This window comes from Phasianus colchicus, chromosome 2, assembly GCF_987193195.1.
Source record: "Phasianus colchicus chromosome 2, bPhaCol1.hap1.1, whole genome shotgun sequence".
NCBI classification, from domain to species: Eukaryota; Metazoa; Chordata; class Aves; order Galliformes; family Phasianidae; genus Phasianus; species Phasianus colchicus.
Genome location: NC_143437.1, coordinates 19,170,437 through 19,292,640, shown reverse-complemented (window position 1 = coordinate 19,292,640; position 122,204 = coordinate 19,170,437). Strand labels below are relative to the sequence as shown.

The 122,204-nt window shown below is 40.3% G+C and overlaps 1 protein-coding gene and 1 long non-coding RNA gene across 2 annotated transcripts; both read left to right on the top strand.

Moving 5' to 3' along the window:
• Window positions 1–9,236: 9,236 nt before the first annotated feature.
• Window positions 9,237–72,188, top strand: TGFB2 (transforming growth factor beta 2). The gene is made up of 7 exons (XM_031595896.2): window positions 9,237–9,819; window positions 48,041–48,204; window positions 63,188–63,320; window positions 63,437–63,547; window positions 65,907–66,081; window positions 66,636–66,789; window positions 68,798–72,188. Exons 1-7 carry the CDS (start codon window positions 9,477–9,479, stop codon window positions 68,954–68,956), a joined length of 1,239 nt encoding a protein of 412 aa, XP_031451756.1. The 5' UTR covers window positions 9,237–9,476; the 3' UTR covers window positions 68,957–72,188.
• Window positions 72,189–89,889: 17,701 nt separating this feature from the next.
• LOC149918877 (uncharacterized) lies at window positions 89,890–97,388 on the top strand. Its single transcript, XR_016464626.1, has 3 exons — window positions 89,890–90,063; window positions 92,884–93,086; window positions 95,442–97,388. It is a non-coding gene; the product is annotated as an uncharacterized LOC149918877 (long non-coding RNA).
• The last annotated feature ends 24,816 nt before the right edge of the window (window positions 97,389–122,204 follow it).

Genomic DNA, 122,204 nt, shown 5'->3' with positions numbered 1-122,204 from the left:
ATACATATAAAAAAGTAGGTATAAAAGTGTACATATGTATGTATGTTTTTCCACTGTAAGTCTGAAGTTACATGTGTTCAGAGACCAGTAAGAGGAAAAGACAGTCATTGCTATTGTGTTTGTTAGAGCAGAAAGGTCTTTTCTAGCAACACTGTATAAAATTGTACTTAGTGTTGCTTCGTTTGCAGTTCTGGTGTTCTGGTCTTTTTCAGTAGGGAACCGGACCTCTGAGACACACTCTGGGTTTAGTCAACTGTAATGCTAATTCCTCAGGTCTGCAGAGGGTCAAACAAAAGCCCTTTCTCTTAGGTGCATACTGTAAGGATACCAAATGCTGGCTTTGATTATGCCACACCAGTTTCTTCTGATAGATTGTTGGGTTGCAAAGGTGCAGAAGCTAACTGCATAATACAAGTAATTCATATGTAAGCAAATGTATACAGAAGGAATAAGATGGTGCTTAAGGAGTTTTAGATGAGAGGCTGAGTCTGAATTCTGTCTCCTTTGTTTTGGATTCTCTTTTTAATGCATTTCTCTGTTTGCTATGTGAAGAGAATGCTTTGGGGCCTATTAATTGATACTTTATATAAATAGTACTATTCTGTCTGTATCTACATTTTCTTTCATGCAAACCTTTCTTTGTAACTGCTTATGTCCAATATATGATTAGGAGAGTCTTAAATTTTCACTCTTCCACACTGAAATGTGTGGTAGGATGGTGGATTTAGGTTTTTTAATGAAAGCATTGAGGAGGGCCTTTGGGGGTGAACTCTGTGTATATTATAGCTTAAAAACATACATACAAAATGATACAGGGAAACCCATCCTAACAACTGGCAGTGGTTGTGTTATCCCTAGCCTATTCATCTGGTATATATTGTAGCATAATTCTTTGAGGAGAACTCAAAGCTAACAGCAGAAATGTTTAGATTTTCAAGCTGCTTTGAGTGTTAAACATATTAGATATCTGCGTAGACATTAGTTTGTGGCCTGATATTTATTATCACAAATGAAGGCATACACCCAAAATATCAAGTGGCAAAACCACAGAAGTTTGACATATGGTTATCCTAGCTTCTGAAGGTTAGACATCTATACAGCTGTTCAGCTAAAGCTGGCATCTCATAGAGCAATACAAAAATGTACTACAATGAATTCTGAGTCGATAAAACAGCATAATATTCTAATCTAACATTGTTTTCTTTCTGTAGAGTTTACTTTGTGCAGAAAAACTCCATCAGCACCTTTAAATCTGCAGTTGCTAAGTTAATATCAGCGGTCCCTGCTTAAGATCAAGCTGTTAAAAATTATGCGTTTTTCTTAGAAACTGTAATATCCTGAGGTGACTTTCAGAATATGGAGTATTCAGATGTTTGTAGATTTTATCATTAATTTGCTTATCTTAAGCTTCCATTCTTTTTTAAGTGCACAGCAGTGCTTAAGCATTTTGCCTGTAGGTTGAGTGTTTCTTGCCTTTTAAGAGGCATAATAGACTTTTATATTGGATAACTTTATAATTCTGATACTGTGCCTTGCCCTTTGGTTGTGCCATATTGCAGAGAAGCTTCTATAGCGACTTAAACAGGTAAGTAATTCCAAAAGATGAACTTAGGAGTTTTGTAGCAGTTGAGAGCAGTATAATTTAATTTTATGCTGATTTATTTCACAAGTTTGACTAACAAGTCAAAAGTGCTAAACCCTGTTTGGCCTGGAGATCTTCCAGTCTCCCTTCTTGATTGTAGGATCAGTTGTCTCACCTGCCTTCCTATCAGCTTTTTCAATAATATTCTTTTAAAGCTATCAAAAAGGAAGAACAGCCTTTTGCAGCTTTTCCCGGCCATTGCAGCTCTCAGTCTATTTTGCCTGCTCCCATGAATATCTCTGCTTAGGCAGAACTGTGCTGCTGCCCTTCATTCCAGAGAGCATGAATCATCTTGACTCTGTATATTTCTGTACCTATCTATATAAAGTCAATAAAGATGGGGTGGTTCCAGTTTTATTAGGCTTCAAGCCAACTCTAGAGTATGTAGAGTTTAATATTCTGTGGGTTGCATGCGAGTAACAAGGTTTTGTTTAATAAGAGAAGGCATAGGGTCAGCTCTTCCCATGTCTGTTCTCCTCCTTTCTAGTTTCTCAGCAAGGAAAGCATGATTTGGCCTATGGATATAAGGACCATTTCACTGCTTTTCTTCCAGTCTGCTGCTAAGGAAAAACTAGTGGTGTAATATTATTGTGCCTGATGCTGCTGCACCACCTACTCTTCCATGCTGAAACAGGGGGTGAAGTTCCTCAACTTGCATCGTTGAGGCAGCTCATCCTGGAGTTCACAAACTGAGAAGAGCAAAAGAACTGGAAACTACTTCCTAGTGGGGGTAGGGAGGTAAGATGGTTCTTTTTATTTTAGTTGTTTGGAGGCCATAAAAGTGTTTTGTCTATCTGAAGCTTCCAGAAGAAGATGATCTGTAAAGCTGCATCTACTCAGAGCTGGCTCAGTAGATTTCTTAAAGGAGGAAGGAAGAAGTCATTTGGCACACAATATTGCACAACTTAAAATGACAAATTCCTCATTCTGTTAAGCTTGGATTAAATAGGTGGAATTCTAGTGCTAAATAAGACATTAAACTTAGACTCTGGGTCTAAGATAGACGTGGGAGACAGGACAAGTTCTTGGATAACAGATGGTGGAAGGCTGTCTGTCTCCTTTGCTATTATCCTAAAGTAATAACTATTAACCTCTGGCAGTATGTAAACATCAAAGGTTTCACCTCTGTATTTGACCAAGCAGATAAGGGCTTTTTCTTGGTCATTCTTAATCAGATACAGAGTAGCTGATACTTCTTAAACAAAGCGTTTTGGTTTTGAATGTATCTTTGTAATTGCTTTTCTCACTTAAGGAACATGTTGAAATAAAAATCTGGTCAAATTAAATAGCTTCAGCACCAGAGATGCTTGTCTTGGTGCAATGCTTCAACCTTGGAAATGGTTTCTGTTTAAACCCATGTGTTTGTCAGATAATGAATTATGCTTTCTTCAAGCTTTCCCGTGTGACCACGTAAGTACAGATTACTTCTGAGAAACACTTTGGAAGATGATTTTAGGAGAAAGTATTATTTCCTCATAATGTCTCAATCATTCAAATAGCCCATCTTCCTGTGTCAGTGAGAGAACTCTAAGTCTTATTTTCAACGTTTTCAATGATTCTTAATTCTGTTTTTGGTATGTGTGATGTTAATTGTGAGCCACTAGCCCAGATCAGATTTATGTTGAGATTTGATGCATTTGTCTGCAAGAAATTGTTACTATCATTTGAGGTAAATATAATCAAGATGATCTGCCAACCTTGTGATAAATCTGTAGCAAATACTGTGCCATTCCTTCCCTCCTTTTGCATTCTGCTGTCAGCATGCAGATGCCACTGGCCTGCTGGGTTTGACCTCTGAAGGCCAAAGGCATTTGATGAAATTTTGCAGAAGGCAATGACTTCTAGGTGGCCTAGTCTAGATCTGGCTCAGAAATCATCTGGAATTGAGTCCGAATTGCCACTATCACAGAATCAATCAACGCTTACTTATAAACTAATGTAAAACTGAGGCTCATGGTATCCCTAGCTGTGTGTGGAGCAGTGTTGTGGCTCTGTGGGGACAAGCTCAGAATGCCAATTCTTCTGGTGCTTGGTACCCTACAGAGCAGCCCTCAGGATAACAGAATTGTGTCAGCCTCATATAGACCTCTTCTGTAGAGAGAGGAATCCCAGCTAAGCTGAAATGAAACTTTCTGAACAGCCACTCAAGAACATTGATTTCAGTAGCCAACAATAGATAGGTTTAAAAATGTATAACGGTGGAAGAAGAGGGAAGAGAGGCAATACGAACTGGAACTTGTGTGAGTGCAGCAGAAAACCTTAATAAAAAAACCTTTCTTTCTGGGATAATTGAAAACAAAGCACTGCTTTCTGAAAACTCATTAGGATTATCTCAAACATGTGTGCTTAAAATACATTAGGCAAGGAAATTCTGAAGCGGCATTGACTTATTAAAGCTTTTCTTCTGTGTGGACTTCACCAGCAGCTTGTGAAGAAGCCAGAACTTCAGTCCCAAGGCTGTCTGGCTCTCACTAGGCTAAATATTGCATTACTGCCTGGCCCATTTTTTGAATTTGCTGCCAATTAATCTTGTTCTATATGTAATCTCCTTAAACTCTCTGAAGTGCAGTGTAGATGCGTATTCTAACTCAAGTTGCATCATTTTAATTTCCTGAATAGACTCCTGTAGATTCTCTGCTAGGAATATAGTATTTATAGGTATCATTTGTATGTTATTTAGTGGGGCATAACCCAAATCATCATCAAGTGGTTCAAAAATAGCATATAACAGCTGTAATGCTGAGGATGAGATGCAGGTCAGGGGTTCATACACAGGGATTAAAGAGATGGCTTCTGCTCTATTGTCTTTATTTTGTCATACTTGCTGTAAGTGGATGTCAAGACCCTGTGGTACATAAACCGCTGTGCTTCTCCAGTTCTGTTTTGTTTTATTTTTTTAATTTGTATTTTTAGTTAGTGAACCTGATCATTTTCTCTGCTGATATTTACAGGAGAAATCTTACTGACTTGAGTGGAAACAGGATTTCCTGTGGTGATTAAAACCACAGGTGCTAGGATTAAGGAAGGCCTTTTTTTTCAGTGGTACACACACTGAAACTGGAATGATACAGAGAAGATTAGTGTGGTAACCCTGGGGCTGACAAGCAGATTTGGAAGAGTACATGAGAGGATCAAACTGGGAGGTGTAAGCATGGGGAAAGAACTTCTCTGACATTCACAAAATCTTTGTCAAGATTCGAGTCTTAACTAATTTAAAGATGGGGACACTGTTAGAAGAAGGAACTCCTTTGAATGCAGCACTGATATGTGCAGCCTTCATAGAAAAAAATGTCCATTTTCAGGACAAAAAAATGTAGCCCATTGATAACTGTGTTGATTCCCTGGGAGCCATAATATCTCAACACCTCCTGAACGTTCCCCTTTCCTTCAGATTTTGGTCATTCTGGCTCGAAGTGTTGGGATCAGAATCCTGTCTGAAGTCACTGTTATTTTTGTGATTGTGTTCTGGATGCCTTTTATCAAGGTATGGTTTTAAATGCAGATTGCATGCTGTGTTGTGGGCATCAGGGCTTGCTGTAATCCCGTGTTCTCAGTTGGTGGGAGCCTGTTGACGACTCTCTTGTGATTATTTCCACTGAACTTACTCTATCCTCAGGAATGAGAACTTTCATCTATGTATGTATTCTATTTATTTATAGTTATACATCTATATCAGAAACATACCTTTGATTTGCAAGTTGGCAAGTAGTTACATATGTGCATGTATATATGGATAGCAGTCGTGCGTGTTAAGCAGTATGTTATATAAAGTAGCCATTATCTTCTGGAACGTGAGCGTTGCAGGAGCGGGCTGTGGTTGTGTGAAATGCAATCCCACTGGCAGTGGGGCTGCTTGTATTAGTAAGGTCAGCAGGATCTGCTCTCAGAATTCATACAGACATTACTGCACACACTAATGAAGTGTACAGCACAGAGGTATGGGCTTCTACTTCAGTAAAGATAATAAACCCTGAGGTTTTACTATTTATTGTGCTGTATATATTAAAATTTTCCATTATTTGTCGTCTCCTTTTCGCAGTACCTTTATTAGGTGCCACCTTAGCTCTTCAAGCTGAACGCTCTTACGTGCACTTTTATAAAGAGGAGAATTTGAACGTTTCTGCCTCGCACCCTGCATCAGAATAACTGAGATTCTGCATGACCACAGCAACTGCTGCAGATTTCTGTGCGTGCCACAAAGAATTAATTGTGCAAGCATCCTGCAGTCGTCATCGGCGTGTGAGTTCACAAAAGTCACCTCTTAACTTATAAAAGTTATTCCTCTTCCAACAGTGTTCTTTAGTTTATGAAATGTGGCCAGCCACCTTACTTAATGACCTGGTCGTCAGCAGTTTTAGAAAGATTATTGCCTTTGTGTTTCACACAGCACATTTGCGTATAACCAAAACAATCTCAAAAGAAACCGCAAATTGTAAAATCCTGACCACATAATTTTTAAGTTAATAGGAAACATGAAACTTTTAAGTTTAGTGAAGTAACTTTCCAGGTGTCCCTGTTTTTCTAATAAACAGTTACTGTTTATTAATATATATATATATATATATCAACATATTAAAAGACAGTATTGTATTAAATTAAATGCTTCAGAACAGATAAGTTCTGTTCTTTCCCTGTGTGAATGGTGAGGGCCAGTTCCTGCTTTCTGGTTTACAAAGCTCCCACTGACAGCAGGCGCTCAGGGTAAGTCCATCCGCTTTGAAGAGTCTGAGGGAGAGGTAAGTGCTCGTTCAGTTCAGCTTTAGTGCCTGATAATCCCTGCAGCTTTTGAAGCTGATGGGTACTCCTTAAACACAAACTGTTTAGAAATGGATAAGAATAGAGGGCTTTCCAGGATGAAACACAAAGCCATAATTAGGATAGTTTTGACAGATATATTGGTCCTGAATCTTAAAGGTAGAATGTGAAAGCTGAATTACCTGTGCAGATAAATGCCTCGAGTATATTCTGGCACTACTGCTCTTTGTCCGGCTTTGAGGAGTGTATGGAGTTTGGCTAGGTAATTTTGGACATTTTATCATGGTCTCTTCTGGACATTGCTTTAGCAAGGAAAAAAATATCACCCAGTTGGAGTCCAGTTTGCAATACTCTTTGAGATAAAAATATCAAATGCAGGTGGTGGATGGCACTAGGCAGCCTGTGAGGTCCCTTCCAACCCAAGCCATTCTGTGATTCAGAAAATAAGATCAGATAAATTGTGATGTGTGTATCACAGTGTGTTCATTCTAGTTAGTGGCTATCGGTGCATTGCAGTAGCCCATCAAGTAAGTAGGTGTCCTTTCCTGTGGTAAGTAGAGCAGTTCAGGCTTGTGCCATACCCTGCTGCAGCTGCTGGCAGTTTAGCTCAAGCAGCCAGGGCTTTGGGAGCAGAAAGGCCAAAGCCTGGCTTGCTGCTGCTTCTGGGAAGTTCTGCCTAGCAAACACATCACCATGGGGATACTGGGAGGTTGTAGGGAACTGAGCATCACTGCACTGGAGAGGCAAAGCTGAGATGATGGGTAGACCTGACACCCTGTGTTGCACGAAGGGTTAGAAACAGAAGCAAAAGTGCCTTCTCAAATGAGAACAAAATGAAATGTCTTCCTAGCCAGGCTGCCAAATCAGGAGTAATCTCAGCAGAATCTGGTCAGATGGGTTTGCTGTCAGCCTGGTTGCATCTCTGGTGGCTTCTGTAGAACGTTGGAGCTTGGACCCTGGCACCTATGCCTGCAGGGACAGCCCAGCTTATAGTCATACCTGAACAGGGCATTGACAAGGCTCCAGGACTGTTCTTGTGAAAGAGATGGCAAAGTTTGGGGTCTTTTTTCTTCAAATTGTTATGAATTGCAGGGATCTGGCAGGATGGTTCTTGCAGAGCTCTCTAGAGGTAACAGAGTTTCCTACTGGAGGAGAGAGTGGAGTGCTTTTATAGAACCATTAAGGTTGGAAAAGATCACTATGGTCATTTAGTAGTCCAACTCTTGAGGGCTGTGAAGCCCCCGAGGGGAGTAATGGGCAGTGCACTGACAGCAACCAAGCAGCACGGGGCCATAGGTTCAGTGTGAGGCATTTCTCCTGGTTTCAGCTGCAGCTTTAGAAGGAAATCACTTAATAGCCTTTTTCTTCGGAAGAGTTTGCTTTATGGCATAAGGCTGAGGGAGTGTGCGAGGTCATTTCTATAGGTCAGAGTGGGGCCCGAGGTCAGAGCCCGGCCCTTGCCTGCACACTGCTCCGGGCTCAGGCTGCGATGTGCGCTGCGGCCGAAAGAGGCAGTGGAAAAACTGAATTGCAGACGCAGCCTGAGAATGCGGGGCTTGAGAGCTTCTGTCAAGTGCAGGGAGAAGGAGAGCCGGAGCTGAGCCTGCTTCCCGCTGGAATTGCCCCAAACGTGCGTGGAAGTGAAAAGTAAGAGTGGGGCAGTGCAAAGCCCTATCTGCTGCTACCGGAGGTCCTCGTCCTTCCCCCTGCGTACTTGCATATCCAGGCGCTTAATTGTAGCGAGGTTGCCGTTTGACCCAATTACCCTAATAAGAGGGGCGAGGGGCGCCGCAGCCGTCCTTTTGAAAGGAGGAAAAAGAGATGCGCCGGGCTGCCCCTCTCGTCCCCGGGCTGCGGCTGGTCCCTGCCGGATTCGGAGGGGAATAAATAGGCGGGCGGCGGCGGCGGAGCCCTCCGCTCTCTGCCCGCAGCCCCACCACGTCACTTCGCGGCGAGGCGAGCACGTGGGGCGGGGAGCCCTTATAAATCTCCCTCTCCCTGCGCGGCCGTGATGTTATCTGCTGGCACCCGTCCCCTCCTCGCAGGGAGCGCCGCGGGGCCGGGGGAGGCGGGGGGCGCCGGGCGGAGCGCTAGGGCCAGCCCCGCGGGGGAGGCCGGCCGGCAGAGCGGAGCTGCGGCCAGCCCCGGGCGGCCGCTCCGCGCCTGCGATCCGCGGGAGGCCGTCGGGGCGGCGGCGGCGGCGGCCTCGCTGAGTCGCGGCGGAAGGAGGAGGAAGAGGAGGGAGCTGGAAAAAGCCCCGCAGCAGCGCGCAGCGGCCCGGCCGGGGGTGGGTCGGTGCATGCGGCGCGGGGCGCACGCAGCAGCCTGCGGGACGCGGCGGGCGGACGAGCAGCAGCAGCAGCCGCCGCCGCAGCTCCGCCGCTCAGCGCCGGGGCCGGGCGCCGCCGCGGGGCCGGGGCTGCGCGCCGCCGGGCGCACACGTGCGCGCCTCTCCCGCCGCCGCCGCGGGGGCTGAGCGCCGGCACCGCGGGGCTCGGCTCGGCGCCGGCTGCGGCAGCGCCCTTCTGCCCATCACTTCTTCCCCCTCCTTTTTTTTCCTTTTTTTTTTTTTTTTTTCTCTTTTGGGTTTTCCACCCTGCGCCGCCAGCTCGCTGCGAGCAGGCTCTTTTCTATTTACTTGATTTGCGAGTTTATCTGTTTGGTTGTTTTTTCTTCTTCCCCCCCCATCTTTTTTTATTATTATTATTTTTCTTTCTTTTTTAGTTTTCTTTTTTTTCTTCGGTTTTTTTTTTTTCTTTTTCTTTTTTTTTTTTTTTTTTTGCTGCCGCTCTCTCCACCCCCGACTCTTACTAGGCTGCTTTTTTTTTTTTTTTTTTTTTTTTTTTTTTTTGTATCACTATTGGTATTTTTTCCACTGGCGACTCCCGTGCGTTTGTGGATTGCAAGCCGTCCTTGCAGTCCGGTTGTTCACTGCATTTTGTCTGCAGATCCTCCCTTTGTTTGCACACATCCCCCTGTTATTTTTTAATATTAAACCCCCCATCCCCCCATCCCCATCGTTGTCGTTCGTGGTTAAAGTCACTCTTTTTTCGGGGGGCGCTGTATTTAAGCACTTAAGATGCACTGCTATCTCCTGAGCGTGTTCCTCACCCTGGATCTGGCCGCCGTGGCTCTCAGCCTGTCTACCTGCAGCACCCTCGACATGGATCAGTTCATGCGCAAGAGGATCGAGGCGATCCGGGGGCAGATCCTGAGCAAGCTGAAGCTCACCAGCCCCCCGGACGAGTACCCCGAGCCCGAGGAGGTGCCCCCGGAGGTCATCTCCATCTACAACAGCACCAGGGACCTGCTGCAGGAGAAAGCCAACCACAGAGCCGCCACTTGCGAGAGGGAGCGGAGCGACGAGGAGTACTACGCCAAAGAAGTTTACAAAATAGACATGCAGCCTTTTTACCCCGAAAGTAAGTGCTCTGCGGACGTGATTTCGCTTGACGGTGCCCACCAGCCCCGTACATCACAACCCCTCCCTCTTTGCTCCTTTTGCTCTCAGCATCCCATCCGGTTGCTTATAGGGCTTCCTTTAGATGGGGGGAATGAATATGTTGAATGGGGGGGACTCGGTTGCCCCCCAGCTTCGTATCCCTGCTGGGATGTGGTCCCCAGGGGTGCCCGCGCAGCCGCCCCGCTGCCCCGGGTGCAGCCTCTGAGAGGAGCCAACATCTTTCCGCTGCCGTTGTTTCCCTTGGAGTGTCTGAGTCGGGCAAGTTTCCATCTCTCCAGAACTGAAAAGAAAAGGAGGTCTTAAAAAGAAAAGAAAAGAAATAATAATACAGCAAACCCACAACAAAACCCGCAGCATTCCCTCCTGGGTTCCCTTCGCCCCTCCAGCTCTCTGTCCCATGGGCTGGTGCTCAGAGAGCTCAGACTTCCCCCTCTGTCCCTCCCCGCCTGCCCGCTCGGTGCATGGGCGCTTTCATTTCAGGTAGAGGAAAAGTTTCCCCTTCTGGGTAGCCTGGCTGCTTGGAACCTGTCTCAGCCCGTCTGCCTTCTCGCTGCTGTTAACCACTCTCTGGCGATCCGTGCCACGTTTTGTGCAGTGAAAGGCTATAAACGCACTGTGCTGACCGGATCCACCGAGCGCGACTAAGAATCGCAACGGCGCGCCTTTTTGTTTGGGTTGTGAAGTTTAAGCGAAAAGGGAGAAAAAAAAAAAGAAAAAAAAAAAAGAAAAAGGGAAAAACACCGCACTCCCTTAAAAGAATCTCGATCATCATCGTGCCGAGGAAAGTGAAATACCAGAAGCAGAAAGTAACTCCTCCGCTCGCGTACCCAGAGCCGCATCCCCACTATTTCGCCTCGCTCCCTTCCCTCTGTCTCCCCTCCCACCACTGGACGCCCCATCTCCTCACCGGCTGGGTCGGCAAAGCACATCCCTCCGGCTCACACAGATAATGCAGCCATCTTGGTAACTTTATCCTAGAGTTTCTAATTGCGTTTTCTCTTATTTATTTTTAGTTGAGCGGGTTGTAGCTTTGAGGCTTGCTCTGTCTTGCATGTGATCGTCCCAGGATGGCAGCCAAGGCATCCGAGCCCCGCGCTGGGCGCAGCTGCCTCCCTTTGTTGTTAAATGACAGCATCAGGTACGGGACACCCTGGCAGTCAGGGACGTTTTAGTATTGTAATTATGGCACCATCCCTAATAGCCATGATAAATACACTCCACCCTTGTTACACAGAGGAAAGAAATACTTTTTTTTTTTTTTTTTTTTTTTTTTAAGAAAGAAATACACATTTAAAGCCAAGAGGCTTTGAGCAAAGAGGTTCAGTGTAATTTGCAGCAGTAGCAACTAGGTCAGTGCTCAGATCAGTGGGGTTTTGCTGGGTTTTGTGGAAAGCCAGCACTTCTGTTTTGGGACCTCCTGTGTCGTGTCCTGAGTGGAATGATGGGCACCTATGGGCAAGGCTAGAATGGCTGAGAGCCAAACAAGGGTCGGTGTCTGGAGGTGAAATGCCTCAGTCCTTACCATGTTGCATATGTCCCCTGCTGTGAGGAGACTCCCAAAGACCAATGGTCCAGAAAATGCAGTTACCTGCGCTGTGCCTCTTGGGTGGTGTGGTAAAAGAGGATCTAATTATAAAGCCTTGTCAGAGGCCAGGTTTGCACTGAAGGATCAATCCAGGCTTTGGACAAATAGAGGAGATTGCAGGTACCTACCAACAGAGTGCATCACAAGTTTGGGATCAGAGGGCCCCACGGCAGCAGATCCCGTCCTGCTGTGCGCGCTGCCGCGAACATCCCAGTAAGTAGGTTAACTGCTTTTCCACTGCTCTCGAGTTATACCAAATGGAGCAAACCTTTCCAAAAAAGACAGCAGGGACGAAATCGCCCCACCATATTTTAAAGGAAGAACTCGAAAGCGCAGATCCAAGGTGTCTCAGAGCAGATTTCTTTAACTCTGTGTTTTCTCCACGCCTGGGAGAGGCTGGAGGGAAAAGGAGGGTCGCACGCTGCCGGGAGGGAGGCATGGGAAAGAGCAGCAGTTCAGTCCCTGCCGTGAGCCGTGAGCACTCGGCAACCGCCCGCGACCCAAGTATTACAAATATGCTCTAATTATACTCGTAGTTGGCTATATATCACTGCAGATCGCTGATAGGTCTTTGTGGGGCATTTTATAAAGTTCAGACTAAATATTTTTAGCAATGAGGAGATTTAAAAGGAAAACTATAAGAGATATTGTATATACCCTAAGGCATATTTTGTCTTAAATATTATCCTTGGCCAAGTGTACTGTATAAATACAGTAAATATGAATAGAACTGGCGAGGTGCCAATCTCCTGGGATGAATTTTAGTCAAGAAGGTATTTATGGGATATAAATAATACTGTGTCAACATTTAAAGAAGGGATCTGATTAGTTTTGAATTTATTCATATTAATCTTTTCACATGCTGTTAGTTTAAGGCTCAAAGTAAAGTTATGCTAAGGTTTACTGATAGTTTGCACTGAGGAAGTAAGGGGGCATCTGGCATCTGGCTTGACAGTCCACTTGAGGTTAAAGACACATCCAGTGTGGAAATAGATGTGGAAATTCAGTGAGCTGGGGACTGCCGGACCCAAAACCAACAGATGTGAAAAGCAGCGGCGGAAAAAATACTACAAAGAGGTTTTGAAAAACCCGAAGGCTTTTGTTTGTGAAGCATGCCTGCGTGTGTTGTGCTTGCGGCAGCGTGGGTTAGCTGCTGGGAGCTTAATTCCCTCCCAAGTGCAGTTGGCAGCTAGAGATCGAGTCATGTTAGAGGTTTGTTGTTTATCAGTTCCTTGTGAATGATCCAGGCCATTGACTCAACCTAGTTATTATTGATCTGAGGCTGAGCGATAATCATCACTGCACTGGTAATAAACAGAAATTGAACGTCAGCACAGCAAGTAATAATGCTAATGCACAGCTGGGGTACTCAAATAAAATAGGCATCATGTGCATGCGAGGGATGGGCCTGATATCTTTATTCACAGCAGTTCTTATTGCAGACAGTGAGTTGATCAGTACTGATAGCTGAAGGCTTTACAAGGCAGATTATGGGTCTTGTGCATGCTGGGAGATGGCTCAGTAGCCCAAGAAATCACAGTCCTTCTGGGCCTGGTTTGATGTCATGTGGATTTTGGGGTGCCTCTCCATGTTCTTGCCTGAGCTTGGTGGTGGGCTTGGGAGTTGGACTCAGCAGGGACCCACAAGGATCAACTTGAGATAGTCTATGATTCTATGATTTTTGGGAGCTCTGTGCCGCAAATATCGCTTTACACAGTCTGTCATTCTGCTGAGCCATTCGCTTAATGAAAGCCAACATTATGAACTGCCTGTGCACAATGCCATGCTTCTACTTTGTCAACAAGGACTCAATTTACCAGCAATTACACCTATGTGGGCTCCTTTTCTTCAGGGCACCGGGGCTGCTGTGCTCCAACCTCCTGGCACTCACAGCATCAGCACCACGATGTGACCTGCCCCAGCCATGCAGCTCACAAGCGTGCGCATTTAGCACAACAGAGATGTTGTTTTGGGATTTCCAGTGTTGTTAACAATATGAAAGCAGCCCTGAAAGGAACACCTTAGATTAAAACCTTTTAGCTGTGCTGATGTTATGATAGGGCTCTGCAGCAGCACTTTGGGGTACTGCCTCCTGTTCACCACAGAGAGGACCTGAAGCAATGGGAAGGCTTTCCCCGGGAGGGATGTGGGAGGAACAGCTCCTTGCTTATGAACGGCACTTATTACAGGCCTCCTATGTGGGGATGTTAAAAACAGGAAATTGCAGATGGCTTTAAAAAAAGGCTGGGTTATTTTCTGGACAGTAGTCATCTACATGTTACAAGGGATAATAAAATAATGTGCTCTGGGGCTCTGACCGGGTGAAATCAGAGAAGCTCTCTTCTTTAACTCCTGTTCATGTTGAGCAGCTGTGGGGTGCAGTGCATATGGTCTCCTCCCTCCTGAGCCATCCATTACTGCTGGGAGGTCGTAGTCTGGTGCGGTGATTCCTCCTTCACCATGGTTCTCCCAGAGAAGCCTACAGAAAAGCAAAAACCCATGTCCCAACTTGGGTTCCTACCACTGCGAGACAGAAGCATAGGGCTATATTCTGAAGCTGGTGTCACAGCCTTCCTAGGGTCTGTTTTAAAGATCCGCTTCCACTCTGCCATTTGTTGAGTGAAAGGTTAGCTGAGCATCACAGCCCCTGCTACACCCAGCCCATCGGGGGTGTGAGAGTTTTGCCATCTCAGAGACCATATCCCAGTCTTCTGCTAGTCCTAGTCCTCTAGTACTGAAGGAGGACCATGTCTGGAGATCTGCTGGACCTTCCTGAGCCTAGAACTGATCTGCTGCCTGGTTTGCAGGGCTGGGAGGGAGCAGGTGGTTGTGTAGAGATAAGAGACCACCCTAATCTTCATCAGCTGTTGCTTTGGCTTAATTTGACCTCAGTGCAGTGCTTCAGTTCAGTGGTGGTCTTTAATATGATTGCATTATTTCGAAATTGCTACTTTCAGAGTATTTCTGAGATTTTGAGGTTCCTGCTTGTGTAATTACTGAGCAAGAAGATGAATGAGAGCTCCAGGCTGTTGACTTCAGTGAGCTTCTTCAGCAAGGTACTGAACCACACGTGTAAATGGACTCATTAGCGCTAAGATTATGTGTGCCCAAATAGCTTCCTGCACTGGGGCCTGGCTCATGGGATGTTTGCTGGGATGAAGAAAGCCAGACAGCTCAAATCCCTCTTGCTTCTTTTAAATCTGTCATTTGGGCATCAGAACCTGGCCAGAAGGAAACATGGCGCAAGGCTATGCCTGTTGTGAAACCACTTGCTGCATGTTTTTGATCGGGATCAGGCAGTTTTTTAGCCTGAGAATGATATGTCCCCCAGGTATTGCTTATTGTAGTGCTATGCTGGGGATGTTTCATTTTGTTTGTTTAGATTAACATTATTGTTTGGGTTCTTTGTTCAGTGGACTTTCCCATCCTGCCTTCCACACCAGGCTGTTGTTTGTTTTCAGTCCATTCTCTCTGTACTGCAGCATTGCTATTGGTGGACTGCCTGCAGGGTCCATCCAGAGCAATTTGGTTCTTCAAGCACCTCTCCTATGCACGTCCTCGCTGTCCTTGCTGAAACTTGCAGATTTGTCTGGGACAACAGGATGAGGAGTTGAAGAAACTTCACATGAAATATTGCGTTTTACCTCCTTCCAGTGTGACCAGTTGTTTTTTATTCTCTACCAACAAAACAGACCCCCCTGAAATAGCTCTGACCCTGCAGTATATGTTCCCCAGCACCCACTGTTGGTTTAGAGGGGATGTGAGAGTTTGCAGCCATTCCTGCAGCAGATTTGTAGCAGAGAGCATGGGGAAGACGTCATTCAGGTTTTCATTTGGAAGATGAGAGAGATTTGCTGTGTTTTTTTTCCATGTGTGATGCTCATTGATGTATTTAGGATCTTCCCAATACAGTGGAGCTATTTCCACTGAAATCTCTTTTAGTTTTTAGACAAGACCTTGCATGATAAGATGCTGGTAAGTGGCTGAAATTCTGACATACTACTGCAATGGAAATAGATTATGAATAATAGCCTGACTTCAGGTTATTATAAATAACCATACAGGTTACTTGAACTGATAAGTTGACCTTATAGCTGACCCTGTTTTGAGCTGGAGATTGGACTCCTTTACAACCTGAATTAACCTGTGATCCTCATAATAATTTTAAATGCAAGAAAAACAGTGTATGATGTTTCAAATTCCATAGGGTGGTCTAGAATCAACTATCACTAAGTTTCTAAAGATGTGCTTTGTTTTGTGGATCTTGCGTTTGTTCCTCCGCATCACAGCTTCATTGCACGAAAAAGTTTCTGTTCTTCTACTTTCTTCCCCATTTTTCTTTTGTTTCTCCTGTGTGAGTGTTTCTTTTCAAATAAGCCTCATAGGTTGCATGTAAATAGAGTATTGTATTACATTTCAGCCAGAGCTGTAGCATCCTTTAGGCAAACTGAGGGGCAGAAAGGGAAATGTTGTGATGCTGACCTTTTGCTTTCTTTGTTTGGCTCCTTCCCATCATATCTAACCCACGCTGCACTGACAAATACCGCATCTGTCTTGACGGGCGCGTTCACAAATAGCCATTCATTCATAACTTGGAGCTGCTGCAAGGCTCCGTAGTGGTTGCTTAATCTGACAGTTCTGTGTTTGAACGGAGACTTTAAAGAAAAGGCTTTGCAAAATGACTGTCCGTTCAGTCTGACTTTGGGAAAACCAGGAGGGAGGTCTTGCGTGAAAGAGGATACTGTGCTTAAGTATGTGTGCGTGTGTGCATGCGTGCACACACGCGCGTGCATATATTTCAGAGTTTTGAAACATCTGGTGTTGCCAAAGCCCAAATTGGAATGTTCTGGGAAGGATAATTTAATTTTTAGCTTCTGGATTCATTTCAGTGATGGTAATTTCAACACTTCCTGGGGAGAGTCTATCAGTGGTTATGTGCATCAAATGCAGCAGTAAATCTGTCATTCTTTCCATTTCAGTCTTTCGGTCTTACAACTTCGTTATTTTTCCCTGTTTGGCTGGTGTTAGTATCCAATGTTTTCCCTGGCTTCATCTCTTTTAAACCCCTGCCTTGAATTTTAAAAGGCGAGCTAAGCCTGCTGAAGTTCCTTCTCTTGTTTTTGTTTATGTATAGCATTTGCAATTCAGCAGTGAGCTCAGCGGATGGTAACTTATCTTTATCATAGTGATGATTGAAAGATAACAATCAGAACATGTTAGTTTTCATTCCCTGGGGGTGGAAATAAATAAATGAAAATTCAGCAACCCTGTGAGTGGACACTGTACTAAGGAGAGTGAAGAACTAGCAGCCCTGACTCTTTGGAAGTGTCACAGAGTACCTAACAATCCTTGAAGAAGGCTTCTGGGCAGTAATAATTAATAAAGCTGAGCCTGCCTTTGTGCATAGAGATGATCTCTAGTACCTCAGGCTGATCAAAGAGTAGCCCTTGCTCATACGGGTGAGCCATGTCTGATAGAATGTATAAATTGACTTTCCAGGGTGAGCAGTAATGAAGCACTTTGAACTGCCCAGATGAGTTTTAGGAAAGGACAACCCAAGCAGAACTTTTCATGTCCCAAGTCACATATAAACATGGTGCAGCAAATCGTTGGATGCAGTGGTGGGTTAAAATAATGTCAGAAGAGGCTGTCAGGGAAGATGTGATCAGAGTCCAATGCTCACCATAGCCTCTGGTAGGCTGCTTCTTCTTCTTCCACTGTTACTTGCTTCTAGGACTGGGACAGGTTGGGAAAGCTGAGAGGTGTCACTGCTGCCCTGGGAACACAACAGCAGAGAAGCAGCTTTTCCCTCTGTGTTGAATTTGTAGCAGTCACACTTCTAGGGTTTGATGCAGGAATCAGTCCAGTTGGATAGTATCACTCCATGAATACCTTGTAAGTAAAATTTATGGAGACTGGGGTCAGATCCACTGACATGTATGACACCTGCGGTTTATTTATTTATCTGTGCACCTATAGGCAGTGCTTCCATAGGGGATATTTGCCCTTCAGGAAGGATAGACAGTATATTGTGTTCTGCAACATGATAGGACATTTTAGTCTGCATGGAGATGTGCTGGATCTATGCAAATCCTTGATGTTCTCATTCTCGCCCAATCTATGAGAGATCCAGCCCAGTTTTCTTGGCTGTTATAGCTGGCTCTGGGCTTCCCTGGCAGAGTAAGGGCTATATATATATATCTTGTGCCAATCATTGCTCTGTATCAATTTTTTTCTCTGATGCACACTTTGGAAGTGAAGTAGCCACATTTCAACACTGAGGTATGCTGAAAGATACCTGTACGTTTCATTTGTGGTGCTTGTTGCATGTTTACCTAGTGTATAATGGCAGGCTATTGCAGCAGACAGTACATACATCTTTAGGTTTGCAAGTGAGGAACAAGTTCCAGCTTTCTTGAAAATAAATTTGCTGCTCTGATCTGGTGGAGTGATAGGAACTGAGAGGCTCCCTGCCAGGGTATACAGTTTGGAAAGGAAGGGAGCTAAGTAAGCGTCTTTGTCCCACTTAGTATGGACTTGAGCAGATTGCTGGGGGTCTCTCCCTCTCTTAATCTGGATTCTTTATCCTGGTTTGTCTTTGTCCTCGATGCTAGGAGCCATGTATTTGGAAACTTCACATCCCTCTTGCTAATCAGGGAAGAAAAGAACCCCAAAAGCATCTAGAAAAAGAGATCTTTATAAAGGTGGCCAGAGTCTGAGTTACAACACTATCATGTGTCTGAAGGAACTTGCCTCCTTCCAAGTTGGAGTCCTATTATTTACCCACTTTACTGGGAGACTTAATTTTCTCTGGCTGGAAGTGTATTTGTTGAGGTAGAGTTTGGAAAGAAATCTGCCTAATGCACGCCTGCCACAAGGCCAGCTATACATGTGATACAGCCAAACCTTTCCATTCTTCTGCCTTTTGAGAGTATGTTCCCCAGATTAAGGGCTGTGGTCCAAAGCCTGCTGAAAACACTGGAAGTCTTTCCATTGACTGCAAAAGCCTTTGGATCAAACATTAAGTACTGTTCCTTTGTTTCAGAGAACAGCCACATCTTCAAAATATATTGGGACGTGTTACTCTAATGTGGTACTTTCCCTTTTATTGAGTTGCCGCCAGAGATGTTCTTCTGTGTAAAGCTTTGCAAAAAAAAAAAATCACTTTAAAAGCAAACACCATAGTAGCTTATTGATAGAAGCATTTGATGGCAGATGTCTGGGAACAGCATATGGGAGCAACATGGCAAGAATTGCAGAAAAGGAGGCATGAGTTCACTTGTGTACTTTTTAGGTATTCCACACTTCCCCCTACCTAAAATAAATGGCCACGTGACTGGCAAATAAACATGCCATAATATATCTCTATCATCTTTCCCACAGTGAGTTTTTGTCTTAAAGTTCATCACTCTGCATCCACAGGCTTCTTACAAACAAGGATAAAATCAGACCTTGGCACCTAGAATCTCAAGGCTGTGAATAAAAATGTGGCAAATCCCTGAGCAGTGGACTGTGAAGAAAGGTCAGGCCTAAGCCAATGAGGTGTTTTAATGTTATCAATAAAATCCCGAAAGTCGGTTCTGAATGGAGCCAGAGCCATGAAAACAACTTCTAAAAGTCAATTTACTGCATGATAAATGCTAAAAGTTTACAGGCTGGAAAGCCAGGTAGTGCAGGAATGAGAACTGTGCTGATAGCATGAAAGTGCATGTGGTTTTCTGTAAAGCTCCTCTGAGTAGGTATGTCACAAAGTGCCTTCCGAAATAATGAGTTAACTTCTGAGGTACATTTTTTTTTTCTTTCTTTTTTTTTTTTTTTTTTCCGTGGATAAAAGGTTGGAACAATTTAATTTTGAGTTGGTAAAGCCACTCCAGATTTTTTCCTTGTGTTGTTGAAGTTGGAATCTGTGCAGTGATTGTTTAGGCAAGCAGAACCGTCATTGTGGCTGGGGTTTTAAGAAGCACCTAAAGGAGCTAGGAATTTCACTCCTGCTTGTTACTTTCAGGATCCCAGCTTTTACTTAGATAAAGCCTGAGTCAGGTAAATCTGCTTTGCTGATTAGAAATGTCCTGGATTCTATTTTATATCATGTTTTTGTTAACAACAACGTATTTTTCAAAGCTGGGAAGACTTATCAGCCTCTACAGGTCTCAAAAAGTAAAAAAGAGGCAAGAGAGAAAAATTTTATCTGAGAAAATCATCTCTGTGGTGGCACTTCCTTTGTCATGTTGAACAGAATTGAATCCCGAGCAATTTGAAGCATGATATGAAACCAAAGGTCTTGATTCTTATTTAATCTAAGGCAATATTACAGTGTCACAGGGTGTGAAGTGCCTTAATGTAATGACAACCAGAGCTGCAAGCAGGTTTCTGAGCGAACCTTGATGTTACCTCTCAGTTGAAGTAGATATTCACTTCAGCAGGTAGGCTGTCAGTTGTTGCCAATGACCAATACTGCACTGTGCTTTTGGAAGGCTCAAGCTCGTGATGCTCCAGGTCTTGAGTCATTGTAGAATGGGAATTAACTGGAAGCCATCACTGTGCATTTTCCAGGCCATAGAATTTCCCTGAATTCATTTGATACATTGTTCCAGTGATTAATTACATACATCTGAAACAAGCATCTTGGTGATTTAAGTTTGTTGAGCATCAAGTTCTAACCTTTGACCAGTGTAAACCTTCACTCGCTGTTTGGAAGACCGTTGTCAAATTTGTGTCCATCACGTGGGCATCTGCAGGAGAAAGAAGTTTGGCAGATGGGTGATGATCCCATTTCAGAGACCGTGAAATGGGGCTGCCAGGAGCTCAGTGCAGGCTGCTTTACCCAGCTTTGTGTGAGTTTCAGATCCATAGACTTTGACTGGGCCAGTTTTTAAGATTAATGTACTGTGCTCCCTGAGGCACGTCCTAGTCCTTTTGTAGCTGTTTTTGCAACTCCCGTCTGAAACCCCTCTGCTTTATTTACACACTGGTGGGACTGTGGAAAACAGCAGTTCAAAGCAGTTCTACAGACTGTGCTGTTATCAAACACGTGCGTATTACAGTCTCTCTGCTCTTATTCATGATTCTACAATTTATACAGCTAATTTCAGCAGAAACTTTGCTAGGAGCTCTACTAGGAGAGGTAAAATTCATATTGACTAATTACCAACCAGGGCATTCCCCTCCCCAGGTCTTTTTCAGAGGTGTTGAATCTCACGATGGAATCCCCTACTCTGTAAGTATGATCTCAAGCCTCTCTTCCCAGGGTTACGTTTTTATATCAATCCTGCTGACATCTGTATTTTGGTGTCTGTGCATACCAAGCAGTCTAAGTCACTTGTATTTATGATGCGACATCCTCAGTATTTGTCACATCTCTATAATTATTTCATCTGCAATTGGTTAATAGTGGCTTAGTTTCCTTCCAGGTCACTGATAAAAATATTACATAACAGAGTACTGTAAAATGAGCCTTATGGGACCTTGTTAGAAGCCTGTCTTTCAATAGTGGTTTCCTGTCTACCATTATATTTTGAGTCTCATAAAAAAGCAAGTCTTTGGTTCCTTTACTGTGTGGCCATGTTGATGTCCTGCTGTTCCTGATTCTTAATGAAATCATTATGTAACACCAGCTTAAATGTCTTACAGCTACACAAGTATATTATATTTAAACAGTTGTTTTATCAACAGGACTACTGGCCCTGCTCACTAAGATCCTGGATCAGTGGGGTCTGTTTGCATGTTATTTATATTCCTTTTAACTCCTATGAGTTGATTCTCATTCCTGCATTTTGCATCTTTAATCTGGGATCAATATAAGTCTGACTGTATATGTAAGATAGCATGGGTTACTCTGTCTAGACAATATATATTAGCTAGCAAATGTGTTCCTTAATTATAATCCTGAAAATACTGTCCAGTGTTTGGGATCTGCCCAGTGGCACTGAATTAGATAGCTCCTGGGACAGCTCTTTACATAGTCTTGGTATAAGTTACCTGGTCTAGCTTGTTTCACAATGTCTGATTGCATTAACTCTTGTTTTGGGACTTTTTGAATTGCTGCTGGAACAGAGAAATCAGGGCTGCCTGGCTTTTTTATTCACAGAAATGTATTTCTTATTTCTGTTCTGTTAATTGTAAGAGGTTTTTATCTTGTACTGGATGAGTACCACGTTATTAAATGTTATCTTTAAGTTTCTTGGCCATTAAGCTCTTATGCCTGCTTGATTTTCTCATTTGCTATCTGCAGTTCTTATTTTCTGATGCTGTTATTTTCTGTCCTCATCAGCTATGACTTTTACTTGTAATATATCGTTGTTTTTTAATTTTATCTTCTTACAGGTGCAGTCAGGGTCTGTCATAGACAGGTTTCTGTCTTGAGAGGTCTTATTTGTTAATGATGGGACTATATTACTTCTGCCTGCACAGGATACTAAATATTTGTTCATAATCCTTTCCACTTTTCTCTGTGAATACTTCTGTCCAATTGTTACATCTCATCATTGTATTGTATCAATCTTTGTATAACTGTCTCCTTCATAATACTAAACCTGAATGCATGCAAAGTAGTGACTTCGTGATATTGCACAGAAGATAAGATACCATGATTAGTTTTACCTAAGCTGTGAATCTTTCGAGTCTCATCTGGGTAACCAAAGGATCTCAGAGTAAACTGGCGCTTAATCTGTATCCTTGAAGGTGTTTAGTTTGCTGAAGCTTGGCTGTGTTGCAATGTTAGGCCTTTTGGGGGCCAGGCTTCCTGAGCAGTGCTTAAGGAAGGACAATACCTAAAATAAGAGGTATTGAGAAACCAGCTGATCAGAGAATAGTATCTCATCAAGAAAGAGATATAAAGGGTCAACCTAACTAAGTTGATTCCCTCGTGCTTCTGGGAGAGGTGTAACTCCTAACTCTGGAATGGGGAGTAGGTGGAGATAATGTATGCAGTGTTCAGTCAGCAGCTCTCAAGGGATGGTTATGAGGTTGCAAGAAGCACTGTGGAAAATAAATGATGTTTTGGTCTTTCTTTTCTACATTCAGTAATGCAAGGTAGTGACTCTGTGTTGCAAAGAAGTAAGCAGAGAGCTATTCAGTCATCTGAGCCCTTAGTCTATAAAGAATGTGTTAAACATGCTGTAGATGGCAAGATGGATCATTATTCATCCTAGTTTTTAGGAATTAGTAAAAAAGACTTCGAAACTAGGAATGCTTGTACTTAAACAGTAGAGTTGTTGCTCTTTTTAAGTCTTTCCTCTTAAAGCTAAATTGGAGTCAATTTTATCTTCAGGGAGTAGTCTGATTTAGACAAGTTACTCTGTCAAATAGAATAACCAGCTTTTCAAAATTATTTTTCTGTTTGACAGCCAGGATTCTATACCTTGATTTGGAGCCAGTTATACATGATGCTCTTTAGATATGCTCCTTCAAGCTGTGTGGTACTGTTTGTTCTGCAGTTCCCAAGCCCTCTGTGTTGAGCTCTGTAGTAGTCTCAGGCTTCAGCAAGCAGCTGTACAATCCATGAAGCATTTTAGGGATCTGCCTAGGCCAGGCTGAGTGAAAAGCAGAGGAAGGAGATGAAAGCTAAGCAGGCAGGTGTGCACTTCCTGTGCCCTGGCAGCTTGGGGCAATAAGTTCTCCAAGAGGGAGAGCTCTCCCAAGCAGAGGATCACCTTCTCTGTGCTTTTCCATTCCTGATTCACACTGGAGCAGAGTGTAAATAATTTTAATTGCAATTACTACTCTGAAACAGGAGATTTTGCATGATTTTAATGTGGTTAAAAACGTTTACTTCCCTCTGTCTCTTACATTCATCTGTTACCCACTGTCTTTGTCTTAATCGTTTAAAGATGCTTTGAGTCTGTGAATCTTGTCTTCTCCACAATGCACAAAAAAAGTCGCTTTCTTTTGCTTTTCCTTTCCATTACACTTCTTTTACAATTTTTTTTTTTTTTTTTTTTTTTTTTTGCTCCCCGGAGTGCAAGAGTTGGACAATCCAACCTGCTTTTCTTGAAAATGACTTGCTTTCATTTCCTCCTCCAGCCAGGGAATAGTTTGGAAACTCAGTTCCCTGGACCCTTGGCTGAGCAGGAGGCAGCCAGCTGCATGGGCTGCCAAGGGAACAGGAGCGCTTCCTGGCAGAGGTGGGGCCAGAGGAGCCCTGCCTGTGCCGTGGGACTCGCTTTCATCTCCTGCACTCAGCAAGGCAGCACTGAAATCTCCTGACCGCAGTTTTATCTTCCAGTTAGAATAGCTGAGCACTGAGGCCCACTCTTTTTTATTAATATTTTTAATTAAAAAAAAAAAAAAAAGACCTACTTTCTCTTATAAGTAATAATAGATGAAAAAAATACTAGTCTGTATTGGACAATCCAGAGCAAATTTCTTTGGGTGTGATTTTGAACAAGGGAGGATGGGCACTCCCATCTGCCTGGCAACCATCACTATCACCTTCAATGAATCCTCTCATTGTGTAATCACGCACATTCAATTCTTGTGTTACAAATGGGATCCAGGTCTGTGCTTTATCCATTTTTAAAGTTCTGGGGACATTTGGATTTGTGGGTTTGGTTTTGGAGCGCTGAGCTTTGCGGAATATCCGAGCCCTTTTGCTGAGGTGAAGTGCTGGGCAGAGGAGCGCTTCAGCACTGTAGTTGTAGTTAGTGACTTGCAGACAGGTTGCTGTCAGCAACACAGCAAATCCTTTATTTAATGGGATGTTCTTTGAAATGAAATTTTGCAGGTTTCCTGGTAAAACTCAATTAAACTCAATTTCTTGTTCTGCACTTTTGGAATCTTTAACAGAAGTGCACAAGTGAGAAGAGCTCTCTTCTAAGCCTCCAAGATGTCTGAAAGCATCTGTCCTCTTTCATGGTTTCATCACAAAAATGATACAGAAGAGGTCCTGGTGTGAAAATGGCTTCTGTGCATAATGTTTTCTGTTATTTGCCTCCAGGTCTGTCTGACATACCTACATCTTTCAGCATTTTCTGAGTAAAGTCAGCAAATGATGAGGGGTTCCTCTGGAGAACTGATTGTTTCACTAGTATCAACAGCATGGGAATTCTTCCCAAAGCACAAAATCTTGTTATCATAAGAAAGCAGGGACGGAGGTAGAATTTCTTTGATACATGGAAGTGTCTTTGTTTGCCTGTTATTGTGAAATTCTAGATGGGGTGAGCTGGGCTTTACACACTTCCAGACTGGGTTGATGCAATTCACGCTATTCAGGTTGGGCTCCAAAATTGCCTATGGCTGACTTCTCTAAAAACAGGCCAAATCCCCCAGAGCAAATACATGAGATCTGTGCTGTGCAAAAAATCATTTTCTCCGTCAGAGTCTTTCTGGTAAGAATTCTTGTTTCTGACTGGAAGTTGGAATGTCTGGGATCCTCCTGTTGTAGAGACTTGGCTAGCCTAAAGTAAATATGAGAATGCCTATCTTACCTTCAGCATTACAAAGCAGTGATATTGTTTTTGGGTATTGACAGCTGAACAGGTAGGCACAAGCACTCTTAGTTCAATGGAATTGGCAGCTATGGTAGCTGTGCTAGGCCATTAATAATTTTCTCATCACTTTTGACAAGGAATTTAAACTTCTATTGATGTCACCAAAGAAAAAAATGATGTGAAAGGAGTCTTGTTTTTCTGTGCTGGAAAAGTGGAAAAAAAGAAAGAACTTCACTCTGGATATTCTTTTTATTTTTTCCCTCCTTATTGAGAGGTGCTAAGTAAAACATCTATGGGTAGGAGCAGTCCAGCTGGGGCAGCTGTAGCTACCCACGTTTGATGAGTCAGGGCTCTCCAGAGCTCCTGTGACAGAGATCCTTTTCTTTGCTCCCATTCTGGTCCTATGAGTGCCTCAGCCAACTTTCACCCCATACTGCAGCTGCTGACAGAAAGGTTTTCTGATGTGTGGAGCCAAGGGCCAGCCACAATTTGTCCGTGTATTTACAGGGATCATTTCACTCCAGTGGAAGCACAGCCAAATATTTCTTGATAGAAACATTCTGCATCCATCTCACAACACTATCCAATTGAGGCAAAGTGAAGAATGCCGCAATATTCGTGTTACAGTTGCTCAAGCTCCAGTGAGAGATCAGGAAGGAGCCTGTTGTGAGAGGTGCTATTGGTCTCGCTGTACTTCTATCAGCCCTATAAACCTTCCTGTCTGAACTGAAAAGTCGGATAAGAGTGCCCCTTGGTTTACAACACAAAGAGCATGTGTGCTTAGAAACCAAGACTTTAATATGAGTTTAAATATGTCTTTGTGGGATAGCGTTCATCTTCTCATGGCTTCACTAGTCCAGCATTCTTGTCTAGGAAGCAATTGTACATGAGAAGTGGAGAAACTTCTTGTGTCATTCAATACTACTGGTGTTTTTTTGTTTGGTTGGTTGGTTTGTTCTTTTGCTTTTTTTGAGGGCAGTCATTAATCATGACCTCCAGTAACTTATTTCTCATCAGCAGCATGGTGAGTCTGAAAAGAGAAATTAGGGTCAAGAGGATATTTTCCCAGAAGATTACAACAGTTGTACTGGAGGTCAAACTTTTGGCTTCAGCTATTGGCCTGTTTCACTTTAAAACTTGAAATGTACATCAGCAAAAGCAGCAAGTTCGAAGTTTAGGATGAAATAAAGCCAAAGACTAAGAAAAAAGCATATCATAGTAATTTCACTGAAACTTCACCATCACTCTTCGCACTGAATATAACTCTTCTATAACAAGCTAACCCAAGATAATGAATCACCAGTGGAGGAAAGCAGTGAAGAACATAGCATCTTAGGTTGGGAAATTGAAAACCAGGGGATGGAGTATTAGTCATCATTATATATCGTGTTGTTTTAAGCATGAACTTAACATTAATACCGCAGAGATCCTACTCTTTATATTTGCATTATTACACATTTCATATATCTTGGTATAAATTATTTTAACACATGGCTTATCTCCTTATCTTAAGGAGCTGTTACAGTTTATTAGCCAGCCAGTTGCAGGATGGTCGCAGCAGACTTCTGAGTGGATTACGCAGGAATGTTAAATGTTTAAATTTGTCTGTATGTTTTTATTTAGTAGCATGTACAAGTCATTTCCACAGAAAGAATTTGGTAAGCCTCTCCTCCACATGGGCTGTCATGGGAGCTTTATGTGCCTGACGGGCTTCACCTCCATGCTCACAGCTGTTATTTCCTTGCAGCACATGGGGCCAGGTTCTGTTGATTTTAGTAGAGTTGATGTATTGATCTTTACGCTCTGGGGCCTGACCTAATGACATACATTCCTGAATTACTTTGCATAAATATATCTGATGTGTCTAGGTATCAATGGATGCATTCATAAAGTTTGTTCAGAGATGCAAGCTCTTTGCTAGCAGCCTGTTGTCACAGAAGACACAGAGCTGGAGTGGCTTCAAGAGGCCACTCAGCTGATCCAGCATTGGAAAAGATGTAGACTTTAGTCAGGATATTACAGGTAGATATTTGGGAGAATTTTTCCTAGAGACTTGCAGTTGCCACCAATGCCTTCCCATGCAATTCTAGTGCTTCATTATCCCTGATGTCCAAAGGTTTTCATGTCACCTGGCAGAAACATTCCTTGCTACAACTCAGAACTGCTTATTGTTCATCCATTGTACATGAGGAGATTGGGTCATTCCCTGATTTTTCAGCAGCTTTTGACATAGCTGAAGATTGTTTTATTGCAACAACTTCAGTCTTCTCTTGTTTTGGCTGAGCAACCCAAATTTATCTGTTAGTCTGTGTTTATTGCTCGACAGCGCCTAGTTGGATGGATACTTCTGCTTTGACCATAAGCTGCTGGTAATTACCTTCTTGGTCCAGTTATTTTGAATGTGTGTTTTTTTTTTCTAGACCATATTTCCCCCATCTGCTAATGGGCATGTTAGTGTCCAAACTTATTGAAGTCAAGATAAATGTCATCTGTGGTTTCTCCACTATTTGCAAAGCTTGTTATCCAGTCCTGAAGGCATTTCAGGTTGTTTGAATGCTAATTGCTTTTGACAAGTCCATGTGAGCTGTTACTCAACTCCTTATTTTCATCCAGGTGCTAACAAATAGTTCATTTAAATTTTTTCCACTCTAGTTCTGTCTTTAATTCCTCACTGTTTATTTTCCCTTTTCCGTATATATAGATAGCATGTGCTCTAATCCAGTCTTTTGATACTGCATATGTGAGACAATATTCTCTTATATGTAATTGCTAGTAGAATCGATACGGGACTTTTAGCAAAGTAGATTAAGACTAATGTATAATTTGTGGCAGAACTTTTCAAAAATTTTGGTAAGCGGAAAAAATAGTCCAGGTGCCCACAGATCTTTGTGCCCATAGGAGTTCATTGGCCCTGCACTGTTTGTATAAGAATGGTAGGAGAATGGATGGTGGGTCTGAAAGCATGCTACCTTATTGTCTGTCACGCGGCTGTGCCTGGGTCTCTGCCTCTATGCACAAACTGAGCATGTCAGTTTTTAGTGTGCTGCAGTCTTTGTTCACTAAATGTTTCCTTCACTGGTTAACTGCTTGCTCTGCACTTGGTGAATCCCTTCTGTGAAAATAGATTGCAGCAAACTGAGGTACTGACTGTGTGTGAAAGTCACTTGTCAATTTTGAATAGTGTCACCAGCACACTTTTTAAAATCAATCCAAGGCACACTGAGTAGTGTTCTTTGCTGTCTGTTACATGAGGAATTCTAAAACTGCCTGCTACAGGAGCCTATAAGAACAGACATCATATCTAACGTATTTTACATTTTCATTACTGTTCCTCTTTTCACATTGAATTAGGATTGTAGCCCTTTCAAAAACGGAACCTGTGAAAAGAATGGAGAAAAAACTTGTGAGCATTTTTCTTCGTGGCCCCTATTTTGAAATAACCAAATGAACTGGGAGTAACTTTTTCATATTTTCTTTAAGAAATCAAAATAAACTAGTATCAGCTATCTGACTGAGTGTCCAACATTGGATAGATTTGCAATTCCAGATCATACAACTGATATTTATGAGAAACAGAATAGACCGAGTTGTGCATGGGAATGGCAGGAGAACTACCCTGCTTTATTTCTGCTTCCAATGCACTTGCACAGTATTTCTTTTCATAGAATCACTGGATCATTAAGATTGGAAAAGACATGTAAGATCCCCTAGTTCAAATGTCAACCATCCCACCATGCCCACTAACCATGTCCCTCAGTGCTAAATTCACATGTTTCTTGAACACCTTCAGGGATGGTGAATTTACCACAACTCTGGGCAGCATGTGTCAGTGCCTCACCACTCTTTCTGAGAAATTTTTCCTAATATCCATCCTGAACCTCCACTTTTGCAACTTGAGGCCGTTCCCACTTGTCCTGTTGCTGATAAATGGGAGAAGAAGCCAACTCCCTACCTTGCCACAACCTCTTTTCTGGAAGTTTTAGAGAGTGATTCGGTCACACAGCCTCCTCTTCTTCAGACTGAACAATCCCAGATCCCTTAGCTGCTATCCATAAAACTTGTGCTCCAGACCTTTTACAGCTTCTTTGGGCATGCCCCAGGGCCACGATGTCTTTCTTGGGGACCATAACTGAAGACAGTAATTGAAGGAGGTTGCAATGTTTTAATTTTTATAAGTGGCAAACCTATCCTCAGGTTTGCCATAGTTAATTATGAATGTTTACAACATGGTTGTAAGCCCCGTGGAACAGGGATTTGTAATGGAGTTGTTAACACATAACCATAGGCTAATTCCTACCTTTAATAACTATTCTGAAAGTAACTTCCCTTTTAATCTGTGAGGGTTACATGTGTACAGAAGTTCTGCTGTGAGAGGCCATTGAATACTTCCTTCAGGACAGTGTAGTTGAGAGTTCAGCTATATCCACTGTAGTGTATATAGCAAAAAGCTGAGATTACAAAGGATCTGCTTGGCTATCTGCTATCTTTCCACCACTGCTGGTGTGTCCTTTTTCATTTAGTGTACTTGTGAAGACCAAGTACACAAGTTTTTAGCAGTTACCTTTCCCCAGTACTTTTAGAAGCCACGTAGGTTATTATTTTAGAACAGATTCTTAACTGCCAGCCACAGCTAATTGAAACACAGAACTTTGTCAAACTAAGAAGATGCTATATTTACCTTATGCACATCATAAGCTTTTTATTTTTGTGGGGTGGTTCTTTTACTTAATTTACTGCTTCTGGTCCACTCAGTTGCCTCCTAGGTATTTATCATTGTTAGGCCAAGAATGCCAAAGAAAAAGCAATGTAGCAGTTCTGCAGCTATTCTTAAAAACAGGGTGGATTCCAAAGATATGATGTTACTGCGCTAAAAATGCTGTTGTTTTTGATGCTAACTTGCTTCAAATGTCTGCATAGTTGAATTTTGACCCTTTCCTCTGCCTTTCATACAGCTATTCAGTCTATGCTGTCTTTTATTAGATTCTGGAGCCTCTGGATCTCCTTGCTCACCTCAGACTTCTGTCTGTTTTACTACATTCCTAATGGAAAGAGATGTTCGGCAATAAAAGAAAGATTCACGATACAATCCCAATTAATTTCTATAGTAGAAGTCTTATTTTCACTTTTTCTTGTAGTCTGAGAGCACTTTATATCACTACAGTGATGCAGTGAGAACTCAGTTATCTGCCATACCCTGTTTTCTTCCATTGTCCTTGAAATTTAGCCAGGATTTTGGATTATTTTCTCAGTCATTTTAATAGTTACATTTCATTCTTATTACAGTTTTGCTCTTTCTAGGTTCCAGCAAAGCTTTTGTGGACGTGTTGAATTTTGTGTAAGTTCACAAATGGCAAATATTTCCTCTCTGTTGCCTGACATGACTACAGGATGGTTAGCTGGTGTCCCTTACTGCTTAATTGAAGGTGTCACCCTGTAGTGTTATAATATGCATTTGCACAATATAAGAAGCCAGGAAAAAGGCGTCACCTCCTCATGATTATAGATGTAATTCTCATGTGTGTTATGCGGACATTTTCATCATGTATTCTAAATTTCCACCTGTGCAATGTGGAGCTTTTCCTTTTGATAGTAAGTCAGAGCCTTGGGTTGGGTGGAGATAGAATACTCCAGATGCATACTGTGTTACATGTAAATATGTGTGATACGTCACTGTCACATGTTCTTCTGCATCAACATTTACTCTACCTCTGGGATATACCACCAGTACTTTAAACAAAGTAAAACACCCAAACTCTCCGGACTATTCCCTGTTTCACAGGCTACTTTCCAGCATGGTGTTCCCTCTGAGTATGGGTCTTTAGAAGCTTAAACATCCTGTGTAATTTGAGCCAGTGCCATGCAACTAAAGCAACAAAGAGTATTTCTGAAGCCCTACTTCCATAGACATAGGTCAGCTGAATACCTGCAGAACCCTACCAGTAGGAAGTGTGACTAATAATGCATATAGAGCAGAAAATTTACAACCTCCTGTGAAGTGCTACCATAGTTTTCATGCTTCTTTGAACAAATGTGTTTGAAAATTATTCTTTAGGCTATTCTGAGAAGCCACTGATGCATTCCAAGTCTGTTTTGATCTTTAAGAAGTGCAGACATTGACTCTGTAATTGCTATCCGTATTCATTATCGCAGTCATGGTGTTGCATGATGTAATTTGTGGAGTTCTTTCACTGAATGTGATCTCTGTCTGGAGTCTGCGTTAGTTTTGGATCTTTCTGAACCATAAATGGTCAGAACATCTTTTTCTAATACTTAGTTGGAAATAATCTGGTTAGTCTGAAATGTATATTCTTCTATATTTTTGGTTTCTTTGTGTGCTTATATATGTGTGTGTGAGCGTTAGCATATATGCCTCTTTCTCTAGCAAATTTTGTCTCCAACACTTCTTCATACTCAGGAAAACAGAAAGTAGGCTGCTCGTAGTTACAAAACAAACTTTTTTACAGTTATTGTTCAGTAGAGAACAGACTGGGCAAGTAAAACAAAATAGGTGAAATTTCAGGGAGAGGTAAAGGGTTAAAATTAATTGAGCAAGAATTGCAATTAGGAGTAACAGGCAAAAAGTCATCAGTTATTAGGTCTGGGTGTAATTCAATTGACTTGGCAATTCTGTAAGCCTGCCTGTGGGGCCTGTGGTTCCTGTTTGTCCCCCCATCACTCAGTTACCGTTGGTGCAGAGGTTTATTGCTGTGGTGTGAGGAATGTTTGTTTGGTATGTAGTAGTAGCTATCAATGTGACAGTCATAAGGGATAAGAAACTCAGTCTTGGTGATGCGTGTTTAAAAAACAGTCCTCTATAGATGATCTGAAGGAGGTAGCCACAATCCTAATCACTAATATTCTTAGTATGTTGGTGAGAGACTTTTGTCTTATGCTTTGGAAAACCCAGCTGGATCCATCTTGCTTTTCCACTTAGCTGCAAGAAAATGAGACTAGTCTTCTGAATGTGAACACTCAACTGTGAATAACTAGCACAGACAAGAATGGAATGCCTACTAAGGTATTGTCATTTATTTCCCAAGTGTTAACCTGTCACAAGGAAGGACTGTACTATAAAGTGATGGTTGAGCGTCTGCCATGAGCTGTGTTACCTTGTATGTTCCTGCAGTAACTTGTAACCTTCTACATTCTCCTCCTTTTCCCCCAGCTCTCATCTCCTGCTCCAGACACTAGAATGTTAAAGAATAAAATCCGCTTATATTGAAAAAAGAATTTTAAAATGATCTTTTTTCAGTCTGTATGTGATTTTACTCTAGACAAGGCAACTTTCCAGATTTGCGTTAACCAATATTTGAAATAGGATGGTTTTAAGACTTAGAATGCTGTATAGCTCATCTTGCTCTGTTAGCTTAAAACGTTACAGAAAAAAATATATGTATGTTTATATATATACATATACAAAAATAGCAAGTTTTATATTAGCATTAACAGATACTAGAATTTGAAAAGTTGAAACTCTTGACTGTATTTTTTCAAAAACTTTAAAAAGAAAATAAACCTTCTCACCATTCTGAAGCATTGTGAGGAGGATCTCAATAGCTCACAACAGTTATTTACTCACTTTTTATGTGTTTAGTCCATTAAAACTTGGAGATCATAGTTTAGACAAGATAGGAAGAGGGTAGTTTTGTGTAAAAAGTAGTCTGTTAGAGTAAATCACTTGTAGTCATTAGTCTTTAGAAAATTTCTAGCCAGCATGGTCTGAGAAATAATGATAGGATCACGCCTCCAATCAGATGCTCTTGCATAACCGTCTGTGCTGAGTATTGGTGTCTTTTTGGATTCAAAAATGTTTTGCTTCTTTCCACTGCACTGCCCTGTGATCAGGAGATGCACAGTTCCAGATCTGATATCAGAACAGAGAGTGGTGCTGAACTGGAGCTATTGGTTAGAGATCCTCTGTGTTCTAGGTATGTCTATTACTGAGTTCACATATTTGGTACCAGCTCAGTGGCATTTTGTTGGCTTTTTTCTGAGGCTTATCTGGAAGAGGACATGTCTTACAACCTTGAACGCCTGCAAGAGTGCAGACACTGTGGAAATGCCTAATTGGTGCTGGCTGTATCTTAGAGTAGGCTTTCATACTTCTGAAGATTAGGTTAAAAACTCAGTATTTTGGAGTCCTTAGAGTGCCTTGAAATATATGAGCTCTTTATAGACTAACTGGAGATCAGTAAAGTTATAATTGAGGTAAAGCTCCTATTATTGAGTAAGATGAGTTATGGTATTAGCACCTTCTCTAAGAGCAGATGTTGGACACCTTTACTTAGAACTTATAGTGGAAATATCTCAGTAGTCTTTGCTTCTTTCCCAGGCACTTCTAATTGAGGTACATTAGAGTTTCAGTTGGGCAAGCTTTTTTGTTAGACAGTTTCATAATTTGTAGTATGAGGAAGATGAATTTACCTTTAGTTACAGTGACACTAAGAAAATCCTGAGGTCACTAACTTTTCTGGAAGAAGTAAAAAGATGGGCTTACTTCCTTATGTATATTTTGAACTGCACGTGCTGTATTATAATTTCTTCTTTTCTGATCTTGAACAAGTTGACACATCTCAGTTTATGAAAATTTTTATAATATAGCCAGCTGTACAGTTCAGGGTCTATACTAGCAGGTAGCTGTGCCAACCATTTGTTCACATGGGAGAGTAAAGTTTTGAGCTGAGAATCCACTCTTCCTACCTCATGTTGGATGTCAAGAACCTAATCCATGTAGTTAAATTAATAGCAATTAATATGAAACTCCGAAGAGCTCTTCAACCATCACAGGGCTTTGTAGTCCTGAATTAATACCTTTGAAGTTAACATTTTTCAAAATCAAGCTTCTTACTCCATATAGATCTAGGTCTAAATTAGTAATGAGAAATAATTGAAATTTTCCTTACCAAGCCATATTGTTTAATGATATTCAGTAATTCTTAGAGAGAGTTTGAACGAACTTGTTGCTTTGTAAGTCTGTTTTTATTCCTTAGTATCAGAAGTATCTTTTGTGCTTGAGGATGAGGCCAGGTAGATGCATCCTCTGTCTTCTTTGCTTTGGAGGATACTGGTAAGCAGATGCTTTTGGTTTGGCTTCTAATACATTGAATGCTGGGAATAGTTTTGCATAAGGAGGGCTGTGGTCAAATATATGCCAGATCTTTCCTTCAGGAAAGGCCTTCAGCTGGCTTGCAGTACCATTCTGTAAAGCTTGTGATGAAACGTCAGGATTTCACGCATTGGTCCTTGCTGTTGTGCAGGTGGTGCTGCCAAGGGGAAGGCTTCTGTGAGAGGAAAAAGCACAGCAAACCACCTTTTATCTTCCTATCTTGTCTTATATTTATGAAGGATGATACCAAAAATTAAACATGTATTCTGAGTTGAAAGTTTTTTTCAAGACAATACACTTTTCAGGGATGCTAGAAAGGTAACTACACTTGGCTCTTCCTTTACAAAGACATTTCTTTTAACTATGGTCTTGATTGGTAAACAATGTTTCCACAGTCCTGGGATTTAATATCTTCGTTTGAATCAAATAAGGCCAGTTGAATTCTGTTTGGCAGCTGGCAACAGAGTGCATGTATTGAGGTGCCAAGAAGAGACTCTGCTGAGCTTCGGATGCTTCGCATTCCAGACCTGTTACCTTGTAAGAGTAATATTTACCAGATTTCAGTCTGGCTGGAGATGAAGAGCAGGCCTGTGGAGGAAAGGGGAGCTGGGGAGATTTTAGGCTTGAGGAAGAAAAGCTTGAATGAGCTGGTACAGCATGCTACATTCTTCCCCGGTAATTGACTTACGTGAAGGCAGTATAAAGAGCAGTCGCTTGTGGGCAGTTTTTCGGGCTGAAATCAGTATGCATGGTAGTAAGAGGAAAACTGAGGAAGGAAAGGGAAAAAATGACAGGCCTACTCTAGTCATGGATGAAAATCCATAGGATTTGCTGAGAATATTGTGTTTGCAAACATGAATCAATCCTTACAATAACACAAGAGCAGTTGTAACACTTTTGCTCCTGTGCATGCTTTCTATTTGCAAGCAGTTGGCTTTGCCTACTCACAAGGCTTCTTCAGAAGAGACCATGGACTGTGTCTCAGTCAGTGCTAGAAGTCTTGTTTACAAACAGGGCTGGTAATGAGCAGAGCTGAACGACTGGAACTCATGAACAGTTTTAAATCCTGAAGTTCTGAGAAGAAATGAGGAAGACGTGCAAAATCAGCCAGATACCTCATATTTCACTCCCATCAGAATGCTCTGGAGTATGATTTCAGATTTTTGTCTTAATAAACTGAAACATCAGTGAGAAGCTGGATCCAGTTCAGTTGGACTTTATTTGATTATGCCTCTATGCTATTGTAGTTGAAAAAAAAGCTGCAATTCAAAATATGATGTGTTACAATTGTGTGAATTCCTTAATCTGTTTTTCCATTCATTTGTGTAGTAATTAAAACCATAGACCTGGAAACTCTTTTCACAGGCAGCTTTCATTTGCAGAACCCTACTTCATTTCATTTATTTTATATTCTATGATTCTATAGTCAGTTTTACTTTCCCTTACAATAGAGGGAAGAGCTTGGTGAACTTCATTATCGATCTGCATATTGGCTCAGTTTTAAATTGTGCATTATTGTATTGAACAGAACATGACAGTGTAATTGTGCTTGGGTGTTTTTTTGTTTGTTTGCTTGTTTGTTTTGTTTTTAAATTTAATTTTGTTCTCCTTAGAGGGCACCACAAAATACTCTAATGAAAGAATAATCAGAAGCTTAAAGAGGAAGGAAAGTTTTAAGGGACTAATTGAAGAACGAATATGCACAGTGGTTTTAAAGGAATGAAGTGATGGGAAAGCTCCAAGTGAGATGAGGCAGCAAAAAAAGTAAAAGAGCTACCACAAAATGCAATGAATAATAGATGTACACTTAACAGCTGTGATCATGGGAGCTGTAAAAGAGAGACAGGGGAAGAAGACAGTTCAGGAGACAGCAGTTCACATTGCTTTATATATTGTCTGCAGCCACAGTTAACAGGCAGGACTTTGTGCTCCAGACCTATGATAGTAGGATGTCACTGCTTTCAGGTTCTACATGACAGTAAGACATTGCTTATGGTAATCTCTTCCTCAGTAAGGTCACCCATGATGGAGCAAAAATCGCTTCCCTGCTGGGTTCTGTAGGATACTGTATTTAACTTTCTGTTGTGCAAGGGATCTTCAGTTACTAGCTTCTGTCAGTTAGAACCATACTCTTTTCCCATTTATAGTGAAAGATTTGGGGGAGACTGAATGGCTCTGTTTAGGCTGAAATTTAATCCAGGCTGGAGAGGTCTGGAGAGCATTAGTAACAGGTGGCTGTCCATTAGCCATTTTGAGATGGATGGGACGGGCTCGGCTTGGTAGGTAAATCTCTGCGTGCTCTCAGAAAGTTGGCACTCATCATCTCACGCTGGGAGTTTGAATCAGAAGGCCACTGACAGCATGGGCATGAAAAGTAACGCCTGTATCCCTCCTGCATGGAGATTTCCCAAAAACACAGAGCTTGGGTGAGATGGGAAAGCAGTAATGAAAATTATGTTGCGAGCATGAGGTGCATCAAGGATTTGGTCCTGTGAGGTCTCACTCTGAGGAGCATCGTGAGGCCTGGATTCCTGCCGTTCTTCCTTACTGCTAAGCACTCTGAGACAGAAAGGTTTTTAATCAAGTGGCTGCTCAGGGAAGCTCAGAAGATGACTTTAGCAGCAGTGTGTTAAAGTAAAGCAAATGCCTGTGCTCTTTACCTGCACCAGAGTGATAGGCTTCTTCTTACCCTGCTCTCCTGTGGAATATTCAAACTTATTTTATGGCTCATCTCAGAGACTTCATTTCCAGTTTGTTGAACCACACCCCAAATGAATAGAGGCAAAATAAAACATTTGCCTAGAAAACAAGATAAATGAAATTTGGATTAATCTGTGCTAAGGTAGAGAGATACTTAAACACAGCAGCACGAACAGCTTAAATTGAATTGTGAAATAGCCCAAGAATGTATTTTCACTGCCATTTCCTTGATTTCAACACTACTGAGTTTGTCATGTATGACGGCTTTGTGGTTGTTGTGACACTGCTGGAGAAAATTGGATTTGGGGAAAGTTTTCTTAGTAGTTCCTTAAATAATTCAAAATGTTTTCCAGTTTTGTTGTGTTTTTTTTTTTTTTTTTCTTCTTTCCTTCCAGCATAGCTTTGTTCTGCAGTTGTACATTTTTTTGTAAAGGCTTTTGTATAGTATTGTTTTGCCGTGACAGCGTATAATCCTGAGGATATATCCAAGGGATTTCCAGCTATCCTCTTGGATTTCATAACAATACTTATGATTAGGAGCCCTTATAGAAAATTAAAATGCTGATGTGTACTCACAGACTTCAAGTGCAGCTCAAGTCATCCAGCACTAAAGGCACAAGTCAGAGCCTGCAATGAGCATGTCTGCTGTAGGATTTGCAAGCTGCACCAATCTGATAAATGGCCTAATTTTACAGACAGAGACATATGATGGCTAGCCACAGCTCATATTAAAATAAGTATTGAGTCCCTCTCCTTGGAGGGGCAAGCCTTAAAAACATGCTAACCTCATTTCTCACTGCCTGTGCTCCTGCCTGAAGGTCAGGTTTAATCCCATCCTTCACAACACTGTTGCCTGCTGGGTGGGCTGCCAGGTCCCACCTGTGAGCAGCATCATCTCCTGCTCTCCCTGCCTGCGGCACAGCTGGAGGAACCCTGCTTTCTTCACCTGGTTTGCCTCTTCAATTTTTGATGGATTCTGACGGATTCAATAATACTATGTCTGCACAATGTATTTTTTTTAAATGTAGCTCATTAGTAAATTGGCACTGAGATAACACCGGGAAGCCAGTTTTAATCCTTCTGGCTGGGCTGTCAGTGCAAATGAAATTCATGAGAATGGTGCCAAGGAGAGGAAGGATTTAGAGGGGAAAAAAAAAACAACAAAAAACTTACATATAGTCCTTTTCTCAAACACACACCCATACATCTAACCTTATACCTAATCTGCTGTTGAGAGGAGGATGGAAAATATTTTCTTAGATGAAAATGAGTCAGGGTTACTGGGGTTTAGGGAGCATGAAGCCTCCTTGGGGCTTTGTAGCTGCTGCAGGCAGCATCCTGTGTAAAGGAGCACAATGCATGAGGAATGCAGTTGGGCTTGTGATTGTATCTGGCACATCAGTCCACTGAATGGCCTCAAGTTGCACCAGGGGAAGTTCAGTTTGGACATTAGGAAATCTGCTCATAAAAAGCGTGGTGAGGCATTGGCACAAGCTGTGCAGGAAGGTGGTGGAGTCCCTAGAGGTGTTCAGGAATCACAGTGATGTGGCACTGAGGGACGTGGTTTGTAGGCGGTAATGGAAGTGGGTAGATGGTTTGACTAGGTGATGCTAGAGGTCTTTTTTGACCTTAGTGATTCTGTGATTCTGATGGAGATCTCTGATTACAGATTACTTCCAAAGGTACCACCTCAGTAGTGTGCACTGAGAAAAAGGTTGGAAAATGGGAGAGAAAAAATCTTTGTAATGAGGAAAGCTATTGCTCTGTCTTGTCAATGGCCAAAGGTTAATTTAATCAGGTATGGATCACCATAGTCATAGCAGTCACAAGCAGCTAAACAGTGCTCGTATGTCTGATTTTTTTTTTTTTTGTTTTGCCATTGTGGAAGATTGGTTCCTATTCCCTGACAAGTTTTTTTGTACTTTTTATCCTTTTTTTTTTTTTTTTGTCAGAGATAGGAGATTGTTCTTGCAATTCTTGCTTATGATTCCTAGCTGAAAGAGGAGCAGCCCTTTATGGAGAGAGATGAAAGACACTAGGAGTATTTTTCTTGCATTCCAGTGTAAGCAGAATAGCAAAGTACATACCTGAGAATTTTCCAAACACAACACAAATCTATTTACATATTTGATTTCAGTGGTGATACATGATAACCTGGGATCTCAGTCAAAGGATCCTGATGGGGATTTGAAAGGAGTTCTTCTTCCTTGAATGTTCACAAAATAACTGCTGAAAGCTGAAGGATCTTTTGTTGGCAACCTAAATACACAGAGAACAGGAGGCAAAGAAGCTGGAGATGGTTTACTTGTGCTGAAAATCCTCTCAGTGCATACAAGTGTGGGGGTAAATTCCTGGCTCTTTTGAAAGCAGTGGGAATGTTTTGTCAGTAACTTTAATAGGACCAAAACATCACTCGGATTTCAGAGAGACTTTGGTACCTTTGTAACTTGTGCTAATGCCTGTTGATAGATGCTGCTGCTTTTCTGCTAGGTTGTTGGGCATCTTCCCAGCAGAAAAGGATCTGTTGGCTCCCGTTGGGAATGAATGACCATGGGCTTGCTGCCCATGTCTGAGACCCAGAGTAAAGGACACACTCAAGGATGTGTTTTTCTCTGTTCCTTTTAACAATGTAGTGTTGCATAAGCAACAGTGAGATTATAGTGGGGGGTTAAGTTTGAGAAAGAGGGCTGTTCTGCTGTTTCTTCTCTCCATGTGTTTTAATCTGCCACAAGATTAAGATTTCTTTGTTGAGCAACATAGATAGCAGTATGGTTTGTATTTGCTTTTCTTTTTGGCTTGTCTATGTGACAAGAGATGTGTAAATAGGACTTGGTGGAGGCGAGAACTGGGGTCAGACCTTTTGGGTTTTCTAAAATGTGTGGAGATTTGTTTATGCCAAAGATGGTCTAGAATGGAAAAACTGGCATTTGCCATTCTCCAGAATATTCCCAAGTAATTAGGTTACCTCAGTTAAACATTGCACAATAGCTCAAAATTAAGACCTGAATATAGCTCTCTTGTGATGCATTAGTGTTTTCACATTACCCAGCCCCTGTGTTTCGGCATGGGAGTGGGAAAGCAAGCCAACAGCCTGGAAAGACTTAAAGTCAAGCAGAGAGGAGAGTTGGGTGAGTTCATGTTACAGATTTTTTCTTCAGGAGATTCATTTTCAAGCATTCTTAATGGCAGAAAACATATGCAGACCAGGATGCATCTAGAGGCTTTGCAGGTAGTCCGTGCAAGGTGCTAGCTCACATTTATTGTTAACTCAGCTTTTGCAAATAGGCAAATTGCTGTTTTTCTAGGGAGATAGGGTTGGGGTGCAGGTCTGTGCTACACGTGCTGCTTTATCCTGAGAGCAGGGGGGCATAATCTGAGAGAATCCCCATGCTCATCTGCTAGAAGTAGCATCATTCAGCACTGGTTTTTTGTTGTTTTTTTGTTGTTTGTTTTTGGTTTTGGTTTTTTTTTTCTTTTTTTTCTTTTTTCTTTTTCTTTTTTGCTTTCCTAAAAGAGACTGGACAGTTTCCCCTTTCATTTTAGCTATGAGTTTGCAGCTTGAACTGGCTTTTGATCTTTCTCCAGCTTCAGAGGTTATGGCTTAATACTCAGTCTGACTGTGCTAAAAGTTAATACTTAAGAATTTTGTTTTATAGAAGAAACAATCTTCAAGGCAGTTCTCACTTTCCTAAAAGCTGCAGAACAAAAAAAAGCAGGAATGTAGTCTTATTCAACAGAACATGGTCTTGGGACAGGAGAGTTTGCAAACAACCAAGGCTTGTAAGTGCCTGTGGCTATAAAGGAGCAATAACAAATGTTTTTGAAATCTCTGTGCTGATTCATCTTAACACACGTTTGAGGACAGAAACCTGATGTAGGCAATATCTCCATCATTGTCATCGGCTCTGTGTGAGACTTTAGGTCAGCTTTTCAGATAATGGACAGTGCAGTTTTTCTCTTCGATATTAAATTTAATTCCTCTGAATAGAAGAATAAATAGCTGTGAACTTTTTGCAAGAAAGACCAATTAGAGGAATCTATTGTACCTAGACTTCTTGGCTCTTGGTATTGCACCAGACAGGAGATGGACAAACATGTATTGTGTTGGCCCAGCGGTTTTTCTTCATATGGTACCAATAGGATGGAGAAGAGATGAAAAAAAGAAGCCGTGATTGATTTTTCAAAATACTTATTTTACCTACCCTTAATTGGTACAAACAGTGTGGATTTTTTCAGGCTAAATTATGTTTCAGATTGAGTATATAAAGTAGTAGCTTTATTGGAATAAGTGTAAAAGGATGACAGAGTAATTCCTACAGGGTGAGGAAAAAAAAAAAGATTGAAATGAGGGATTTCTGGCTGATTAGATTCAGTTAAGTTGGCCAATTCAGTGATACATAAAAGTTGTGGTCCTTTTTACAGTGGTCTCAGACCAAACTAAGGAACATCCAAAGTCAGTTTCTGTTGCAGCATGTAAATACTGTTAAGGATTAACTTGTAATATGATTTGCCCCAGCCCAGGGAGAAGAATTAGAAAAAAAATAATAATACAAAATTCTAAAACATTTTATATTGTTACAGTCTTAAAATGACAATAGCTGCTTTTCTTGGCAGGATTTGGTGCCTGCTGTAGGACTCATGTCCAACTCCAGCATATTACTAGAGATGAACTGGCACAAATTAGGAAGCATGTAGCAAGATGCCATTCTCTTTCTGTCTTCAAAGTGATCCACAAGGCCACTTTTTGCCAAGAATCCAGTGCAGCTTTGCTAGGACACCTCCAATGATTAGAGTTTTATTTTACAGCTTGTCTTTGTGAACTCAACCTAATCCCTAATTGTCATTTTCCAAGGGCTAACTACATTCTGCTGCCAACTGCATTTTGATCCAAAGACCACTGGAGGATTTTTTCACAGTTATAGAAACAAAGAGTATAAAAAAGAATTATATAGAAGTGTCAAAGTCTATCAAATCCCAGAGCAACAGTAGTACCCTGAAAGAATTAAATATTTGAGTATCTGGAAACTAGACAACCAGGTTACTGGGCTATTGAGCTCATAGTTTTAACTAGTCTTTATTTGCTCCAGACTTGTGAAATGATGAGAAAGGAGCAGCAAAACCAGAAGCTCCTTATCAGATTTTAAGGAATACATATCATAATTGTATCTTCAGAAAATTTCTATCTCTTCCTTATTGTACCTAACTTTTCAATCAGGAGAACATCTTGGGGTTGATTACTTTTCGTATGTTCTCATAGATCTTGGTGTATTTTAAAAGAGGAATATCAAGTGGTTCAACGGGGATATAAGTTACAAAGTCTGGTAACTACTTTCTTATAAATTTGTGCCCATGTAGACTTTCACTGGTGTATACTTTGTGGACATGTGAAGCTTGACAGACTGTAAGCAGAAAAATGCATTTGTGCTATATAAGCATTGCCAGGCATCTTAGCTCTGGGCACCTTGGAGTCTGCTAGTGGTATTTATTGAGCCCTCGTAGTCAGTTATGGAGTAATTAAGTGTATGGATTCCCTGTTGAATGGCAGAAGCTCATTGGGTGTTCATTACAAAGAAGAAAAGATCAGCTAATATATACTAAGATACGTAGTTGATCTATATAGTAGAAATTTACTAAAATATCCTTCAGAGTTGGCTTCTGTTAGCATAACTGATGGAAGAATGTCCTGCTTAAATAGTTATAGCAGGAAGACCTGTGAGAGTAAGGTTTGATTTCTTTGTTTTTATTGCAAGGGGAATTATCTCAGGACTGTAAGATGTGCTATCTTAGTGAAGACATGCTAAGGCTTCCCCATTTGACTGGGATGACAGGCCCAGCAGTCAGTAGTGGTGGTAAAAGAGAAAGGAGCCATTAGAGTCCTTCTTGATCTGACCTTTAAAAGGGCCATACAGCAATTGGATCCCTGAACTGTTCTCATTCCATCTTCCTGATGAAGTTATCTCTGCCTTTGTTGACTCCTGTCCATCTTTCTTGTTAAGTGTTGGCTAACCAAGTGCATAAGACTGAAGGTATTAGGTAATGTGACATCATGAATCATCTGTACTACTTTCCCTTGGATAAATTACATATCTAAGGTTACCACTTACTGGTGTAGGTTCTTCAGCCAAAACAAGTGCAGTAACAATGCACAGGCATTGTGCCTTGTGTTGCACTGCAGATGGGTGCCTACCCTGTTCTGACAGGAAGGCTGCTTCAGAGATAAGGCAAAAGCCTTATTCACTACATTGTCAGCAGTTTTGCTGTTTGTTGCAAATAAATAAATAAATAAATAATTTTTTAAAAAATTGAGGATTTGCTATCAGTGAGCTGAAATCTGAACAGCTTAAATGGTCCTAATAGTCAGAAGGCTTAGGGAAGCCTGCCAGAGGGAGGAAAGCATAACAACTGCATTTAATAACAATCAAGTTAATCTTGTAAATATTTGCATGTGCTGCTTCAAAGCCTACTACATGGCCATTCATGTACTGCAGCTAGAAAGAAGAGGAGGGAAAAAAGAAGGCGAGAAAAAAAGGGCACTCCATTTTTTTGTAACTGCTGTAGTAAGAAATGGGCAGAGCACCAGAAAGAAAAGAAAAAAAGGAAAAGAAACCCTCCAAAGTTTAATAAACACAAAAGGGAATAAAAATAAATCTTTGGAGCATTTATTGCAAGCCCTTGATGGAAGGATTGGATTGAAGCTCTCAGCCTTTCCAGTTTGAGTGTGTGTGTGATGTCGGCCTGTCTGGCCTCCTCCAATGAGAATATAAAGTTACTTACATTGTCTATCTTGGGCTATGCAAATAATTCACTATTTTTGTTGTTTGTTTGTTTCAATAGCAGAAATGAAAATTCAGAGGAGAAAAAAAGCCTTTGTTTGGATACAATTGGATTTAGGAATTTTTCCTTTCCAGAAAATGAGCATGACTGTGTGTTGTGTCAGAGTGGTTTTTTTATCTTGAAATGTCAGTACACGTGGTACTTGTGAGAAAAGCCTTAGTTGGTATGACACAACTATTGAAGACAAAAGTATTGTCCTGTTGTGCAGGAGGTCCCTGGCTCTGGGAGTATCTCTAGGAGAACATCTTGGGGTTCAGCCTCCTTCAGTTCCCACTTTTGGCTTGAGGGAGTTCAAACCCCTCTCACCTTCCTCGAGGAGGAGTGCCTTGGAATCTACTTGCTGTTTTGGATGGTTGATGAGGGGAACATGTGCAGTCTCTTCGTGGTGTTCCAACCTGCTCCATCCAGGGAGGTGGTGGAGTCACCATACTGGAGGTTTTTGACAAAAAGGTAGATGTGGCACTGAGGGATATGTTCTAGTGTGGTCACAGGCACAGGTGGTGGGTGGACTAGATGATCTTAGTAGTCTTTCCAACCTTAACGATTCTATGATTCTATGATAATATTAAATGGGACAATGCTGCAGGCTGGTATCACTCGTGAACACTGAACAAAGTCAGTAAGAACTCACATACCGGCAAGCTTCCCGAGTTAGCAGTTTGAATGTCCTGTGTAAAGCAGCTGCTGAAATTTAAGTTCATACGAGGAATAAAAAGATAAAAAGAATAGGCAAGCTAAACCTGCAGTGCTCAGTGTTAAGCACATGGAGCTGTTAGACTAAAGGAAAGAAGATGGAAGCTGCCTTCACCTTCTCCAGCTGTGTTTTATAACTCATCTCAGCCTTACTGTGATGAATGTATTTATGATTATTAAAGCTGAAAGTCTTCAGTTTTGTAGGGGTTGAATTAATGAATAATTGTAAGATGATAAAAATGGAATCTTCAAGTGTATTTACTATTCCCCTCTCTCCAAAACAAAAGAAAATTGTTTTTTTCCAAGCTACAGGAAACATAATGTTTTAATTTCACTCATTAACGATAATCTTTCAAAGAATACTTAAGGAATCTGGTCTGCAGTAGTGTACAAAGTTGTTCAGAGTCATCCTAGTGATTACTGGAGTAATTGGGCCAAAATCAGAGTGAAATCTAGAGATATGCAACTGCGACTACATAGATATATCTGCCAGGTTAAGGTGGAGTCACAGAGACATAAATTGCAGCATCTGAGACCACTTAAAAGGCTAATCCAAACCCTTCTAAACTCCGTAGGGTTCTTCCCACTCCCTTGTAGAGAGTTGCTAGTCTCAATTCCCAGTCCTCATGTTGATAAATTTTCATGCGAACCCCAAGTGTGCAGACAGCCATTCTATCACAGGGAAAGAGCTCCAGCTAGTAAAAAGCTTTTTTTTAAAAAAAAAAAAAAAAAAAGAAATTTAGTTATCTACAAATAATGCTTTTTTCTGTATTGGTTTTCCATGGATGCTGTTGTGAATGACAGAATAAATCAAATTTCTTATGGTCTGTTACAAGGTATAACACTGTCTTGTGAAAGAGATGAAATTTGTTTAAGATAAGAATTCATTCTTCTCCATTGCTGGTGTCCAGCAGAAGGCAAATAGTCATTCACTGTGTGTTGTTCATGCAAAAGCATGTACACTGGAAGAGTATTCCTTCTCTAGCTGTTATTGTTTCATTTATAAATGAACAAGAGAAAAAATACAAATATAGAGATGGTTTAGGAAAATTCTTTTGGTTGCATATTCACACATTTATAATGTAGGTCATCTAAAATACAAAAACTGAAAAGAAAGACTATAGATAAAGTCCAACAGAGTTCTACAATAAGTTAGAAGCTAAATATAAATCAACCAGACAGTTAAATAGGACTTTTGCATCTGAAATAAAATCAAGATGGACTGGGTTTGTCTGTGCCAGGGCAAGTGGCTGTCTGCTCATTTGGTTTGTCCACAGGGTAGGAAATTGTAGGCTGAGTCCTCAAATAAATGATGGGGAAGAACGACTTACAACTCATCCTGGAAGCATCAATCTTATACATACATATTATTATGCCAAATTATATTCCTAGTAGGATTGGGTTTGGCAGAGAAACAAGTAGTAGTCTTACAGTTTTCTGTAGCAGAAAAAAATAAATTTAGGAGATTATTTCCCTCTTAAATGATAATGTAACCTCTGAACTGAGTAGCTTTCTTAAGAATTTTCAAAATCTATCAAAATTAAGATCATCATCACATAAAGTTCAGCTTTATTCAGAAGGTCTTCTTGAGGGAGAAGACTGGCATTGAGCGAGACTGGCATTTATGTATTTTTCAAGATAAAGAGGAACAATGCTGTTGGAGGATTGACTCACAGCCCTTTTTCTTTTAGTTCTCATTATAAGGTTGTGTAAAATAAACCCTAATGCATCATGATCAGTATTGCTGGTGGACAGCAATACTGGATGTTAAATGTGTAAGTGAGAGCAGTGCTGCCTTGTGCAGTTGGGGACTGCTACATTGCTCAGGGGTTCTGATAATAGGCAGTCTTGAAATATTAAATGTTTGAAAAGTGGTCCTAAAGCTAATAATGTATCTCATTAATATGAGTAGGCATTATTAATGATTTATTCAAAGCATCTTTAATCATTAATCATTAGAAGTAAAGGTAGAAACATAAAATGGTCTAGGTTGGAAAAGAACTTCAGGATCACCAAGTCCATCCATCCATCAACCTGACCTACTGAGTCCCACCACTGAAGCACTTTTCTTTTCTTAGTCCACACATCTCTTAAATACCTCCATGGCTGGGGACTCTACCACTTCCCTGAGCAGCCCTTTCCAGTTCTTGACCACTTTTTTAATGAAAAAAATTCTTCCCAGTATCCAATCTAAAACTTCCTGGGCACAACAACTGAAGTCTGTTTCTTCATGCCCTATTATTTCTCAGCTGAGAAAACAGACTAACACCTACTTCTCTGCAACTTCCTTGGAGATGTTTGGAAAGAGCCAAGAGGTGTCCCCTCAAACTCCTCTTCTTGCTTTCTCCAATCTGTGCTATGATATTGCTATGATATGTATAATACATCTATGAAAAATTACATAACTTCCAGAAGATAGTACTTTACTCCAACAGTGGTTGAATGAATGGATGGCCTGGGTGGCCAGAGAGCTGGGACAGGCCCTCATAAAGCTTCAGCAGGATTTGTGACACAGCCTGGGCCCCTCATAAGAGCTTAATTGTTTGCCTCTCTTAATGTACAGGCTGTTGTCTCACACCACTACATGACAAATCCTGAGCTATAAGACTAGTGGGAAAACTTAATGTTTTATAATCATTATCCAAAGTCTTTGTGCTGGCGTGACCCCAAGGAAACCTGTGAAGTTTGCTTCCTCTGCTGAAAATCTTCTCCCCCAGCCTCGATACAGTTTTCATCTTGTGTTTCTTTGTACATTTCAAAATGTAAGAGGAAAGGAAACCTTTCCCTCAGCTTGAATGGAGATTTTATCAGGGCCTTTGAGTCATTTTGACTCATCTCTGAATTTGGCTCACCGTGCCCATTCTGCAATTTGAGGAAAATCTTGCCAAACAACAGGGTGTGGAGAATGTCACACATACAGAGCATGTTCAGAGATTTCTGCACATGGTTTTCTGTTTGTGCTTTTGGCCAGAATTAGGTGGAACAGCCTCAGATGATCACTGAACCCTTCAGGGTAATCTGAATTGTGCAAAAGTACTTTGCTGTTTAACCTCAGTCAGGGTTTACAGCTGCAAAAGAGGAAAGGATTGCTTTGAAACCTAAACTGATACTTTTGATATCATTACTGAAGATTTGATTCTGTTTTTCTGTTTTTTTTTTTTTTCTTCCTAATTTCCCTGCAACATATCATGGTGGCTGGTTAAATTTATGAGTTCTACTGTTTGCAAATGATCAATATGCATGTAATTCTATTTGTCTACTATCTGCTTGCTTTTTTCTTCCTTTTCTTTTTTCTCTTCTATTCCTGCCTTTGTTATAATGAGAATGAATATTTTATTCCAATAAAATCTTTAATAACTAAATAGAAAACAAAACCTGAAGCTGACTAATTTATATGCCATGCCCTGGGAGAAAATGGATGTTAGAGAACATATAGATCAAACAATTTCCTGTTACTTGTCTTCTTGGTATATCTCTTGTGAATTCCTTACAAGTCTGAAGGCACTTGCCAGCTACAAACTGTTAGGATTTTTTTCCAATTTGTAAGCATCCAGGATTTTCCATCAGTTTGTCAAAAGTGTGGGGTTAAACGCATGCCATGAAGTAGGGATGGAAGTGATTGTTAATCTCCATTAATCTACTTTTCCTATAATCAAACACATGTGGGGTTGGTTTTTTAGGGGTTAAATTGTTAATGATACTAAATTGGCCATTGGAAACTGAATCATGCTACAAATATTTCCCTTAGTGCCTTCTGGCTGTCTTGTATTGAAAGAGATGAAAGAAAATGTATTTTATCATTTAAGAAATATATAATCACATTGCCTTCTTGCAGATGCCATCCCACCAAGCTACTACAGCCTTTACTTCAGAATCGTTAGATTTGACGTCTCGGCGATGGAGAAAAATGCATCCAACTTGGTGAAGGCTGAGTTCAGGGTCTTCCGCCTGCAGAACTCAAAGGCACGGGTCTCGGAGCAGCGAATTGAGCTGTACCAGGTAGGGCTCCAGCTGTTCCTGCTGTCTGTCAAAAGTAGTTTATTTCCTGTGTCTCTCCTGGAAGCAGCTTCATTCAAAGTCTTATGAAGCTGAAATACGCACACTTTACTAGAAAGTGTACCTTGGGACTCCAGCATTTAGCTTGACTTCTGTATGGTGGCCCAGGGCTTGGAGTGAGGCAGTGGAAAATTCAGGGTTTGTGAAGAGGGGAAGAAAATGATCTGAAGGCTTTTTTTTTTTTTTTTTTTTTTTTACTCTGTAGTGTCATTAAGACTTATCTCTCTTTTGTTTGTTTTACAATTGCATTTTCCTGTTCAACTGGTGACATTAAATGATTTATGAACTTGATCAGATGATGTTGTCACTGAAGAAGCAAATTCAGTCTTTCACAGAAGCCATCACAACCCCACAAAACTTCCTCTGTGTGTAAACAAACTCAAGCAGAGGCTCCTCTAGCTAGATAGTGAGTCAGCTTGCACACATGCTAAATCCATTAAACTCAACTGCAAGGATTCTGTGCATTTGTTTGTGGAAATACTGGCTAGAGCATATTTTGTGTAAAGCATAGTCCATCTCGCTGAGAAGCTCAAAAGCAAAAAGGGATTTGACTCCCAACAGTTATTTACTGGGTAAAACTCATGGTTGTTCCATCAATTTGGCACTTGTTCAGCTGAAAACCTGCTTGGTAGAAAGCTGTCCTGTAAAATAAACTATACCAAACCCCTCTTTATCTCTGTTTTTGCTACCCTTATTTGCTGTGTCTGAGCGCTGCTCAGGTGAGTATGCAGCGCATTAGAGCCTGGGTCAGATCCTGTGGGTGCAAATTTGAGTAAGTCATCACCCTTACTTTCAAAGTTCATATTTTGCTGCCTGATTTGCTTAAGCACAAACCAAGCTGGGAGTAGATAGAGCAGAATTTGTGCTTGTGCTTCTTGAAGTGACGGTATAAGCCAGACTGAGAGATTGAGGGCAGGAAATGATGCTCTGGGATTTTAAACATGATTTAAACAGGAGAGAAGTGTGACTCCCCACTGAATAGGGTTCAGATCTGCAGGTGGTCACCGGGTGCTTGCTGTCAAGATTGCAGCCTGGCCATGTGCATTCCATGAACTGGCAGGCAGAAAAGGTGCCTAAATAACATTTCACTTGTTAAGAGAAGTAACAGGGATCTTTGATGAAAGCGCTGGTATGCTCAATGTCTGACAGCCATCACAAAGAATTACTCTATGAGTCCCTGTGATGGTGTCACACCAGCCTGTCAAAACAATCATATATTCTGGCTTGACCTCACTGTTCAGACATCCTAAATGGAGATAATGGCATCCCTGAGCTTTCTGAGAGCTGTTAATCATGCACCTGGAAGGAATACAGCTGACATTCCCTGAGCTCGGCTCATTGCACCTCCATGTTTGAGGAATGTGGGACAGAAAGAGTTCTGCGGAGGTAGGGAAGAAAGGGCCTTTGCACAGCTGGGAATTTGCCTTGTGATGAGAAACAGCTGGAGCTCATTTGAGAGAGGCTGACTCCAGCAAGCCTGTGCCCATGAAAATAACTGACACCTGCACCCACAGCAGATACTTTGGTTCTTTATATAAATATATAGCCAGTGAGTAAGGCAATCTCCTTTTCAGACTGGGTGGAGATATACTTAGTGAAACACTGGGTAAGTAATGAGTGCAGGCTATTGTAGAAATGGGGCTTTTCTATACCTAATCAGATGAACCACAAGCAGCAAGATCACTGTGTTTGTGCTGGGTTTTCACTAGGCATGTTGCTTACTGCTTCACTTGTAGAGAGGCAAGCTGTCCCTGGAGCATTTTTTTAGGGGATTCATCAATTAGTAAGAGCTGCCTGTTAGTGCTTTTTTTTGCCACTACTTTGCCTCTTGGTCATATTTACCCCTTTAGTCTCATGTACAGTACTCTTCATGCAAGTGTTATGTTAGCTCTATGTTGGCTTATCTGAATTGCATGGATTTCTTACTAGGGGTTCCTCAACCTTCCTACATCTCTCTATCACAATGCCTGAGGTTGCATGTGTAGCAAACACAAGGAGTAGTGGGAGAGGAGGCTTTATTGTAGGACAGCGCTACAGAAGCATCCTAAAACTAAGAAGTTTTAGAAGTAAAACAAGGGAAGCCTGAGGGAACAGAATGTAGGGAGCAAGGTGATGCTGGAAGGACTGCAGTGTTGTGTAATGACAAAAGTGACTGATATTGAAGGAAGGACCAAACATGGGAGGTAAAAGAACAGGGAGAGGATGTTCATTTCAGTGGAAGTGGGAGAGAGAAACACATTTTGTAAGGGCTGAAAACTTTCTCAGGTAAGTTTGCTTGAAGCATAAGAAGCCATGCATGGAGACAGAGCCTCTCAGAGGAGATTGCTGGAAGATCTGGCAAGTGTAGCTGCTGCTCCTCCTCCCTTCATAAGCGCTGCTTCCTGTCTTGTGAGATAGTGCTGGGCTTGCCAGGGCTGTTGTGCCCAGAAGCAACAATGTGGTTTTTCATCTTGCATAAGCAACATTTAATTATTAGCTCTCCCCCCCCTCCCCTTTTTTTTTTGTCTGTCCTTTTTCTTTCTTTTTTCCTCTCACCAACTTTCAGGTTGCCTTGTGTTTTGCTTTGCTGAACTCTCCTTGATGAGAGTTTTTGAAATTCCTCTCATACCTTTAATTTCAAGGAGTAGTTGTCCCTGTGTCTTGTCTTTTCCCGTCAAGCAGGAGGAGAGAGGCAGAAGTGTCCTTGGGAGAGCCAGAACTTGTAATTCACTGGGAGGCTGGGACCCCCTGGAGACATGTAGGTACCCCAGTGCAATCTGATTTTGGCCAATGGCAGTTTAGAAGCAGCGTATATACTAGTGATGCAGAAAGGACAATACTTCTCTGAAAGCATGCTTCAGGAACAGCTAGAGACAGATGTGCAGGATAAATAGAAAAAAATAAGCAAGCAAAATATAAATATTTTATTTTTCCTCCTGATTCTTTCTTTGTGTGGTCCTCTGACATTAGAGATCTACCCCTTAAAATGAGAAAGAAATGCAGGACTGCACCTTTTCAACCAAGTTTTCCTCAGGCTGCACTTGGCTGCTTTTTCCAAACCACATCAGAGGAGGACTTTGTGTTTTCCTGCAGAGTCCTGATTTGCACTGACTGCAGGAAGGCAGTTTAGGGCTGTCTTGCGTGGCAAGCCTGGGCCCCTTGCTCCCAGCGAGACCCTATCCCACCCAGCATGGTCAGATGCAGAGGACCTTAATGCATCTATTTGGCTTGTTTATCCACTAGGCAAACTGGCTGTGCCCTATGGTGCAAATGAGATTCTGAGCAAAAGGTTTTGGAAGTGGATTGTTTTGTGAGTGAGCTAGACATATCCCTTCTCTCGGGTCCATGGGTAGCCTGGCAGCTCGTTGGCCCTATGTTCACAGTTCCCTAGCTGAGCTGTTTGAAGACTGCTTGGGACAGTGTATTCAGAGAATTCCTGGACCGAGGTTAAGTCCCTTTTCAAAGTCCTCTGTTCACTTCCAGCTGAGTGCTGAGCAAAGCTCTGACAGCAGCACAGTGAGATGTGCTGCACCTCTCCATCCTCTTTCAACTCCTCTCCCGAAGCCGGGGGGAGCAAACGGTAATCCCCAAGAGCAGAAACAGTTTCTTTAATATCTGTTTTCACCCAGAATACTTTTCTGGGTATTTTAGGATTAATCAGTCACATCTGTGTGTTCCTGTGCAGATTGGAAGCACAGCATGCATATTAAGTAGTCTTAATGATGGGAGGGGGAAAAAAAAAACAAAAAAAAAACTCGTAGAAGTGGGAATTAAGCTTCTTTTATAAGATTGATATAAAAGCTTCTGTCTTTTCTTGGCTCTAGTTAAGTGAAACCACATAGAATTTAATTCTTTAAAGGCACCATCTTTTCTGCTGTTTCTTCTGCCTGAAAGCAAAGGTTAATCCCTGGTGCTGCTGAGCATCAGCACATTGGAGAGTGGGAAGCTGCAGGGAAGGAAGGAAGGAACAGAACCTCAGAGACAGCGGCTCCATACTTCACTTTCCACTGCATCATCTTCATTTGATGCACTTCTTAACATGCACCAAGCCTTCAGAAAATATTGAGAGGATAAAATACTTTTAGGGGAGGGAGGAGGAGTAATATTAAATAAACAAGTTTCAGCATCCTCCAGTGGCCCTCACTATGTTTTTAAAGATTTATGCCAAATGCAGGCTTTATTGGAACTTGATCAGATAAAGCTCGGTTGCTATTAGAATGTCTTTGTTCATCAGTTTTCTTGCACACTTTGAAGACTTCATCACATTTTTCTTTTATTAAGGTGCTTCTGTATTTATGAATAAAGTCCCTGCACTCTTTAGAAAAAGCTTGCCTTTTATGAATGAGCATTCCAAAAAATAAATGGGCACTACTGCAAAGCTGAACAAGTGAAAACCCTTGTGAGATGAAAAACAGTCGTTCAGAGAGTGTTGCAGTATTGTTTTACAGGTAGTTTTATTGTGTACAGGTGATCAAATAATGACAAGTAATGATTGCTTCCTCTAGAAGGAGTACTGTGTTTTGGTATTGCATCATAAAGCGTCACAGAAAATACATCTAAAGAGCTGTTTTTTGATGTCATTGTCCTAGGATGTAGTTGACTACTGGGTGGTGAATGGGGGTCCTTACCATATGAAGTGTCCAAGCATTGTGCAGCACCAGGCTACTGCCCAGGAGAACATTGCTTTGAGATGTGGAATTGAAAGCCACCAAGAGCAGCAGACCTTAGGTCTTTCCAACTCTTTAGGAGTTGGACTCAGTGATCCTTATGGTCCCTTATAACTTGGGATATTCTATGATTCTGTGTTGAATATGGTCCTATCTATGCTGAGGGCACCCACAACACCTGTGTGGGGCACAGGAAGAAGTGGCCATCTTCCAGACAATATCAGACTTGGTTTCTTTAAGGACCTTTCTCCTCCCTTGGAGGTATAAGAAGGAAGATGCAGTGGAACATATTACCCCACTATGAGTCAGATTTAAATTTAAACCACAGTCAGTCTTTCAAATGCCTTCAGTTCAGACAGTGTCTTGTTTTTCAGTTAGGGAATACATTTAAAATGAGCTGCTATAGATTTGGGCCAGATCTCAGCGGTGCAAATCTGAGGCAATTTACACTGGCCACAGTAGTACTGCTCCAGATTGATCTCAGTATAATCGAGAGCAAAGGGACCTTGCTCTTTTTTTTTGGCCCATAAGTGCCATCTCTCATACCACAGAACAAAATAGCATGAAGCAGTTTTTGTGACACTGAGCTGGGCTTGAGATGTCTGGGTTACACATATCACCTAGTAGCATTCAGTTCCAGCTGACTGCCGTTGCTCTGACCCGCATCTCAAGTGGTATATTTGGATCCCACAATTTATGTATTGCTGTCCTGAAGCCAGGCTTTTGCACGCAGGAACCTTCTGCTTTACCAACCCAACCCCAGCAACTGAAAATCAGAGGAAGTTAAACTTTAGTGTATTTCAGTCAAGAATTTTTTAATTGTTATTCTGAACACTGTACCTATGAAATACTCAATATGTTTAAGACCACATGTAGAGTACCTTTGGCAAAAACCTTGAGCGTGGGTGAGGGGAAGTATTTATCAGTGTGTCATATTCTCTGCCATTTGAGAGCTTATCTCATGTGCAGCCAGCTCTTACCAGGAACTGCAAAGTTACTGAAGACAATTTGAAGTGGTACATAAAATGCCATTAGCTACTGGCAAGAGCTGGTGCATACTCTCAACTCAACCCTACTGAAATGTAGGGCACTGGGATGATAGATTTATTACAGTTTGCGGTGTGTGTACATTATGGGGAACGTAGGGATGTAGGACATAAGTCAGAAATAAGCCTCTTAATTCAGATTCCTGCTGTTCAGGTTGCAGTCTGGCAAGGTAACCAGATGTACAGACATGCCCAAGTTTTAACCAACACTGCAGCTTGGTAGTTACTATGCTGGGAATATCAGGCTGGTGCTAAAAAGACCATCATAGGTGAGCAAGGCATTGAGGAAGGCTGGGGAGCTTTGTCATCAGATAGTTCATCTCAGGGCTAGCTAAGGAACAGAAATGTCTGGAGGAGAGGGGAAAAAGCAGCACTTGGGTCCAAAATATAAAAACTGTGCTGTAGAGCCTTGCCATACTTTAAAGCAAATGACAGGCCCTCAGCAAAAAGACCTAAAAAAAAATTTAAACAAAAATCCCAGTATCATTCAGCGGTGATGAGATAACAAAAGGACTCTGGCCCTCTTTATGCCCTGCTACCCTGTCCAGTAGTGGACATATGAGGAAAAGCTATGCATGAGAGGTATAGGAAAACAGTGTGAAGCTTTGTGGGAGAGGAGAGCCTGTATGAAGAAGAATAGATGATGGGAAAAAATAGAGGATAGGAGTGGTTTGTGTGGGAGCCTGTAGGAGGTGGGAAGAGAAGACTGTAAAGAGAATGGTGATGGAAGGAGAACAGTGCAGGCAGGAGGAAGGAAAGAAAAGGAGTGACTTGTGGAAGAAGACATCATTGTGGAAGAGGTGGTAGATCTGAATATTAAAAAAGCAAAAAAAAAGTTTCATGCCAAATTATTGTAAGAAAATGCATATGAGCATGAAATGTGCCTATCAGGCACAGGACTGAGGAAAAGGAGGGGGTCTGGAAGAACTGAGCTCAGAGAGGAGGTGAGCAAAGGAGTACCCTGCTGGACACATGGTTTGGCTAGGAGACAGAAAAGCCCACTCTGTTTTTGTTGACTTTGGCTGCTCTTTATTGATATTTTAATAAAACATAATGTGCCTCTGGCAAGTTAAAGCTAAATGCTAGATAACTTTACAGGATTTTTTTTTGTTTTGCTTCATTTTGCATAAAGTCTTTGGAGCTATCTTAAAATCTCCTATACGGCAGGAAATTGCACTCAATATTTCAAAATCTTCCAGGAGAAGGACCCCAGACCCTCTATTCTTATTTATTGCTTTCACAACATAGTCTTCCTGCCTGCTTAAATGTAAATGAAACTGAGCAGCCTCAGGGCTGCATCCCCACCGTACCCAGCACGTGTATCTGCCACAGCAGGTGGAAGGCCCTGCTTGGGGAAAGAGTGGAGAGGAAATCCCTTCTCAGTCTTCATCCTATTCCCTGAGGCTCATCCCCTCGTCACAGGGTAAAGCAGTGAATCAGCCACAGCAATTCTCTGACATACTTTAGTTCCCCTCCTTTTCTGACCTGCTTTAGCTGCACTTCTCCTTGCCCCCTCACACCTCACCTTCTTTTACCTTTAAGCGAGTAGCAGCTGATGCTCAGGGAATTCTGCCACAGCTGTAGTCCATCCAGATATAAATGGGGCTGGGTTATGTGTGCAATATGTTCTTTTTATTTGCAAGTTTGCATGAAGAACGTGTCTGGCAAGTTCTGAGCAGATGGATCATACAGCTATGGCTTTTTTTTAAGACTTTGGCAAGTACTCCATACCTTTGTATTTTGGCAGGAATTCTGCATTTCATATACTAGTCTCTAAAGATTCTGCCCTCAGTATGAGACTGATTCGGAGACCTTCACAAGTAATGGAAAGGCTTCCACTGATGAGCAAGGGGACTGTAAAGGCCTTTTAACTCTGTTACACTGAAGGCAGTTTCTGAATTACTCTTTTCCAAAAGTGGTTACAAAAGAAGTGTGAAAGCCAGCACCAAGGGTTTTGGAAAAAATATGTGGTCTCTCCTGCACTAGTGGCGATAAGAAGGTTAAGATTCTGATAGCTGATAGACTCCCATTTATCTGGTACTATATTGAAGTTTTGGCATTTCACAACGTATGTCTCCACATACAATGAGTAAGAAACTGGATGGGAGGGACTGTAGTGGTCTGCAGCAGAATTAAAGATTTACTTATCCTCCTGTCCAAAATAGGATCCAAGACCTTGAACTGAACGAGAGAGTGAGAAAGGACTGAGAATTAGTGTGGTCTTTTTTTTTTTTTTTTTGAGCTTCTAAGCTTCAGGAAAGGGCTGGATGAAGTCCATGAGAACTGTCTGAGGAGACCTTTGAAATCTGGACTGAGGCAGAGAAGTGATTCTTTCAGTAGGGTGAATAGTACATAAGAATTTGGAAACAGCAAGCAGCTGCATATGCAGACCTTGGGAATCTGGTTATTTCTCTGCACCGGATTAGGCTGGAGTCCCCTGCAGTGTTCTACTAGCCCAGATGAGGTTATCCTAGATGGCAGTTTGTAGCCATGATGTTCCGCGTAGTGGATTTATCTATTCTGTGATGTTAACCATCATTAGCACGTCATTTAGCACTGGATCTCATTGTTTGGGCTTATTTGCTTTGTGCACACAAGTACATGTGCACACAAGGTTATTTCCATTTCCATAAAAAGGCCCTTGAAGTTCCAATGGAAACCATGGATAATGATGATAAGTAAGAGAAAGATTAGTGAGTCTGCCAAAATGCTGTAATCCAAGAACATCACAGAAGTCTGAGATGACAGAGAAGAGAAGGGAAGGAAGGAAGGAAGTTATCAGAGAGCCAACAGCATCTGGAGAGAGGAGATCAGACAGCCCAGAATAAATGGAAAGGAAAAACAGATTCATAGAAGGTTTTTACAAGATAATACCATCTTTACTGTTATGTAGTGATGGCAGATCCCACGCTGTCTGACTGCTGTGACCACCATAAGTATCTGGGCAACACAGCAGACACAGTAGATATTTTTAGGTGGCCATATAATCTTGTTATTGTGTTTTGAAAATTCACCAACGTGTTTTAAGAAAACATAAGTTGCCCAAAATATTCCCAAACAGTTGGTGACTCTAATTCTCAGACCCAGCTATAAAATGCCCTTGTTGCTGACACTTGGCCTTTGATGTGTGCGTAGGGCTTTTTTGGCTGCAGCAGATATACGTCATTGATGGATCAGCCTATGTATCATCACTACTGGACCACATTTGGTTTTGTCTGCTTGCTTGCTGGGGAGGCGATGAATTTATTATCCAAAACTGTTCCATTGTAAATTATACTTAATTGCAATTATCCCATTCTTTTGAAATTTACTGTGGTAACTATTGGAGAGTAGGAGTAGTTACTGGCCAGGAAGTCAAACCTGAAATAAACTAAGCAAGTTGCTGTTGTAGAGCTCTTGTTGTGTGAGAGAACCAGTGTCTTTCTGACAGCTTTTTTCCTTTTATGTGTGTAATGAGTCATGAAGACATGCTCTTCTGCTGTCTGCTCTGAGTGGTTATTGTTTAAAATATATACACTAATGTGCTCATTGAGTTATCCCCTACTTAAGCTGCATATATGTATATATGAGAAGGGGAGTAGACAAAGGAAAATTTGAGCAAAATAGTTGTTTTTCTTATTAACAGACTCTGGTTTTGGAGGTTTTTTGTTTTCAAGCTAATGTAATTTCACTGATGCCAAATCCTGGTACTCTGCTTAGATCAGCTTCTGATAGGCCCCATTTTTAAAGAAACCATGTTTCTGCTGATTTTGCAAATGTTCTGCTTTGTCAGTTATCATGGCTTTTAGTGTTCTCAGTGTACATTGCAGTTTATAAAATGCAGACTAAGACAATGCCTTTCCTTACTTGTGTTACAGTTTCTTAGGAATATAAAGATGTGTGCATATAAATTAACCATTTATATCTTCCAGTATGTTAATGAAGATTTCAGCTACTTGATACTTAAATTTAAAAATATATATCACTTTATGCTGTCTAGTTGGTCCCAAAAACAATCAGAATGGATGGCAGAAGCAATGTAGAGCTCAGTCTTTTCTGGAAGTTTCCTTGTCATTCTTCTATAACCAGTTTATGACAAAACTAAGCTACTTCATCGCTGAACACTTGGTCCTGGTGATTTGGAATATGCTTACATGGTGCCAACAGCCTCCTGTAATAAATGAGCACAGATCAATTTTAGCCAGCAGAGCAGAGCCTCCCTTCAAGGACTGAGTAGTGGGTAGAACAGGTTTAGTATTCCAGTGAAGAGTAAAAGATTTCAGTGGGATTTATAAGGTACTTGTATTCTTTCAGGCCTGATGAGAGTGGCATGTGAAGGCACTCATCACAGAGATCACCAAGTGGGCTTCTCAAACACATAGCTGTACAAGCAAGAGCAATGTTTTGTTTGTACCTATCTGGTTGCTTTATGATCCATTTCCTGCAGTTACCTGCAATATTCAGGTATCTGCTGTTGTGTTTTTCTTTGTCATGCTGGCAGTAGCTGCATGTATGTGATAACTTGAGATTCTTCCTGGATATTCATAAGATAATTCTTTTCCTCGAGTGCTTTTAAGAGGCTCAGAATAAGAAAAAAAAATGGTGAGCAAAGTTTGAAATGCATGCCCGTAGTAATGACAGCTGGAAGGCAAGGCTTGAGAATACAAGCTACTTTGTCAAGTAGAGATTAATGAAGTTTTGGCTAAATATTTGCCTACATGAGAAAGGAAAGAATTACATGCAAAAGGAGGGCAGACAAAGCCAAATTGTTCTTAAAAGTAGTAGCAGTGATATTGAAGGAAATTTATTCTGCATGCCGTGCTAGAAATCTGCTGGATACTGTTTTTGTAACCATTCTACCTATTCAGCTAATCCTTTTATAATGTGATCATATGCCTATGCATAATCCTTTTATAGAAAAGGCAGCATTGCATTATTATTTTCTTGGAGAAGAGACTAAATAAAGAGATATATGTGGAAGAACATCCCCATGATTAGAAACTGTAAAGATTTTGCACAGCATGAATTTCGAGTTTTGTTTGTCTTGAGCTTTCACTCATGCACGTATGAAGGTGTGCATGTTCATACCTGCATTCATGCAGTTTTTGTGCACTGTCAGCTACTTGTGCATACACTTGTAAGTGAGGGGGGTGAGATGATTTGCGTAGAAATTCTGTCTCCTACTTAGCAAGTGATTGGATGGCATTTCTATGTGTAGGTGGTGTGCTCTTCCCCTACATGGTACTCCCAGCCCTGAAAGCTCTAGCAATCTGGGTCATAATCCATAGACATACCAAAGTCCTCTTGCCTCTTGAAGATAGATTTTTTGGATGCTGTTCCAGGGGGAAATGAGAAAAGACTGAACTATAATTTTAGTTCAATCTTCTTTCTCTCCAGTGTTCTTTTTTCTTATGTTAATTTACTTGGAGCACTGAAAACTGTTGGACAAAGACATTCACCTTTCAGGCACCCTGCAGATACAAGTTGAGCAACAACATTTTTGATTGTGTTAGATGTGGTTGCAGTGGGCTAAGCATAAAGGCAAGGCAGTGTTTACAGACAAAGCAATGTTTATAGGTAAGGGTAATATCTCTTCTAAGAGCTATAGTGTAGTTGGAAGAAGTAGACAAGCTTTCAAGCGCTAGAGCTGCAAGGCATACAAAAGGCTTTTCTTCTTTTTTTTTTTTTTTTTTTTTTTTAACTAAGCTAGTTGATCTAGTAGAAAGTATATCTCCTGTAATAAGTTATTGGGAGCATGTTTGAAGAATGTATTGTTAACCTTTAGACTTTCTGATAGGTTCCCATAAAGAGGCCATTTGAATTCTCACTGTGCGGGAAGTAGTTGCTTCAGCGTGGATGGAAATAGGATGCAATGTAGAAAAGTGAAGAGAGTCATTCATCTGGTGGGTTTGTGGGAGGAAACAGACTGATGAGCCTAGGATTTTATCATCCATTAGCTCTGTGTTAGGACTGCAATTTCCATACACACACGCACATACAAAAAAAAAAAAAAAAAAAAGGAAATGGAAACAGTGAGGCTAAAAGATCATTTCTGCTTGAGGTTGAAGCAGGCCTGCTAATTTCACTGTGTGTGGCACTCATATTATACTCAGCAACATTTTGCTTAAGAATTACTAGTGCCTGTTTAATGCATGATGTCAGTTGTGGAAATTACTTATGCTATACTTAGTTTTTTTGACTTTTTAGCCCATTCCTCATAACTTTTTTCCTGAACACACTACATAAACCGTAAGGAGAGAAGCCTAAGTTTCAGATACCATAGACATTGAAGGATGAATATAATTCAGCTCTTTTAATCTATGCTGTCTGTCCTGTCCTTCAGTTCTGAAACGTGCAATCACTTTTCTTATAATTCAGTTCATGGGTCAGGATGGATGTTTTCTGTGCTATTGAACATGTGCAGTGATGATCTCTTGTACTTCTATAAATGCCTTTTGTGCCTGTTGGACACTGCCAATCCTTGACTTTGTCCTTTCATAGGAGTGAGATTGGGATAAAGGCATTCTCTTTTGGATACCGAAGCACAACTGAGTTTTCAAAACACATCTAAGACCAATTATAGTTAACAGCAAGAGATTACTTTTGGCACATTGCTTACTTTTAGATCCTTACATCACTGCCAAAACTGCGAGGTATGCAGTTTCTGGAGTCAGTGGAAAGATATGACTGTGCAGAAAGGAAGAAAAATTAGCCAAGTTCTTGTGTCCCATTTGCTCCCCTGCCCCTGCACCCCCAACACATCGCTGCAGAGCAACAGCTGCATTACGTCCTCAGAAACACTTGAGTTGACCTGATAAAGACCAAAGGGAAGGCAAAGTTATATTTGTACTTCTCTGGGACTTTCCCAGCATTGATTTTGGGTTGTCTCATCTCTCTGGCACTTCTGGGCAATGGTAGTCCCCTTGCTGCTGCCAGATTCTCTGTAAACAGTTGTTCAAACACTTTGTTTGAAGGGTGCCCTGTAAAAAGGAGTCCTAGTGTTGAATGTTTGAGTGCCCTCAATTTCTACTGGAGACATTAGCATCCTCTACTAGTGATGTTTGTTAATTTTCTGGATTAGGGCCAACATCTTCTCATATCTTTCTTTTTCCCTTCTCCTGCTGTAAATGTGATGATCAGGAGAAAGGCAAAGAGCTTATCAGATTGCTGTTCTTTCTGTAGTATAGTTGATACTGTAGGAGCTGCTGCTGCACTGTTGGATTTTGAGAGATCCAGCATTCATCTGAAATAAAGAGGGAGGAATCTCTATATGTTGGACAGAGTCTGGCTTTTTCAAGCTTGCTTTTCTGTTTCATTATGAAAAGATTAATTTTATTATGGTGACATAGTTTCACACCTCTTTTGAAATACCTTTCTGCATATACATTATGCAGTTTCATCGTTGCTTTGTGTGAGTGGTTTGCTAGATATCAGGCTGGTCTGGACTGAGAAAATGGGAGGAAACAATGAGACATGTCTGAGAGTTACTCATTTGGAGATGGACTTGGATGGCTAAAGAGTGGAAGAACCCAAAACAAAATACAGACTCACAACACTGGCATGCTAAAAGTTAGAAAAGTGATGTTATTGTATGATATGTTGATTGGAGTTGTCTTAACATGGTGTGGCATTCCAACTTCCTGCATCACAAAACTATCAGTGTAGCAATAACTTGGAAACCACAAACTTTTTAGCAGCTGAAAGCCCCCTTGTTTTTATCCTAGAGGTAAGGTACATAATAGCAGCCTATGCTTGTATGTGAGAAGGCAGTCACTCAAGTTGTTTAGATACAAGGAAGACAGTGAGTACTTGAAATTCCAGGCATGCAGTTCTGTGCCTTGAAGGGGAGGAGCTGAGGATTTTTGTATAGGTAATTTTTATTGCATGCTCAGCAGCAAACTTTGCTGAAACTTTTTACTCAAATACAAACACAGCTGGCATCCAGGTTTGGATGGAAGTAGAATCATCTGTTGCACAGATCTTTGTGTGGCCATTATTCACACCTGGCTGGTTTTGCCTTGCCAACAGGTTACCTGTATAGACAATGTTTTCTTACTGTGTAACCAGTACTGAAAGTGCTGATGATCTACTGATTAGTTAACAGTAAGCAATATCATATCTTCAGTGCATAGACTATTTGGTACTTATCTTTTGATAGCACAGAATCACAGAATGGTTGAGGTCCTCTTGGGCTCATCTGGTCCAACCCTCTACTCAAGCAGGGACACCTTGTGGTTGCCCAGGTGGCTTTTGTACATCTCCAAGGAGGAGACTCCACAACCTCTGGGCAACACATTTCAATGTTCTGATACCTACGCAGTAAAGAAATATGTACTGATGTTCAGATAGAGCCACTCGTGTTCTAATTTGAGCCCCCTGCCTTTTGTCCTCACACTGGGCACCAATGAAAAGAGCCTGATACCATCTTCTCTGCATCATCCCTTCAGCTATTTACACACATTGATAAGATTCCTCTTGAGCCTTCTCTTCTCCAGGCTGAAAAATCTCAGCTCTCTTAACCTCTCCTCATAGGAGAGGTTTTCCAGTCCCTTGGTCTCTGCTGGATATACTCTAGCCAGTATGTTACTAAAGAAGGTGGAATAGCCTCTGTTCTGATGTTCCAGTTGCTGTGATTCCCCTCACCACTAGTGTTGCAGGACAAATTTTCAGTGCAGTCATCCTCTGTGAATTATCTTAGGAAGAAGTATGTGATGGCATGTTTTGCTTGGGGACAAAAGCTTATTTTCTTGAGGTGTTTCTTCATCACCTTCCTCTCCCCACATACTCAAAGAAGATTCCTTGTAAAGCAGGAAGCAAATACGGGCATGCTTACTTGGTTTTTGAAAGTCAGACATCATAACTGCAAGATATGCTGCAGTAGCAACAGAGCAGAACAATGACATGGTAGCCCTATGAGGACTTTGAAGTGTGGAGCAACTGATGGTGGGTAGAGTCCTTTTGCGGTGCTATTCTAAGGGAAATGAAAAAGACTCCATTAGCCAAGTCCTTTTCTGCAATAGTCAGACAATTTAATGCTTGTTGCTGTTGCCATTGTAATTGATAGTAATGATTCTGTAGAAACTAAGACATACTGTACTTTCTTTCAGTACTGAAAACTTGACTGAATGTACATTTGTTGCATAGAAATTTGAGCTGTAATAATTTCTTCTGGTCTTTTATAATGCTGGTGGTCCACTTTAATGCGAATCTGGTAAGTATTAACCTGCAGACAGTCATATTTTTTATTTCTTGCAGGTTCTGAAGTCCAAAGAATTATCATCACCAGGACAGCGCTACATTGACAGCAAAGTGGTTAAAACAAGAGCTGAAGGAGAGTGGTTGTCTTTTGATGTCACTGAGGCTGTGCATGAATGGCTCCATCACAGAGGTGACAAGCAGTGTTTTGTCTTCATTCCTGCCCCAAATCGTCATTTATTAACTCAGCAGCATTTCAGGCTCATTCCACTCATAAAAACCTATTCCACTTACTTTCATGTTTTGCAGACAGGAACCTTGGATTTAAGATAAGCTTACATTGTCCATGCTGCACCTTTGTGCCTTCCAATAATTATATCATCCCAAATAAAAGTGAGGAGCTTGAAGCAAGATTTGCAGGTAACAACTGAAAAAAATATATATATATTTTATTGTTGTGTAAATGACTGGGGAGGGGGGAAAGATCTCTTACCTCTCTAAAATAGGATTCACCTGATGGAAAACTTACTTATTTGAGAATCTTGAATCTTAAATAGTAGGAAATTGTATTAAAGGCACAAGGGTATAACTGTCAGCTGAACTGTTCTAAAACCAACTGAACTACTCTAAAACCAAATGGCATGAGTAAGCTGTCTCATTCCATGCTTGCAGCTGCTTTGTCCTTAAATATCTCTGCTAAAGTTTGCAGCATCCACACTGGATATATGCACATACAGTTTTGGATGCAGGAAAGACTAATGCACAGTAGACCATCAACTGTTGGATAATCGTGAGAAAATGTACTGAATACTTTCAGAATAAACCCTTTGCTGTCCATCCTAGCACTGCAACAGTTCAGGCTTCAGTAGAGAAGATTACTGAAGAGTCCAATTAAGATAGTGTTTGGCACTTGTGTAAGCTGCCTGCAGTAGATGTGTGAGCATGGTGTGTTTTAAGAGTATGTTTGAAAAACAATACTTGTTATGGCAAATTTCTAAACTGTAGGTAAGGCAGTAGTAAGCTGGTTTCCTTACAGAGGCACCTTCTTTTTTTGTATGAAGGACCCTGGTATTTGTAAATACTTGCAAAAGTGCTTCTAGCTGTTTGAAAGCAGTGAGCAACTCCAGCATTTTTTTTTTTTTTAATTTATATCAGTAATATTAAAATTCATCTGAACAATGGCATCAGTTGCTTCAGAAATAACTGAAGAATAGGTGCCAGACTTGAATAAATGTGCTGCCATGGTCCACTCCAAGTGAGTTGTGAGTTAAAGTAACAGAAGGGGTATGTCTGTTCAGTGTGCTCCCACTTCCAGCAGTGTCTCAGTCTCAGGTGAAGTCAATAGAACTACATTATATAATATTGGTTATCTCAATACATATACTCTCCATCACTGGCATCTGCAATTTATTGTTACTTATATATTAGTTGCACAAATGCTTTTTATGCTGATAACTTGGTAAAAACTTAAAGATTGGATTGAATAAGTAATAAAAAGAAAGAATTATGTAATAAGGGTTATGGATATATATGCTTTCTGTGGACAGCAGACAAAGTGATATATAGTAAGCTCCACTGTGTTTTTGAGCCATTCAGGTTTCACTTTCTAATAGGGAAATGTTATTTAACTGATGATGCCAGAATTATCATCAATCAATGTGTATTGAAGTAGAGCCTATACTATTATCAACTCATGCTGTTTATCAAGTTTTCATTTATTCAAATATATCATGATTTGGTTCATTGGTTTTCCAAGGATTTGGCTGTATTCCTTGTCAAATATTACATTTATTTAACCATTGTTTCACTGCATTGGAATTTTTTTCTCTTAAGTAAATATATGCATTGTAGATATGAATAAAGCCATTGTGTGCATTTTAAAGCAATGTTAGTATGATATTTGATCTCTGTATTTTTGCATGTTACAAAAAGTAACTTTTTTCCTTTAGATAGCATTATCTGGTTCAGGAGGTTAATTTTCAAAAGGATCTTAGTAACAGGCATAACATGAGCTGTTTAATTCCAGGGAAAGGCTAAAACTTGGGTTCTTTTGCCCATCCTATTGCTATGATAAGAAAGCTATTAAGGCAGTTAGAGTTTCAAGGGAAAATAGAAAATATGAGATCGTTAATTTCCACTGCAAGAATAAATATTTTGATCAATGTCCTTGCCATGATCATACAGAAGGAGGAGATAGAATAACAGATTTTGTTGAGAGAATTAGCAGAATTTAATAAACTGACAGTGAGAGACAGAGAATTTATATGCATTAGAAAGACGTAAATGTGATGGAGAAAACTAATGAGTTGAAAGTAAGCAGTGGGAAATGTAGGTTGATTATCCAGAGCAGCTTTAATGCTATTACAAGGTTTAGAAAGGTGCATAGCTGTTACAAGACTGCAAGTTGTTAGAATACTGCCCTGAATGAAGTACTGAAAGCATCATTGCTTTGGGCATTTGAAACTGGTTTAAAGAATATAAATGCATTGGCTGAAGGGACTCCACATATCTTTTCTGTTATTCATTTCAACAATTTTGGTAAGTGTACTGAACTGCCATTAAGTGGCTATGAATATGGGAGGGCTGATACAATAGATGCATGAGAACTGTGAATATATTTGGGATCTTGGGCTGAAATTTGGCTCAACTTTCCCAGTAAATGTGTTCAGTTGATGCCATTGTTGCCCAGGTTCTGATAGCATTTTTTAAAGAGATGGTTTATTTAATTTGTGAAGAAAATAGCAACATAATGTTTATCACCAAAATGTATTTTTTGAAGGTATTGATGACTACACATATTCCAGTGGTGATGTGAAAGCTTTAAAGTCCAATAGGAAAAAATACAGTGGGAAGACCCCACATCTTCTGCTAATGTTGTTACCCTCCTACAGACTTGAGTCGCAACAGCCCAGTCGGCGGAAGAAGCGTGCTCTAGATGCTGCCTATTGTTTTAGGTAACTATGCATCTATATTTAGTATACTTTACAAAACTTCGCCAGCTTTTGAATTGTAATGCAGTTGCTTATCATGTAAGCAAACGTTTCTTTATGGTAGGCATTTTACAGAGCATGGTCCTTGTTCACAGACCCACAGTGTCCATGCCTAAAGGATATCTGCCCAGTGTGCTCCACTCCCATGGAGACAGTGCCTGAAGAGGAAGGTTAGGACCTCAGAATGCAGAAACTGAGTTCCACCTGGAGTTCCCAAGCCTATCAGCTTCATAGTTATAACCAAATTGTCACCTCTGCTGTGCTGAGAGGTGACTCAGTAGGACCTGGAGAAAAGTACTTCAGTGATCCTCCATTAGCTTTCTATAATCAAGTTTTGTCATGTATAAGCATCTCATTTCATTTACAGTATAAGCTACAACAGATGTGATTAGGTTGTGAACTTTTGGGACTCTAACTTGTTTTTAAACCATCATTCAGGGAGCAAACAACTGGATTATTTTTATTCTCTTTGTTGTCTTTGTTATAGCCAATGCATTTGTCTGTATTTTATTTTCCAGGAATGTGCAGGATAATTGTTGCCTGCGTCCACTTTATATTGACTTCAAGAGGGATCTTGGCTGGAAATGGATTCATGAACCTAAAGGATATCATGCCAATTTCTGTGCAGGAGCCTGCCCATATTTATGGAGCTCAGATACTCAGCACAGCAGAGTAAGTAAAGATTTTGGTGCAGATAGTAGCCTTATGTTGCGCCAGAGGAGATCCAGGGTGGATATTAGGAAAAATTTATTCTTGGAAAGAGAGGTGAAGTATTGGCACAGGCTGCCCAGGAAGGCGATGGAGTCATTGTCCCTGGAGGTGTTCAAGAAAAGGGCAGATGTGGCGCTTAGGGACATGGGCTAGCTTCTATTTTAAAACTGCATGGTGAAATATGTTTCTAGGACTGTCATCAGTACAAGAGCCTGAAGCTTCCACGTGTTATCTCAGTACATAAGAAAATATGACCCTAAAGAGGGACTTGCATGTGCCTCAGACTAGAGTTAAAGCTGAAGTCATGCACTGATCCAGAGATATATTTTTTTAATATGGTCATCAATACAATGTATGAATGTATCCAATACTCTTTGTGACCATAAGCATGAGCATAAGCTTTGGAAGGCTAACTAAAAAGGGACCAGTTAGTAAAGAGCATGAGTGCAAAATGGCAATGAGTTCCTTTCCTCAGCCAAGGCACTCAGAATGATTATGGGGCTGAGTCTTACCATCCAATTTTCACCTACTTTATGAGCTGCTCTTTTTATATTGTTAGTGATCTGCTACCATGCTGAATTTCATGATGATGTAGGGATAGATGTACTTCTTCAAAAGAGGCATTCATTCTTGTACATTGAAAATTTATTTGAGCAAGAATGACCTTGTGTCTGGGATGCTTATGAACTGATAGATGGTTAGGATACAATCTTTTATTGTAGGGATTGGATGGGTTATTCTAGCTAAGTACTTTAGAATGAGTGATATTCTGCTGTGAAGTGCTTATTTTTCTCAGCTGTCAATGTGGATGTCTAGACTGTAAATGTATGAGGCAGGCATTTGCACTGCAGTTGTCATAAAGAAAGAATTTCACCCTCAGGTCCATACTAGGATGATGTCTCCTTTTTTACTAACCTTCCTTAAAATATCAGATCAATGTCAGCCTCTTGTTCAAGAGAGGGATTGCTTTCCTTTTGGTCTGTAAAGTCATAAGGCTCAGACCTAAGTGTAACTGTCAGTGGCTGTGGCATTTTAGTATCAGCAGTGGCTGTCAGCTGACAGTGGTAAATATTTTTTAATAGAACCTATGTTTCCATGCTTGTGTGGAGTAGTAGTGTACACTGTTGGGAGCAGCACTTGTTTTTAAAGGAAAGAGGAAGAATAACTGTCATGATCACAAATATGTGGTTTGGATAGTCACCCAAATAGGCAGAGGTTGCTTAATAAAGTAGTTAGTGTTGCTGTCCTGAACAGGTCTTCTGTCTCTAAATGCCGTAAATGTAGTGTTGAAGCTCTAGGAAAAGGTCATTTAGTGTTTAGCTAACACATTAATGGCATCCTCGGAAATACCTGTGAATCATCAGTGGGTAACCCTACATACTTCCCTTGCAGAGAACCATGCATATGAATCCAATGTGACATAAAGTACCAGTGCTGCTGGTCCTCAGCCACAGCTGATCCTCAGTTGGACTACTGAGGAAGTAGTCATGGTTCTTGAAGGGTGGCATTAGTGGATTTACAGAAAAGTATCCAGGGATGAGAAAGCAAAGCAATGCTCATGTGCTGAAGGACTCTCCTCTCCCTTTGGTGCTCTTGTAAAACCAAAATCCTGCCAACAGTAAATGACAGTCTGAAGTTGCAGATAAAAGTCATTCAGTCTCTTCCTTCCCTATCAATACAGCATGTGTGCTGCTTTGAAGAGCTACGCTTTCAAGTCAGCCTGCAGGTACATACATGTTTTAAGATTTAAGGCTGTGGGGATAAAACAGTAGGAAGCTCAGATGGTTTGTGACACCTGGTTGAACTGGAGAAGCATGCAAAAATATTCAAATCCAGGCATCTTTCTTCTGATTTCACTGGGCTTTTTCCCAGGCGCTGGAGGAGGAAGTGATGCAGAAAGGAATTTGCTTTCCAGAGTGGAGCAGGCAGAGGAATCTGTCTTAATCTCTTATTTCCTTTCTCCTTCTAGGTACTCAGCTTGTATAACACCATAAATCCAGAAGCTTCTGCCTCTCCGTGCTGCGTGTCCCAGGATTTAGAACCCCTCACCATCCTCTACTACATTGGCAAAACACCCAAAATTGAACAGCTGTCCAACATGATTGTAAAGTCTTGCAAATGCAGCTAAAGGATACCCCAGAAACAACGTGACGTGTGTGTATCAAAAAATAAAAATAAAAATAATAATCAAGGAAACAGAAAGAGAGAGCGAGGAGGAAAGAAAGAAAAATGAAAACCCAGGATCATCAGTGTTAAAAGGAAAAAAAAAAAAAAAACCAAGAAAAAAAAGCGGTACTAGTCTGAACTGTTTGAAAGTTTGTTTTTGTTTTTTTTTTTTAAACTGGCATCTGAAGCAAAACATTGAAGGCCTTTATCTTACATTTCACTACACATAGTGTGAGATAGACAAGAAGCAAAGTTAAAGGAAAAAAAAAAAACCTTTTAAAAAATAAACACTGGAAGAAATTTGTTAGTGTTACTATGTGAAAGGAAAAAAACAGGAAAATCCCATGAAGTGGAGTTGCTGTATCTGTCCCGTGCCTTACTTGATCTCTCTGTATTGTTATGCAATAGGCATCCTACCCATTCCTCTTAGTTGTAGAGTTAACAGTGCATTATTTATTTGTGTGTAAAAACTATCAAATGAACATTTCCATATTGCCATTGGAAAAAGAAAACCAGCAAATGTGGACAAAATGGAGACCAAATAAGCTGCCAGAAATACATAGAAAGCCTAAAGGAACACAAGCTCAAAAGTTTCAGAAAGTAATGGTTAGTTTAGTTGGATTTAAATAGAAATCAGTTATTACACTATTGAGAAACTCTGCCTTTAAAATACCTTATTTTTCATGCCAGCTGCCTGGAGAGGCTTCTTGTAAGGTCTCAAACCCTTGTTTTAAATACTGAATAACTTACTAATAAAGGACACTCTGTTTCAGTCTCAAAGACAAGTCTATAAGATTTTTTTTTTTTTTTTTTTTTACTGTAAATGATTTAAATGTCAGTTTAGTAAACCAGTGAAATATTTAACATGTACTGGTCTAATCTTCAGACCTTAATATGTTGCTGTATAGCTATGCTATGGGATTTTTTGTTCTTTTGGTATATGTAATCATACCTAGAGTATTGCAATAGGTGGGTAGTAAAAGCCAGCTTAATTGGAAACATATCTGTAGATCTCTATTTGTAAACTATTAAAAAATTAAGTACTTTATGTGTAATGTGTAAATTTTCACCATATTTTTGTACTCTGTAATACTGTCAGCTCTCATGAGTTTGAATTTGAATTTGGGGCTCTTTTTGATCACTCAGAATCATGTGTTTCCCTCTAGCTGGCCAGTATGAGTAGAGTCCCTATATTTTGACTTGCACTACAAATACATGTTTTATAATAATTGCTATACATGTGCTTTGTATATTGTTCATCATTATGACATAAGCTACCTGACTCCATTTGTGGTTTTTTTTGTTTTGTTTTGTTTTTGTTTTATAAAAAAGGACGGATTGAAGTGCTCTCTCCTCCCCTCCTTCCCTCCCTCCTCTCTCATCCCCATTTGTAACCCTTGAATCGCGATGCGGTTCAGAGGCAGAGAGTGACATCCACTCCTGTGCAAAGGGCTGGTACGGAGTATCTGCCTCAGCAATGCCTTTGCATGGGGCATGCATGGGAGCAGGCTGCCCTGGGCTCACACACGGCAGGACTTGCCCTGCCGTTAAGTTGTGGGGCTGATCCTGCTCCCAACACACCAATAGAGGCTTGCCTTTAACTTCTTGCAGTGGCATGGCAGGATTTGCAGGGTCAGACTTGTTTTTTTTTTGAGTTTTCAAACTTATTAAAAGAAAAAAAAAGGAAAAAGAAATATGGGGTCTCTAGGGCTTTGTTGCTGTTACGCATTTGAATATTGTAGAGGGAGTTGAAAAATAATCCACATCATACATTTCTTTTCTAAAAAGTTTAAATTGGCAAAAAAAGTCATGAAGAAGACACAATCATATGATGAATGGTTTTGCATGGCAAAGCTCGAAAACTGCGTTAGAAACATGCTACTTGGATGAGAAGGACATTTTCTGTCATTGACCTGAGTGGTGTCAGGAGCGTGCTCCTGAGCTTTACGTTGTCAGCTCCAGTGCTAAGATGTGCAATTTCTTTGACTTCAGCAGAACACTGATGCAAAACTGAAGTACCGCAGCGGCTTGCACCCGCCGCTCCTCGGGACTTCAGCAGAGTCTATGCTTATTGCCTACATGGACACGTAGACCCACAGATGATCTAATCCCACCCATTGACTCAGCACAGAGGAGGAGGTATGTTAGACTTCTGATTTATTTAGTAAGTTGAAATGAACAAGTGAAAAATCTGTCCTGCTTACACTTGCTTGAGCCAGACTTACTCCAGTGAGAAGATGCACTGAACTCAGTGAAACTCCTCAGGGTAGTAAATACTCTGGATTTTGCTGCATACAGCAGCAAAATTAGTTTTATCAGGTTCAGTATGAGAACTGTATTTTTGTTGGACAGGAAGGGAGACATGGATGAACACATTTCAAAAGACTTAAGAACATTTTTGCAATTCTCTGCTACGGGAATGCAACTTAGAGTGGATTTGAAGCTTTGGAAAAGTGGAATACAAGATAGCATAGTTGTCCAATTATACTCACTATGCGCTGGACGCAGCTGAAGATTTTGGTTTGGGTTTGGAGTTTTTGTTGTCTAAATTTAAACATAAAGCCTTATTTCTGTAAATCATTACCACAAGATCAGATACTTTTTTTTTTTAAGATTTTTTTCCTCAAAATGCACTGATAGTATTTGAGATATTCTTATAAATCTCCTACAACTTTTTTTTTCTCCACCTTATTAGGCATGTATTTCGCTTAATTACCAGGGATGCTATTAGACCTGATCCTACAGTGTGCAGAACTCATGGGTGAAACACCCCTCTATAGAGTGGTGTGATGTGAGGCCAAACACCACTCAGGTCTGATGTCGATTACCCCCCCCCTCCATCAAATGATGTTTAGATGGGACTGCAACAGTTCAGACTGTCACAATAAGTAGGTAGCTGCTACCATCTCAGCAAAGTCCCTCAGCATTGGTGATGCCCAGCACCTGGCAGGAAATGTTTCGCACTTTGAAAGGTCAGACCCAAAGGAGCTGTGTGAGCTTGAGGGGGGTCTTAGCACTTAGCTGAGTGGGTTAGGACAGCATTTTTTATGTGTTTAGCAACAACACAATTGTATGGTTGGCGTGGTTTAAAAGGAAAAAAAAAAAAAAAGGAACTTAAAGGACAGCTGTGTTGTACTTTGGTGATCGATTACTCTGTATTTTAACACATTGTATGTCTGTTTTTGTGGTGCTCTAGTGGTAAATAAATTATTTCAATTATATGCTGGTGTTGTTCATATGACAGTGTTCTTCTGGCATAGACAGTTCCTCAGCTCAGGCTCAGCTTAATTGGTGCCAAGCTCTTTTTTTGTGGGGAACCTTGATGTGGTCCAGACATCTGCTCTGAGGATTACTTTCCCTTCAGCGACTGCAGAATGTGTTGATCTTCAGACAAGAAGTGGCTTCTGGTTGACTGCTCTGAGCAGCAGCACTATCCCATGTATGCACAGGACAAGGACTGCCCCAGATAGGAGCAGCGTTACCCCATGACCTCATTATGCCCCATCTTTCACCAGCACCCTACCCAAACATCTAAAAGTCCCTCTGCATGGCACCACTTACAGTGGCTTTCCTCTTTGGTAGTGGGTTTCAAAGTAGCTCCTTCCTCATGCCTGTAGTGCCACAAAAGATGAGAAGGTGATCTGAGTAAATTTTTGAATGCCTGGACAGTGAATGGCCTCACATCATCACATCCTTTAGTTAAGGAGTGGTGAAATTTATTTCGTACATTGAACAAAATAGCCTTCAGTGGCATGAGATGGATGTATTGGAGGAGAAGCAACAGACACAAGTTAGAACAAGGAAAATTCTGTCTTCATGCAAGGAAAATATTTGTACAGTGGAGGTGACAGTGACCTGGAACAGGTTGCATGGCGTCTCCATCCTTGGAGATGCTCAAAACCTCCTGGGCAAGGCTCTGGGCAGTCTGCTCTCACTGCACCTGCTCTAAGCAGAAGGTTGGGATCCTGGAAACCCCTGCTTGCCCCCATGAAGCTGCAAATGATTACAGCCCAACCCAATCATTTACCTGATTCTCAGTCATTTCAGCTAACTCTGTTAGCAGCAGCCAGAAATTCATTTTGAAATGTTTTGGGGATTTTTTTTGTTTGTATGTTTGTTTTGTTTGCTTGCTTGTTTTTATAACAAGAAATAGGATTCCATAGTAAGTCTGTCTCCATGCACTCTGCAATATATAATTGTAATATCTAAGCAAATAAGAAGTAGAGAGCAGGGTATCAGAGTATTGCAGCTTCTTTTTTTTGTTTTTTGTTTTTTTTGCTAGCCCTTCAGCAGCACAAGTCAAATAAATAAAGCAGACTGGAGGAAGGGCTGCAGCATTGAATCATACTTCCAGAAGATGGACTGATGACAAGAAGGGCTGAACACCTTACCTTCTTTTCCATGTGCTTTATCTGGGATCTAAGGGGTGCATAGCATTTCTTGGCATGAAAGAAAGAATATGTTTATGCCAGACTGTTTAGTGCTATTGTGATAAATTACAACAAATGGACCCTGTGGTCTGTGAATATGTGTTTAGGAATGCAACTTGGGATAAGCAGTGAAAACAATCCTAGGGGCCATTTCACCACAGTTACGCTCCAGTCTTACACTGGAGCTTTAACTTATGTCAGTGAGTTTATATTAGTGCAAAACCGTGGTCCTGCAAAAATTGACAGATGATAATTTTCACTGTATTTTTAGTTACCCAGTTACATGCTTTTTACATATATGTAATCTGCCAGCTCCATTCCTATCAAAGGTAGTACTCAGTTTATACTGGTGAGAATACTCTGCAACTTTGGCTGCTTTATTTCTGAAATCAATGAATAACATGAGAGTTGAAAGTAATATGTTGATTGGATCTTTTAGATAGGAAAGTCACTGTAGTGCCTATGATTAAAGAGAACAAAGTAGAAGGAATGCATTGTGCTAAGAGAGATTTTACAGTGTGGGGCTGAAAAGATGGACGTTCTCCCATGATAATAAGATTAATGCAGAATATTTTGGTGCTGGATTTGCCTTTTACCATCACTAATATAGCCTCACCAGACTCTATCACTAAAGTCCTTGCTTCTTTTCTTGAATCAAATTGTGGTTAATGAATGTTGAATATTCAATATAGGAAAATTCAAACCATGTAAATGTCTTGAAAACCAGTTTTCAGGTCAAAATCTGCCTCTTAGATCAGACGAAATAGATTCTGTGAGGAGCCATGAGTTCTGGAAGAAAATAAACCAAGAGGTTATGTAATTATATGTGGTTATAAAGTAGATGTGAAGTAATGTAGTTGGCTTGTCAGTGGGTATGGGTGTAACAGTAATTTCTTCATCTGTGTAAAAATAAAATTAAATGGAACAGAAAGCTGATGAGAACTTCCAATCAAATTTGATATGCTCATTTAATGAAGTAACCTGCTGGAATCTAAAACAGAACCCCTGGGGTATAAAGCTTTCTTAAAACATATGGTGGTCCAAGAAAGAAATCGTTTGTTTGAATGATGTGTTTTAGTGCCAAAGCAAGATGATAGTAGGGAGGAAGGTCCAGTGGTCACTGATCTTTGGTCTCAGTACTCTTTGCCCATACTGTAGGCTAGTCTCAGTTAAAAGATTCATGGTAATTGTGTGGAATACTTTTCTATAAGAAATGAAAAAAGGTAGATTCAAATGGCAAAAGGGAACTGAGTCCCATTTTGTTCTATGAAATACACCATGAGGCACAGAAAACAGTTCTTAGGAAATTCTTCCAGCTAATTAGAGGTGGACCAACCCCAAATGTTATCACGTGAGTCCACATTTTACCAAATACTCAAATCAAGTATTTATAGTTCTGATTTTCAAGTAGTCTGAATCACTTTTCCAAAATTGAGTTAGGCTCAATCCCCCACAACTGGTTTATAATCAAACTTTAATCACCAGGTTCACTGTTGGGATGTATAAAGCTTTTACATATGCCAGAGTTTTTTTTACTCTCGAGTAGCTCTTAGGCAGGTACAAATCTCTCAGAAGAATTGGATTTTTCCAAAGCACAAAGATGTGTAAGTCTAATTGCCATTTGTAGTATGTCACTCCAGATCGAGTTTATTTCCAGGGGACTGGTAGTGGGATATCAGACTTCAGGCTACTTTATTCTTCAGTGATTAAAAGCCCAGCAGTATGGGACAAAGTGATAGGGTTTTTTGCCATCTGATGGAACCCATGTGAAACAAATCAACAGCTTCATTCCAGTTCCTAGTATAAGCTTACTGGCTGTCTCCAAGGGTATGCAGACTAATTCCATTCATCAAAAGAGGAAAATATATATTTATCAGGAAAACCGTGCTTTTTTTCCCTTTGGAAAAATGTAAATACCAAAGACAAAACATGCTGAAGTTCATGGGCAAGTTATGCATTCCTCTGCAGTGTGTAACCTGTTCTCAAAGAGGTGGTCTGGATCAATTTGTGAATATTTGGGAGTGAAAGCTGGATTTGGAGAGACTCTGAAATGCAATGTTTCCTCCACTTCTGCAAAACTTTCAATCACAAAAAAGTCAAAGGATTGTAAATAAGAATTTGATCTGACTTTTACTCTGATACCCAGTTATGATATGTGCAACACAGAAGGTGAATCACCACAAATCTTGGCTCTCAAAGACAGCCAGATGATGTACGCAGAGCCCGGTCACAGAAAGCAGAGCAGGAAAGATGAATACAACAGAAGGATTATGTCAGCATAAAGTATATGACCTAAATAAAGCCACAGGATAAGTACACTCTTTTTTTTTTTTTGCTGTACTTTATGCTTTGGCCTTGGCTATGGTTCCATACCACAGATGGCTGTTCCCATTTCTTATCCTTTGCCTTGCAATAGAGTCATCTTTAGGGAGGAAGGAATTTACCTGGAAATAACAAAGTCACACAATTTATCAATTTTTATCAGTCAGAAAACATACCTTGAGTGAGCCATTAACAAGACCTTAATAAACTTTTCCAGTAGCTAAGGGCTCCTAGCTTCTTCCCTGACCTTGGTCTTATAGTATTAAAATGTCCTTCACTGCACTGTGACAACAGATGATATCTATAAGGTAGTTGAAATTCCACTGAGTAGTCCCGGAGCTAAATGAGAAAATTCATGCACTAAAACCATGGGTTTCTCTAGCACCAAGTCCCTTCAAGAAGCCCTGTATATCCAAGTGCTCTTCAGGCTGGGCATAAAGAGGGCCTCAAACGTTTTGCCAGTAATGGATAATCCATGTAAGTAAAGCAAACATACGATGTTCTGGTCTCCACAAGGCTCTCAGGGTTGCACCCAGACAACTTTCTCACTGATTAGAATTCCTTCCTCCTGTAAGCCGTGCAGGACCAATCAGTGACTCACCCACCACTGAGGGAAATCTGTCCTCAGAAGATGGGGCATACATAATTAGAGCATGCTTTAAAATTTGCCCAGGCCTGCAATATTTATATAGCTTTTTCTGTATTCTTAAGTCTCTCGTTCTATTTGCTAAGTATCTTTACGCTTTCTGGACCACTTCACTAGTTATATTCTTAGCAGTCTTACTGTATGGCCCCAGGGAGTTAAAAAAGGAAATTTCAGGCTCTTTCACTTCTGGGTTACTCCAGCAATAGCAGGTTGTTTTTGTAACTTGTGTTGCTAAATGCAGGAAATGACTTCTGGAGGCAACGGAATTGAATTGCCTGGTCTTATTCCCAGCTCTTGCATTAGCTTTACTCCAGCACAACTGTTTCAGTAGGGGACATGCCAGGATCTAATGTCATTTGTAAAAGAACAGACAGGCTGTCACTTCACTCGTGACTTTGCATACAGCATGTGTGTTTGCAAAAATGTTTGAGCATGGATTGCCACAACAGCCTACATGAAATTAAATGATTTTGATTTTATATTTGAAACCTAGGAAAATATGAATACAATAATTTTCCACAAGAGGAAATTAATCCTATTATTACTTAGATTGGTACATTTAGCAAGGTGTTGCTGTCATCTGACAGTAATGAAAATAATATACTTTCATACTGGATTCAATTCTTGCACTGTATTTATTGAGTGTGTATTTTATACTACTATAGGTTGGGAAAACTATATTTTCAGTTGCTTGTACCTTTCTTGGATCATTTTCAGGCTGAACTTTTGATATTGAAGTTCAGCCCAGAGATAAATCTATGTACAGAGTTTTATCAGGCTTTGTTGAGAAATCTTTGACTTCTCAGAGAATAGGCAAGTATATTTGCTTTTTACTCTCCAATCAGAAATGCTGTGCACTCATAGCTCAACTTGAAAGCAGAATTCAGACAAATGCACTCAAAGTTGTTGGGGTCATATAGTTCGATTAGTATATCAGTTTTCATTTCAAACTTGAAAGCAAGTTTCCAGTGTCCCTGACCATAAAGAAATGCTTGAAACCATGAGCTGTTTTGAATTAACACGACAGCATCTACTTGAATTAGCAGAATAACTGGAACAAAGCACTGAGTGAAGCGGTGTTACTTGTGTATCTTCAATTAAGCACTCCGGTTAGAGTAATGACCTCTCCGCAATGCCTCCAGCATTCAGTAGAAAAAAAAAAATCTCCCAAGTGAAACAGTTTTCTTCTTTCTCTGGTACTGAAGAAACAAGAACGAAAGCTTCAGGTTTTCAAGTAGCTAATATAAACTGCTTTCCATCTGGCCAATATTCTCTCCAGAAATTAAAAAGTGTATATTTGCAGCACTAAGTGGTCCCTCGGTACGTATATCCTAATGAGAAGTCCTTCTAGAATCAGAGAAGTCCCCTCCTCTCTGAGAGCAAGATGGCGCACCTCAGTGCCAACTCTCTTCACCAGCTAACAGGAAGGAAAGGCAGACTACTCTTCAGATCAGAGCTTTGCTTCTCACTTGCAAGTGGTCTTTTATTCACAGCTGATTAGTGGCAACCTGACAAGACAGTGAAGCTGAGATAGCCCATTGAGATAAGGTAGATCTCAGGAGAATAAAAGCTGTGTTCAGACATGTCTTGGTGTTCAACCACTGCCTGACCTAAGAGAAAATCTAAGCATGAAGGAATCATATTCAGCAAAAAATTACCGCAAAGAACAAGAACTGCAAGCTGCATCTCCAGAGACAAGCAGGCAGAATGAGAGGTTTTAATCCCAAAAAAAGACCTACTCAGAAAAGTGTAAGAACACTATCTCTGTTAAGACACTTAAAAAAAAAAAAAAAAAAAAAAGAAAGAAAAAAAAAAGATGACATATCTCTGGGCTGGCCAGGGACTGCGTGGGAGTAACTTCTTTGCAGTCTATTTCAAGCTTCCTCATGAACTTGCTTTACTTACTTGTACTCTCCTGTCTGAGTCTTGATCTATTTCTCCGATCTTTTTTTCAAGAATAAATCTGTTTAGAATGTGTTTGTATAAAGGGATGAAAGGTAGCAAGTGTCCAAATAAAAATCAAAGGTCAGTCAGACTCTTTCTATGTGAGTCACCATTATATCTGTATTTCCTGCTGAAAATAAAACTATGATTCTTTTGCTTATTCCAAATAGGTTATAAATTACTTACTAGATGTTGCACAGTCAGCATGTCTGCACTAAAATAATTCCTAATTTGTACTAACAACTGTTCTATTGGTTAGTTTCCATCCACACACACTTTTAGAAGCAGGAGATAATGACCTTTGATTTCTACTCCCGCCCCTCCCCCTCCCCCCCCCCCCAAAAAAAAAAAGAAAGAAAAAAAAGAAAAGAAAGAAAGAAAAAAAAAAAAAAAGACACTGGGAATATTATAGACAGCAGCCCCATCTTCTTCCAGAGGCTGTGTCAAACCTGATTTTTGCATGTCTTCCTTCTGCAGCCTGTCTTCTGAGATTTGGATAGTTACCCAAATAGTCAGAGATTGCTTAATAAAGTAGCTAGTGTTGCTGTGGTGCCTGATGTTGATTTTCTTGTATATGATGGGGACATCACTTGGAAAAGAATATGGAATTGAACTTAGTCTGTCAAATCTCCAAACAGAACATCAATAACTAGCAGACATTCATATGACCTTGAGTAAAGTGTCTTGGCGTGTAGCTACGTTTCTTAAAGTAGAAGAAGCCTCTCTATCTCCTAAGCTTGGAATACTGTTCTACAAAGTATGTCTTTGGTTACTGGTCCCATTCACCCCTCCAGAAGTCTGCCTACCAAAAACCAAACAGACCCCTGAAGGCACCTTTCGTGATGGAAACAGTGAAAGCCAGAAAACACTTAGACCTTTTTATAGACTTGGCAGCCTAAATATATTCACAGCTAAAGGAATACTCATACAAATGGAAGTAACCCATATGCAGTGAACAAGTAGGGCAAAAATATTCTTGAACTGAAAACCAAAGAAGACATCTCTGCAGAAAAAATAGGGAAGAGCTATGTTAAAAATGTTTGTTCCAAATAAATCACACAGCTGACACTGCTGAAAAGCCATCAAATTTCCACCATTCAATTAACAACATTTTTTGTTTTTAATTATTGTATTATTGCTTTTGTAATACTAAACCTGATGCATTCAGCCTTCAAATCTAGCACTGATTCTGTGCTTAAATGAGAAATACTGTGTTTTTATGTTAGTAGTTTAAAGCAGCAAGCAAACAGAGATCAAAGTATCTTGAGAACTACATTTAATTATAATAGCTGCCACAAATGCCAGAGCAAGATGTGGCTCTTTCATGAAAGAAAACACAGTAAAACAATATTATGCAGTTTACAAATTCCATCAAACCACTGTACAAATAAACAATGCTACTGAATCACACAACAAATCATCTTACAATTAGGCCACACAAGACCATCTGGTTTACAAAGCAGCCTACGAGCCAAAGAGGAAAACTTTGAAGATAAATATTGCCATATGTGGAAGCCCAGGAAAAATATTACTTACTAGCACGGAGCATCAATTTGAAATGTAATTCTCAGTGGGAACTGAAGATATCTTACTGAGGCTAATACGTTTTGCAAGAAACTTCACAAAATGGAAGCAGAAGGTGTTACAGATAGGCCTGGAGAATGCAAACTAATGAAAGCACTTTTGAAGTGGTTGGGATTTAGCGCACGCTCTGGTTAAGGACAAAAGTTCATCTGGAAGTTTTAACATTTTCTCAGGATATTTGTCTAGTTGCATAAGGGAAATACTCTGTTGTTTCCCGGTTAAGTTTTTCTGATAATGACAAAAAGTAGAATTCAGTCGACATGAGTTTTGAAAGACTAAAATAGAATGAATTTATTACTCCTCATTATATCAGTGTTCAGAAGTTCTTTCACACTGATAGAGAGCTTCACTGAACTTCAAGGCTGAAATGCAAAATCTATCAAGGCAAACAGATATACAGGACATCTGCTTTCAAGCCATACATTGGTTGTGTAATTCAGCATTTTCTGAAAATCAAGGCACTATAAGGCACCTAAAAATAGACACTAACAATCAAGAGGTCTAAAATAATCTTTCAAAGATTTTTACTAATGAATACGATTTTTTCCCAAAGTCAGTGGGGAAAGACTTTCTTTTTAGTATCACTGATGCAGGACCAGGTCCTTAAGTGCAATGATTTAATGGTCAGAAAGGAAGAACATAAGAAAAAGCAGAAAAACATAAAAAGTGAAAAACGAAAATCAGCATCTATCCATCCTAACAAGAGTTGATTGAAATAAGAAATACAGAAGCATTTCATTTGTTTGAAGTTTACAATCTCTGTGCAGCTCTGCTGGTTTGTTCACAATTTGTTTTGCTTTATGCTATGAAAGACCATGCAACATGTGAAGAGGTTTATCTTTCATTCTTTGAAACAAAGAATGAAAAAACTTGAAATATTTAAAGGGACAGTGTAAGACATTTATAGCACGATAAAATGCCTTTTAAACTATATTGGTTTAGATGCATTATATAGAGTATAAAATCGCTTTTAAGCTTGTAATTGACATCTCTGACTCATTAAATGTTTTCTTTCTGTTGCAGGTATTTCTTGTAAAGTTGATCAAAGGCTTGGATTCTCCAGAAAATGGCTCATATGTTAAGAATAACTCAAAAGTGCTGAAGACACAGTTTTATTCTTGCAGAAATGCGAATGAAATCTGTATTCTTGGTATTGTGGTTTCAGAGGTGGATTTAGGCAGTGTTTTTACAAACTAAGCAAATGCAATTAAAAATGCCCGCCACTTGTACTAATTTCCATCCTCAAACTGTGTGTAATATTCCTACAGTTACCCAGCTTTGACTTTTTTCTAATCTGTGTGTCCAGTGCATCACTCTTTAAAGAAATGATGCAAAATTAATGGAAGCTTTTTCTTCATTTCAATTAGATATGAAGTCAGACATGAGTGTAACATACCACAGACTATCCTGATGCACACTGAGTCTTTGAGCTGGTTCTCTGCTGCTTTTGTTCAGTCCAGTGGTTTCAGGAGAGATCTGATTTACATCACTACAAGCCTTAACCAGGCCTTGCTAAACCAAAATGAGAAACAAAAGTGTTGTCAGCTCAATTATGAGTGGTACTATCTTTGGGATATAAGAACTTTGTAATACATCATACATTCAATAGGTGCTGCATATCACAGGAAACACTATTGTGTATTGCACATATTGTTATGTCAGGAGAATCTTATCTCAATCAATCTCATGTGTACTTGCATCACACTCAATGAAGTTCCTGTAAAGGTTTCTTAGATCAGTGTCAGAAAGAATGTGCCCTTCTCTAATTTGATATATAACAATTAATTTTCCCTTAGCTGTTGGCTGATTTCTTACTTACATAGAGGTGCAGTCTCAGCAAATGCAGGCTGTTTGGACTGGATGGTCAGTGCAGAATGGGAGGCCTGGGCAACAGTTTTTGTAGAGATTTGTCTGTTGTTATGTAAAGGTCTGTGACTTTTAATCAAAAATAGATCCCAGCAACAGCTGTGGAGAAAAAAAAAATGCTGTGTGAGAGAAAGTTCCTCACTTAAAAGTATGAAAATGAAATTTTCTCCTCAGAAGATGTTCATCTGTGGCCTTTTTAACAGAGCTGCAGCAGTTTATCCTGGCTGAAGAACTGCCCTTCCCTGGTCAGCAGTGCTACTCCTGAGATGGTTTAAAACACACATGAATCAAGGAAGGAAAACTTTGGGAAGGCAAATTTGGAAGGAGTGTGCTGTGGCAGGGCAGGGAAGGCAAGAAGGGTGCCTGGCACTTATAAAGCAGGACACCTCCTCTTGTGTGTTTTATTACTGCATTTCTTGCTCTGCTGCCTCCAGTTTCTCGGTGTTCCCATCAGAGAGCAGGCCTTAGGAGTGGCCACCCCAGCCCTTAGAAGGCAGACAAACAGGGAGAAACCTTTTGCTGCTGAGTGTTCGGTTTTGGCTGAAATGCCAGCAAGAGATGAAATCTCTCCTGTCTTTGCAGAGGCCTGTTTCTGAGCTGTGCATGTTGAAGGGCACTGACTCATGGTGAGAGACATCATCAGCTCCTGCTTGCCAGGATCCCAGAGGGGATTCCCAGCCACCTCACTCATGCACAATGCTGCTGGCATTCGGTAGCTTGCCCAGTGTTATTTATTTGATTTACCTCTATTTTGTCTGGAAAAGACTCATCTGTTTTTCCTCCCAGACTCAGGTCTTTCTCTCAGCTCCTTCCAGATCCTATAGCCACATGTTTTGGGAGCCTCTTCAGAGGAAGGGCCAGCCCGTGTTCCCCAGGAGGGTGTGGGACAGTGGCCCACCATGTGAGAGTATGACTGGGCTGCAGGGGTGACCTCAGTGAGAAGCTGTGACTTTTGGCCACCTGCAGAGACTGTGGGGTCACAGCTTGGCTCTGAGAGGGAGCTTCAGCCTTGCATCCTGCAGTACCACTGCCTCACTGCCAAAGACATGTGGGACGGAGGGAAACAAAAGTGTGATGGTGAGAGGACACTTCTCCAGGGGATAAACAACACCCCAGCACCCCGCGCAGTGTCACAGGAACTCAGAGAAACCCACAGAGATGCCCCTCTCCTTACATGAGGCTGCCCTTGCACCATACAGGAGACAGGGAAAGGGAGAGGGGGAAATGCACGCCCTCTGCACCCAGACAGGCTGGCTGTCAGCGTCCCGCTGGCATCCCTCCAGGCAGGTATTCATTACATAGATCCAGCTTTTTAAATGCGATAGAAATGAGAATGGTGAGCCTGATATGTTTTTCTTCTTGTGAGATGAGGGGGAAGAAGGGAGGGAAATAACGTTTACCTCATAATTTCCCTTTCTCTTCCCCCCTCTGTGTAAGCCACATTATTCTTTCTGCAAAGGTACTTGGGGAAACTTGCTAAAATTTTCCCTCATGCTTGAAATTTACTTACCCTGGGTAACAGGAAATGTGGAGTCTTGTGATGTAGATTGTTATACCAGATGGTAATCTTAGCACATGCTATTTGTGTAGATCGGTGGTGCAAGTGAGTCATCATTTGTAGCTGACCTTCACTGCTGTGAAAATGCTTCTTTCAACAATAACAATAACAATAACAAACATCGTTTCAGTGCCGTTTGGGACAGCCCAGCTGGAGGATAGCTGTGCGCTCTGTGGATAGTGAAGTTGGGCTCGGTGCTCCCCACAGAGCCTGGTTACAATGCATCATGAGTGGGATCCAACAGTCATTATGAGTCTTTCCATCAGCTTCACTGAGCTCTGGATCAGGCCCAGGTCGTGTTGCATCACATTTCTGTACAGCCTCCTGATGTTCCCCTCCTGCGCTCCCCTGTTCGCGGGCAGCACTTTCCCATTTTCTCTTTCACTGGAGGTACTGGAGGCTGTGCAGCTACCTGATCACATCCAAATGATGGGACCAATTTGCTGCTTTTTCCACAGTCCCTCTGTTATGCTGAATGTAGGAAAGCTGGAAGACAGTGAGATGCATTACCCCTGAACTTCTTTACACTTGCAATTTTTGCACCTGGAGGAGAACTTTTACCTGAGACAGGTAGTAAAAACTCTTGATATTTTAATGGAGGATATCAGCTTTTGCTGGGGCAAAGTGCAGCATTCATGCCAGCTCAGCTTCACAATCTCTTCCCATTTTCTGCACTCCCTGTGTAATTTTCAGGGATAAATCCAAACATAGGTTCCTGCCATGGCGAATCTGCAAATCAAAGCTCAGATCCTGCAAAAATTTTGTTTTGCGTAGAGTTGGGACCATGAATAGAAATTACAGTTGTTACCAGTAATGCCACTGCAGTCCTGTAGAAATCCAGACACATTATTTGACTACGCTGTTTCCTGCAGCAACGAATTCCACATTGTGAAGAAGTATTTCCTTTCATTTTCCTGACGATGTCCCTGTGCTATGGGATTTCAGACAAAGATTTATACTCTGCTCCATTAAGATTAGAATAGTGGATGTTAACTGAAAGGGTTTTCTGGCCTTTTGTAACTATCAATAACTCTGCCCTTACTAGCTGTCATAGCTTTCCAGAGACATTCCTATGGTCATTTCAGTACTTACTTCACAGTGTCCTAAGAAAAAGGGTAACAATTTCAAAACAGATTATCGACTGTACTGAGAAAGTTGTCTAATAAAATAAAGTATTTTGGTAAGGAGAACTCAGAAGCCTATCAAATGTCAGACTTTTCCAAAATGATTACAAATCTCATCTGATAGAGTGAAAATCATACTGGCAATTAGATCACGAATGGCTGATTAAATTCCTTAGGCTTCCCAAATTGCAACAGTAGTATTTGTTTCAAAGATCTTATAATGACTGTATTTAGAAGTCTGATATTCAATACTCTCCTCTAAATTTCTCCTGATGTCAAATCAGGGTACACAACATTCTGCCCACAGCATATGCTATAGCAAATCCATGAATATAACCTTCATGGCAGCATGTACATCTCCTGCCTTGTGCTAATCTTCTCTTTGAAAATCAGAGTAGATGGATTTTGTAGAAGAGGTAGTGGGTCTGATTAAAAGCCTATGAAATCAATGGAGAAACTTTCATCTTCCATGGATGTTAACGAACATTGAACTAGGTCCCTTGTGAATGATTTTGCTGATCACAATCACAATAAAAATGCCTGCCTTCTAATGCTGTAATGTACTTACTTCCTAACTAGGAAAGTGTAAGCGACACACACATTCATCTTAACCTAATCTACATATTTTAGCAGCTTTGATGTCATTAGATTAGAGGATCTGACAAAGCAAGAGCTAGCTGCAAAGTAAGGAAGCCTTTGGAGTGTAGTGAAATTATATATTGTATATAGCCTTTATTGTTCAAGAAAGTTTCTTATTTGTTACACTGTCTGGCTGGTAGCAGTGTGTAGTGTTTTAAAACTGAAGTCCATTTTGTTGCTCTCACATCCAATATATGCAATCCTTTTAAAAGGCAGAAAAATTCCTGATGTTTGAAAAAGTTGCTTTTGGTGCCAAAGCAGACAGAAAACGTCTATGCTCCTGTAGAAATGGAAGGGGAATAAAGCTGTTTCTAAGGGGATAAATGTCTCTCTTATTTCCTATTCCCTGTTACTTTGGTTACTGTTACTTTTGAACATTCCTAGCATTTTGCACTTAATAAAAAAATGGCAAAATCCCTATTCATTTCTAGACACTATTTTCAAACCAAAGCTGCTTGTGTAGAAGAAAGGTGTAAACACCAAAGTCTGTCCCACTCCAGTATAGTAACACGTCCTAGGTGGAGCTCTTGCCACTCTTCTTGTTGAAGGAAAAAGAGAGAAATAAAGAAAAAGGGGAAAATATAAGCAAGAATGATGACTTGAAAAATGCAACCATAAGGCTCAGAGTTCTGCCAATTGCCTTCAGGCTTACTTACTGATTGCCATCAATTGCATTTCTTTCTCCTGTAGTTTAGCCCATGATCTGGTTCCTAAGTATGATCATGCTATGACATTGTATATAATCCTCAGTTGTAGACAGTGCATAAAAACAGCTGCCACAGGACTTATTCTTGCAAGGTACAGAACTAAGTGATTTGGTCTCAGTGAAGGCAGAAATTAATCATAGCCTGTCTCTTGTCACATGCATCCACCTATCATCATCTATTCCACTCTGCTGCTAGTCTTTCATCCAAAACTGCAACTTAGAGGAAGTAAACAGCAGGCAGCCCCATTCCCCATCCAATTATGAGAGCCACAAACGAGTGTGTACACATTAAGATCTTCAATCTTCTTTGTGTGCAGCTGCAATAAGTCAAATTATGATGTCACATTAAGAAATTGGCTTAAATCCTAATTCTAATAATGCTGCCATATGTTTTGCTATTGAGTTGCAAAACAAGATTTTTGCTGATTTTGCTGATTTTGTCAACAGTTCCAAATTACAGGGCATCAGTACACTCTGTAGTTCGATATGGTACAACCTGTTTGTTCAAAGAACTTACCATCAGGAATATCTCCTTCTGAAAGCCTTGGTTGCTGTTCAGTAGCTTGTGTTTCTTTCTTTTACTAAGGAATCTATTTCAGCTGCATACTTAATTGTGCTAAAGAGACAAGCAGTGCATCTATTGTGGCATGATTTAAGTTTGGTTCTGTCAAGCAGGTTACAGACAATGAAGGACCAGAAAAGCACCTGTTTCCCACTTCCTTAAGACATCTTTTGTTCTCTTCTGCATGATTGGAAGAAAGATAGCTATCATCCTGTAATTTTTAGCCTGAAATGCTAGTTGGACAACAAAGTGTAGAGCTGAGTAGAACTGCCAACATACAACCCAACTTGCCTGCTAGAGGGCATCACTTGCACCCTCCCTGCACCTTAGCCAGGTTAGGCTGGGGTCAGAGTCTTGGAATTGTCACCATTACTTCCCATTTGATTCTTTGAGGACTCTTTCCATTGATTCATTTTCACCATCTGCATGGGAGTGGGCTGGCATCTGCAGTGTAGGGCAAGAAGTTACTGGATATCTGAAATATTTTCTTTCCCTCGTATTTGCCTGTGACCAGCCACAGATTTATGTCATGCAAGGCAGACTGCTTAAGATTTTATTTGCACTTTCAAAGCCTATGAATGCAATGAGAAGTTTTCATCACTGGCTTGCTGATTCTGAAAGCATTTTAGTTTTCATTTAAGAGTAGCATCTGTCTTTGCACTGTGGCTTTTTTTCCCCTTCCCTTCCCTTCCCTTCCCTTCCCTTCCCTTCCCTTCCCTTTATAATGAAATTCATTATTTTCTTCCAAGCATTACATAAAGTAGCATCCCTGGCTGAAGTATCTACAAATATGGCAGTCTCTGATGTTCCTCATTTGTCTGTCATTAGTAATATCCTTTAGTAACCTCTGGCTAGGACATTTTTCAGATATGCAGTTCTTCTGGTAATTTATTTACTCAGGGTAGTTTAATTCAAAGGCAACATCTGGATTTCAATGGAACCCAGTCTTACAGCTTAGCTGACTGAGGTACCACAAAGGTCAAGAGAACTGCCCGTGGTGATACTTCAGTTCCCACTGAACTTAGGACCTTCCTGCCTCTAAAACACAGTGTTGTAACTCATCTCTCCTCAAAAATCATATTCTCCAGGAACATCTTTCATCAGACCTTGCATATATCCTTCCTTTTTCATGTTTGCTTTTAGGCCAATTGTATCTGATTACTGTATCAGCTCTGCAGGACAGTCTTAAGGAAGCACTGCTTGACCTCTAATTTTGGTTCTGCATTTGCTTCCAAATCATACTTCATACAAAACTTTTATTGTTTTGTTCAGACTGCAGACAGTGCTTGAAAGTGTCCTTGAAGCCTGTGAAAAATGTTTTTCTCTTGCTCACAAATTTCTGAGATGCACAGATATTTCATCATCTGTGACTGCCTTGTGAAATCATGTCTTGTTAAGAGGTTTTTGAAGCCATAAAAATCCATACAAAATAAAACTCTATTGTCTTCAGCTATTGTTTCTGCACTAATTAAGCATCTCTCTGAACAACCAGATTCAGGATCATGTAAACTCCATAATAAACTTGTAATGAAAGAAATATTCAAAGCCTCAGTGATTAATGAGCAGATGTTAACAGGCAGTGCAAACTTATGGGAAACCATTTCTAATAGTGATGTCAACAGAGAACAATTCACAGACATAATTACTAAAAAATTATCAGAGACTTCCTTGTCAAGTATTTTGTATGTTTATAAAGCTGTTGGTGACTCACTTTAAGCAGTCTGGGAGACTTATTTGATTTGGAATCAGGGTTTTATTATAGCTTAGTTGTTATGTAATAGTTTACTCAGACTAAATGGTCAGCTATTCTTCCATGTCAACATCGTCCTTATGTGTGCATTGAGGTTCCTTATAAGTCTCTCAGCAAATCATATCTAACTACTTTTCCATACTTTCACCCCTGGAATACAGTCCTCGTTAAAGCTGAGTACTAGAACAGCCCCTTGCTTAATTACCCATTAGACTGTCTGCCATTCACTATAAAGTTCAAGCCCGCAGTACTATGCACCTTGTGCAGTCAAGTTCTCTGCGTCACGCAGAGCAGATCTCTCAAATGTGCAAGAAACCTCAATAAATTTTACCAATGTTTGTTTTAGAGGTAATTTCATAGCATGCAGAGTGCTGCCATTTATGCAAGGCAGGTGTGTTCACTAATTTCCTAGGCTGTAGCACAAATTGCAATTAATGTTGCCTGTCTCTCCAGTGTCATTACTGTTCAAGCAAAGTAATCTGGATGTAATTTTCACACTGGAACTAAAAAGATGTATGAGTGATTCCACAAGTTTCTTTTTTCAAGGCATCATAGTACAATCAGCTGTAGAATAACTCTTTGTTTTTTTTTTTTTTTTCATTGCTTGTTATCATTTCTTCACAAGAACACCGAACACTGAATTTGGAATTTTATAAAAGATAAGTACAGCTCTCTGCTACTTTGACCTCTTCTCTGGGAGACTTTAAGCATTTTATGCAACTGAGATGTAGTTGGTATTTGTTGAAAGCACCAAGATCTTTGCCTGTCAGCACAGAGTTGTTGCTTTGATTTTTAAGTTCTATGCTGTGGTAGTGACAAGCTGTAGTAGAAATGCTAAGTCATGGCTTGAACCAGTGATTGAGCACCTGGTGGAAAAGCAAGGACAAGGCAGGGGAGCTCAGGTGCATGCAGTGTACCTGAGTGACTGAAAGGGCTGGAGCCAGGATCCACCCCTTCCCAGATCTCATTTAAGGGTTGGCAGAGGAGGTAAGGATATCTTGCTGGAGATCCCTGTCTACTTTAGTTCTTCTAAAGGTCAGTGTGGTCTTTTCTTTGTTTCTGTGTCCTTGGCTGTTGCACTTGAGCAAGTTCTCACTTGCTGCAGCCTAGGGCTTGCACCAGAGGACTTTCAGGTTGTATATTAGGACAAACTTTTCTGAAAAAGTGGTGAGGCCCTGGCATAGGCTGCCCAGGGAAGTGATAGTCACCATCCCTGGTAGTGTTCAAGGAATGTGGATATGGTACTGAGGGACATGGTTCTGTGAGCAATATTGGTGGTAGGTGGATGGCTGGACTAGGTGATCTTAGAGGTTATTACCAATGTTAATGCTCAATGTCACTGTCATTCTTTCCATCACATAACAGCGTCACACAAGTCATAGCAGACAAATAATGACTGCTGTACCCACCAATATAATATTTAGATTTGCACAGCTAAAGCATGTGTGGCAGTACCAGCAAACAGTAATAACTTTGGATTGACACCCTGAGAACTCTCTGCAGGAGGCTACATTACTCTTCTGCATGTTTTCATGCTTTCTCATTTGCAAATGTTATTTAGATTGAACTTAAATCATAAGCTGTTGTCAAGCCCCATATGTAACTTGCTAGAGAAGTATTTTCTGCAGAACATAAAAGCTTACCAAAATACAAAAACTTGTAAAGCACCTCTTACTCTAATATCTTTTGGGCAGTGATAACTTATGTTTGTTATATGTATAGGCAACATCTGACATACAAGCAAACACTTTCTTCTGCAGATAAGACCGTAGAGCAGAGCCTCAGCATGCAAGAGTCTTCCAAAAAAGTTGTTAGAGACATCTTCCTTATCTTCCTTATGATGGCGATGGGATTTGTTAAGTACTGGAGATAGGATAGTTTGAAAACTGAAGACTGGAAAGAGTGACTTAGAAAGAAGTACTTATTAGTCCACAACAGGTAAGGTGGCCATATGTAGTTACTCTGAGTCCACTCACTACTTCAACATCTGTAAAGAATGGCTTTTTGGTACAGTACAGAGGTTGTTCTTTGTGGCTGGGAAGCATATTATACCTGACATATACGTTCACACCAGCCATGTAGCCATGAAGTGAAGGCTGTGTGTAAAAATGCCTTTCTTCAAGAGGCTATTTGCATAGACTCTTCCAGGCAAGTTTAAAAGATGAGCAAATTTGCTCTTAGCCTTGCCTCTTCCAATTTTTCTTCTCGTGCTTCACCACAGAAACGCAGCCTCTGGAGAAGACTTGCTCCATCTCTGGAGGTGTTCAAAGCAGCCTGATCTAGTGGTTGGCAGCCTTGCCCATGGCAAGCAGGTTGGAACTGGGTGATTTTTTTTTTTTTTTTAAATCCCCTTCAACATAAGCTATTCTATTAAACTGTGAGTTGCATGCTAGTGCTGAGAGGATTTTCCCCATCTGCCTGTCTCTATAAACAGCACTTAACATGTTGTGAGGAGGGGATACCAGCCCCCCTCAGCCCCATGTTCTCCCTGTTTCTGCATTTCTGCCCATTCCACATGAAGCATGGAGACAGATGCCTGCCACCAGACTGAAGGAAACTAAGTGTAATACCATATTTCTGTAAATACATCATATGGGGGGATAGCAGAGACATGCTACAGCTTTTTCTCTTTGTGATGGCTTTTGTAGTGTTCCTAGGGAGCTGTTCATCCAAAGAACAACTATCCTGGAAAACAGACTAGTGTCAGTGTTGGCTGTCAACCTGGAAAAAACTAGCACAGTGTGGAGGAAGCGTTGACCCCCTTTTGGTTCTCATCAGCATGGGAGGCTTGCAGAATATTACAAGGGTGTCTAGAAGTGTAAGTGTTCCCCTGAGCAGTGCCTTCAAAGCTTGAATAATAGACGCAAATGGTAAAATTTACGAGTCTGGGAGACCTGCCTTCTGCTGCTGTGTTCAGCTGTACGTTTGGGCTGTGGGCGGCATGTGGCTTCAGGATGTATCCTGCGACTTAGCGGGTGAAACTTGTTCTTCTGGAAGTCTCTGCATCACTTAATCTTTACCTGAAATCCTTCTGCAGAGCTGAATGGGTATTCAGCAGTACCCTGAGAGCAGCAGTAGGTCTAGTGCATTGGTTGGGAAGGGGCATGCTGGCCATATCCAAGCGGATCTTGCAGGAAAGGTGACCCTGGGGCAGCCCAAGGGCTGTAACGTGTTTGGCACTGTGTGCTTCCATGGCAGTGAGACCTAAGGCATGGAAAACTTGAAATGCATAAGGGTTTCTGAAGGGTAAGAAGTTATTCTAAGTACAGAGTGTTTTCTAAACTATTTAGGTATCTAAGCTATACTCATTTATGGCATGACCAAGCAAGGTACTAAAGTCTGTACTTAAACATGCAAATGCTCTAATCGGCTTCAGCAATGCTATTACATGCTTAGAATTGAGTGCCATCATGAAATAAATTCCTCAGTTTGTGCTTTTAATTGGCTTTGCAAAGCCCATCTCTATGCTGCTGAATTGCATGAGTCATTTAATTCAGCATGAGCCTCAAGTCAGCAAGCTGATGTCTGTAATAACCTTCTTAATAGTAATTATCACCTTCAATAGACCTTTCAGTTACAAAAATGTTCTGCTTCCTCACATAAAAGATGTAAACAGAATGCTATTTGCTAAACAGTAATGGCAGGAACATTTGGAGGTATAAAAGAGGTGGAGTGAATGACTCATGAATGTATAGCTCTGAACACTGAAGCTACTTCTGAATGCAAAGGTTAAAACTGTTATGAAACCAATGAAATTTTGGACTGTTTTTATTTGGAAAACTTTGGAGTAACACCCTTCAATACATTTAAATAGATTTTTTTTTTGAATCTTTAGAGGCACGTTTAGAGAAACTTTCAAAAGACTCTTTGCATAGTTAATATGCACATCTTTAGAAGATATTTTCAGTTTTTATTTGTCAGTGACATTTTGGTAAGTATGCATTTGTGTAAAAAGAACATTCAAAATAACAACTTAAAGTACAAAAAAAGAACAACCAGTGCTTTCCTATAGTGTTCTTGTTAATTCTTATAAAATATGTGTAGAGGAGAAATGTCTGGTGTGGTGATCAAGTGGTTAAAGCAGATCCAATAAATAAACTGTGTTTTGGAGTGTTTGTATCTAGCTGGAGACCAGGGAGCAGAGAAGGGAGGTGTTCTGCTGAGGGGCTGCCTAAACTTTGTAAAAGAGAAAACAAGCTTTGGGGGTATCCTGTGCCATAGAAATAAATGTATGTCAGAGCTGTATGTGTCTGTGTATTTATGTGGTGTGTGTGGGTGAGAGAGAGGGTCCTGGAAGCAGAGACTGAATGAGGGATGTGATCCTGGAAAGAGAAAACTACAGAAAGGCCAAAGAGCATTGCTGAGCTGGATCCAGCCCTGGGACATCACTCCAGCCAAGGAGGCTGTGAGCTAGATTTTTTTTTACATGTACATTTTTATTACATTCTGAGTAATTTCCCACAACATTCCACATTTTTAAAACCTTTTCAGAAGGAGAAAAGGGGGAGGTTTGAGAAACATCAGAACTTTTTTTTTTGAGAAAATCCAGATCTCTTAAGAACATGAAGCATTTTCAAGGCTTCTTACCCATATCAAACAGGCTAACAATGACATAACCAAATAGACTATGATAGAGGAACAGCTGCTCAGATGGAAGAAAACCAGAGGAATAAGATCCTCAGTAGGCAACCACTGGCAAAAATAGTGCCTGATTGTCCACAGTGGTCCACAAAGGACACATTTTCCTTTTTTTTCCAGGCCTTTTCATATGCAGTGCTACTGGGTGAATCAAGAGGAGAATGGAGAAGAGCACATGCATCATGTTGTGCAGTCACTGACATCTCATAGTGAGCAAGCAGCAGAGGCAGGGAAAAGACACATCCTCTTGCTGAAAAAGCTGCCCTGTCTACAAATGCTTGAAGGGAGGTTGTCATGTGGTGGGGTTTATCATCTTCTCCCAGGTAACAGTGATAGGATGAGAGTAATGGCCTCAAGTTTTATCAGAGGAATATCAGGTTGCATATTAGGACAAACTTTTCTGAAAGAGTGGTGAGGCACTGGCACAGGCTGCCCAGGGAACTGATAGAGTCACCATCCCTGGTAGTGTTCAAGAAACGTCTACATGTGGTACTGAGGGACATGGTTCTGTGAGCAATATTGGTGGTAGGTGGATGGTTGGATAGATGATCTTAGAGGTCATTACCAGCGTTAATGATTCTATGATTCTGCTAACTTCTGTCCTGCCGGCATACAGCCTTGGGTATATCCTTGTAGACTTCTTTACCACATCCAATTAGGTGAGGTCAAGCTGTTCACAAAGCACACAGGCTCAGCAGCCTCTTCTGCCTTGTTTCAGCCATTTTTGTTTCTTATGGTAGCTGTTGTTTTCATTTGTCACTATTATGGCTTGGATTTAAGTTTATTTTTATTGTTTTCACTTCTCAGAAGAGCTGGGGAATAGTTACAGCCTGAGGGTGATGATGGTGAAACTCACTAAATAATTTCTGAGTACTGTGAGAGATGCATCCTCTCATCATAACATTTTTATGGCAAGTCTAATGTTCGGCTCATCTGGAATAAGCTGTGAGAGCCACAATACAGGAAGCTGTCAGGGTTACTGACGATTTTTTACTCTCTTTGGAGAAGAAGAAAACACAGACTTCTGTCCTCAGTGGATTCTGTGATTTGTGAAGCACTGAAAGAGATCAGATTTCTGCAGAAAAGGAATATCCAATGGGTAACTATTTGTGCCAATTCCAGTTCAAACATAAGCCTTTCTCATACAAATAGTTCATGGCAGAGCAGGAGGTATTAAGAGGGATGTGAGCTGTAACCAGAGTGGAGAGAATGCTAACATTTTATCCGGGCTGGGGTTTGGGTGGTGGGTTTATTGCTGTTTAGATATAAGAATTCAGAAATTCTGAAACAGTGCTGTGCTTTATTTTTGCTCTGTTGTGAAATTCCATCCTTACAGAACAGCCCTTTCTGCCCATGCAGGAAAACCATTTTCTTTTCTAAATGGGCTAGGCTGTGCATTTTATATGCTGCTCCATGTGGTGGGCACAGCAAACCTGTACCCATGCAGAAAGCAGCAGCTACACCACCCTATCCCTTCAGTACAAACTGCTTGTGAGTGGAAGGTGGATAGGAATTTACTACTTCTTTTTAAGTGGTGCAGCCACTCTCTTCTGTCATATGGAGCACAGGAGGAGGTGGAGACATGCTTCTGCCCTCCCTCGGTCCCAACCCCCGCCTCCTCTCTGAAGAGTTGCTCCTGTATTCCCTTGAGCAAAAGAGCTGTGATTCTTGGCAGGCTTCATGTCAGTTACACAGGTCAGGGGGAAGTCATTACTTCCTCCTCCCACACTGCTCAGTCATGTTAGGTTAGGACAGGGCTTTGCGAGATATTACCCAATATTTGCAATATAGATCATTCTATGTCTTTCCCATAAAGTAAAGGAGGAAATGTAAGGTTTGCAACCCATTTTCAAATCTAGAAAACAAGAATTCTTGGTTGACAATTAAATTGATTGGGATAACATTATGATCAAGGCTACCACACCTGAAGGAAAAGATCAAAGTAAGCTACTATAAACATTATTGTGCCTTCTATCCCAAACTTGTTTCTCTTAGACAATTATAGTCCCTTTAATTAGGGGACTGGCATTGTGATCCCTGGTGATTTTTTTCCTTAAAAATACGGAGACCATCTTCACTGTCAGCAAACTTTTCTGAACTTGGGGATTTTACCATCACCAATTACCTGCTGTATCCTTAGAAAGCATTGAAAGCTGATTATTGAATGCTCACTTACATTTTCTTTTACATGAAATTCCTTCCCTCTCCTCATACTTTCATATTACAGGAAAATTTGGGGTCCTGACATAGTAAAGGAGAGTAGACAGCAGAACATCCACCTGGCTGCTGAGCATCACAAGTGGCACCTATTCTGAAAGAGTTGACATTTTTCCATATTAACTCTCTTTCCATGAGCGTGGTTCTCCAAAACCCTTACATCTAGAGCCTGTTCCAATTGGTAAAACAGCCATATCTTTCCAATGCCTTGCAGTTAGAAGAAATTGCATAGGGACTTTTCTGCATGTTGCTCTCACCTTTCCATTTGGGATACGCTTTCTCTCCCAGGTTATAAAGATTGTGTGTGTTGATGTAGTTGTAAAATGCCTGGAGGAGCTGAATGCCATATCTGATGATATGCTCTTGTAATGGCACTGCAGCAGACTGAACTAAGCTTCCAATAATAAGCAGTGACACTAACATAAATATTTGCGGTTATGCTTTCCATTTTTTCCTTATAGGAAAGAAGTTAAAATTTTGAAATACTTCAGCGATGTGATCAGCAGACAGTAGTGGGAAAGAATTTCTCCTAAACTTGAATCATGATCAAAATAAGGAAGGAAGATCTGAAAGACCAGAAAATATTTTTGTTAATCAGGATATGGCACTTTCCAACATCTGGATGTCAAAACACTTGTTTTGAATTCAATACTATTAACATGTGTCACTTAAATGAATTTTTTCCTCCAGAGCCAATTGGGTGGCTACGATTTTTGGCGAAGTTTTTGCAGTCTGTTGCTTACATTACCTGACCTGTGGTCTGTTTTTCTTACGATCTCTGTGGGAAAAAACAGCAAGAGTCCTCAACCCCCCCACCCTGCCCACCCAAAAAAAGCAATACCACAAAGCCCTGAAAATAGATCAGAACCCAGAAACAAAGTTCTAGGATGAAATCTCATCCTTCCACTGAACCATTTTGACCGGATGGTAACCTCATGGGATTTCTCCCGCTTTTGCCTATGACATCATGTAACATCAAATGAGAAAGCATCTGATTCTTCTGAATATCATCGAGATATGATTAAACTGAATACAACAACTTGGGAATCCAGCAAAAAAAAAAAGTTTGAATAAAAGGTCAGACAAAGCTCAGGCATCAGCTCTCGCTCTTTGCAAAATGATAAAACTGACAGGGAATGACTCAGCTAGCCCTGATGAAAAAGCTCCTTTCTTTGCAGTGTAAACAACACAGTCGGTGTTCTTGAAATCCCAGACTGAAACATCAACCAGCACTGGAAAATACGATATCCCAGAATGCCTTCCCTGTCCTGGGCATAGCCCGTCACCAGCATTTCAGGGGATCTTATTCACTGTGACTGGGACTAACTATTCAAAAGAGACCACTGCATGAGTAAAAGGGAAAAAAGCTTGTGTGTGGACTGACCTCAAGAGTGTGAAGCAAATATTTTGTTTCTAATCAACTTTTGACCCATTTCAGCAGTAAATTTAGTGACCAGTAATTGAAACCAGGAAAAAGGGAGAGAAAAAGGAGGTAAATGTGGCTTTGAAGGAATGAATTAAGGATGAGAGTAACAAAGAGTAACTCTTACACGCTGAAACTTGGTGTCTAATTTTTTTTGCTGAATAACTTGTTTTGAAGAATAAGAGACTTCTGCTCTTGCCAGGTCCCTGCAGCTAGGTTTTATGGTTACAACGAGCAAGTATGCATCTGTGTAAACGTTCCTTAATTTTCTTTTTTACATCGTATTTACATTGCTCAGACAGTAAAACCACTGAATGTTTTAATTAGCTCTCCCATGGCTCTGAAAACATTTGAAATTTACATGTAGCGTGAAAAGACTGGAGGAACAAATAAAGGCTAAGTGCTCACAAACGTGGTGAGATGCTTAAAGTGCACCAGTTGTATGTGGTTTGGGTTTGGGACAGGACAAAGGAAATTTGGCATGTGGCGGGTGTTGGATTCCACAGCCCTCACACAGACCCAGCCCACGTGTGGGCAGGGTGCTTAGGAATCACATCGGCTTTGGCAAAATGGTGCCCAGAAACAAATATGAGGGTAGGGTTGCAAAGGCATAGGAATGGCTGCTGCTTGATCCTGCTTGAAGGACCAGCATTTGTCATTTGCCGAAGAAGAGGTTCTCCCAAATGTTTTCAGAGACTCATCAGAGGGGCTGCTAAGAAGGTCTCACATCATAAAACAAATGAAAGTTTTCTATGAAATCAGTGTTCTAATAGGGAATCATTGTTTTTAATGCAATTTTCATAGACTCGTAGAATAAAAGAGGCTGGAAGAAACTTCAAGAGATTGTGCTCATTAAGAGCAGTATTTTGCATGTCAATGTGGAGTTGACAAAACCTGCCAGTGAATCCCTCTTGTCTTTGTTCTCAGGATACATGTAACTATGCAAATGGTCTAACACTAGGCTGTCATGCTAGTTGAGTCATAATTCAGCTTTCAGGGTATTTTTCAGCCTCTGTGCTGACTCTGCCAGTGCAGTAGCTAATTAACAAAGAGCCACTGGAAGAGGACTGAAAGGGATGATCTAATGCATCTACCTTAATGAGGCAGGACCAACAATCTTAATGCTATGTGCAATTGCTGTGCTTGCAATGTAGACATTTGTCTCCAAAGATCTAAACTGAAACCATTAATGGAGTCATGGCTTTTTGTAATGTTCCTGGAACTCTCATATCTTAGATTATAATCTGATAATGAGCGATTGTCTTTAGTTTGTATTTAGCATCTCTTGAAGAGCAAATAAGTGATCTTTCACTTGGGGCTGGAGATAAAAAGAAGAGGATTAAGTTGGGGCACATAGGAAGTTATATTCAGGGATTTGTTTTAAAAGGCTGACAATTCATTAAAGTCATAATTCAAGGGAGCTGTAGAAAAAGTATGGCCAGTTTTATTAAAGTTATAGATTTAGTAGTTTGAATCCTCAAGTGTTAATGTTATTATATTATTCTAGATGAGGTCTGGTTTGAGGTCAGCTTCTGGGTTTTGCCATCTTGTGGCCTGGTGCTGCACTGCGACCACCCTTCCTATTCCATCTGCAGATGCAGCAGCTTTGAAACAACGAGCTTTCATGAAGATCTCACAACAGTCTCTGACGGGTCTTTTCTATAATCTGCCGTTTTTCTTAGGGTTAGGGCTTCATCCAGTCCTGTTTCTTTTTCTGCTTCCCCAGTTCTCAGCAGAACACCCAGTCAGGACTGTGAGTGAGATGGAGATCCACATCTCTTTCCTAGCCTGATCCCTTGTGCCATTTGCTACTTACACAGGTACAGTTGCCTCACTCTTCTTGAAACTGTGATTGAATTTGAAAAACCATTTTAGTTCATTGCAGTCTTCACTCTACCTCAGATACTGTTTTGACTGCACTAGGACCAATTCTTCGTAGACTTTTATAGTCAGCTATGAAGTTTCTGTCTTCCTTTAGTTTCCTCTACCCATTCCTTCTTGCAACTATTTAAGCATAGAATATTCAATCAGAGATGCTACACCTCAGGATCACACAGACTTCAAAGGAAGCTGCTATGTTTCTATCACTTGTTTTTATTGCAGGACTCAACTTACAAGAGTAAAAAAATTAAATCCTTCAGTTACGATATCTCTTTCTTAATTTTTCTATTCTAAGTTTTGGGTGCACTGTTATAGCACCGTGCTTAAAGATGCTGGAGAATGATTAAGGTGATCACTGCGAGCTTCTGATCCAAGTTTATTGGCTATCAGTGCATTAGTTAAGAGAACTCAGGTCTCTTGCATTAGCTCTGTCTCAGCAGTCTTCCTTACTGAGACGTCTCCATGGAAGACATATGAGGCTTTCCTGACTTTCAGTTCTTCTTAGACTTTTCCAGTCCTAGCAGGAGCTGAGTTTTGCTGACATGAGGATCCTTCTCTCTCCCATTTGTCAGAACAATGTCTTTATTCTAAGCTTGAAGGACTTGGAAGCCAGTCAAAAAGTTGTCTTGCTAAGTGGTTTATCTAAGGCTAGCCAGCAGTGGCCTCCTTTCTGCTTGATAAGCCTGAGGTCCAGTGAAGAAGAACTGGAGTGTAACAAGTCTGAACAGAGTAGCAATTCTGTTGAATAGGAATCTAGTATTGAGTTTATACTTCACCCAGATGTACCATGAGAAAAAGTATCTCCTGGAAGTGTATCAGCCTGCAGACTCAGTTGGAAAAAGGAGGAAATGAAATAGACAAGTTAAATTGAAGGAGAGGGGAAGAAAAAAAAGTTAGGATTTTCCTTCTCATAGTTCATTTCAAGTTTATTGTTGTTTTGTTTCTTAAATGGAAAAACAGAGTCGGTTGAAACAATGACTAAAGAAGTGATTTTTTTGCTCTAGGACTTTGTTTGAGTTATGGCCAGATACCTGAAGTTTGTGCACCTGCATGTCTCCTTGGGATCTTTTTAAAAAGCCTTAACAATTTATAGCTGGAATTGGACTCTATTGCATTTTGCATTGTCTGATATATGAAAACAAACAAACAAACAAACAAAATTGAGTGCTACAGATCATTTGAAGAGAACTTAAAACAAGCTTTACCAAATTTTTTGTGCTTCAGTTTATTGTGGCTGCTCTTAGTCTTAGCTTTGGTGAGTTTGTCATCCTTCTCTTGGAAAAAAAAAAAAAAAAAAAAAAAAGATAGTGAATAGCAATAGCATTTTTAAGCTAAAATGGGCAGTGTAAAAGTGAGGCTCTGGAGTATGAGCTTTCTCCTGCCAGTAGCTGGCATGCTGAGAGCTCTGTGTTGCCTGATCAGAGCAGCATGGAGAGGAGGAGCTGCACAGAATACAAGTGTAATGAAGAGCTGAGGTTTTACACCTGCCAAAGTACAAGGATTCCTGCTTCCTAATGCTCTCTCATATTTGGTCGGTTTGGTTTGTTTTGGTTTGGTTTTCACAGTATCTACAAATCTTTGCTCTTAGAGAAAACTACTTGTTGAACTAGGGACGGGGAAGGGTAGAATTTGGGAAATGATGAAATAAATCCCTTCTCGCTCAAGTTTACCACAAACTCTCTACAAGACACAATTGCTTGACAATACATGTTAAAAGGCTGAATCATAACACAAATTACACACACAAAAGGGAAGAACTGAGTGACTACATATCAAACTGTGATAGAGTCAGAGATGGAAAAAAGGCTATTGAAAAGGAAAATAGACAGCATGCTAAAAGCTGGTTTCCTGAGGTTTTGACTAATATCTGAGTGCCAGCAATGAGTACACTGCATCAGCGACCCTTTTCACCTTGCCCAAAGTGATGAGCTCATATTTGCAGATTATTTAATGCTTTGTTTTCAAGCCAAAAGAATCAGATTTAAACTCAAGTAACAAATTGTTACTATGTGGGAAGAGATTATGGACAAAGTACAAATCAGTGGGATGCTTTAACCATCTGTGATTTTGTCTGTGAGACTGCATAACAGAAAGGAACTGATAGCAAGAGTCATAGCACACAGCAGGAGGATAAAACATTGGAATGCCTTTCATTCTCTGATACTTCAAGATATTTCATTAATGTATAATATTACTAAATTTAAAAACACTATAAAAGAAGAATGATATGTGTATTTAAAATTGCCTTAGACAATCTCATTTACCTCAGGGAGTCTCTCATTTTCATCAAAAGTAAGCTGGGTTTTTAATGCAATTTTGACTGTGGAGAAAAATGAGCTGGGTACCTTCTTCTGAAGTGCAGATTTGCCTCTTCTGCTCCTTGGCTAGTTGAAGAACGCTTGTGCAGGATAGCCAGGAGCCACAGCTCATGAAGGTTTTCTGCTTTCACTGTCTGTCGTATTCAGCCACATATTCCATTCTCCAGCCCTCTGCAAAACTTTATCAGAGTTAATATAAAGGAGTACTTGGGCTTAAAGAAAGGCTATATTCTTGTTTCAAGATAGACCAGTTTTAGTAGCTCCTATCTGAAATTCTGGATTCACTACCTTCATGTATCTTTAGTAACCACCTAGGAACTAGAGTCACTACTGAACCTCCATGGAGCTTTTGAAAATTTTAAGAATGTACTTTAAATATTAACTGTGACATGATAAGCTCTCTCCTCATTTGCCTTGGCAAACATGGTAAGTATTTTGGAGGAAACTGTTGGGTGTTTTTAGAGACAATTCTTCCCTGTGTACAGAAACTCCTTTCCCATGATTTATTTTAATTACTGATTGGAGATGATTGCTGTAAGTACATGAAAACCAGACTTACTTTCCTCACTTTATAATTTGAAAAATCCATCTCTAATCCAGGCTCAGAAAGACTTAAAATATCATTCTTTTGTTCTGAGAGTTTAGACACTGGAAAAAGTTGAAACTGATGCTCCTGCCTCTCTCTGTCTTTTTTCTTGCTCTCCTTCTCCTTTGATATCTTATTGAACAGGAAAAGGGAGGAGTAAAAAAAATGCAGGGCTTGAAGGGAAGTCTTGAAGTCATGAGGTGTACAAATCCTGTTTCCATATACTTTTCCTGCTTCCATTCCCCCTGGGTCCTTGTAGGCAAAGATAAAAGTATCTTGGATGGCCAACAAAGTGTCTGTGCTTGATTTTACTGAAAGGGAGAAAGTGAAACAAAACAGGCTCCAGTGTGACTGCCACGTAAATTAGCTATAGAAAAGTGTGATGACAGTCTTAGTTAATTAATAAATCATTATTACAATTTCATATATTAACATTCTGACTACAGTGAAAGCTCTACATCTCTGAGAATTCAGTACAAGCCAAATGCTGCTTTGTTATAAGTCATTTACCAGATGATTTCCTTCTGTTAACAGTATTCTTCAGAAGAAAATTTAAAGCTTCAGAGGAAAAAAAAAATATATATTTCTAGTCCAGTCATAAAGAACAGAATTTGGGAAGATTTCCTGAATTTAGCTTCTTTGCTGCAGGATCAGAAGGCTCTTTTTATTTCTCAGCTGGATTGACTTCAGATCAGTTTAAAGACAGCAGTGACTGTAGTCATGAATTTTTATGTTAATCATTATGCCCATAATGCATGCCTTAAGGTAGGGAGATATGCATGAGACTCCTCATTTTCACCCAAGTAGGGTGAAAACCCTAATTGCTCCACTTATAGTGGCCTTCTTCTTGCAGAATTCTACGCTCAGTCATCCCATGAACTTCTCTCCCACTCTCCAGTAAGATCCCAATGCATCTTTGCCTAACTTCAAGTTGCTTGAGTTCAGAAGGGTTTTGGGGTTAACCTGAACAACTCCACAATAGAAATGCACTGTTACTAATGATGTGTTTTGGTGATGTATAAATCAGAAAAAAAAAATATATATATATATATATATATATAGGAAAAAGGTGTGTGTTTTGGGTCATGTATCTTGAAATTAAGTATTCTAATGAATTTTGAGCTTCTTAATATTTAAATGGATAAATAAATGAAAATTACCAACCAACAAACAAACACAACCCGAAATCTCAGTTAAATGTTTTCTGAACAAAATAATCTGGAATTCTTCACAATTCCCCTTCACCAATATATTTTGTTGAAGTTGCTTAACAACAAGAATGTGAATGTGAAGGTGACTTTGAGTCCTCTGAAACTTGTCATTTTATTCCTTTTTTTCTTTTGCATACCACTGTTTTTAAATAAGCTGCTGAATGCTGGAAGATATTTTCAAGTTTCTGAGTGAGCAAAATACCTACAAAATCCTTAAAATGCTGATTGTAAGATGTGTTTTAGTGCCAGATAACGAATTGTGAGGAGAAGTTAATACTTCACACTTGCTGGAAAAGTCAGTTAGAGTGTGCCATATAGCATGCTCTTCTGGCTAGACCACTCCTGATACCTGAGATTAAGTTTACCTTGAGTGTCTCCAAGGTCCACCAAACAAAAATCTATGAGGAGCAGGCTCCTGGAATACCGATTGAAATTGTTATGCTGAAACTGGTGTGGAGTATCTTCTGAGGAAAAATTGCTCAAGGTTTCCTAAGTCTTTTGGTAAATTTTCAAAGTACAGGGCACCATATGTATCTAATTTTATTTGCTGAAATGCAAATATTTCACTGTTGTGGCACTCAACACTTCAATCACAGCTCCCATAATAATATGCCAGGAGGCAGTGGAGGCAAGAAGCCCTTTCAAGAACAAATTTCATCTCTAATCCTGACCCTCTGGCCTTCTCTCTTCATTTCTTCAGCTGTTTCAATGAGCTGTAGCCTCGACAGAGAATGTGTGGATCATTGTTAGCTCAGTTCTCTCAGTTTTATAGTATCAGGCTAATAAATTTGCTACCCCTTAGAGAGTTTTCCAAGCAAATACTCCTCACAGTGACATAAGGGTCTTGAGGATTAGTGGCAAAATAAAAGGTATATTCTAAAGGAAGAAAAAGAAATTAATCTAGAAATATTTTTGAAGAGGAGAGAAAAAAAGATATTTCCAATAGACTCCTACTATGTGCAGAACAAATTGAATTGCAAAGTTGTCTTGGACTGAAATAAGACCTGCATCATAAGGCCACTGGAAATATTGTTCTAACAAAAATAGATGACTACCATTTTGTTCTGCCAGTGATAAAATGCTGTCACATGAATTATATATCTATATATATGAAATATATATCTATACCATACCTCTGCCTTTGTTCTTACATGGTCCATGACTGTATAGACTCTGCTGTTCCTCTGGGATAAAACAGAAATGCACAAGATTTATGCTTTTTTTTTCACTTAAAAAAAAAAAAAGAAAAAGTTTTTTTTTTCCCCTCTTAATCATTATTTGCTTCTGTTCTTAACCCTGTGCATGACTCCAAGGATACCCATACTTTCCACTTCTACATGTAAAAAAGACCATTTTCAGCTGTAAGGACTTCTCGCTTATGATGATTTCACCTGTGAGTAACTTAAACTGTAGAGCCCTCTTTATTCTCAGGTGGTATGTCTGCAGGCAGACTGTACACCAGTGATTTTTTTACTGAGAAGAAAATTTCAGATCATCTGTCTCTAAGAAAGAATACTGCAGATTGACACTCTTGAGTTTCTTTAAGATGTGAAACAAAATACATGGGCTTACAGAAGGATTAGGAAATGATACACCAGATGGAAAATTTTATGGGAACAGAAAAATAGTATGAGTGAAATAGCAGTACCATAAAATAAATAACAGGAAATACGGCAATTTATATGATAGAGAAAATTGTCACTTTCAGAATTGTCTGAAAGTCAACATCATTTCACCCATTTGACTTCAGAAGTGAACTAAGACCTCAAATGTTTAAAAATATATGAAGGGTACTTCACTGAACTAAAACTCCCTACAGGGGTTTACAGAGAAGAAAGCAATCTGTTCAAAAAGGATTTTGAGGAAATTGGGAATGCATGTAATCAGAATTTAACTTATTCCTGGGAAGTGATTTAGAATATGCCAAATAAGTTAAATCTCATTATGTGAGATGAGCAGTTAGTGGGGCTCCTTATTTAGAAAACATCAGAATTTAGAATTGGTCTTTAAGCCTGTTTAAACTTAAGCGTACAGAATCATAGAATCACAGAATCATTTGAGTTGGAAGGGTCACTCAAAGATCATCTAGTCCAACTCCCCTGCAATGAACAGGGACACCTATAGCAGATCAGAGTGCTCAGAGCCCTATCAAAGCCTGACTTTGGATATGTTCAGGGATGGGCATTCACTTTCTCTCTGAGGAACCTATGCCAGTGCCTTACCTCCTTGACCATAATAACCTTCTTCCTTATATCCAATCTAAATCTCCACTCTTTTTGTTTGAAACCCTTTACCCTTGTCCTATCACAGCGGATCCTGCTGAAGAATCTGTCCCCTTCTTTCTTATAACCCCCATTTATAAGTTGAAAACTATTTGAATAAGAATTGCGCTAATGGTATTTTCCATTTGATGAGTGGCAGAGCTGCAAAAGGAGAAGGAATATGAAGTGCTGGGGCAGAGGAAGCGCAGCCATCTCCTCCCTGCTGCATTGGATGTGGAGCAAAGAAGCCACCTCACACTGAATGACCGTGCAAGGCTGGTAATTGTTACCCACCCTTAGACCATAAGAATGGATCTATGCAGCTAATGTCTATTTTAAGTGCAGAGGAATGCTGCGGTCATGCTGATACCACTCTGTAGACACTGCTGGCAAGTGATAGCATAGCATAACATTTAATGGCAATTACTGCATGTATAGAAATGATACTTGCCACTGGAAAGCAGTCGCTGTAGGAATGTTGCTTCTGTTCTCACAGTTGCTCTAAGGTCTATTAGAAACTGCATTTTTCCCATTTTTATCCCAACATTTGTGTAATTTTAGCTTCTATATTTTGGCAAATACTGCCCAGTATTTTTGGCTCACCCCTAAGTTATCTGAAGTAGAGCAGTATGAATTCAAGCAGAAGAAGGCAGAACTGTCTCAAAATAACAAGCAGATTCTTTTTAATGCACTGCAAATTGTTCATACGTTATTTTTGCATGAATCAGACATTTATTTTCTAAGGAGAGACAGAGTGGGGGAGGAGGGAAAAGTCTTTTACTTAAATCCTCTCACAGTTTGATGCTGAGTATCACCTTCTAGTGACAAGACAGTATACGCAAGGCTTCTTGGTTATTGTGCTGCTGGAGATTAGCTGTTTTGAGTCATGAGGGTGTGTTACCTCACCCCAATTACAGAGCTCCAGTGGAAATGGTAAAAACAGGCAGTGTGAAGGAAGAAAGGAACTTTTCTAGCGTTCACTAGACATTCACATGAGCTGCATGGGCAGGATGATATCACTCAGTTGCCAAGAACAGAAAGCCAGTAGTAGAAAATGAACAATTATGAAACGAAAGGAATCCTACAACTGCTAGAAGAGACAGACTGGCTTCCTTTTCTGCTCTGACCTTTCTTTGTATTGTTCTTTCAACCATAGTGCCTTACAGACAAGATGGCACCGACTAAACCTAAAAAATGACTAACTGCCAAGATAATTCAAGGAATAATGAGGTTACAACAGCAGCAAAGATGCAAAGAAAACTGATGTATTATCTCTTCATGGAGCTCAACACAAAGGAATAAAATGCTTAATCTTTAAAATGAATGGGTCTAAAATTTGTGATCACAGCTCTTCTTATCAGGATGTGCTGATGGACTGGATTATCCGGCAGTCACATGGAGGAGCCTTTGTTCATGTTTTAGTTCTTTTCTGCGACACAGTATATCACTTTTGTACTTTAAGGAAACTTGTTTGCTGAGAAGTACTTGAAATAACATTTTAAAATAAAAGGAATGTCAGCAGTAAGTTCAGCTTTCTAATAAGACAAATCCTGGGACTCGCTTGTGACTTGGACTGCAGGAGGAGAAAAATTAGAAAATCTTCTTGTAGTGCTGCACATGTTAAACAGGTCTCGGGCCTGGGCTGCTCCTCACAACAGATGTGTGAGGAGGTCAGGGAGTGGGTGCGGACTTGGCTCCTGCACTGTTTTGGCCATTGCCACTGATCCTAGAAAGGTCAAGACCTACCCATGTATTCTAGTTTTAAAGGACCACCTCTATGGAGCAGGAAAAGATCTGCACTTGCCAATTGCATCTTGAAGAAATGTCCCTTTTGTATGCATCCCTAGGGACCACAGTTCTCATATGCTATTATGACTGTCCTGGTGTAGTCCTAATGGTTTTGCTCTGTCCCAGGCTGAATACCAGGGAAGGTTAATTCCCATCAGTATCACTGTTTCTTACTCTCAGTTTTACCTGGAGTCTCATGATGCTGGCTTTCTTTCTAGGTAATAGAATAATGACATTGCATGAAAACCTTTGCTTCCAAGGACTGAAGGACAGTACTGTACACCCATTTGAATAACCTACAAGACATACAGAGCTCTCTGCCATTGAATAAGGATGTGGATTATAAGCACGAAATATCTTATTAGAAGACAACTAGGATCACCTCTTGCAATATAAGTACATCTGAAACAAGCCTCACTTTCCCTTATCTTCTCTTCTACACTTGCCCAGATGCTGAAGCAGACAGAAATCCATCAAATGACTTCTTGTCTTAAGCTCTGTTTCATGAATATTGTTCATCTTTGAGCTGAGTGCGTTTGGGAGACAAGACAAAGGAAGTTGTCTGAAAAAGTCATCTTAGAAGCCCAAAAATATGACATAAAATGCAAGGAAACCAAACATATAATTTCCACACTGGTCTCATGGTTTTTTTGGACAAACTCTTCATTTTCAGATTTTAAAGTTGACAGCATATATTCTTCCGCTGAGTACCCAGGTATTTTCTCCCCTGTTTTTCCCCTGGGTGCTTGATACAAGAACAAATCCAATACACTGATTATAGTACCAGCTTTCAAATATAGAGCAGAAAAGAAAGAGGAGCTGGTGAAATTCCTCTCTTCAGCCTTTATTACCAACTTGACCAGCACTCTTCACAGTCCTTACATTTGAGCATCCTTTCTTCAGTGGAGCAGTTGAATCAGAAGTGGAAAAATGACAGTAGCCCATCAGACGTGCTGGACAGTGTGGCTACTGTTGGAGCAACACTGCTTTGATTTCCAGCCAATGGCTAGAAGAAGCAATAAAAACAGCCAAAAAAATTGGTCTATTTGTAGTGTCTGTCAGCAGTTTATGAAAATCATACTTTCCCTGAATCATTTTATCCATTATATTACAGCTTTGACTCAGCAGTTCTGTAAGCCCAGTAGCCACACAAAATAATATTATTTAACAAGATACAGCCTGAATCACCTAATCCATAGACAGCCATGTCTGAGGAGATGACAGGTTTAAGTGATGAGTCTTCTTGCATGTGTACACCATTCCCTGGGAATCCATCGCTTTGATTTAAAAGGTACATTGTTGTTGGCTTGATCCTTCCAACATGTGCTGAAGTTCTGTGTCTTTTGCTGCAATGGATTGCTTAGCAGTTTTTACTAATGCTTTGGAGGCAAATTGCTTTCCTATGTTTTATATTGCGAACACTTGTTTGGGTCTGGTTCTGTGAGGAATTGTGTAATTTAGACTGCCAATTAAAATCATGGTCATGCTGAATCTCATAGATGTGCAGTGCTATTGCAAGATTGGCCTCAGTAAAGAGTGTGGTTACTCTGAGTGCAAAGCTCATACCGGTGGATCCAGAGCTGCAGTACACCAGGCTGGCAGAGCTCAGAGGAGCAGTAATTTGTTCTGTTGGGTAACGAAGTCAAAAGATATAGAGTTTTATTTATTTGGCTATGAGTAACCTGGTGGCTGTCGCTTTCCTAGAAACAATGTGGAAGATACTTGTGTCTGAGCATTTGAGATGTTCATACAATATGCTTTAAGAACTCAAGAATTTACTGTGTTCATAAGACATTTTCTTCCTCATTCACTACTTATTTAATATATTTTTACTGATAGGATGGCATATTTAACTATTGATTAAAATGTTATATTTTGGTAATGTTTAAGCAAAGCTTTGAGCTCTAAGTCAGCACCATGTTTGTGTGCACATCCCAGTGTTTGCAGTGGATACAAGCAGGCAAGAGTGTTTGCTTTTATACATGGGTAAACATCTAATTTTCTGCTTCACACTAAGCAATGCATAAGTTAGGCTGTACATTCACAATTACTGAAGCGTGTATCTGAAAACTAAGGCCAATTTGTGTACCCTGAAGGCCTTTACAATATTCCTTGTTCACCTCAATAAACATACTGCTTTACTACCCCTTGTACACTTGAAAGAGGCAGTTAAGTTCAGACTCAAAGGAAGTAGGGACCATGCTATGGTACTCTGCATATTGGATGTTTTTGTTTTTGTTTTTTTTCCCATGGCTACTATGTAACTAAGGATTCAGGAAGGAGAACACCCTGCATGAGTCCAGTTAAATCATCTGTAAATAACTCTGTGCTGGCTTATCCCTTCTCTGAGGTAGCATGTGGAGAGATCATGCACCAAAACAAGACTTTTATGTTCATGGGACTTAGATACTGTTATAGTAAAGTTCCTGACCTGCTATTTTGTACTTCTGTTTCAACCTTTTTGTGTATCTGTGAGGAAAAGCCGTTTTTTCTACCACCATCACCCTTTATATACTGCAGCTCACATTACCATGAAACAAGACTTAATTCTACTTACAGTTTCAGCAAAGAAAGCTAAGAGCTACCTGGGTAAGCAGTAAGATGGGCTGAAAGTAAACTAAAGCCAAGGTACGAATGTCTTTTTGAGGAATCACTCTTCCTGCCTGGAAGCCAAAAGATAAAATGAAAAACAAACAAACAGGACAATGGCTGGTAGCTACAGTGAGTTGGTTATGACCTTCACAAAGGTAAGATGGATAAATAGATACTAGTTAACTTAAAGGAGTCAGAATTGTATTTTATGCTTAATAAATAAGTGGCTGCAAAGACATGAAACAAGAAGTAGAAATGATGATAGATGTGGGTGGTAATTCATACTATGGATGAAGTATTCCCTTACATTAGTTTTTACTAACTAAAGCTAATAAATACTTTTAGGAGAGAAGATGGGGTGTAATATAGGTGAATAAATGCAGATAAATGATGTTGACTAATTGATGTCACAGTGACTCCTGTTCTGTATTAATCTATCATACCTTTATCTTCCAAGAAATTCAGGGTATGATCGAAGGCTTTTTCCTGAAACTATGTCATTCTGTTCTGAAGCATCTGTAGTCTGTAGTCTCCATTTCTGTCTAGGTTTAACAGTTCTATTGAACAGAATTACTGAATTATCACAAGAAAACTTGACTGAAAATTCTTTTTTACATTTCTTACAAGCCTTCCACCTCATTTTTGCAGGTCCATTGAGTGTAGACATTTGGTTAAAGCCAACGCAAAGGAATGTTGTAGTTTTTATATATATTGAGAAATTTTGAGGGCTTTTTCTTGAAGAAAAGGTTTGAATATATAAATGACTGGAAAAAATGTTTCCTTTAGCTTTGAGAACTGTAGCCAAATAAAAAAAAAAAAAATCAGTGAGTTTGGGGTTTTAGGTGAATCATTTTACACTCTTTTCCTGCCAATTCCAGAAGGAGTTTTGGTTCTGGTAGTAATGCTCTCTCTATATATTACATATACACAGACTCTGCACTGCCATCACATATCATGTGGTTTATTCAAATCTAAAACTGACAAGCAGTAGTACACACCTTTGTATTACATTCCATTTGATGGGCGCCAGTGAGCTGGACACTGTTGTGTCTGTGTCTGCTGTGGCTTTAGCTCCCACAGATAGAAGTAAACAATACCCGAGGCAAACTCTGCAGAGACTAAGCTTCCACCCAGTCTTCTTTAATGTTCAGCCAGTTGGACAGCTTGGGAGAACTTCAAGAATCCATACTGTATGTGAAAGGGAATCCCATATCCTTTTTTAAAATACTTCTTTTCCAGTCATCACAGTCTGGTCTTTGGGACACCATCTCCCTTTACTTTTTTGTATTTGTGTGTCTCTAGGTTTCATCAATCATTGCCACTTATAGCGTATGTTTCCACATTGGAGGAATATGTTAGAATTCAATATTCAGTACAAATGCATTTCAGCATGGATACTTTGTAAGGGTAAGTTTAAGCTCACTCTAATTATTACAGGAATGTAAGTCAAAGTGCCATCCCATATTTACTTCCAGCTCAGCTGCATTCCAACAGTGGACAGTACAATCTGCCCATATGCACGAAGCTTACCAGAAGCCAGACATCTCCCAGGACAATGGCATATTTGTCCTATGCAGGACTACAGTGTATGTGCAAGGCCTGTGATGTCCTGTCTCTGAACAATAGCCAGAACTAAGTGTCTATAGTCTTTGCAGTCAAAGCCTTTTAGCTATATTATTAAAGTTTCATTAAGAACAAAAACAAAAACAAAATAAAACAAAAAAAACCCTCATCTAGTTACTGTTAGGTATCTGCAAAATATGGATTGCATACATGTGAGTAGATTGGCTTCTCTGTCCATAATGTAACTTAATATTTATGCTTGTAAAGCTATGTGAGTGTAATCTTTGATCCATGGGTGGCATTCTGTATCCAAACTTGCAATACAAATACTATTTATATTTTCAGCCAAGTCATTTCTGACTATTTGACTTTAAAGAAAAGCCAACAAGATAATAGTTTAAAAAAGTAACATTCACAACTTTTTTATTTCCCCTAGAAATTGCATTCATGTTGCCAGGCTTTCTTTCAAATGGGTTGTTTTGTGAGTTCTAAAATCTAACAGCTAATTTCTAACATATTCATGGTACAAAACAACATACACTTTATCTGGACTCTGCCAGGCAACTGAATAACTGGAATTCTTGCTAAAGATGTAGAGTAAAACTTTGCATGTAACATTTAATAAATGATTGGCTTGTCCTATTAACCCTTTCTTAGTTCTTTGTTTATAGTTCTGAAGTCATTCATATACTTTCCCTTAAATGGTAACTATTTTTTCTCATTATGATTGATTTCCTCAAATTGTTTTGCACATTACCAGACGATTTTAGGTATTAAGGAGTCTGTTTAAAGTCACGAAGAGAATGACAGCTGCCTGCATCATATAAAAGCAAATAGCATTTTGCAGGGAATGAGGTGGCTGACAGCCAGAGCAGGTGGTTAGCTGAGGAGGGAAGGGCTGGGCCAGGACATGGCTGGGAGAGTAGAGGAAGGTAGTGCAGGAAGTTGTGTCTGTTGATGATTCAGAAGTGGCATTCACCTCCCGGAATCACTGGTAAATGACTGCCAGAGCTGTGCTAGCACACTGCAGGGCTGAAGACTTTATGTGCATAACACAGAAAACTAAATCTTGGCCATCAACTATGAATATATGAACCCTCTACCTTTGTCAGAAAAATAAGAGCTGTAACCCTGATATCCTGGCTTTGTTTTACTTTGTATTTTTAGATTTTGTCTATGTAAAATCATTCCGAAGCATAATGTTTTTTCCTGTCCCAATACTTTCTTTTTGTTTTTTAAGCTTCTAAACATTAACAGTTCAGATAAAGAAATGACTAAGAAGTTAGTAAACCCACATTTTTCTGCTTGATCACATTCCCTAGACCTCTTGGAAGGCCTGAGCATAGCACCGTAGTGCCACAGCTGTTTTTGGAAACAACATAGTGGAAGTATACTCATATGTATGTGTAGGGGGATAAACACATACGTAGTTGATAGAGATGGAAATTATGTAGAGGTAGATGCATGAGGGCTGCTCTGAAAGTGATCCTCCCATGTTATTATGCTGGCCCATGAGCTCAGAGGTGGATGCTGGTGGTATGGAAGTAGATGTTGAACCTTCCCACCAATATCCTATTACATGTTGCTGGGAGAAAGATGGCAGCAGAGGGACAGTCTGACAAAATGGCGTCTGACGTGCATATCCATACATAGCAAAGGTGTAGAATTGAATTCCTCCATGTGGAAAAAATGGCACCCATCAACATTCATTGACACTTGCTGAATGTTTATGGATACCAAACAGCAGCTGTCAGCACAGTGAAAGTTGGACTGCATGGGCAAAGTTTTACTAGCAACAGCACTGCCATAGCAGCTGTGAAATAGTGGGTCACCTCAGCTGGTGCAGATTGTAATGAATGCAGCATGCAAGCTCTTGTTTATTGCTGACAAAAAATGCATAGTTAATGGTGGTGACTACATCGGAAAATGGCATTTTGTAACTGAGAAAATGCTCTATCAATTAGTGTTATTGCGATCTTTGTACCTCCTGTAGTTTTCATGGAAATAAATAGAAGGCATTACTTTTGGAGCAACCTACATAGATGTAAAAATAAACACTTGTAGTGGAAATGCTAAGTCATGGCCAAAAACAGTAATTAAGCACCTGGTGGGCAGGCAGGGCCAGTCCTGGGAAGCTCAGCTGCATGCAATGTACCTGAATGACCAGAAAGGCTGGAGCCAGAATTCAAGTCTTCCCAGACTTCATTTAAGGATTTGCAGGGGAGGCAAGAGTATCTTGCTTGGAGATCTTTGATTACCTGAGGCCTTTTAAAGGTAAGCAGATTTTGTTTCTTTGTGGCTGCTGCAATGGGGCTTGTTCTCATTTGCTGTAGCATAGGACTTTGCAACCTCACTATTGTTATGCTTTCTATTGCATTATAGTGTTACACAATAGCATTATACTGTTACAGCACTAATAAGCTATCCTGATCAGAATTTGAATCTCAATTATTGAGCAGAGGAGGACTATCGCCTCCCTTACCTTGATGGCTATGCTTTTTTGGCGCTGCCCAGGATACAGTTGGCTTTCTGCTCTGTGAGCGCACGTTACTGACTTATGTTCAGTTCTTCATTTGAGCATTTTCTTAGGAGTGAAGTCTACTTGTGTTTTAGTTTAATAGAAAACACATAAAATTATATGATTCCATATTCCTATAGCTACTACAATATGATGTTGCAAATAATGTGATGGAAGCAGTGTGTTTGTGAGCAAGGCTTGTGTGAGGGCATGCTCAGAGTTACAAACGCAGGTACTTAGATTGTATGAGTAAAAATCTTGTGGTACAGACTGTGAAGCTATGAGCTGGCTGAAGACCACAGTATTATTGGACTTTCAAAATGCATAGGCTGTCAGATAGTTCTCATCTGTCATCTTGAAGGGGTCTCAGATGGAATCTCATCATGTCTGAAGAATATCTTCCAGCTGGAGTGAAGGCATCCGTGATGTGATGCCTTCTACTTGAAAAGAAAGAACTCAAGAAAGGAAATGAGAAAAAAGGCCCTCTGTCAAAACCATGAGTAGTTCAGTGTTACAATGGAAAATAATATCAAAATGGTTAAAAGAGTACTAAATTTTTTCCATAACACAGATTTCAGTAATCATGATTCATACCATTTTGCAAGCATATATTTGGCATTATTTCTTTTGGTACTGAGTGCCCACATTGTCTGAGCATATGACACTTTGCTTGTCAAAGGTCCTCAAGTTTTTTCAAACAAGTCAATTGGGTGACAGCGCAGTTGGCTAAAGAATAAGCACAATTAATGATAGCATGTTTAATATTGTTTTATGATTGCCTTCTACCAAAATAGGATCTTAAGAAAGCATGACAGTACTAACAATTGTAATTACCAGTTTAGCTGGACACAGTACAACTGTTGGAACAGAGAGAGAGATCACTTCCAGGTGCAGTGAGGCACTGCATTTCTTACTGCTCTGTGTGGAATGGAGATTGCATGTGTGTCAGAAATGTTGCATACAAAAATATAGTGGATTTTCTGAAATAATGCTGAAACCAAATGTTTTTGCAAGTCTATGTTTTTAACAAGTATGGGAAGGCAGTGGTGGTAACTTCTCCAAGCATATTGTGTTACTTATTCTCTACACAATGACTCAATAAAAAAATAGAGCAGCTCTGGCCTTCGTGGAAGCAGTATGCAATACCCTTACCCCACAGTGTCTCTGCAAGTGTTCTGGAAAAGTCTTAATTACAGACAGGAGCAAAGGTAACTAAAGGAGTTACAGACTGTTTAAAGGATGATAATGAGTTCTTGTATGCTAACAGCTCATGCAAGTCTTCTGGGGATGAGAGACTACAGGGAAAATGAACTCGTGGCTGCCTGCAGTAAGGAATAAAAACATCCTAGAGGTGAAGGATCAGGATGGGAATGATAAAAATTTATTCATTATCCATGATAATATAAACAAAAAATATATATTATTAGTATCTTTATGCTAATTTTTTTACGTAAGTGAATACCAGTGTGACAGCTTTGGGTCTGCTTTGCCTCTTGCAGCAGCTCTTGCAAAGCCAGATTGATTCGTGTGTGTGTATTTCATACGTGAATACAAAGCAAGAACAGCTTGTGTCATGTTCCAGTATCTCAGGTACTGGAACCTGCCAGATAATCAGGTAAGTCAGGATGCCTTAGGTAACAAATGGTAATTGTGTTAAACAGTAAATCATACATAGACAAATCAGGTAAAATTAGATAACCATTACGAGTGCATTTGGCACCAATCAGCCTTTTTCATTTTCATGATATAGCGCTAAATTTAATTTGCAGCCATACAACGTTATTCTCTTCCTCAGTATTATCGTTCTGTTAGAAGTTGACTTCTGGCTGGAGGAGACAAACTTCTACATGGTAGCAGACTTGTCTTCTATTGCCACAAGAATGTCTTAAAATCTCTTCATTTTCACTTTCTTAAAAAAAATTATCCACCACAAATCACCAAAACTCCATGCAGTGCTGGAAATTTCTCACCTGCAGATCTTGCATTGATACATCAGTTCCCACTGAAATCCTTCTGGGCTGAGGAGGATGGATTTTCCTGAAGGCAGCTGATTATGGACCAAAGAGTAGTTCTGCTGAAGAAAGGTCATCTTAATGGTATCTCTCAGAAATTTTCAAATGTGGAAATGTATCTGGTATGTTTGTTAAGAATTTTAAGATAAGGAAGTAAACTTTTAAAACTTAAACTCTATAAAAAGAAATTTCCAAAGATTGAATTACAGTTTAGCAGGAAGGGATTTGTGCACCATCTCCATGCATCAGGATGCAGCCAGGAATGCCCTGCTGTGTGTTATGAGGCCCATATTGTCAACAGTTCCTGTAGAGTTTTCAAGGCTTTTTGTTTTCAGTAAAATAATTCAAATTTTGTTACATGTATTACTGCAAAAAGTCCATAGTGTTCAGTGCAGTCGTCATAGATCCTGCAGAGCCACGGCTTTACTAGCTGACTGTGGACTTCTAGATTTTATCTGTAGTTTTGAAAATATTACTAATAAACCTTAGGGTCTGATTCTCATCACCATAGTGGTTCCAAGGTTAAGCAGACACAAGTCATGCCTGAGCACCGGGAGCAATGGTAGAGTTGGAAATGGTGTAAAGGTAGGCATATAAAAGCTGCTCCAGAAGAAATGCTTCCTCTTTTTTTTTTTTTTTATACTGTCCCCCAACATCAGATGTGGATGCTGGTGGTACGGCAATAGAAATTGAACCTCCCCACCAATATCCTGTTACATTTTGTTGCCATGTGACAGATGGCAGGAAAGGATGTGGAATTGAATTCCTCCATGTAGAGAAAATGGCACCCATCAGCACACATTGAGGCTTGCTGAGTGTGGATGGAGAGCAAACAGGAGATGTGAGAACTGTGAGGTGGTGGTAGTGTGTTTTGAGCAGTGTGGCAATATGGTGATGTGAAAGATAAGTCACTTTCAGGATGGCTGTGCAGACTGCTACAAGCACAGAATGCTGGTGGAAATGCATAGCTAATGGTGGTGTCTGCATTGACAAATAGTAAGTAGTATTTGAGAATTTGTTCTATCTAGTAGTGTTTTTGTGTTCTTTATATCTGTTTCCTTGGAAATAAACAGGAGGTATTACTTTCAGAGCAACCTATGTGTATCTCTCTGGCAGGCTTCTTCATTGACAGAAATAAATTAATTTCTTATGTACTCACCTGCCCTTGTCCTTACAGATGACAATAGGGTATGCATTTTTTTCTGTGACAGCAGCTTTTTTTCTTGTGGCAGTTCACCATACTTCCTGTCAGGTGTCTTACTTTTGAAATTTGCTTGAACTAATGGCTGGGTCTGTCTAAGGAATTGTCACCATGGAGACATGAAAAACCTGAGTGGATGCATGCCTGGGCCACCTGCTTTGGCTGATCTTGGGGGTTCCTTCTAATGCCAGTGCTCTGTGATACAGAAGCCAATACAAATTTTCTTACCTTACACAAATGAGATTAACATTTACCACACTCAGAGAATTCTTGTAATTAACTTATAGAGGAAAATAGGAAACAGCATTTAGCACTTGCTTCAAGATTTGGAATTTCCCCCAAGCACTTAATGACATGGATGATGATGACGTATTTCATATCATGTATGCTTGAAGACTATTATAGTTATTTTTGGCATACAGTTCTGCTCCTTCCTTTTCACACTCACTTCTGCTCCACGAGTGTAAAACAGAAACTGTCTTAACAACATGCTGATCACCACAGAATTGTGTAAGGAGTGTTTCTTGCAGTTAGACTTAGCTTCCTCATCCTTTCAGCTGGTCATAAAAATAAGTGACCCAAATCAGAAACTGCGGACTTTTTAGATAAAATAATTTTCTCTCAGCCGAGCAGATTATGAACATGATATCATCTCTCAAAGGCCACTCTAACTGCATTATCATGGAGTAAAATGCCTTTGTGAGATATTCACTGCACTGAAACTCACTGAAGCAGTGCACCTCAGGCACTGTCTACTTGAGAGCTGAAGGGGAATTTCAAGCTTATCTATGGTACAGGGGGACTTCCACTCAGCCTGTTTGAAACAGGTAGGGGATAGTGTGTGCCCACTTGAATGCTTTTCAGATCCTCTTGTCCCAGACATCCTCTTAAATTACTTTAAACTGGAAAAGGGTAGATATAGACTAGATATTAGAAATTCTTTACTGTGAAGGTGGTAAAACACTGGAAAAGGCTGCCTAGAGAGCTTATGGATGCCCCCTCTCTGGAAGCATTCAGGGCCAGGCTGGATGGGGCTGTGAGCAACCTGGTCTAGAGGGAGGTGTCCCTGCTTATAGCAGAGGATTGGAACGAAATGATCTTAAAGGTCCCTTCCAACCCAAACTATTTCATGATTTTATGAAGTCTAAAACTCATTTTAATACTCTGCGTGAGCAGCTGTAGTACCTGATAGAAATGTGGCTGAGCAGGCTTTAGCACAGTTAGGGTTTTCTAGGGAATGTATTGTTTTTTCACACTCAGAATGAGGTTTATTGTGCGAGCTCCCCTACCTACTCACCTGCTATTTCTCACCTCTGTACAGTTGGCATGGATACCTGAGCATTAATATTTGGTTCAGCTTTTGGAAAGGGGAAGTCTTGGGTTGTAGATCATTCTGCCTGGCATTTAGATTGAATGTAATGCATCCCTTGGAATGTTTTGCTTAAACACATGCGAGTATCTGGAGACTTGAAGCCTAAGGCCCTATTGTCCAAGTATATGTAGTGTGAAGTTAAATACTTCTTTGTTTAGCTATTAGTTTCTTCTCAGTCACTGTAATAATATCTGTTCCAAGCTGCAAGCCACATTAGTATACAGAAATGGTCTTCTACCTCGCAATCTTCCTGAAGCCCTTACTATAAGAAGGGGGGAAAAAAAAAAAAAAAAAAAAAAAAACCTCCTGAAAAAAGCAACTATTATTTCTTTACATTACAAGAGTGGCATAGGAGTTTTCAAAATACAGGAAAGGATAATGCTGTAGAGAATACACTATTTGAGAAAAGATACAGAATGGTGAGAGGAAAGAGTGTAACATGAAAAATGAGTGGCAAGGGTAATTCTAGTTAGAATATTGTTTTTAATTAAAGAGATGTCACTAAGCTTCTTTCCTGTTATGGAACAAGCTTTAAGGATCAGAGTGACCGTGTGTATGAAAAAGGGACAAAAAAGTTGGTCTTGCAGTCACTTTCTCAGCATTGTCATTCTGAAAAGAGCAGAAATCAGAAGACCAAACAAAAGAACCAGAAAATTACACTGAAATAATTATTTAGATTTTTCCTTGAGGAATGGGAAGAGAGGGAGAGAAAGATAAATTAGGAAAAAAACTTTTCAAAGCAGGTTTTAAATAACTGTGCCTGCTTGCACCAAGCAATTAGATATCAGAAATCTGAATGCCATGGTGGAAGACAGTGTCTGCCACAAAATTTTACAAGTAATGCTATAAGTAAACCTGCTACTCTGCAGGTGATGAGGCTTGCTCAGCAAAATATAGCAGCCCTTGCCAGATGTGGAATTGACAGATCTGTGGTTTGCGGAGCTGCCTACAGAATTTTAGTATGGATGATAGAGGATCCAGATCTCTACTTCAATACAAATTTAAAATCTACATGAACCCTCCTGACTTTTGATTCATTTCCCTTTCTGCATTTGTTCTGACAACTTCTGAGTTACTGGTTACCTTTCTTGATTTATTTATTTAACAATCCAAAACATGTTGGACAAGTTTTTAGCAGCTGTACAGGAGGTTATTTTGCTAAGTAAGTTCTGGAAATCTGTCTAAGGGAGAAGAAAATTCTAACGTGCATTCACAATGCATAATTTTTGTCACTTATTGTTAATGCTGTATTAAATTTTTAAGAAATGCTAAGCTTTACCCACGGCATGCTTAATTAGGATGCTATCTAATATATTCTTTTCTAAGATATATTCAGGTATGGAAAGTTTCAAAAACATTCCATGAATATACATAGCATCAAATATTCTCTATAAACATACATAATGGATTCCATAAACTTCACCTCAAAGTGAAATATGCCTTGAGTATAAGACTCCTTTTTTTCATTAGTCAACATAACGTTCCACAGGAAGTTAATGGATGTTGATACCTATGAAATCAGTACTAAACTTCAATCACATCAGTGTTTACTCCTGTCAATTTGAAGTTAACAAAACTTCTTAAAAAGACATTTAAGCAAAATATGGTAAAACGTGGGAATGTCTGACGGTAGAAATGTGAGATTTGCTCATATACAAATCAAAAAGTATCATAAAACAGCCACTGAAACATTTTTCCAATTGTCTGTAAAAGGAGAACTCAAAAGACCTACAGCAGGAATATAGATGCATGCTCTGGGGACATTTCTGGCTTTCAGATTCTTGCTTTTCTGCTGCCAAACACCAAAGCCAAACATATTGCTAAGGCTTTAACACACATTTTCATCCATAAAATATCTTATAAAATGGATCCCCCAAACATTGAATGTCTGCCAAAATGTCAATTACATTTTTTTATGTCCTCTTTGAACAATGAAGTATTTATGTTAATAAAGGCTTGCTATCATAAATGAATATTATGGAAATAGTTGTTCACAGCTTTTTAATTAGCAGTAAGCGCCACAATTAATGATAAAGAGATTGTACTCTCTTCCACCTTTAAGTTATCTAGTGAGATAATGGTGTTCTACGCACACACGGAAATCACAGAGGTATATTGCAGCAGGAATGCATGACATTAGTTTGATTGTGCTTTTCCCAACATTGCTTACAAGTAATTGACGTTATCTTGTTGCATGATTAGAGTCCAATCTGTTCTATAACATTATAATTGCAATGAAGCACAGCTTAGAAAAGATGCCCGTTATATGTTGAATTTTCACTTCCAGACTTTGTAAATATATTTTATTGGATTAATTTAAACTGTTCTTTCATGCTTAAAAGCATCATTGGTGTATATAGATAGTTTACTGGCTAAACGTTAGCACTGTAAAATTTCCTTGCATGCAAAAGCTGCAAGTGAGAGCTCTAACATTAACAAGTGCTCAATTCCAGCATCAGTAGATTAAACAGTAGAAGTTTAACACATGGAGAAGCTTTTATTCTGTAGCCCAGAGACCTAAATGATATTGCATTACCACTCCTGGCCTGGTAATGGAGGTTGAGGCAGGGCCTGGCACTGAAGCTTGCTTTGAAAGCAAGCCGTGTTCCAGATTACTATTTCCTCATTTCAATTTAAATCTGATCTACTTGCAACTGATGTTGAGTGTGGCAGATAATGTCCTGGACATCTAATTTATATTTGGTTACTTAAGGTGAAACTTTCAAACCAGCTATGTGCTGGAATAACACTTATCCCACTGAAGACACTGCCAACGCTAAAATAGTTTGCATAAATCCCACCCTCACTAGCCATTGAAATGTCTGGTGAAGAAACTAGGAGCCAGCTCTAAGGTTTATACTACTACCCAGAAAATGCATTGGCTTTAATTTTTTTTCTCTACAAGCTTGGCCTCCTCACCTGGGTCCCTACTGAAACCAGCAGGCACAAAGCCTTCAATGGAATTGCCTGGGGAGAGTCTCTCCTTCCTTCATCTTCCTCTAGGTACTGAGCATCTGGAAGAAGATCAGGCATCCCATAAACAAGGGTGACCTCTGCTGTGAAAATGCAGAGTCTGAATTTGGCATGAATTGACAGGCAAACAGAAGGGATGGCTACAGGGGGAAGAAGCAGAGTGAGAGCAAAGAGGAAGACTGGGCAGCAATTTGCACATGTCTGAAGTGATACGTTCTTGGTGGAGTCAGCTATTTCCTTTCAATATGGCCTTCCTTTCACCCATTTTTTTTTCCATATGTTATCAGAAGCAGTGCTTTTTGTTCTCTAAATGCTGTGAAGAGGCTATAGATTTCAGGAATGCTATTCCAAAATCCTACTGTCTTCTTGGAAAAGGACAGATGGAAAAGTGTGCTATGGAGAAAGGAAGAGCCAGATGTCACTTGTTAAGTACACATGCTGAGCAGAATGACATGAAGATTTGGATGCATGGAGAACCATCAGGGTACTCATTCCTTTAGCAGGACACACTCCAACATGTAAACTATTGCCGAATGTCCTTATGCTCCTGCAGCCCATAGATTCCACAAGGGTGAGAACATCACAGAGCCTTGCAGACATTCTTGTGAGCTAATTGATTTGGGCTAGGAAGCTATCCAGTTTTGACTTCAGGAATTCTTAGTAATACCCACAACATCCTTGACTAAGTGTTGCCCATGGTGAGCTGGCCTCACCAGGAAAAATGAGTGCCCTATAATGAGTCAAACATGACCAGCACAGGTCATCAGTATCTTTGCCAGGCTGAAAAATTTGATACAACCAGGTCTAGTGGGACTGGATTCTTCTTGTTGTCTTCCAGTAGTGATGGGTAGATGAAATAATGATTGGGTGTAGGAGCTATATCCTTAGAACTGGAGGCTAAGGGGGCTGTTTCTCACAGACTCAGGGTAGATTCAATAGTTGGACCTCACAGTCTGGGCACTTTACCCCATAGCCCCACAGTAGAAAGCTGTACTACCAGCTGGATGTCACAGGTGAGGGTATCTGTGGCCTGATGCCAGCCCCAGCCCTGGCCCATTTCTTGCTTCAGGATCTGGGGAAGCAGTTGCAGTTTATCTACCAGTATTGAGGAAGTATGGAGTTTCCTGGCTGAGGACGTGTCCTACAGGTCTTATTCAGGCAGCTAGCATTCACCTTGTGCAGTGTGAATGAAGCACGGTAGGCCTGGCTAGTCAGAGGATCTGTTCTAGTGCATGTGAGGAACAGCACACCAAAAGGCACGCTGTTACAATAAAGCACACCAATCTGCTCCTCTGTGTGCAGGCCTATGGTGATTTATGCTACATCCAGAGTCTGGTCCATTCAGTCAATTTATTTAACTGAGGGAGCATCAGTGTTCTGTGTGGACTCAAGTTTCTATAAATGCAAGACTTGGGGCTGCTCGTGAGCTAAGTGCTGCTTTCTGTAACGCAATAAGTGTAAAGTACTCAGACATGATATTGATGGGAATACATGTGGAACTATATAGATAACGTTGCACCCTGTT

What these genes read in the sequence shown, in the direction of transcription:
- TGFB2 (XM_031595896.2), top strand. Translation starts at nt 9,477, where the DNA reads ATGCACTGCTATCTCCTGAGCGTGTTCCTCACCCTGGATCTGGCCGCC. An exon ending in GCTTGAAGCAAGATTTGCAG is followed by an intron (nt 63,548 to 65,906) that starts GTAACAACTGAA and finishes TATTTTTTGAAG; the next exon opens with GTATTGATGACTACACATAT. An exon ending in CAGATACTCAGCACAGCAGA is followed by an intron (nt 66,790 to 68,797) that starts GTAAGTAAAGAT and finishes TTCTCCTTCTAG; the next exon opens with GTACTCAGCTTGTATAACAC.